The sequence below is a fragment of the Vanellus vanellus genome, assembly GCF_965231255.1.
Source record: "Vanellus vanellus genome assembly, chromosome: 1".
In the NCBI taxonomy this organism is placed as follows: Eukaryota; Metazoa; Chordata; class Aves; order Charadriiformes; family Charadriidae; genus Vanellus; species Vanellus vanellus.
In genome coordinates, this window is record NC_138905.1 from 36,081,499 (window position 1) to 36,225,677 (window position 144,179).

Genomic DNA, 144,179 nt, shown 5'->3' on the forward strand with positions numbered 1-144,179 from the left:
GGCTGGGAGAATCAGGGTGAAATTTCTTTTACTATACATAAAGTAAAATCAGGAAAGACAACACAATCCATGTCTTCTCTGTCTTTGTCATTGCTCAGTGTTGGAGACTACAGGAGAAAGCCCATCAGTCTGAAAAATCATAAGTTCTCATCCATAACTTAATGGCTTTTTGGTTATTTTCTTCAGCTTAACTAATAATGTGTTTATCTAGTGCAGAACTATCAGCCAAAATTGGAAGCCTGTGATAAGTCATTGTACTACAGGACACAAACGGAGTGGATATAATGAACTATTGAGCAGTTAAAAATCAGCTAATGGCAGTAAGAGAAATCTGTTTTGAGTCCACTAATCATTTTTTCCCTCAAAAAGGATGGTAGTATACAAACAAGGGAAAAGTTAGGATGGAAGTCATTTCACTTAACTTTTAGATTTTTAAACTGCAGATATTTATATCCGTACTAACAGCCTGGGTTGTCTTTGTAGTCAATAGAGACAAACGGGCAGTTCCTGAACGCGACTTCTCTGACCCATTTTAGACCTTTGTGATGAAACTGTGTCCTTCAGATGCCTGGTTCTAACCACTGAGAATAAGGGCAGCCTAGATGCTCTAGCTCCGATGTAGCTGCTACGTTGCAAAAGTTCCATTTGGTCATATGAATTTCACATAAAGTACCTGAATTCCAAAATGTGCCCGGCAGAGGCAACTGCAACTGAGGTTTTTTATGTGCAGTGTCTGGGACCTTTCTGACCTTTTGTACGACCTTCCTGCACACACAGAACACTACCAGCCCTTTGGAAGGGACTGCTGAATCTCACTGTATCTGCCATCACAACTGATCCCTGTTTGAAAGATAAAGGGCAGGAACAGTGGCTTGCAATCCCAGGTGACAAGTCGTCTTACCCATTCTTTGCCCTCAACCATGATCAGGTATATTTTCTATCATCAGATATATCAAAATATATTTTCACATCAAAGTTGTTAAATGCTTTTATGAATTATTACTGAGCTAAAAAGTAGCCATACTAGGAAACCTAAGCCTGTGATGTTCAGCTACCTCAGATTTGTGGTAGGCTCTTGAGAATAAAAATCCTGACAAAGCTGTATTCAAAAGCTTTGGCCATTCTAACTGCAGTAATTGTAAAATGTTCCTACATTCCATTTTATGGCCACGCAGATTTTATATAAAGCCTGTATCCATTGTTCCAGTGATTTGTATGGAACAGAAATATCTGTAGATCTATCTGGTTAATGTGCAGGCTAATGGGAGCTATAGGGTAATAGTCTGCCCTTAATTCACTGACTTCTTTCAAAGATCTAGCTCTCTGTGCAGCCTATTAATCTACTCATGAGTCAAACCATTTCTGAAGTATGCAGGCACCGCTTTCAGACTTGCTAGAATTTGTTTGCATCTCCCTGGTTTTCTTCAATGTCAATGTGCTATCCACAGCATCAAGCTATTCTATTTTAAGAAGTACTTTGAGAAAGGATGCCCTTATCAGGAAAGATTTTTGGATTTAGTAGGAAAAAAAAAATACATAGTATACAGCACACACGACAATAAAAAAGAATTCTATTGACATTAAAAAAAAATATGTAGAGGGGTTGTTTCATGTCTGATACCACAGTTCTAGAGCATATTTTCATAATGGAAAATTGCAAAGGTTTAGAGGACCGGTTCTGACATCTGTATCCATGGCTAATCCAAACAGCCTGAGTACGTGCTAGACACAATAATGGGGAGGGTCACAGAGAGCTGTGGGTTCTCTGCAGAGATCTTTTTCTATTGCATTTCTTCTCCTCCTTTTTGAACTGTTGTCTGTTTTCAACTGCCAGGCCTTTGTGATAGGGTCTGCAATGATTTGCTAAAGCATTAATACACTTTATAAATAGGATAGGAAAACTAACCTTTTCAGCCAGTGGAGATGTGCATAGTTTAAGATATCTGAAAAATGTCCTTTCAGAGAGAAACAGGGCTTTCAAAAATAGTTTTTGCTTGTTCAAAGAACAATTAAAGTACACAAGACACAGTGTACCGTCATGAAGAGTGGGATAGCTGGGATATTAAAACCAGTATACCTGGGCTCACATATTCTAATTCCCAGCCAAAAGATAGCTAGGATTACCTTTGCATAAAATGAAAAGTGCCTGTGAAGCTGTGGCATTTCTTTGATGACTCAGTATATAACATATTAGATGGCAAAAATTGTTTACAATATACCCAGTGCACACAATTATTAGAACTTTAGTTTCAAAAGCTACTCTTTTTTAAACACTTCAGTTATGAGAATTTCTACTTGAAAAGTTGCACAAGAAGCTCTAAGGCCTTTGTTACCAACTAGCTGTTGTAATTCTTGTCACAGTATGTAAGGTTCTTATATAGCTTGTTTGTTCTATATTAGAGCAGCTAATAGCTGAGATTTAAGTCCTCCTCTTTTTGGCCTCATCTTCATCTGTTCAGGAGCACTGGCTGGCTGCCACTGCTCTGCAGCTGTCTGGGCTCTGTCTCTATAGCTGTCCTGGGTCAGTAGCCACCCTATGTAACCTTAGTCCAACCATAACTTGGAATTGTGTCCTTTGCTATTGCTTTCCATTTTTATTTGATGGTTGGATTCAACCCTGCCCTCTGGTATATTATCTGGTGATCTTCACGTTAACCCAATGCTCTAAAACAAAACAGGCTTTTGGTGCTATGAGAAGTAAAATTCTTTAGGCTAAGGGGCTTCCCCTCATATGTACAATCACTACAAAGGAAACCAAAAACTATGTTTACAAGAAAGTATTTTATTCACATGGAACAGGTACGTAAGACAGACACCGAATTCCGAGTAACCTTCTGCATCAACAAATGCAGTCTCCCATTATTACAGGCTACCAACTGTAATCCTATTAATAACTTAAATGTATGGAATAAGCCCAAGAGATTCAAGAAGGGACATCACTACATCGATAAACATTTCCAGGATAAAGGCACACAAAGATTACCCAAGATTGTTTTTACTTGGCCAAATACGCGTTACCAGTTTGAAGTATACAGGTGTATCATGTGCACAAGTCACAGCAAATGACAAGAGAAGACTGGACAATTTCATGGAATCCTAATTTATCTCTGGGAGTTCTTTTTAGTATTTTTGTCAGAAACTTAGTGATTACACTGATTTTTCCAGTTTCTGGGAGTCGCGTCCTTTAGAGAACTGTACGACACAGAAACCGACACTACATTTTACAAGATGCCATAGCTTTTCTCTATGTTCAGATGGAGCCTAGAGAACAACCCAGCCTACTCTGAAACTTATGCAAAGCCGTTTGTCAGCTGACGAGGCACTGAGTAGGCTCCACAGATTGCCTTGACTCTGTTGCCCGGAATAGGTGTTTACACATATAACTTAGACTTGAGCACTTCCATAAGGCATCTTAATCTCCACTGAAGTCTCACTCTAGACCGTAACAAACTGCTGCAGAATTCAAGCCGTTCGATAAGAAGTGGACATTTCAATACAAGATATCATGCTTGTGTGTCCAAAGGCATTACTGGAAATGAGACAATGACTGACAATAAAATGGAAACATCGAGGAAGAAATTTTTATAACTGATTTTGTGGAATAACCAAAACATAATAGTGTGATCCCAGGACACCATCAGGCCTAATTGTTGCAGAATAAGAGAGTCACCAAAAAGAAGTAAGAACACATGTGTGAACACCTGCAAACACGTATCTGCAGTGCCACAAATCTGTTAGAGAAAACAAGGTTTGGATTAGCAGTCTGAGCCCTTCCCCAAAAAGAGAGTCAGATTCTGCTTCTTTGTATTTCCCTGTAGAACCGCGCACATAAATATCCTGTGGTTTCCTCTTCAAAAGTCTCCTGATGTTGATTTGTGTATTGGGAGAAGGACCTGCTGGGTATGTAGACCCCAAAACTTAAACTTATTGCTACATCTGAAAAACTTAAACAAACTACTACGTCTGAAACCTGTTATAATTCTTTTGTATTGCAGAACTACATTTTTTAACCTAACCAGTAAAGAAAGTAAATATATGACATACTGAGGATTTTTACAGTTCTGAAGCCTGTCAAGCCATAGTATAATCAAAACACACTTCTATTTGTTATGTTTCATCCAGTTTGGGAAACTGTGACTATCCCAGAGGTGAGTTGCAAAGAAAACCGTGATTTTAACAAGAAGACATAAAGGCGAGAAGAAAAAGCTCTTCATGTATTATTTTGATCATATAGTCCAGTGCTTTCAAAACAATGAATAAGAAATGAAAGTACTGAAGATTAATTGTGCTTTCAATATGCTCACAATATTCAAGATGTTCTTGATATTCTTTAGACCAACTCAGGAGTTGGGTTTTCATGTTACCTTGAGTGAAGAATGTGATCCCATCAGAGTATGCTCGTTGTTGCTTAAGGTTTGTGCAAATCAATCTCATCTTACGGGCTGTATTCAGACTATTATAGCTGCCGGAGTTATAACATCTGCCTGGCAGGATGATTCAGACTTAGTCCCTTAAGTATCCCAGCTCTCATCCAGTCAGTGGGTTAAGTGCCTCCATGAGGAAATTCTGAAACCTTAAGGAGGGAGCCTTTCCCTTTCCACTGGCGCTACAGCAAGTATCTTTGGGAACGCTCGACCATGATGTTTGTCTGACCAGTTATCTAACTTATACATCTACATAGAACAGACACCTTCATTCCCTGAGATCCAGAGCACTGAATTTACTTTTGAGCACAACCAGATAATGAAGGGTGCCTCCTTTTATGCATAATTAGGGAACTTGACCAGAAAGAGATGTTAAGACCTCCGTCTGTTTACACCTCTTATGGGAGTACCTGAATGTCAGAGTTATGTAGTCTGAGACTGAGTTGAGCTATTTATTCTGCACTCTTCCTGTTGCATCTGGATCATAGTGTAGAAAAAGACCAAAACATGGGAGAGAGAAAAAAAAGTTAAAAAAGACCTTTTTCTATCCTAATGTTAAAGATGCTTCTCTGGGAGAGATGCATTCTTACTTCTCGCTCCATATATTCCCTATGTATTATTTGCACTGGTTAGGACATGTTGTCAATGTCTTGTTAGCTGATAATTACTGATATACAGGAATCTTACATAGTAAATATTTAGGCACATTCTAGAATTCTATCTAATAAGGTTGTTTGGTTTTTTTTTTTGCTTTCTTTCATCTTCTTTAAAAAAACAAATAAAAATATGTAAATCAAAAAGAAAATTCTTCTGCTACCTAAAAAGTTATGTAATCTAATGAAGTTCAGTGTATCTTATAACACAACGGCAGCAATTTGCAGTTGTATAACTGAGAAACTGATGAAGAAAAGGGTCTTGACTGGCCCAGAGTCCATCACTAGGATTATACTGGCACAATGGAAAGATGAATTAGGCCTCAAAATAGCAGCTCATTTTAAACTTCTGATGTAGGTAAGCTTTGAAATGTTGGCCTTTTCTTATTTTAGCAGTCTTAGAATGCCACATGAAAGGAAAAACACCCTCAGCAATCACTACTTAGCGGCAGAATTTACAGATGCATACAATTAATGCATTTCCAATGGCATTGTAAAACAACTATTAAAACAATACATAAAAAATAAAAACACGTACGTCAGTTACTTTTTAAGAATCACAGAAAGAACTGTTCAAAGGACACACATTATTTACGCAACCAGCAATATGGACACATCTAAATTTTGTTAATGGGTTTTGTGAATATAATATGTTGCTTTCCTGGCTAGGACTTTCTTTAATAAGTGTAGTTAATACTCTAAAAATATTTGATGCATGTGTCTTGGTTTATGCTCTTTCAGAGCACAGAATGATTTATAACTCCTGTGGTACAGACAGAATTTTTTAAAGCATCTTTCAAAGCAAATTGAGCAGCAGAAGTCTTTTTTTTTTTTTTCTTTTGTTGTTCAGCTCCACAAGAATTCACTTTTCACTGACATCAGCTACTTTGCAGGGCCCACCTGAGTGGGTTAACAAAATAAAGACAGATGTCAGTGGAGCAACTTTAGCACTTCTTTGGTGGAAAGATGCCACTGACAGACTTCTGTGCCCACTCTTAAAAAAAAACCTCCTGATGCTCTCTCCCTACCATCAATATAGTCCTTCAGCATCTCAGAACCCAGCAAGAAGAGTTACCAGATGTTTCCTTGCATGTTCATGCAAGATTTCACACTAGACAAGAATTTGAGAATTATTTGAGTGACTTGAAGAGAAAGACGTTGTGTTTTCTTTAAAGAAAACACATTCTTTTACTCATAGACATGGGCCTTTCCCTCTCTTCTCTGTGCTCATGGTAGGGAAAATGGAATGGATCAGTTATTTTAAGACAAGTAGAAGTTACACCAAAAAGAAATCTCTTGCTCTACAGATGATTGCGGGCAGTATGGCAGGAATATTACTTGAGGGTTGCACTGGCAGTATAGGCACAGCAGCACGCAAGATGAGAAGGGGGTGTAACTAGTTTTCTACTCTGGCAACTGTAATTTAATAGAGGGTCGTGGTGTCCCTGGGATTTCGGTCAGCTGTCTTTCAGCAGTATGATCCTTCTTCACTTTACTGCAATAGTGATTTCTATAACCGAATACGTCAAACTGCATTTCCAACAACATCTTGAACACTACTTCCGAGCTGACGGGCACGGACCGCTACTGTATTTGCAGCAGTATTAGACGCAGCACTGATCGGGGAGTTGAGTTCATCAGTGACCTACCTGAGTTGTTACCTCCCCTCTAGAAGAGAGGTTTATTATCTCTCCCAGGTTTCCAGATTGCTTTTCTATTATCTATTTATCTTCTACGCTTCTACTGACTACCTGCTTCAGCTGATAACTGCCAGCTGCCTCAAATTCTCTGTGATGCCTGATAGAGATCTTTTGCAGTTGAGTCTATCGCTGTAGGTACGATGTGCTGTGTTCTGCGTCCCCAGGAGCTGTAAAAGAAAAGAATTTTACTGGGCCTGGAACAGACATGCCTGATGCTTATAGAGAAAACTGACCTCAATGGAAAGACATGCTTTGGCTATGTTTTATCATTAAAATTCCACAGGCAAATCATATTTATATGAATTTCATTACAAAAATTGAAATATACCTATCTCAGTAACAGAACTAGGATTAAAGTTTTATGCTAGCGACAGAGCTGTCTGTGTGTCTGAATGAGGGTCTGAATGTTCTGTCTGCGGGTCTGAATGAGACGCAGGCTGACAATGATTAGTTGTTGATAGAAAGCTCAGCGAAGGTGGCCTAGGTGATTTACCAATATCATTCTAATGATAACACCCTGTGTATTTGCTGGACATGAAGATCACGCGCACCACACCAGCCTGCGTATGGACATGAGAGAAGCTGAGTTGTGTATTTATGGAACAGAAATCACTCCAGAAAACAAAACAAAACAAAACAAAACAAAACAACAAACCACCATAATCAGAATGTAATCTATGTAGGCCAGAATGGCAGACGCTCATAGACATGCACCCTTCAGATCCGGACTCTGCGACTAGAAGACATAACCTGCGATGTTGCAGAGATTTCTAAGCTTAGGAGAGGACCTGTAAAATTTTGGGTTCAAATGGAACTAAATGACAAGTGGCACATGGGGGAAATGGACTATTCCATTAGGAAACTTACCCAATTAGCGGACAGTCGCACAGAAAATACCATTAGGTATTCAACATTTGCAGTATTTTATTTTTCTCTGGTGAAAAATAATACTTAAAAATTTTTTCCGTTAATATCACTAAAAAGACCTCAAGCTGTTATCAACAGAAACAAGACACTATAACATGCATCCTCCCAGAAGTCTATCTTACCATCGAATGGACACAGAACGAATAAACAGATGTGTGACTTCTTTTCACAGACATGCGAGACAGATAAGTTTGTTTAATTTCTTCTCCACAATTAGATCATTGAAAAACACAGAATGCCACCCTCCTGCATGCAGACACATACACACGTGCGCACGCAGCTCTGAACCTTTGCTAGATTCTTGAAATTCACATGTAAATTATTAATTACTATCACCAACACATTTTTAATTCTTACCCTTGGAGGGTGGATATAAACATTTTTACTTTGAATAATGGGCTTCCTACGCTGAAGGTGCTCCGAGACTGAAAGGCTGGAGAATGATGACAGGGTTTTTTGTTTTTTTTTTCAATCATCTACAGCAGGGAACTGAATCACTCAGAGCCTTCATTCTGCAGCACTCACAGAGGAGTGCATTCACTTTAAAAACCTGATGCCACTGCAACTGAGGTCTACATAAAAAAAAATAAAATCATATATCAACTTTTAGTCTGAGGGCTCGTGGTAATTTTTGTGACTTTAAGCAGGATGCAGACAGCAAGCTGTATCTAAACTTTTGCAGACTTTAGGCCAGAACCACACACTCTTATAACTGCAGCTAGCTTCTGTTCAGTCGCTGCCTTGGACTAGAAAACACAAAATGCGAGGAAGCACGCAGCAACAGTAAGTCAATTAAGATACATACGCCTTTCCAGGAGAGGTATAGAAAGAAACTGCATGAAGCACATAAGTATTTACAGAAAAAGTACATGACTATGTAATGGATACCATGTGTTAATATAATCAACTATTTCTATATAGATATGTTAACATATGCAGTAGTAATATAAATACAAATTTATTATATATAAACATAGAATACATCCATTTGTACTGTATGTTGCACTGTACCATACATAGCGTGCAGTATGTACTAGGTAGTACAGCAAATACGGTATATATGATGTACCTTATCACATATATCACTGTGTAAAATTTATTGTCCGTAATATATATTGTATACATTTATAAAAAAAAAAAGAAGTCTATACTTATATCTATATAACTATATATTTATTCTAGTTAAGGCACATCAGTGGAGGAAATAGAACCATGCAATTAAGACCAGGTACCATTTAAATCTTCAGGTATTTATTTTTCAGCCCCCTTTCCAAATCACTTTGCTAACATTCTATAAAACAGTACGTGAACTTTAATATTTCCCTGTAAAAGACAATGTAGCCATGCTCTGCATTTTACAGGAACCATCTGAGGTCCTATATGGCCTATGATTTTCTTCAGGGCGTACAACGTGTTTGAATATGGAAGACAGCCTAACACCTCTGTAATGCCAATTGTACAACTTTGATTTCAGCACCAGCAGCTTCTCTATGAAAGATCTTACACCAGATTTCATCCTAATTTACACATTTTTAATCCTGCAATTGTGGGCCTGCCTGGAAGTGGCAGAGTTTGACCGTGGGCATCTGTACCCAAGACTCCTTTGCTTGTATGCCCAAGAGTCACCGCTTAGTGTTTGCTCTTCCCTCTCCTTGGCTCAGTGGACCCCTCTCGTGTCCTTGTTGGTCTTCCAAAGCCTGTAGTGTGACCTGCTGCCGGGACAGACACTGTGCCTGCGGGGATGCTGGGCACAGGCTCCCTTCACGCACTTGCACAAGAGATGACTGACGCCGCTACCTAAATTAATGCAACTGTGACTTTCACGAGCTGCCCTGGCAGTGGATGTTTGCTCCCCAAAACGTCCCTGGACTCAGGTACGTCACTCAAGTCTTACTTTGCTTATGTGATGTCACAAAAATGGCTTCAAATTGTTCAGCCTTTTTCAGAAATAAAAGCGTTTGCTGTGTCTGATGGTGAACTATTCACTGCTCCTTACCACTGCAGTGCCAGGGGCTGCCCAGAGCCCGTAGCGACCCGGCTGCTTTACAAACACCTGACAAAGCGTTCTCTCCTGGAGCCGAAGAACTTGCAGCAGAAGCAGACGCTACACAAATTACAACAATAGCATCCTAAAGAAAGAAGGAATGATAAAATGTTACATTACTGAGATTTCTGGGTCTGTGTCTTCAGGTTTAATGATCACAGTTTAAAACAAAGAATAATTCCTAACACTTCTCACACACAAAAGCAAACAGATTCATAAGGAATGGAATTGGTTCTTCAAGATGGCAGTCCTCTGTGGGTGGATTCTTTGATGTGTAACAGATTAGTGCCAGTCATGCTGCAGCTTTTTTTTCGGGGGTGCCATCTTCCTTTCCAGATTATTTTTCCAAATTTTGTTCACCGTGGCTGATGCTAGTTAAGGGATTCAAATGTTATTAATGGAAAATAAACAGACAACCCTATCAAGTCCTTCTCTCCTTCACTAGCAGCTCAGCAAACTGCAATATCCCCAACTACAACCCAAGATCTCCCTCTTCCTATCCCTAACACAGGCAGTCTCAGTTCCTAACGCGTCTCTGAAGATCCTATTCATAAAGCAACAAAGTTTAAAAAAAAAAATAATCACATGATAACCACATTTACTTTTGTCCATATTTTGCAACATTATGTCAACAACTGTAATTACTCCAGCCTCCTCACACTACTTTAAATGTCTCACGTAATGTGCAACCTTTACCCATGAGAATAGGCACTATGGTAAAGGCTTTAATTATGCAATTATATGATTATGTTTACAGGATTTTAGCCTTAAGGACAGATTTTTTGGAGAATTTAGTGCCCACTTTCATGAATATGTTCACAATATACACAAAACAGTTCTTGTAAGTTTTTTTTGTTTGTTTTTAAGGGAGAGAAAAAGGGGGCTAAGGAAGAGGTGACCAAGATTTTAATCAATAACTCATTGCTGACTGGCCAAATTTCAGTTCCTGCTTCAGAAGACAAAGTTCCCGCGTTTAGAACAAAAGATTTCTGCTTTTTTTTTTCTTTTTTTTTGGGGGGGGTAGGTGTTGGTTTTTTTTTTTTTTTTTTTTTTTTAACACGAGCAAACCGATGCGCCTTTTTGTAACCCTTTCGTGGAATAGCGAGTGCAAACAGCCTTATAACGCGAATTATGTGGCATCCTCAGCCCCGAAGAGGAGGAGAACGGGGTGGGGCCGGGTGTGTGTGTGTGGGGGGGGGGGGAGTGGTGGACACGTCTTGTGCTGACAGCAGCGCGGTGAAGAGCGCGACAGGCGGCCGGTGGGGTTCTCCGTGCCCTTCTCCTCCCCGGCGAGCCCACACCGCCCCGGCCGCGCCTCCGAGCCAGCGGGGGGGGGGCTTCCGCGCTCGGCGGCTCCGAGACCCGCGGCGGCGGCGCCGGGCGGGCAGGTAGGCGGGGAGGGTTCACGCCTCGCCCCGGGGGCCCGGTGTTGCCCGCCCCGTCTTTGCTCCCCCCCCCCCCCGGCCCCGGTCCGCTCCGTCCCGCTCCGTCCCGGCGTTGGCGCGTCCCACCTCCCGCGGCGGCTCCGTCTCCCCGGGCCGGGCGCCGCGCCCCCGCCGGCCCCGCGGAGCCGGGTTGGGCAGCCCGGGAGGCGTCTCCTCCGCAAGCCCCCGCCCCCGCCGCGCCGGTGCTGAAGCGCCTCGACCGCTTCCCCGGCAGCACCCCCCGGGACAGCGGCGCCCCGTCGGCCCCCGGCAAGCGGCACCCGGGCCTCCCTCCCCGCCGCCCGGCCTGGGCTCTCCCGCCCGCTGTTCTGCTGCCGAGGACACCTCATGGGAAATAAATAAATTAATTAGCCCACTCACCCCCGCGGCAGGGAGAGGAGCCGGCGGCGGCCGCGGGATTAGATCCAGCCCGAGCTAGAGACCAGGTAACGTAACCTACCCGCCAGGAGGGAGGAGGAGGAGGAGGAGGAGCAGCGAGGCCGCTGAGGTCGCCCCCACCGGGGGAGGGCTCCGGGGGACGGAGAAGGGGCTGCCGCCGCCGCGCGGCCCCCGGCGGGCTGTGTGCGGGCGGCTGCCCCCCGCGCCGTGCGCCCCGCACTGTCAGTCACACACGCACACGCACACACGAGCCACCGCCCACGCAGGGATGGATGGATCGATGGACGGACGGAGGGATGCGGCGTGGGGCGCAGGCAACGCCCTCCGCGGGCGCTGCCCCCGGGTACCGAAGCAGCCCCTTCGCAGGCACACGCCGCACGCCCCGCCGTGCCCCGCCGGCCCCGCGGCCACGGGCGCCCCGCTGCCATGTGGGCGCCCGGCGCTGACAGACAGCGGGGCAGGGAGGCGGGCGGCGGGGCCGGGCCGAGGCCGCAGTTTCGGGGGGAGGGAGGGGGGTGAGGAAGGGGGAGCGCGGCGCGATCCCGCCCCCGGCGCCGCTGCGCGCATCCCCGCGGGGCGCGGCGAGCCCCGGGCGGCGGGGGGGGGGAGTGGGGGGGGAGGGCGCCTCCCGCCGCATCCCCGGGCCATGCGGCACCGCCCGCCCGCCCGCCCCGGGGGCAGCTCCGCTGGGAAAAATGTAGGCGGGGAGCCGCGGCGGCGAGAGCAGCAAAGGGAAAACCGTGCTGCCCGCCCTTGCCGTCATCAGAAGCGGGCCTGCAAGAAGCGCTGATGTCATAGCTCTGTAGTCGGGCTGACCTTGGGGAAGGTGGGTCTGGATGGACCCTCTGCTGTAGCACCGGTTACCCTGCGCTGGGCTGTTCTGGGCTGCTCTGAGCCTGACAATGCTGGCATTATTATCGCCAAACACTGCTGGCTTTAGTTCGTGGTTGTGTACTGAGCTCTCGGTGTAACTGGTACCAGAGAGGGGAAAATAGTCCTTCTCCAGTGTTCTCTTTACTTGACCTCTGCGAGCACACAGTGGACTCAAGGTCTTTAAAGGGAATGGTCTTGAGTCTCCCTGGCGAGGGGCAGTCATCCCAAAGGAAAAGGAGTTCTCCCTGCATACGGAGACCTCTGTGTCCGGGGGTTCGTGGTTGTTGAAGTGACACCTACAAGACACTGAAGCAATCTTAGAAGAGACCGAGAAGTTACCCTGTTCACATTTCAGAGACCAGAGTGTCCCCTGGTACTCCTGGGAGGGCGCGTTACCTCTCAGTCCTGCAGGGATGCAGAACTGACTGAGGTTCTCCATTGCTTTTCCAGTCGGGTGGATAGGAAAACAAACCAAAAAAGAATAACATTTAGAGAGAGCTGGTTTTTCAGATGCCAGCCTGAGCTTTGAGTAAAGGCGTCTTGCTGAAATTATTATTGAAAGCTGTTTTGGGAAAAAGAAAGAAACTGAAGGAAGCTGCTGCCTCATGGAGGCGTCCGTTCGTGTTTCATTGGTCTCTATAATAATCACTCGTGTTTCCATAGTGACATCCATCTGTGGCTCTCAAGTTACTTATCAAATAGTAATGAAATAGGTGCTTGCAGCTTCCATTGCAGGAATGGGGCCATAAACTTAACAGCACACCAATCGAGCTAACAAAATATTGCCTCAGCTCTGTCTAGATGAATCATGATACACAAGTTAGTCTTCCAAGACAGAGGGATGTAGACTGATATTTAAAGGAAGCAGAAAACTGACAAATAGTTCAATAAAAGTGGTAAATGCTTTTATGTACAAGTATTAAATCTGGGAATAATGTATAAGTGATTCCCTTCTTATTTTTAAAGGCAGCTCTCTCCTTCCATCATTGACTGCTAACTTTGAGTATTATACTTGAGAGTGAGTGCTGAATATCTCCTCCTTCCATGTGGTGGAATAAATTCGGAGAAGAAATTATACTCCAGATGTTTCTATTATTTTTGCAATTTGTTATAAAACTGTAACTCCGTGTATCTGTAGGGCCCAGCTAGCTTAGTTTGCAACATAGTGTTTACAATATAAGTGGCTTCAGAGCAAAACAGCTAATCATTTGGAATAGGCAAAGGCTGGCTGGAGGTTATGGGTTTTCTTTTTAGGGCAGCAGCGAGTGATTTTGGTCAATGAAGTCAGCCTTATTTTATTTGTATGACGGAGATGTGGAATAGCCTAAATACCAACTGTGGCCTTCATGGAAGGTCTTCATGGATGGCAGAAAACTAAATTCAAGTGTTTTATGGATAGGAAAACTCTTCAGATTACTTAGTGATACAACTGATCCAAACAGGTATTTTACACGTAAAGAGGGAGACTTTGAAATACCACAAAGGGAAACATCAAAGAAACGGAGTGTAGCTAAACACTGTGGCTGTGCAGCTGCAACGAAGAGAGGTAGAATCCTGTTTCAGCAATTTTCAATGTAAATGAATGTATCATTAATAGTATATAGAAAAGTCTCCTTCCTGCTCTTTAACCTAATTCCATCTGTAACTCCTCTGGAGAATAGATTGGATTTAAGTTCACTCAGCTCTTGCTATGGCAAAATCCTCATTCTAGAATCTGCGTTTTATGGAGGCAGGACATCATTTGGGCAGCCTTAAAGGGGATGCTGCTATTTACGGACTGGCAAGTTAAGGGAGAGAAAAGAGCACTTCTCCTTGAATCACAGGCTGATGTTTTTTAAAATATTTTTCTTCCATTACTCTTCTGTCTTGGATTTGGTTCACTATGTCACACTTCTTGTCTCTTTCTTTATATATGTGTATATATATATTTCTGGGACCCATTGTTTTTCTTCATTTTAGAAAAAAAGTCCTCTTTGGTATCCATTGTTCCTTAAGTAAATTATCTCGTCCTCTTTTTATGATGAGCAGGTGGTTTTGCTTCCAGTAACTCTGGTTATTATTGGTCTCATTCCAGTTCAAGAAAAGAGACTACAGAGCTCACCTGATTTTTTTTTTTTTCATATTACAACATCACAGGATGCATTTGAAGAGTTACATTTTTCTTGAGGAGATGTTTGCTTTAGCAAAGATGGTGTTTGAATACAATTCTCGAGTAATTGTATCCCTTACACCATTTGCCAGAGTTAAAGCTGTCCATTTTCTTTTGTGAGGATCAAGAAAAGAAGAATGTTCTCTGTCTATGCTAATAATCTGTGCTGTTAAATGGATTTTATGTTTCAAGGTCGGTATGATTGTGAAAATGTAGTTGTCTTTTGATTTTTATTTAAGAAAAAGGGTTAGGTCATAGCCGTTAATCATTGATAGAGAACGTACCAGTTTCTGTGTCTGTTCATGTAATATATAAGGCCTAATGTTTGCACAGCACCAAGGAAGAGGTTAGATAGAAAACAGGACCTCACTGACCTGCTGTTTTACGTGTCAAAGGAATGTGAGAAACAGGCTTCGTCCCACACACACATCTCAGTCCAAACCTGCATTCCTTGACTTGCATGTATTTGTGAGCTGTTGTGCCAACTTTCGTCGTTTTTTTGTGACTCTTGGACCATTTGAAGAAAAGTTTGCAGTATTCAAACAAAAGTCATTGGGATATAGGAGTAAGGAGGTAATATACCATGACCTGAGGAACAGAGGATGTTGGGCAAACTGACTTGGGAACTCTCTTTGGCTTTACAATCTATCACACATTTCCAACATTTCTTATAGCTCTTGGTCTTATAGTCAAGCAATCAAAATAACGTTAAGCTTTTGTTGAAGAGCAAATGTCTAACTAACCAGGTCATGATGGCTGACAAACTAGAAGGAATCTCAGTTTGTTCTTTTTCCTTGCAATCTCAAGATTTTTAATTCGTAATAATTGTGGCTGGGGCGGGGAGGGGGGATGATTCATCGTCATCATTATGGAGCTCATTCTTTTGTTGATTATATTTTTAATTTTAGTTTATGCAGTGTCTTTAAGTAGTTCCTTTATTTGTTATCTTCAAGGTCAAGCCCCCAGTTACATGCTAAATATTTTTTTTTAATTTTGGGACGTGGTGCTTTCCTGTCTCATGACACTTGCAGTAATGTGTAATCAGAGGTGTGCATTAAGAACATTTGCTGATAAAAATTGGATAAGCATTTCCAAAAGGATATTAACATAACTAGGGCAATTAAAAAGTTCTCAGAAACGAAGGAGGAAAATTAATGGAAAAGAATGGGCCTTAGCATAGTATATTCTTTTTCTTTGTGATGTAAGACTTAAGATCTTAAGAAATGGAATTAATGTTAATTCACAAAATCAGGAAGCACTAGAGAACAAACTTAAGACTGATTTATTTATTTTTTTTAAATTTAGCTATTGATGCATTTTCTTTTAAGTTGGTGTCATGATTATTGAATGTGAAGTATTGAATGTATTTCACTTCTACCCTACAAGAAAGCAGTGCTCTGAATAATAACGTAAATCGTATAGAATTGGCAATAACTTTAGACTGTAGGAAACTTGTACTTTTAAGTCAGCTATGGACAAACTGCAGAAAGCCCAAACATTGTAGAAGTTGGGATATTTCAGAGTAGGTGGATTTGACATTCTTTTCATATGATTACTATGAAAGATAATGACAGCATCTGATTTTAATGGTGAAAGAATAAAACCCTGCAGACTAGAGTTGCCCAAATGTGCAGGGCTGCTTAAACAGTGTTTGCTTTCTTCCAGCGTGAACATTTGTATCCCCCAAAAGAATGTGTTCTAGTTGTTTTGACAGCAAACTTGATAGTTATTTCCCTTTTATCTCTCTTTAAGCTTTTCCAATGGAGGACTCGGCTGTAGGTGATGATCAAGGTGCTGTGGGAACATTCAGAAAGCACATTGTGCAGAAAACAGCTCAGAACACCTCCTGTATTTCATGGCTTTTATTATCTTTATATCTTTTTAAAGTTCTGGTCCTTTAGAGTAGCTTATCTTCCCACACGTGCTAGCAGACTCCTGCTGCAGCTTCAGGCATGACCGTTCTGTAGCGCCTTTCCATCGTATGGACTCAGTGATAGCAAACTGTTGGCAGCGCTCCCAAGTTTGGCACTTTGGCATAGAACACATGACAAAATGTTGTAATGGTGTTCAAAATGCATTTGGCATCAAAGAACTTAGCCATTTGCTGTCACTATAGTGGTGGTAACAACAGTGCAACAATGTACGTTGCGTTTTGCATGTGTTCTGTGCAACAGAAATTAGTACAATCAGTCACAAATCAGCACTACATCGTTCCAAAAGATAGAAATGATAGAAATAGTTTAATTAAGATTTTTGCGTTCCTGCTTGCCACTGATCACTTAGACGCTCTTGCAGTCTATGGTGCAAGCAAAAAGGAGACTGAAATCTGTCTCTTGTGTTAGTATCAAACTCAGAGTGTCAACTTCAGGCTTGTACTTCTCAGTGCTTATTTTCTGAATTCATCTGAGAACGAATGTGTATTTTACAGTACTAAAAACATGTGAAGAAGGAAACCAAAAAGAACGTACCATTTCTGTGCAGGCAAAAATGGCAAAAGCATATATGCAAAATGCATATTTGATCTTTTAAACAAAATCAGCTACTTCTGTAATGCATTTGATTAGTATTGCAGAAAGAGAAATGTGCCCACTTTCTGCGTATGCTTTTGAAATCAATTGTACTGGAGTGTTTTTTTCAGCATTAGAAATGAAGTGCTTTGTGGCCTTTTTTCAAATCTCTGGGATAACAATATAAATATTTGGCGGTGAAGGTTAGAATTTTTCAAGTGACACAGGGCTCTGTTCAAACTACCAGCTATAACAACTTGGCTTCTGAGAGACATAGCTGCTTGTCTCTGCTGACCTTATTGAGAGGTGGAAATTGGAAAACTTAAAATGTAGGACGTCTCAACAGTTTTCCATGCTATTGAATTAAAATACCATAGGAGTTGCGATTACTAAATCGAGCTCCTATAGTTTGCATTCTTAATATGGCCCTCAGGGCAGGTTCAAAAAAGAAAGAAAAAAGAATAACTTGATGATGCAAATAAGCTCCCCATGGGAATGTAGGTGTCTGATTTCTTAACAATTGGAATTTTACATGTTAAATTCCTTGATGATTCTGCATTTGCTGAGTACGCTCTCCACTGAGCAAATCTTTTCTATAAGGTAGCTGCTTTGGCATGCTATGCCAGGGATGGATTTGGGTCTGAAACTGGCTCCTGGACCCGGTGTCCTCAGCAATGCCTCCTGCTGATGTTAGAAATGGAAATTGGTGAGCAAAAATGGAAATGGAAATTGGTTTCAGCAAACTGGAACTGAAGACTGGTTTCAGAGGCCGAAAAAATGTGCCTAGGACAGAGACAGGGGGTTGCATCTGGGAGCAGGTGAAGAGAACAGAACAGACTGTGAAGGGAAATTGGTGCTGGAAGCTGAAGAAGGCAGTGGGCCTATTATCCCATTGCCAAACCCTTTCTTAAGACATACGTCTTTATAATAATTCGTACGTGGTGTTAAACTAAAGGCTTCCCTTCTGCCCTGAGGAATTTATAAGATCTCTGCTCATTGTGTCACACAGGGGTCCTACCTCCCCGGCTTCCATCAGGCAGCCTCCTTCCCTTCTTCTCACCAGCGCTACAAAAGGCGAATCGGGGGACTCAATAGTCCGTGATTAGAAGCCACAACAGAGATTTTAGCAAGGAGTGGAAAAAGCTTGTGTATTTTCAGACCTCTGGGTTGTATAGTTAGGGAAAATAGGTAGAAAAGAATATGCCGTAATAGCCTGTATTTACAAAGCATGAAGCATGCATTGTATTTGGGAAGAATAAGAAAAAAGGAGATCCTGTTTTCTTGTTCTTGTGCAGATATAATTATGTTGGCTAGAGGCATAAGGTAGTTTTTTGTTCTCTTGTTTTTCTGATGTAGTTATCCAAAAAGGGATGTTTTGAAGTAGTTATGCTGCATATGAGGGTGCTTTATTTCAATTTAGCTTATTTTCTCATTTGTACATAACAACATTGGAGCATTATGAGAGCTGTGCATGGCCTGTTTCAGTTTTAGCTACATTGGAATAGTGAAATAGGTTTATGAGTAAAGCTAATGAATATAAGAACCAAACTCACATGAGGTAGAGAAATCCAGGAAGGGCATTTAAAACCCAGACCTATAAGCACTGTGGTGTTTTCTCCCAGTCAAAGAATTTGTCAGCGTTGCTTGATTGGCGTTTCCTCTGTTTCTGTGGCTCCAGGTCCAAGCTTGAGCTCCCTCTCGTGCACTTCCACCAAGTTAAAAGGGGTTACTTGTAGTTTACACCCAGTAATGGCTGAAGAGACTCATTTTGACTGCTTCTCAAGACTCAGTTAGTCTTTTGGATCACTTGCTTTGACTTGCCTGATTAGTTTAAATGAAAATTAGTTCTCATAATGATTATCAAAGTGATTTCTCTGTTTCCAAACAGATATTTTAATGTGTCCATCTTCTTTGTCCTTCTCTTCTCCGCCTTCTTTCTGTGAGAGCGTTTTCCTTCTCCCCATTTATTAGAATAAAAAAAGTCAAGGTAAAAGATTGAGTTACTATTCTGCTCTGCTCATCCTACCGGCATACTGGGTTTTCCCCACTAAAACTGGAAACTGTCAGAAACATGCTGACTCATATGGTGACTTTTATATGGCATAGATGATGCTCCTCCATAGAAACCAGTATTTATGTTTTTTTAATGCTATTTTTATCTTTAGAGTTACAAATATTTACATTCTCTACCCTTCTGTTTTTTAATTCTGCCTTTGAGGTGTTATGATTAGCATAAAGAAAAAATGTAGCCTCAGAAAAATGACAAATGTAGAAGATGAAAACAGAATAGAAGAGAAAAAGACATTAACCTGAGGAAATATTATTATTTTGAGGAACTTCACGGAGGCAAATATCTTCAAACTAACAGAAGTGGAATAATGTGTCATATTTTCAGTCAGAGTGGTTTTAGTTGTGTTCAGATTTTTTACTTTTAATTTTTTATTTTTGAGAAAGGAGTAGAGAGAGTGTTGGCCTTTGCTTTTATTATTTCTGTGTGCTAATTGTAGGCCATAGCAAGGTTTTTGTTGTTGACGAATAGTCATGTTGTCTGATCACCAAACGGGTGTGCACTCTTTGCAGTACTGTTGTGTATAGCAGTATATCCATCAAACAGGATGTTAATAAAGAAATGAATATGAAATATGATATGAGAAAAAAATTAACAAACAATTGAGCAATACAGTTCTCCAACATCGAGATTGCTATCTTGAAAACAAAAGGCGAGTGTTGAGTTTTATAGTCATTGTTTAGCCTGGTGGTTGAGGTGGTTGACTTCCAGAAGTACTTTGCAAATAGTGTATAACACATTCGAAACCGTTAGACTGAACACAGCAAAATTAAATAAAGGCTAGAACCATCGTTTAGATTTACTTAAGTAATGACGGCCTGTGACCTCAGTGGGAGCCAGCACGGACTCTGCATTATGGATTTGCTCAGGTGCTTTGGCAGTGGGTGGGCAAAAAAGGGATTATTCCTGATTTACGGCTTGTACAGCACCGGGAAGCCCCATGCCAGCCTGCGGCCTGCTAACGCTCCCCGCTGTGCCAGGTGGGTGAGTTGATCTGCGCATGGGCTGGTGACTCCCTCTCACGCGTGCCATGAAAAAGGAGCTCTAACATGTAAAATGTATGTCGTGCGTACATGGCTGTGTCCTCTAGTACCCACGTGCACCCTGTCAGTGTTGGTCCAGTTGATGATTTCCAGCTCAGAATTACTGCTGTGATTAAAACAATAATAGTGGCTTCCACTGTTATGCTTAATACTAAAGCTGATGATTGGTTTATGCAGCCCTGGGAAATACGGTCATATTGTGTTCATAATGTAATAGGATACAAAAGCCTGTCCTTTCCACGATCAAAACAGGTTCTTCTTCTGAATGTGATAGCACAGAAGGGCGTTAATGAAACAAGATGTTCTTGCTTAACTAGGTGATCAGCTTGGACTTCTGGATATACTTTAGCAATGCTGAAATATTATGTACCTAAAATGATGACTTAAATCGTATTGTTCTCAATGCGATGCATTTTAGCCATAAGGCTGTGAATTTTTTTTTTTCTTGTAGCTGTTTCCTGAAAAATTAGCAAAGCTATTATAGTTGTCGTGTCCAAGCTTACTTTTAAATTATTATACTTAAATTGCCAGTCTAATAGAACAGGATTCTTACAGAACACTGGATGATATATTTTATTGAGGATCCAGAACTTTAATAAGGTAGTTACAATTTTTTTCTTTTCCACCATTTACCATTTTTGTCCCAGGTGTATAAATGCAACACTTTTCGTATGCAGCACATATGAAACCTAAATTAGCCACCTAAATTAGGACCTTTAATTTCAGTGTTACTGGATCCTGGGTAAGTAGGTTGTTATCTCTTAATAACTGAAGCTTAAATCCTACTTTTAAATCAACCCTCTCTTCTAACTAACACTCGTGCAGGATGAAACCAGAAGTTACAACTGTACGCTGAACAGCCTATTTTATAAGTACTTTGAACAGCAGATATAGTCGTATAAGCAGAGAACCTTGCATTCTGGTGTAGTCTCAAAGAAGCATCTACTTGCTTATCATTACGGCAATTGAATATACATAAGTGAGGAGACACAGTGTTTCTAATAGAAATAATCGCATATAGAAACACAGAAGGTGAAAAACTAGGAAGAAATATGCAACATGCTGAATACTGGGAGATGAAGTGGGGAAAAGAAGAAAGCAGTGGTAAAAGAAGTGTGGGCAGATCGGTTCGATGTTTCAGGAAGTTCTAGTGTTGCAGTATGGTATTTACAGCCTATATTGGTCTGCCATGAGTACCATAGGTACACGTGGATATATTTTCCATGTGATCCTTTGGACTCCTTTAGAACATTTCTATGACCAGGTGCATAGAGGGGATAGTGATGTATAAAAAAGGAAGAGCGTTTCATACAAGGAGAACAGTGTGAAAGAAAGCATGGGTCTGAAGGAGGGACACTTGTATGTTGGCGGTACAGGAGTGTGAGGAGATGTAGATTCTGGACCCAGTAAGAAAACAAAGGGATGGGATACTCGGAGAAGACTTTTCACTGCCTTTGCTTTGACTTAGCAGATGAACTGTCAGAACTGAATGGATGACTCTTTCGTCAGCATTTAATAGTAAATTTAGTCCCTTAAAGAATGAAGGACTCCTGTAATCAAGGAAGGTTTCACTCGTCCAATGAATGCAGAGCAGGTTCTGTTTTCCAGTGCCAAATGGCTCAGGTTGTTTGCTTCATAGCTATTCTCCCTGCTCTGAAGGGGAGTTTGAACTGTTTGGTCAATCCCTGCTGGGTTCATTAACTTTGTGTGTTTGTTTCTGTTACCCCATTGAGAAGAGAATGGTTTGTATTTGTGTTCCTAAAAGATTGGACCTGAATTATTTAACCAAACCCCACTGAGCACGGAACCTTTTGTATTTGGTTGAACTCGTGCTCCCAGGGTCATTTTCATCTGCTTGTCTGACCTTGCCAGAGGCAATCCCTGTTTATTTCTTCATTTGGTAGAACTGTGTATCTGGGTCCTGCTGAGGATAGAAACGGGCTGCCTACTTTCTTCTACAAACAGGAACCATGAGAGACTATCGCTTGTCATAAAGAGAGAAGAGCTTATGTAAGACAGCGTTTGATTTCTCTCTCTTTTTTTGTTTGTGTGGGGCTTTTTTTTGTGTTTTTGTTTGTTTGTTTGTTTGTTTGTTTGTTTTTTACCTTCAGAGACTTGGTAATTCCTTGACTTGGAGGGTACTGCAGTGATTCTTCAAGCAGGAGTAGGAAGGTTGGTGACAGCAGTGAGAACAGGCAAGGTCTTGAAGGTAGAAAAAGAAGGAAAGGTACATGATATGAGCTGTCAGGCTGCTGGGCTTTAATTCTCAGGCAGTCCAGCAATGCACCCTCTCGTTTTCTGCCCTGCTTTTGGGGAAAGCCAGAGTAGCGTGAGCTACCTAAAAAAATCTCCGTGCCTCAAAGTGGAGGGAATGCACAGTGCTGCCGGAGCGCTGGATTTAATTTCAGTCCTAAAACGCAGCAGCATAAGGATTAGAGTAGATATTGAACAGTTCTGTTATGGACCATGGGCTGACTTTTGCGGGGTGGTCTGTGTTACTGCCAGGGTTACCGCCTTTAAAAAAACCCCACGTACGCACGAAATAACTGCTGTAGTGCAATAGTGAACCTGTACGTTGATCTGAGTCTTTTGCCTGTGGTAGCTAAAAGCGTTGGGTTTGTCTCAAATAGACACACTCAGGGTGGCTCGAAAGAAGCTGATTAGTCCAGAAAGTAAAAAAGAAAAGTGATCTGTAAGGGAAAGGTGCTGCTGTTGTGTTATTCAGGCCAGCTGGGAGTTGCATAAAATTCATCTGTCTCTTGAGGAGCCTCAGTTGGCAGGATTTGTATGGATTTCTGCCCATAAAAATAAACCTGCTTTACCCTGGTAGAAACTACAGCCAAGAGTTGATCCCTCTGGGGTGAAGGCTTCTGCCAGCACAGCTGCCCCTCTAGGCAAATTAGAAAGACGTTGTACTACACCCTTTAATCACTAGGGTTATATCTCCTTTTTGTCTTCAAACGAAATCACTTTGTCAATTGCTGAATATTTTTATCACTATGCTTACATGTTCAAATAATATATACCCAATTACAACTGTCATGTTCCCACTATAATGTACACTTACATTTATTGCTTACTCGTTTTAAATACCTCCCTTAGTCATAGTCCAAATTTGGCTGCAAATCTGAATGTACCTCCAAGAAATATAGCACATACTTAGCAATTTATATATCTGTGTGTAAATCATAAACTTTCAAGCTGGAGACCATCTTGTATTTTCTTAGAAGCTGGAAACAAATATTTTTTGCTTAACATAATAATTACGCAACTACAAAGATTTGCTAAGTTAAAGCTAAGACTTACAGGCTTTCACAATATGGATACTGTTAAAAATTAAGATGCCAGTAAAGGCAGTAGTACCACTCCATTCAAGCTCATTTTCCTTTTTGCTTATATTTTGCAATGTCCTCACAGCATCCTCTCCCCTCTGAAGAACACCCTTTCTTTTCTAATGCTCAGTAAGTCTCATGTACATAGTCAGTTCTACTGAATTAGGCTCGCATACATTATCTGATCTGACTAGAAAAAGATATTTTTCTACTTTAAAAAATACACTTGTCCACGAATAACTTATGAAAGTCAAAGGAAGTGATTTCGGTATAAGAATCTAAATGGATCTGAGTAAAGCAGAAACATTGCAAACGTATATTAGCGATTTGAACATATTTTGTTTTCATGAGCCCTTAATTTGAAAGTATTGCATTCTTTTATTTTCTGTACAATTATGTATATATTCATATAGATACTTTTAAATACAAGATAGTGAGGACAGCTGAAGGGAAAACAAGGCACCAGGGGAAACATGGGGTACCCGACTTGTGGTGAGCAAGCCTTAAGTCCATTATGGAGTATTTTTTCCTTACTTTGGACTTTGTATGCCGGTAAGTTTTTGAGTTACTAGAGCTGTTAGAGCAAGGGGGGATGAGACTGCCAGCCTTTGAGGGTGGGGGATTAGGCAGGAAGAGTGGAGGGAGGGCAGCGAGTGTTCCCCTGGGGCAGGCTGGAGCAGCAGTCGCCGTTGGGGAGGGCCGGCAGACCGGGACTGGTGGAGGAGCACTTGTTTTCGCCACTCTGCCATTGCAATGAGCGCTAAAGTGCAGGCGGTGAGAAGGAAACTAGGGATACTTCCCTTCAGCCCGGGCGTGGGCAGCGTGTGCACAGGGCACGCAGCACCCTGTGTGCTGCGGTTTTTAATCCGCCGATGTGTCTGACTCGTTCTCAAGGGTTCCGTACGAGAGGGGAGAGTTATTGCCATGTTGGAAACAGATGAGAAAATCTCTGTGTTTCTCATTGCCCAGGGACAGCAACTCTGTCTCGTCCTGCTGTTGTCCATTCATGGTTCCTTATGGTCTTCTCCGTTCACTCCATACTATCCCTTGATGCTAACGACTGCAAAAGAGTACTTACAGGAGAATCAGGCAAGAACCAGCCCAAAAGGCTGCGTGTTCACACAGTGTTGGGCAATGCGACGTGCAACATCCCTCTCAGATTTGCATTTTCTTCATACCGAACACACTCAAACTTGTGCGCTGTCACACCCTGTGGCATGTCTTATTACTCAAGCTCTTGTGTATCTGCAGTTATCTAAGCCAACAACATTTCAGGCCTGAATGATAATACTTTTTAAATCATTCACAGAGAATAGCATTAAATTAGTATTGCTGTTTTTCCTGCAAATGAATCTACTATGGAATTCTTGAGCTTATTCAAAAAGTCTTCCCAGTTTCTCTGGCAAACAGTTACTGTTTTTCTGCTCAGTTGTGAGCACACCCTGATGCTTATTTGCTACCTGTGTCATCAGAGACAGCCCCAGCTATTTCATTGCCCTGAGTAAAATATATTCTGCTGCCTCTACTCCAACATTTGTAAGAAATCATATTTAGTACCAGGTACTTTTATAGAATTTTAGAATGCAAGATATTCAGCTACGATGAAATGCAGACTCACAAAATTGCAGAAAAATATGCGACAAAGTATTTGTACATTATAAAAATTAATGTCTTATTAGCAATTTAATCAGTGCAGTCATAAATTGGCTCTAAAAATGCTGCCTCTCCGATTCTGCAGCTCTGGGCAACTGTCCAGTCTTTACATAAGGTAAGCTGCCCTCTACGTTGTTCTGTAAGGCATTGAACATCGTTTCAAATTTTAATTGGATGGTTTATGCAATGACTTAGTTGAGTAAATTGTGAATTAAAATTGCACGTGAGATTTGTCACAGTTTTTTTTTTTTGTCTAACAAGCCAGAGATTTGCTTTTGCTATATAAGACTTGACTTGAAGATTTACTATCAAAAAGGATAGTATTAGTTGGCTATGGTACGTACATAAAGCATGAGATAGTTTATCTGCAACTTCCATAAATTTTCTTTTACGCAGCCATGATAGCCACAAAAATGTTTGTAATGCAACATTGCTGAGTTACACATTTTACAAACACAGCAAAATAAAGTCCTGCACAAAATACAGGTATTGCACCACACGCTTTTCAGAGACTCATTACTCAGCCAAACTGAACTTATTTTTCTCAGCAATACAGAAAAGATTGCAAAATTTCAGATTTCGTCACTCTACAGTTAAGCTGTTGATCTATTTCAAAGAAGATGGAAAGAACAATTTTTAGTATCCAGAACATATATTTCTCACTTTCTTATTTCATGAGAGTTAAATGAACAAGTAAGAAAACCCTTCTCCTACCTACCCCAAAACATATAAGATTTAAAAACATTGGAGTGGAAGAAGGAACTGGGTCATTATTTCTAGTTCCCTGCAATACCATGACACTGTATTATGAGCATATAGGGCTGGGCTGATCCAAACGCAGAGTTCAGTAGCGTAGGTATCTGTAATTCAGCTAGTTATCTAGAATCACCTTACATAATGGAGAGATATAGGCATGTGTAGGCGACATGTTGTTTCATTATAGCTGAGATGTCTAAAACAGGTCAGTGAGATATGTCCCAGAAGTTCATTTTTGCCCATTGACTATAAGTCAATCTGGAACCTAGGTATCCAGATGACATGCAGATGTCAGCACTGTCTAAAGACGGCTGTGATGAATCCCCCCCTTAAACCAGGAGGAGTCAGAAATTGTGTGTACGCCAAAGAGTAACTCGTAGAAGTTTATCACAAAATTAAATCTTCCCTAAAATGTGAAAAGATAAAAGTATATACTAGAACTATATATACTATATAGTATGTACTATAAACTGAGATTGTCACCCAATATCTGAGGTCTTGCGGGGCATTAGACCAAAAAAAAGTAAATCACACCAACAGAAAACAGTTTGTGACCAAACCTCCATTATTAGAACAAACCTCTATATAGCTTTAAGTATTATCGCCACTGCTAACGTAAAGCATTCTTTTGAGCAAACCGACATCCTTGGATTGTGACTGAAGGAAAGATTGTGCTGTAATATTAACTATATCACTTGTGCGTGCAAAAGATTATTTTTTTTAAGTGTCTATTAATAAACAGACGTTGTACTGGAACAGATGTTAGTGAATAGCAAACCTAAGCTAAATTTCAGATCGACATCCGGATTAAATGGTTATGGTGAACTTAACTTCAATTTTAACAGTTTAAGCTCATGAGTGGGCAGAAAGGTGCAGTAAAGCAACTACATCTCGGCACCTATCTCAGAGGAGCTCTGGAGTAGCTGGTTTTGTATTGCATTTTAAAACCCGCTGCCATTGTTATTCACAAAATACACTGCTAGATTAGTCTCGTATGGTGAGTTGAGTAATAGCCCTCCTGGCGTCTATACATTTTTATAGACAACGGTCCAAGAGAGTATTAACTTTTATTTTTGTCAAGTTCAAGCTGACAGTGAACTGCAGGCCAGCTGCCTGCCACTGGCGTGCCCTGTGCCAATTAGCTCTGTCACTCAGAAGCACACTTTAACATCAGCTCTGACCTTCTACCTCATGCTCAGTTCCCTGAGTTCAGAAGATCAGCCTAGGTGTAGGCACAGATTTAAGCCCTTCTGTTTGCTCTCTGAAGTGGATGGACAACAGGCAGCTGTGCTCCACCACCGTGATGCCAAGCTGGTGCTGTGCTGTGCTCGCTCCTGTTGACCATGCTGTCAGCATCCCTAGAGGACATCTGCGGCCTCACCTTCTAGGGACACCGCAGCGGTACCTGCTGTTCATCCCTCTTTCTGTGACTGCTTTTCACGGACGCAGAAATCTTGAGGCCACCTGTGATTTTTCTCTTCCCCTGCCCAGGGCGGGACGGGGATCCTGGGGAAGGAAGGGCCTGCCACCGACGGGCCCGGCGGGGGGCAACGGCTCTGCTGACACCAGTGAGAAGCTGTACCCGGGACTAAACACGAGTTGTCAAAAAATCTACCAGAGGGTGTCCAGCACGAACAATGCCTCGCTTCCTATTTCTCTCCAATAATAGGAAACGTGGCATTGTTGTCACCGCAGGGTCTCCCTCAGAGTTCAGCAACCCGTGTTTACTTCCTTTTTGTCCCCTTCTTATGTGCTTGTGTCAGCAAACACGTTCCCTTCCTGCCCTTGTCCTCAGTGCTGAGGCGAACAACCCTTGCACATAGTCCTCCCCGCAGCTCGGCTTTACAGCCTTACCTAGCACTGCCACCTATTATCTCCCGTACATTTCATCCTTCCCGAAGGAACGGTTTTCAGATTCAAATTAAAGTTTTAGACGGTACATAGATCAATTAAATGATAATATTTTCTTACGATTCGGCTGGTCTTTTCCTTTAAGCAACTCTGGTATTGGGTGTGCTTCCAGTGGTTCGTCTCACTTTTCGCGCGAGATGATTGCCACAGGTTTTAGAAATGCCGATCATCATTAGCATCATTATTTTCAGACAAATTAAGAAATTCATTGAGAGAATTGCTTCTTCCCCTGTGAATATTCAAAGTAGTGGGCAGTGAAAGTAGCAGCAGTTTTCTTATAAAACTCGTCCCAGACACTGCCTAAAATTCCCAAACAAAGCACTTCTAAGACCTTTGAGGCTTTGATATCAGTTGCACAGTGAATATCTAGGACAAGAAAAACTTTCAGTTTTTTTAACCTGAGTCATCAGAATGTTTTTTCATTTCATTTGGCCATGCAGTTTTATCCTTCCAGCATTTATTGGGTCAAGGCAAATATGGTGTGTGAGACTGGTGAAAAATAGCGATTGTAATAACACATACACTTTTTTCTTTGCTTCTCCAACAAAATAGTTCACGTCATTTTTGCAGTTACAAAGGAAGGGCTTTTGATGTGAACTTGGAAAAGCATTTTGCTCGGAATTCTTGATGAAGTTATGACCTGGTCTAAGGTACAACTTGCCTTTAATGTATGCATTTATTTTATCATCAGTATTGCAGATGATTCGATTTTTTGTCCTATATAAAAATGGTGAATTTTTGTAAAATTTAAGAAATAATGGAAACTAATTTGTGGAACTCTGAAGCAAATTCTGCATTATCTCCAGCAAAATACAGCTTTTTAAATAATGTAGTGGCTAGCATTGCTTATCAATACAAAGAAGTTTCTAATTACTCTGTAAAACCTAATGTGGTACTTTACTATGCCTATAAATGGAGCAGTCTGAAAAAGTCTAAGTTAATTGGGTATTTACTGTTGGACAATTTGTCCAAATGAGAAAAAAAAAATAGACTTTTGCAACACGTTGCTGCATTGAGTGACTGCAGTTTTGCCTTTAAGCTTCTGTTGATGATCTTTAGAGCATTTTTATTACATTTTCAATTTGTTGAACGAAATCATATTGATGCTGATCTTAACTTACTGTATGTTTTAACGAGCAGGCTCACACCCAGCCTCTCAGTACATGCTGAACACCTGTAGCGTTGGGCACAAACTATGTTCAGGTGTCCCCACATATAAGCACTCATTTTAAAAGCTATAGCATCTAAATACACTATTGAATGCGCCCAGAGGATGATGAGGAAACATCCTGCATGGCAGACAAAGGAACCGCGGAAGAAACCCTAAACAGACGATGTAAAGTTCATAGACCTAGGATGCCCTTCTGTGGAGATCGTGTTCTGAATGTTGAGCTTCACCGTAACCTCTTGCGCCTCAGTGATTTGAGACGCTTGTTGGTCTGGCAATTGGTCACACAAAATAAACCATGCGAACATCATGTGTGCTAATCAGCCAATCCCGTCTCCAAAGAGTCTTTAAATGTTCAAACTAAACAAAGGCTCTGCATCTATCAAGTTCAGATTATTGTCTTGGACAGCAGCTCTCTGCCAGGTAATGTGCTGTTTTTCCTCTTTCCTTTTAGCTTTACTTAGCGGCAATAAGTAGTTTCAGATTGCTGTGGTAATCCATGCAAAACTAATTGACTAATTAAATGCAAGACAAGTCAATGCGCCAGCGCACGTCGCGCAGTATTTGCTATTGGCTTTTTAATGATTATCTAGCATATATTGATGAAAGAGTGTGAGGCACTTTAAAGAAGAAATATTCTTACACTCTGCCTACTCCTAAAAAGTTATAACAAAGATTAATGACTGAATGGTGACACTCCCCAGTCTTGTCAGGCTTTATAGATTTGATTGACATTTTTTGTTCATATATTTTGCCAACATTTCTGAGCAAATAAAGAGTTCAAAGATGAGTCTTCTAACGAGAAACTTTAAAGAAAGGGAAGCTCCAGTGTATCTCAGGTCAGACTTCAGAACTGATGGACGTGAAATGTAAATGAGAGTTAGAGTGAAGGGCGTGCTGGAAGCGGTTCTGCGGCTGCGTGACTTGGATTGAATTAGAGCAATGAGAGGACAGTGATAAAGAGTGCAAGCAAAGTGTTTGGCAGCAACATAGACGTGAAGAAGCTCAAGAAGCTCACAGCTAATATGGGAAAAGATGAATGAGGGCAGGAGAAGATTTGAAGACAAGTTGGACATAGCTGAGGCAACAGGCAAGGTAGATGATTGCTGTGGCAGCTTGGGTGGGAATGAAGACTGGAGCAGGCTGGCAGGGAGAATTAATCCCATGTGTTCCGAAGTAACATGTAATTTATACATGCAATATCAATTTTACTTACAAGACAGGTCTTCATGATAAACATCTTCTTTTCATAAGGATTTGGGAGGGCAGCAATAGCATAATCCCCCCGCATGGAACCGGGCGATGGAATGAAGGCTATTCAGCCTCGCTGAGCACTTGCACAGGCGGTTCTTCTGCAGTGCCAGAGATTTTTATAATAAAGAATGAGGGCCTGCTTTAAAGTGAGCAATGGGGGTGTATATTTCACTGACACAGGTTAACTCTGCGTCAGTCTTTTGCAACCTCAGAACTTAGTGTCCTATGCCTAGGTTTAGCTGTAGGCACCTAAAAATTAGTAGATTTCTTTGACTGAAGCGAGTAATTTCCAGTTCTGTTTCTCACATGTAACAACCCTTCTAAAACCTCTAACCAATCTAAACAGTTTTGCAAATAGCTAACGCACTAGCAGTTTTACAATGGCTGATTATATGTAACTTTGGAGAAAAGTTTACCGAGTTTCTTTCCTGGAGATAACCTGGTGATTTTTGGCGCTGTTTTTGTCATCCCTGTTATCAAAGTTTAAAGCCTCAAGGTCTAATTCTTTGCTTACTGAGCTCAAACTGAGTGCAAAGCTGTCTTTGATTTCACTAGAGCAGGCTGATGGCTTAGAGGCCAGAATTTTGTCTGTCATCTTCGCAACTCCTCTGATGTCAGAGGCATTGTGATGGCTTACCCCATAGTAAGGCTGTGGACTTAAATGGGTCAAACTGCAAAACAAAAAATGACAAAACTGGTCAATGGTGACAGTTTTCATGCTTATTTCTGATGAGTATTTTTATACCTTTATTTTTTTTTCATTTGTATTTGCTCATTATGTGATTCTCAATAAATCTACATGAAATGTTTTTCATAAATTATTTATGAAAAAAGTATTGGGGAGATCAAAAAACAAGTAATATTTTGTTTTTCACCGGTGACTGGGACCCCAGTGTGTATTCACATAGACCCATCCTTGCGTAGAACTGATGGATTGTAACTCTCCAACAGTAAAAACAGTCACTTGCTGTTAGTAAAAATAGAAGGAGATAACAGGAAGGTATTCCTACAAGGTAATGGTAGAGAGATCCTCAAATCCTTACACAATGGAGCCATGTTTGAAAAAGTGATTTTTCCCGATGCTGCATGCAACCTTAGTGAAGTTTCAATATGAGGAAAATTCCTTTTGCTTTAACTTACCTCCTAAAAAACTGCTTTTCAGTTTGTCCCGCAAAATTGATTTAGCGGTACAACTCCCTGCCCCCTTAAACAGTTAGAAGATGGAAGGAAGTTGAGGGGGAAAAAACCTAAATCAGCCTGTCCCTTTTCCCCAGAGCCGCAGAGAAAGGAAGCGCTGTGCTTGAGCCGTGTAACAGACGAAAGCAGGAGAGTGAAAGACGTGTGTGCAATGTAGTTACAGACATTATAAAGCAATCACGGCATGATGTTTAAACATTGCTTTACGCTGTTTCCACTGAGAGCTTCCATTAGTATGTGACGATAATAAATCATGATTGTACTTCACTGAGAGCTCTTGCCATGACTGCATACTTTTCTGATTTTTTTTTTTCCTGTGGGTTGCACGTGGAAATGAGAGAGAAATTACTTGAAGAACGTAGCCAGAATAGAAGCAACAAAAGAACAGTACTTAGAAGTGTACAAACTTTTCAACACAGTTGTATTTCATTTTGTCAACATTATTTTATCTAAATAGAAGTGCAGCTTTAAATACAGTCTTGTAGGCAAAGTGAAAGGACGCCTTTAAAAGATGTCCCTGGGCAGTGCATATGTGTTGACAAAGTGGGGTTATTTTAATTCTTTTTTTTCCACTTCTGTAGACATAGCTTGTCTACAGCAACTAATTTGAGAAAGAATATTCTCAGCTAAAGAGGAAGATTGGAACAAGACAAGTGTTTCGTTACTGGTAACGTACTCAACATCTATACAGAATCTCAGTTCAGCTGGCAATGCTTCTCCCAGGTCTAACTCCTACACGCTCAGATGGTAAGTTTTTAGAGCAGGGAAAAGTGCCATCTGGTGATTCAAAACAATACAAAACTGATAGAATCAGGTTCTTGTAGATGACAAATGGAACTGGTCATCAACCTCGGATAAAATTGCCATATGTGATGCTTGGTCCTGAAGATCCCGAAAACTGACAAAACACTCAACTATCTCCATCATCAGATTTCCATTCTTTCATTATACTGCAGCAAGTTAGTATCATATGTTTAACAGCAGTCAATCATATTTTATGCATTTCTTTAATCACAAAAATGCCAGTGTATTTGATGGGTGCTGGTACAAAAGCTATATGCCCTACATATGCTGATTATGTAAATTATGAAAATTATAAACTTATTTGTCCTTTTACATTAGATTTTGAACTCTAGGACTGTGATTTACACGGATGCTAATGTAGCATGTGTTTTCTGTAAAACAGTAACAATCCTGTCTGATATATGAAGAAACTAGAGAAACTTTAATAGGTTAGAATATTAATTGTAACTATTTTAATAAGAAGTTAAGAAAAAATCTTGATAGTTGATAAGCTGATGATGTGCTTTGAACTCTAGGTCTCAAGATTAAGCATAGAAAGACCATGAAAAAGGAAAAGGGTAGGCTGTGACTTTGTGGACAAAGAGATGACATAAAAATCGCACTATGTATTATATGTATTTTATTTTATTCAGTAAGTTTAACTCTTTTTTCTGGTCGAACTGTGTCTGATTTATGTTCTGGGTTGCGGTGAGGGTGAATTAGTAGGTAAAAGTAAAGTAAACTCATTTCTAGCTCACTGCATTTGTTTAAAGGCTCACATCTGTAAACATTTAATCTGAATATTAATTTTATTTGTATGAGTACTCTGAATATCCTGTTGTTTTTTATAGAGCACTTTGTGCAATGCTGTGGGTTTTTTTTTTTCATCAAGACTCCCTTTAAAGGCTCATCAGAGTGAAACTTCATGCTGTAGGGTCTAGTAAGAATGTGCACAAGTACTAAAATGCTGTGTGTAAGCATTCACAAGAATCGCTCCTTTAGTTTGAATACTGAAATATTTGTTGATACTGAGGAGGAAGCTGTAAAACACACATTCCTGTTCTTGAGAGATTTTCTTCGAAGTCAGTAGGCATTTCAAAAGGCTCAGAGTGTATATCTATTTCTGTAAACAGATCCTTCAGTTTAAAAAAAAAAAAGTTAATGAAAAAATAGCAATTAAATAATAGTAGACCATAGACAATATCCATTTATCTAATTTGTAATTCGTGTGTTTAAAAAGGATTTACAACAGAATTATGTTTATACATCACTGCTAATATATATATTTTTTGCTTCGAAGCCATTTTAAAAGAGAAAAAATGCATAAAGAAAAAAAATATTCTGCTGAACACTTACGGCTCTGTATGGGGTGTCCAGGCACCTTTTGCATAAAATTTCAAAGATTCTGCCAACTATGAGCTCAAGGTGTCTTGTCACAGACAGTGAAGTTATAACACTTTTTGTACGTTGCACCACAGATGATAGTGCAAAGCGGCACTATTTCTCAGCCAAATCCTCTTTTGTAATACACTTTAATTAGCTTGTCACATTTTGTATATTCACGTATTGATTCAGCTTTTCCATTAGTTTACATTAATGTCTGGTAATTTAAACCCTAGTGTGAATCTAGGGCTACAAATGAATACTGCACTCTGATATTGGGTGTATGACATGGTATAGATAACTTTATCCATAATAGACAGTATCTCTGTTTTAAGGAGATAAGATGGTAATTCTTTATATTGACACACAATCACTAAATGGCTCAGGGTGAGTTTGCATAGTAGAAAGAGCTCCCTCCAATTGCGTCCAACCACCTTGATAATGAGAAATGGTATGAATGTTTAATTTATTAATTTCTTTCCCCTCGGAAGGTCAAAATGAACTGGTACCTTCATTTTTGTTTCTATAAGTTTTCAAATGAGTTTTACTTTTTGGTTTTCAAGTGGTATTTAATTTGAAATATCAAAAGAACAAAATTAAATTCTAGGTGTCTATACAAAGTTAAGAGAATGAATAAAAGATAATTTCAGTTCATTGTAAATTTCAATATCAACAGTCTAATTTTAATGCAGCTTAACTATTTTAGAAGTCAGTTGGTGGTCAAAGCCAATGTTACTGTAAAGCAGAATGAATGAAAGCAATCATCCTTGTGGTGACTGGGACTGATGATGACCTTTTTTTCATTTATCACGTGATTAGAAAAGCAAAGAAGGACAAGCAATCTTAAGCTGTCAACAGGTATATCAAGTTCTGCTCACAAAACCGGAGAAGGTTACGGCACGCTTTCACCTTACCTTAAACAAAAAAGCATTTAAAGAACTGACTAATTAATTTCTAGCGTAAATAACTGATCTGAACTGTAAACGGAGGGACTGTTTAAGAAGTAGATAGACAATTTAAGAAGTACGTTGAATTCTAGGACTTGGCCGTGGCTTAAAGCCAGGCCTCCTGTGGAAGACCGGTGCTGCATTAGTGTTAGTATTCCTCCTGGGCAGCATGTGCTGCACCAGGAGCTCTACCAACCTGCGAGATGGAACAGCATATCCCCATCTGTTGCTGGCCAGCTGTCCCCTATATCCCCCGCCTTTTCATGAGATCAGCCTGACAGCAGTAGTTATGCTCTCGAGCCATCGTGCAGCTGAGCCACAAACATGAATCGAAAGGGGAAAGGTGCACTTCACAGTCATGTGCCTGTCTGGAATTCGGTCCCTCGGTGTGTTGGGCTTTCTAGCTCCCATCCAAAAAAAAAAAAATACTTAGCATGTCTTTGCACCACTGAATCGCTGTAGTGTCAGTAGTTAACAACCTATTTTATATTTCATTAAATTTACCATTGCCTTGTGTCAAGAGAACTCTCATCACTGTCTCTAAGGACTAACTCCCACATTTGGGAATAATAATTACTCTCTCTTTTTCAAAGTGGTTAATTTTGCAATATGTTCAGGAAATACTTTGACAGGGACTGCAAAACGTGGCAGTCCACACAGTTTCTTTTGAAACCAAGACCTGTGGGAGAAGAATAAAATACAAAGAAAACACCTCTTTAATGTTGATTCTGAGAGAAAGGGATGGTGACGTGGCTGTTAGGATTATTTGAGCAGTAGGATTTCTAAGGGAAGGGTGGTGGGGTTATGTTTGTTTTTTTTTCCCCTAGGTTTCAGGCAAGGTTCAAAGTTTATTTAGGGAAGTAGAATGGAATACAATTCACTCTTTGTGGATTTGCCTTAAAAACATGCATCATTAAAGAATCTACCTGATCATTTTTCTTTGAGTAGCTCCTCATCCTTTTATTATGAAAAATAGCAAGTAGTTGCTACCTACTGTCTTTCTCTGCATCATTCAGTTTTTACAGTGTCACAGACATAAAGCAGCAAGAATATGTGATTGATGTCATTACATCATTAACTGGGAAGAACTTTCTTATGTAGACCACTTTACTGGGGGTGGCTATCTGTGATGGCTCTATGAAGTGTAGGGGGTTTGGAGCTTGATGATTGATCTTCAAGGTCCTTTCCAACCTAAACCATTCTATGATTCTATGATTTCTCCATTCTCCCTCATCGCTATCAGATTCGTTAAAGCTGAAGCGCTTGCCCGGGTTGACAGTAAACCTCAGGGATTTGTGAAAGAAGAGCAGGATGGAAGTGGATATTGCAAAAAAGGGATACTCATTAGATAACACAGTGTGAACGTTCTTGGCTTGGCTTTTGTGTTTGTTTTGCAGCCTGCACTTCCTCGGGAATGCAGACATGGAGTGATGCTGGTGCAGGCTGGGTACCCAGGTTGCTGGTGGAAGGGAAGGCCCTGGCACGCTGCAGGCAGCAGCCAGCGCTCCCAGGAGTTAGGAGGTAACTCGCACACATGCCTCAACTGGCTGGCCCTTGCCTGAAGACATCTGAATTAGAGCACCAGCAGAAGAAAGACTTAATCTACATTATAAATGGCAGGTTGATGTAACTTCAGCCTGAGGTCATTATAACTTCAGCTGACGGCCTGATGGTGGTGTGCAACTCAAGCAATCTGCACTGGTAGTGTGCTAGGTGGAGAGAAGGAGGTAGAAAAGCGAAACTAGATCAGTTGATCTGTGGGAAAGAAAGTCTTTTTGAGCCCCTTAGGTTTTGTCACTTTGCACAAAGGGAATGATGGCAGGCATGAAGTGAGGTGCCACCTTGAAACATGCGGTAGCAAGGCAAAAGGACTGAGAGGGTATCTGGAATGAAGAGAATATGATGTATGTGACCATTCGACATGAAGAAGGCTTCATGAGAGGCAGCCAAAAACCCCTTTCTTCTGGTGTTTTCTGGATTAGAACAATTGAGATGGGGCTACAAGAAGGAGAATCAGTTCTTTTTGGGCATGGTCACCTGAGCTTAGCTACTCAACTGCAGAAATCTTTAAGCTGCAAGAGGGAAAGCCATGCCCCTTCTTCCCAGATAGTTTTATAACAACCACTCATTTTGAGAGTATGAGCCAACATTTGAAAAGATCTGTTTGAATAAGGGCAAAATTACACCTGCAAATCAGAAGGCTGAGCATAGTGTGAGGAGGAGGCAATTTTTCATTTCATGCACCCTCATCCCCACAAAACAGGCACTTAACGTAAAGATATTGAATAGTGAAATAATGAAAAATGGGAAAGGGAGAAAAAATCCCACCTAATGACAAATCAGGAATCTTTAAAAAATATTTTAACCAAATCTGGCATTTCAGACACTTTAAATCACTAGTCGTAACTGGATTAAAATACTGGTATAATGAAACAACCATTTAAGTGTCTATTTCTGTATCTTAACTGGCTTGAATTCATTTTTTCTTTATTTTTTGTAAGGCTTTTCAGAGAGTATGAATTGAGCTTTAGTATCACTGCGATACATAAAATTACTGATATGTCCTCAATTTTGAATTCTAAATGAGTCATTTCTAACTTGGAAATAAGAAAAGTGGTGAACAGGCATGTAACTCTATAGAGTAGGATTTTTTGCTTTAGTAATGAACTCTATTCACATATTATTAGGAAACTAATTTGTATTAATCAGTATGAACTACACCATTGGAACAAACATTAACATTTGTTTGCTTAGTAGTTAATCTCTGCCTTACGAGGAAGGCTTTCTATAATGTATGAAAATATTAAAGAGTTAATTACAGACAATAAAAAAGCCTTGAGGGATGCACTGCATCCTTCATGTGAGACACATTGTTTTCTGTCCCTCACTAAGTCCTTTATTTGTTCAAAATGATCCCATGATATTCATTTCTGACTTGGCAAGAATGATATAGATCAACAGTATGTACTAACATCTGGCTGCATAGTGCAGCTGAATTACTCATGCAATAGCAGTAAGAGAAGAAAATGGCAAGCAAATATACATAATTTTAGGCTCAAGGGCCCAGTATTCTTGTGCAATGCTGGTTAAACAGACTGACAAAGCAGAGACAGTGTGAGATGTGTTAATAGGGGAAAATGTAATTAGTTCCAAAATAAAAGTTACTGTAATTTAAGCAGTGGATATAATCTGAGAAAAATAGTGCTAGCCCTGCGTGTAATCAAATCATACTGTAAGGCCGATGATTTGCTGGGTTTTGTACAGTTGAAATTGAAGATTTGAAGAGAAAATACAGCAGCAGATCCTTCACACATAGAAGTTACATACATATCACAATGAAATATATCAATGACGGAAATGCAGCTCCGTTAGTTACTGCAACTGTCCTATCAGCCGGGTCACCAAAGCGCTCCTAAAGACTGGGGTAACAGTGGATTTCTATTCCTGAGGAGCATTTTCTTTTTAACAGAGAGGTGTCTGAAGGGCAATTTAACCTTAAGTTCATAGAAAAATAGGTATGCATTAATTTCCTTATGTCCCTAGGGAAACGTCGTTCTTTAGCTAAATCTAAATTCCTCATCTCTCTTTCCCTGCTAAGCGTAATAGTGAAGAAGTTGAAACTGTTTTTCCTTGTCTTCCAATACTCAATGGGGAACGATCAATTTTCTTCTCTCTCAGGTATCACTTTATCCATCTTTTATTCTCTCCTTTGCTCTTTCTTGCACATTTTGTTTCTCTCTCCCCTTTCTTTCTCTTCCTTTGTCTAAATACACACATTCATGTTGTCCTTATCCAACCAAGATACTACTAAAGCTGTTTGTCGAGATGCCACACAGCCCAGCGTGTGGGTACCTGGTAACAGAAGCCAGTGTCATGAAGAGATGGATGTACTGGCTTTTATATGAGACGTGAAATGTCCGCGTAAAGTACAGACTGTCCTGATGTCTGTATCTTGATGGCCACATGTACGTGGCATTGCACAAAAAAGCATTTCTGATGAGTCTGGGGGTAATTTTAAACTGGTGAGCTAGATCTTGGCCTCTTGAGGTATCTTAATGCCATATCGCAAAATGGCAGGTGAGAGAGAGGCGTACTTTCACACAAAGGCTTACTTCCACTATTTCCTCATTTTTTAGGAGGAAAGCGTCTGAACTTGCTTTCAGAGCGTTGCTTGTTTATTTATTCATAGTGAGTACTACAATTTCTGAAATATGTTGACTCTTTAATGAACTGGGAAGAGGATTTTTCTGAACCTGTAGCATGAGTCAGAAGTGCCTAGCTACCAACATTTAGCCACTTCTTGATCTTTTCCTTTTTTGCACAGTGTGAACAGTACAAACGTGATTCTGCCTACTCAGAACTGAAAAGGTTTATCCAACATTAGAAGTGCTAGATTTCCAGAAGTTCTGCATGTCTTCATAGACAATATTTCTGGGAGGAGATGTCAGGGAAAAATCTGAAAGCAGTACAAGATATAAAAATTACTTTGCGTTACTTTAATATTGCCCCAGAGTTACCTGTTTTTATATTAGCACATCTCCTCTAAATTTTTTATGCTGAGTTTCATCTTTTAATCTCCTCTTCTTTTTTAATTATTTTAATTTCCACCTTGATTTTTTTCTTCCATCGAATTCACATATTATATATATTATAATGGTATATTAATAATGAGAAGTGCCTTACCTGTTTAAACAGGTATTGAGATAAAATGCAACTTTGTTTCGTGGAAATCTCAAAGACACATCCACCTTTTCCTGTTTTTGATCATCCTGACATCTTTATGAATAGAGGACCAAATTTATTTCTTTCCTATGCCCTGTAAGTGAGGAAGTCCATTAAAGATAAATGGATCGATGCTGTCATGATAGAATAATCAAATATCAATGCAATCCTCTAGCCCAAAGCCTGCTTTACAAAATTCTCATTTCAGCATCTAATATCACGTGCACACCTGTAATGCTAATAAAAATTATTTTATTGCAGAAGTAATGTAATGTACAGAGTAACAAAGAGTCATGGAAATACCTGAAAAAGCAGTAGGGCCAGCTTCAGGGAAGCAATTATTTGCTGTGACTTTCCTTTCAACTTTTGTCACGTGTGATTTTCACAAGGTTTCTTTTATTACCCTGTGCAGTTGCCATAATAACAGCGTGTCTGTTGTTGGAAACCTCAGGCTGTGTTTGTCACAGGCATACCACGCAAGTAGGAAAATTGTACTGAAGCCTTGACATCGTATGGCATGACTTGGCTCATTTATCCGGATTCAGCCAGCTGAGGGTGGTTCAGCACGTTACTCTGCTAGTATGAAATTTACTTCCTTGTCATTTTTGATGGATCATTAATTACCCCTGTCAGGTAGCAGCAAAGCGTTTTGTAGTTGAAGTCCTGCAACAAGTTCTGTAAAATGTAGGCTTATTTCTGAGGTGTCGCGTGTGGAATAAATCTAAAATAAAGCTGGTGGTTTAGGTTTGGCCTTACTCGTTTCGTCACCATTTCCAGTGTTTGTCACTGTGCTTTAGTTGCCTTGTTGCTTAAGTTTCATAAAATATGACATATCACATGTGACATGCTTAAATTGGTTTTGCTACACATAAATCAATGTCTTGGATATGAAATACTCTGATCCTATTCTTCATTTGCATTATCAAAGTGAAGTTTCATATATGTCCTTAGAAAGAAAATTTTAGTTTTAAAATTGGAAAACGAGGAGGACAGCATTGCTGCTTGATGAATTCTGAATTAATAGATAATTTCTAAATAAGATTCTTTTGCCTCTTCATAAAAAGAAACCATAAGGAATTTAAACAGATATAAGTGCAAAAACAATTCTTTCTAAATGCTATTTATTTTTATATGACAAAGTGATGAAAGAAAGATGAATGATGGGAAATGGGATTGCCACAAGCAAATTAAAACACAGATGATAATATGAAACGTATAAATATTATCCAAACTATTAGAATAGACAGAGGAAGGGTTCATCTATGTGTTTCATTGCAATTGGGTTAGGACTTAGTTCAGTACATCTAGAAGATATCTGTACCCTGACGCGCAGAGCCTTGTTTTTCATCTGGACCTCTTTTCAAGTCAGAATTTTAGGGCTTTTGGCAACTGCCCAGAAATCTCACATATGTCTATTGTGGATTCACAGTGGTCTCCTGCAGCTCGGTACCTGAGACTCACTGCTCCTCTGTCATATAAAACAGATGCTCCTATTTCTGCCCAGAAAATCTCTGGCGGGAATATGCCAGGCCTAGGCAGCGTTAATCTGAAATCTGGATATTCAACCCATAAACAGTCAAAAGTTTTCTTTAAGCCTAAAGCTCCTATAATGTTGCGGATCAGGTGACAGTGGGAGCTGTACAGATGCAAACGTGTTTGCTTTCAAAATACATTGAATTTCATTAGTTTCTGTATGAGAAACTTGGTCAGTGCCTTACATACGCAGAAGCAGGTTCCTATTGCCCTACACCCCAACTCTACTGAGTTACTTTGCACTGTGTAAGTTTTCCACAGTTCCTGAAAATTAGTCTTTTTTTTTTTTTTTTGTCACTACATGAGTTGATTACTCCGAAACTGAGATTCGTGAAACAACTGGTCAATTTTAAAAATCATCCTTTCTGATTCCTCATTTAAAGCTTAACTGTTGAGAGCAATTATTTTTTCAAGACCAGCTTTTTTTTTTATTTGCGTGCACAGGTGAGACAGACATGCTTCAAAGAGAGCATGAGTCTGCAGAATTAATTCCTAGGGCTTTAGAATAATATTGATTTTGTTTGTTTACCTATTTCAATCAATATCTTTTTCTTCAACTACTCTGGCATCAACATTAACATTTCATATGACTTTTGTCTCGAAGACACATTGGGGGACAAACAAACTCAAAGCCCCCGGTTCATATAGATTTAATTGTTGGAAACTGCTATTAAAGGCATCTGTGAAAAATTTTGCATTATTTTGTTCCAATAATAAAGACTGGTTGGTTTTTTTCCCCTCTTTTTTCCCCCTCTGTGTGTAAGACCTCTGAAATTGAGGGAAGAAAAAAGGTTTATGGTAGACATTCCTATCCTCTGAGCCTAGTTATAAACTCCTCTGTCCTTCCTCTCTAATTTGATTCAGGACCTGATTGTTCTAAGATAAAAAACAATTTTGCTGCTGAGTTTTCTTCATTGTAGCTGATCTTGGCTGTGCTCACGCTGCTCTGTTGGCCAGCAGTATTTTGGAAAAGGGGATCGAGCCCATGCATCTGTATTTCTTGCACGGAATAATGAATCTGATCATTGCAGAGAAACAACTGGGTGTACACTAGATGCCAGGCACCAAGCTAAAGAGCAAGAAATTGATTACAGAGAATAGAAATTATTTTATATTTGCTCCTAAAACTAGCGTTTGATCAGACCGCTTGATAAAGAATGTATAAAATGTAAAGTTTCCATTAAATTCTGCGTTGATAAATTCTATCAAATAAAATCCAGCAGTTTGGCCCAGATCTACATTGTTTCCTAAATCTGTTGAATGATTTCACAGTTGAAAGCTGTTTGGCTTGGCAGTTCTTCTCCAGAAATGCTGTGGGCATTCTGCGCTGGTCAGCTGAGGCGAGGACAGCTATTGGAAAAAGTGCTGCAGGGTGACAGCAAGCCACAAATAGTTGGGGTTTTTTTTGTTTTGTTTTGTTTTGTTTTGTTTTTTTTAAATACCTGTGACTGTGCTATACTGTACAATAGAAAGATGACTTAATTATTTGTGTGAAGGCGCCGAATTTTTCTCTGGCTTGACTGGAAAAGAACAGAAAGGAAGAGGCAACTGGAAGACCACAGAGAGAAGCAAACCCTACTGAGAGAGGAGAGCCGAGTGCTTCTTTTCTAAGAGGTGCATATGGTTATACGCGTTACTGAGCCTGCCCACATTTTCTTGCGTAATCCTTCCCACCTCCTTGCATGACTTAACTCGGAGTATAGAACAGGCAGGGTCAATGAGGGTGAACCAAAACCACTAGTCATGAGGCTAAAAGGTGACCTTGTTCTGTTGTGATGCCAAATATTTCATTTGAAATCTCAGCTGAGTCCTTCTGCGATATCCTTGAGTGTGAGCACAGATGTTAAAATATCGGAGAAATAAAAAATAGTTTAAATAAGATAAATGTGATGATAGAGAAGGCAGAATGGATGACAAATACAGTCGAGGCTTCCAAAAATATTATACATGTCGTGCTAATCCCCCAGAATGCTTTTCTGTTTTGTTTATGGCAACTGTTTCTTTTTTAGGAGTAAATTCTACTTTGGCACAGAAAATATACTAATCTGCTCCTCTTCCTGTGTCTCTTAGCAAGCACTTGCTCATACTGCAAAATACAAAGAGGCAGTAGTTTGGTTAGTGCTGAATGTGTGGACTTTGCATATATGATTTCATCTAAGTGACATATAACACCAAAGCCAGCATTGATTTTAATTTTTCCAGTAAATCCTTGCATTTTGGGATGAATACTGGGTCTTTTATGGATTGCTTTTTTCATTTGCAACCAGTAAAAGAAAGAGGTTATCGCTACATCATGATTTCAAGTTTCGAAAGTCAGGATGTCATATTTTTCTAGTAGAAGACCTTGGACATTGGATTTCCACTTGATCCACTGAAGATGGAATGTGTTGAATTCAGAATAATAAAAAAGATACATTACTTTTTGCCCAGGAGAGAAAATAATGCGGGTTCAACTGAAGAGAGACTGTTGCTATCATATAACCAACAAATTAACACTGCTGCTAGGCTTCATTCACTCTCAACTAAAATGTGATTGGCAATGAAATTGCCAGGTTTATACCGAAGACAAAGGGGAATATTTTTGCAAAGTCTGAAACCCTGGCTTTTATCTTTTTTGGTTTCTCATATCACTAAAAATTCTTCTCACCTGAAATGTTGGCTTTAATGCTTTTTGTCTCTTGTTCAGCTAAAAAAAGACTTGTTATTGTTCACCATGCAAAATATATGCATCTATAAATCTTGAATTAGTATGCTAGATCAACTATGAAAGTTACATGTAAAAATCTGGGGTGTGTGTGTGGTATTTTTTTTTTCTTTTGAGAAAAAAAATCTGTATCCCTTGATTGTTCCAGAGACACTTCAAGGTATCACAGCACTCAGAACGTATAGATTCCACTGCCTACCTGCGGGTAGCCTGCCTGGTGTTTTTTTAATCTTTGTACACCACTCTGGGGGCGGTGCCACAGTGATAAATGCTTTAAAAATGCAGATGTATTAAATAGGTTTTGACACTGGCTTGTGCAAAAGGCAGTTTGAAAGGGCAAAAATAATACAGTGTTAAAGACCTTGCCATTGAGAAGCATACATATTCTCTCACACTGAGAACTGAAAGAGGAAAGAAGCAGCTGACAGACAATATATTCTACAACACTCCCACTCATCTCTGAATTCCCTTAATGGAAAAAATACACGTAACAGAACCGATCATATATATGCACTTAAATGGAGGGCTTTTCAAGGCTGGAGAAAATGGTCTTGCTTGCTATTTGCATCGGAGACATTTATTTGGCCATTTTTCATCATCCCTCAATTCACTACAATAAAGTTTGATACAGAAAGGAGTATAAACTTCATATGTAAGCTTGATATATAAGCTTCATACATACATGATAATAAATATAAGCTTATATATAACTTCAGTAATCAAAACCTCAAAGAGCTGCTGCAAGACAGTGAAGGCCCTTAAGTTTCTTTTCCTAGTTGATTCAGAGTGCTCACGGTCTGTTTCTTAACGTGGTCAGAAATGCCCCAACCTTGCTTGTGCTGGGGGTCTTACTCCCATGGGGGTTTCTATTAAGTAAACAAAATGAGGTCATTTGATAGGTCTGGACTGTTCTACATTTTTAGAAGTTACCTGGTCAATAGGGTGTCGCACTGTTGTTTGTGTTAGGTGACATTGGCACTTCCTTTTTAGGCACTTGCTCAATATTACCTAAACGTTCGAATTTGGTTTCTATCCAAGAAAATTCTAGCCAACATCTTCTCCATTTCAGGAGAGTACTTCAGTTGTGAGACTATTCAGGAGGCAATAATCTCGTATTCCTTGGCTGTTGAAAATGAAAGAACTAACAAAATTTAGCCTGAGCAGGAGAAATTGCTGCTTTGGAAGCGAACGTGTAGACTTTAGATTTTCCTGAAGGGCCTCTCTTTCTGCTACAGACATGTTAGACACCTGTAACGAACAACAGTGTGAAAAGCTTTCGAGCCTAAACGTTTTATTTGAAACAAAAGTGGATGTATGTGCCTTCTTAAGACCTTTGTTGAGCTGAGACATGAAAGGCTTGCCTAAAATTACAAGAAAAGTTTGATGCAGAATGAGAGAACGGGTCCAGGTCACCTGAAATGTAAGTCATTGCCTTGAAGACTATGCTTCCACGTCAGGCATGGAGTTAAAAATAGTCACATGTATACTTAATGTTATTGGTGCACTCATACGATAAATATAGGTCATGAAAAATTCATCATTAAGATGAAAGAATAAATACAGTGGAATCTACTAAAAACAAGGAATTGCAAAAAAGGAGGAATTAAATGTGTCAATCAACTTGACACATACCAATCAACTCATACTGGAGTGGAAGTGTGCTCCAGGGTGAAAGAGCTATTGTACACCTTGAAAGAGTTAGTATATCTCTCTGCTTCATGTTTCCTGTCCTGAGTACATCAACCTATTTGTAAAATAAACACCATACTTCAGAAGGGCTGTGCATTTTTCACATTCAGCTGCTCAGCATGGATATCCAGAAGAAACAAAAATCTACAACCAGTTATTATATTTAAATGTATCTGTATGTCACATTCTTCTGTGAAGTGTAATATCCTGGAATGGACATAATAATACTATTTTGGATAGTGGCTTGTTGATAAAATATATCTTTCTTTGTAATTGAGAAGGATAAAGACTCCATCTCAGGTTGTATAGTAGCCATTTCATGTCAGTCCCATGGTGCAAATATGCCCTAGAGCCATCTTTGCTTTGCTTAAATAAGCACTTTATTTCAAGTGCTTTACTGGCAATTAACAATGATTTTGTAGTTACTTGGCAGCAAATGGTAGAGTAATATTACATTATTTCGCATCAGACCAGGTATGTATGATATATTAGAGCAAATAAACCAGCGCTTTGCTCTGTTAACAGGCAAAAGAAAGCATTTTCTTAAAGTGAGGTGTAGCTATGCATATTTTCATCATAAAGACTCGTAGTTAGATAGTGTATGTGAAATATGTAACTGTGATTTATTTTTCCCTTATGTAATTATGGAAGAGGGACAAGTAGAACCTTATTGTCTAGCTCGTGTCCACTACTATTTCTAAGTAATTTTAATTTTTTTTAATGATTTTTTGTTATTATATGATCACTATTAACAAATCATATTGTCGTATTTCACTTTCTTTGGTTTTTAGAGAAAGATACTGTTTGTAAAGTTTTTCTTTCAAACCCTGTTAATTTGTAAACACTTATGCTTTTTTTACATTTAAGAAAAAAATTCCTAAATAATTCTAGAGTAGTTGTATTAAAATATTTGTCAAATGAACCTTGGAGGTGTTCCTCATGGAGAAGCCAAAATACAGTGAATTTCAGTGAGTGATATAAAAGCTTTGAAGAGGGTGAATACGAGTGATTCAAGGCTCAGGTAATGTTTGAGTAGCCTTTTACAACACTTGGGAGCAGCCCATAGCAATGAAAGAGGGTTTTTTTTTCTTGATCTTTTAAGAAAATAGGATAAATGGGAGTGTTTATAAAGCACTATTTATATTAAGTGATCCAGCCACTAGTCTGAAATACATGTGCTATGCACTAAGTAATGAGTAATCATTCAGTCTTATCCTTGAGTCTACAAAAGCATTGCTTTAGTGTCTGTTTTATGTGTAATTTTATCCTACGTGTCCAAAGGAGTTGAGTGCTTTGTTTTATGTTTTTTCTGGATCATAGAAGGCATGCAATTTATATGACAGGAGTGCTGGTTTGTTTATTTATTTATGTTTTCTCTTCTTACAGGGCTTCTGGTCACAATTTTGGTCAAATTCTGTTATTAATAGCTATATTGTATCTCTGTGTTTGGCTGCTCTAATAGTACAAATTCAATATAACTGAAGAAATATTCTGAGTGCAGAGCTTCAATCTGTTTCTTTTATATCTAAGAAAAAGTCAAGAGTCACAGTACCTATTTTATTTAAAAGAGGTAACACTCGTGCTTAAATTTGCAGGAGACACACATAAAATTCCATTTGTTAGAAACCACCACCTGAGTGTTCAAATGTGGGGTGTGAGAAGTGTCAAAAGTACATAAAAAGTTTGCTGTCATTCAAAATCCGACTTTCGCATTCTGTTCTGTTGCTTTTCTGCTGTTTTACTGAGTTGGTAGGTTGTAATAGAAGGAATCCCCACTCTTGTCTTTTCCAAAAATATGACTGAAGGAGTATTCTTTAGAAAATATTTTATTCATTTACATACAGAATTTGTGCACCATCTTTGCATTACTATGTTGTTTTCATTTAAATAATTGTAAAAAATCTATGAACTAGCATATAAAAAAAAAAATACTACAAGAGTCCTATCTAGGGATAGATTAAGATTTTTCTTTGATTGATGGAAAATTAAACAGTACTTTGTGTTAATTTACCAGGTAAAATATGCGCACCTATCATAGGTAATAATAATAGCTACTTTGGAATGTATATGTATTGCAAATGTGTGCATGACTTTATAGAATGCAGCTAACCCTACAATGCAGGTTTAGGTCTGATGCATAACATATAGAAGCAAGAGCCAACTGAGAAGCTCATAAATAGCCAGAGCTAGATGACATCTCATGGGCTTTTCCTCAAAGTCCTATTCTGTTTTGCAAGGAAGATGAGTCATAGCTTTACTCACATTTTGGGGATGAAAACAACACTATTTGCTTCATCCTTTTGCACTCTGATATTTGCTCTGGAAACCTGAACAGGTACCTTTTTCACTTCCTAAAAATTTAAGGTTTATCAGTGCTGCATCTTTTTAACTGTCAGCTTTATTTTGCAAAGGTCAATCACGCATTTCCCCACAAAGGGCAAATGAAAAATTCTGTGCATTCAAATTTCATTTCATAGGTACTACCACCTACATACATTGTACCATTTTCTGAGATGCACAGCCACAAAAACAGAACTTAGGTATGTTTTTCCATCCTATGCTTCTTTTGTCATGTAAACGGTGCAATAAATGTATCTGGCGTTTTACAGTCATAGTTTTTGAATCAGTAAATTATACTAGGGAGAAAAGAAAGAAACAACCCATGTTCTTTCTATACGTGAAAGCCATACAGATTTATTTAGAGCCAGTTAGGGCAGAGTTCATTTTACTCAACCTTTTTCTCTTAGTATAAACATTTTGTTGACTGAAGAGATGGACCTCAACCTACATAATGTACAGTGAAAAAAAAAAAAAAAGAAGAAACCCCAAATTCCGTGTTTAATATACAAAATGCAAAATATCATGAAAAGGGAATAATAATACTGAGGTTGAACAGAACACAGATTTTGTGCTTGAATCAAACAGATTAAAACGAGTACAACCTCCCCTCGGGAACACCTGGCAGTACACCCAGTAATATTTTGAGAGATACGTGAAATATTTAAAAGTGTGTTTGGAGAAGAATCTGTAAAGAAAAAAAAAAATATTCTTACTTAAAGCCAGTCATCCCAGAAGGTGGTTGTTGTTTCAGCAGCAGCTATTGACTCAGAAAGGATCTAGATAAAGGACAATTAGAAATATGGATTTATAGCTCAAATCCATCTAAGCCCCTTTGAAGTTAGTCGGACTGTGTGTGAAAGTAAAAGTCTATGTATAGGAAGTTTATGCATAGTCTCTAGGTAGGATAATAGTTTAAGACTTCAGTAGGAACAAGTAAAAGAGATGTCTTTAAAGGTTTTGGAAAAAAAATATAAACTCCAGAGTCGGGTGTTTTGTACACAAAGAAAAGTATTATTGTCTTGAAGACTGAAAGTGTCATCTTCAGTGGAGTATAATGCTCTTAGGCTGTGAATCCCAGCATTGTCTTGCTTTCTCAAAAATCTTGAGATTTACCAAACTCCACTGCCGCGTCCTTGTCTTGTTATCAAGACAAAATGAATAGATCAGTGGAGTCTGCTGTACATGTTTTTACACATTATGATCAATTTTACGTGTTGAAAGCTTGGCTAAACTCTTTCTTGGTTTTACGTGTAAGTTGGCCTTCAGTAGAAATCATATGATAACCAAATGCGTGTATGTACATGTTTTTCATGAGGAAAAACACAAATCAATTTTTTGCCTCTGAACTGATTAAACTTCTGTCCTGAAAGGGACAACAGAGTCATTGCTTAGATTGATGTGCTCATTGCCCTACATTCAATAGGACTTGCTCTTGATTTATTAAGCTTCCAGGTAAATATGATTTAACTAGTCTCCTCTGTGAATATTTTTACTGTGCCCTTTTGCTAATTGGAAGCTTGCAAATACCACAGAGATCTTTATATTTCTTGTCTCATTTGCTATATCTTTATGTAAACTGTACTGCTGTTTCTATTGCAGCTATTACAATGAATTTTTGAGGATTTGAATTATTTTGATCTAGATTCTCAGTAAGGAGAATAACATGTGTTACGTTATCTCAGTTCACAAGAGAACAATCTGAAGTGTGAAGCTTTTCTTGTGATGAGTGTAAGAGCTAATGCCTGTGAGTCTGTTTACTTTGGTGTGATTTTGGCAAAGAAGGGTTATGTAGAACAAAGCACTTTGGTACGTGGGAGATGTTTTACAGTTAGAGTCCAGCATATATTAACAAAAGTACATCTTGTTGTGGATTTATCAGGTTGCTTTTGAGTAGTGAAGCAATGATACCCCATATCCTCTGTCAAAAATGAGTAATTTACCAACTAAAACAGAACTATTGCAATTGCAAGTTCATATCACATAATTAACAGGCTGTTGCACTTCAGGACTTCAGTTTTCAGGTCTGCTTATCGTGTCTGCAACTCAGACAGTGGCCTATGTGGATCATCCCTTTGTGGTAAGAAAATTAGTTCCTCTTGTTTTAATGTTTGAAAGCAGCACTTTCGTAACAGGCTGAGATAGCAGGTAAGTCGTGGTCAAAAGGCTCATGTTGCAGAAGGCTTATGTTCCCCACTGGAAGCTGGGGAAATGAATGTTATATAAGACAAATGCATAGTGCTGGAATTAAATGGAAAATCTATAATGGGAGATTCAAATATGGAAAATATGAAAAAATGCAGAAAAAATATTGGATTTCTAGATTTTTTAGAAATTGCTGATGTCAGTATGAGAGGGGAGAGGTTTCAGAATCACATAGTATTTCTCTTGCATCTTTCAGTGGTTGGTCATCGCTTCATCTCTTTGAGTCTATTGACAAGCACTAAAAAACTTTTCAGTGCTGCTGTGCCAGATCAGAACCACAGGCTTCAGACATGTATTCTGAATGTTCTATGGGGATTTAGTAAATGGCAGAATATAAAAGTTCCAAATGATACGTGTATAACCGATATGATTTATATTAAACTCTTGATGAATTTTAAAGCTCGTTGAAAATTAGTCAACGACTGTTTTAGCTGTAGCATTGTAGAACTACTCTCTGAGAGGTACAGCGGTATGTTGTACTCTTTGGGTGTTGTGTACTGTGGTAGGAAAAAGTGTCCTCCATAATAGACGAGAGGTTTTTTGATCTCCCCATGTTTGATTCCTCACAATGGGTGGAGGAGTACACATCAGAATTTGATTAAACCGTCTTGGTCTTTAAAGTTGTTTTGTGTATATATCAGCAGGTCACCTCATTAACACTTGGACAAAGTACATAGTGAGTTTGCAATTAAACATCCTCTTCCTTCCCATGGAAATCAAATACAATCATAACTTCTTCCTTCCCTGTATTTGTTTATGCTAAAACTTTGCCATTGCCTGAATTATATTAGTTTTGGTACATACTTCAAATGAATTTTTTATCATCGTGTTCCAGACTGGACAAATAATCATCATACATGTACTTATTTTATGCAGCACAATGCCATGATACCTGAGTACAGCTAAGTTGCCTCGGTGGGGTTCTGAGCGAAGATAGCTATTCTGCTTCCACTAGCCAGGTTTAGCCATCAAGAGATACCATGTGTGTCTCTGTAGTACTACACACTGCCATGTAAATATATACCTCCCCATTTGTTTTGCTGTCTGCTCAAAGTTATGGGCTATCAAATAAGAATAGACCTTCTTTTACAATCTTTTACCGGCATAAATATCGGCATAAGAAAGGCTGGAAGTTGAGTGTGGTGGACATCATAGCTGTCTACTTAATGCGAGGTGGTTGGAGATGTTACCTTCCCCTGCACAGTCCACAAGGTGCTATTGAAATCTGATTTCTGTACTTAAGAAATGGCAAGTGCATCTTCAAGGGTGGCCCCTGCATGTCCCAAACACAAGCACCATGTTAGCATATCTGCATGATTATCTATCTGCCTGGAACTGGAGACAAGTAGGAGTGAGGAGCATATCTTGCTGTCATGTTTTGCTTTTTCAGAGCCATGGTTATCACTGATCGTGAGATTAATAAAATGAAAATTAATGTCTCTGGATTGAGAAAACTCTCAGGTAGACTATGTCTGTGAGAAAAATGTTGACATTTTTAGAATTCTTCCGCTTCGTTTTATGAAGCCACACTGATTCAGTTCTAAAAAAGTTTTTTATAAATGTATAAAAGTTTCCATCTCTGATAAGTTCTGTTAAAGCAAATGAAGTTCATTTGTTCTTCCTTCCTCCCTTCCTCCCTTCCTTGCATTCTGCCTTTCTTTCTACTGACCTAATATGTTTTAGTCATTCTGGAAGGACCTTTGGATTAATTTATCTTTTGGCTATATTGTGCTTGGAATCATTTGCTCACATTTTAACTTTCACCGGCAGAAAGAGCTCACACATCAAGCCTTTGTGGGCACAGCTGTATCGATTGGACTTTGCAGTTTGAATTATCTGTATGTGTTTAATTTTATGTCATACAAATAGATGGCTTACTTTCTCTACTCTCACACAGCTTTTAAAATCTACATTAACAGAATAGCTTCTTACTTATGACCTAAATCCTGGGGCGTTTTTTAGACTGGACCTACAATTACAGAAACTCTTATGGCTTTTCCAAGATACAATGGCTCCCAAGTAATTTCTTTTAAAAGGTATTTTCCTCATTGTAATTTTTGATGGTTCTGCCCGTTTCCTTTCTGCCTTATTTATGTAATTTTCTATATAGTACATAAGTTAACTGTAGCTTTGCTAACAGCTAATTCATAATTCATTAGATTTCCCAGTTCACACTTCTAAAAGTCTCTATGTCATCAGAAGTGTTCCTAACTTTTTCCATTTTATTAATAATATTTCTTAAACCAGTAACAATTTCCAAACTGGCAAGAATAAATGAAATGTGAACCCTGTATAAGCTTCTGCAGTCTGGTGTTATTTTCCAGCCTTGGCCTGTTATATGTTTCCAGTCATATGCTCTTAGGAACAGAATCCAGATCAGTTTACTTCCTATTACATAATCTAAGTAGTTGTCACTGAGACTTAAGCATTAGTAACTATTTCCACCCATGGGAGTCATGTGCTGCACGAGAATAGAAGAAAAATATTTTCCCGGTATGTGTGAGATGATGCTTCCAGGCCAGGATTTGGGCAAGTTCTAGGATGTATACAGAAAGTACACTGAGCCATAATATTGAAGCAGAGAAGACAGCCAGAGGTTGGATTCTAATCTCAAGAGCACAGAGTAACTTTGTTAAAGTTTGTGGAAATTAAGGTCAGCAGAATTTGAACTGGAATCTGTTGCATCTTCATAATGTGAAATATTAAGCCGATAGATGGATTTTAATATTATCTTCAGCAATATATGAATTAAATATTGCCACTTCAATATTACGTATGTGTAAAAAGTTGTGCATTTTGATTTTGAAAACCTTAACTAATAGCACATCTTAAGAATAGACTAGCTTTTCCCATGATTGATATTTTTTTCCTGCAGCTTAGTATTGAGAGAATGATATTAAAATGAATATCTGGTATTATTGATAATGGAAAATCTGCTGCTCTGGAAAGACTATCCTATTTATTTTTCAAGCAATGTGCAGCAGCTGTGCAGACAACTCCATTAACACTGACTTGAAATCTTAGTTCTTCCATTTATAAAATATTACAAACAAGTAAAAACATAACTCCATTTTCTGAACATCAGACCTCTTAAAAATATGTATCCAATGTACAGCTCTAGATTTACGTGACTTCCATTATGCTGGGTATTTCTCTTTTTTATAACATTCACTCAATGTAAATTTTAAAGAAGTTGAGCGTGCTGATGTACTGAAAAGGCTTATATTACCAAAAATAGTTCAAAATTGGTCTATACAGAGTTAAAATAATAATTATACAACAGGTTGTAAAGCTGGTAACTACCATAGTTAAATATGAGGGAGTAGTACAAGAATTTAAAGGATGGTACGAGTGGTTAGAAGTAAAGAAGTAAGTGGATCAATATTCCTGCCGTGTGGGGAGCCAACACTTTGAGTTATAAAGCACAAGGTTAGCTGAGCTGATCTACTTCTTTAATGGCACAACAAAGTTTTGGTTTGGGCTTTTTGAAAGGTTGATCAGTTTGACAGTTTATTTTTTTCCAGGTATGCAGAATTTTTCGTCAACCTCAATCAACTTATTGTTAAAACTGATTAATTCTTCCGACTGGATCACTGGCATTTTCAATTTAGCCATCAACATTTCATTTCGGTGCACTTCAATTTGGGTGGAGTGCCAACCTCTTTAGGCTAGATATTCTATTGACTGCTTTTTTTTTGAAGTAATTAAAACAGAATTGCAATCACTTTGGTTGGAATTCATTTCACTTAACTTTAGTCATCTAGGCATTTAGTCATCCAGAGAAAGCCAGTCATTTAGGTTTCCCTTGAAGTCAATGAAAAAAGGTAATAACAGAAGACATGATGAATGGAAGTCCAACCCATGACTGTGATTGTGAATACAGATTATGGTTTCCCAGGAGAACGTGGCAGCACAACATAAGAGGTTAAAAAAACTAAAAAAAAAAACAACAAACCAACAGCCCTCCCAACAAAACTCCAATGATTTATGAATGCTGCATTAATATTAGTTTTGACAAATTGCGTTAGTCATCTCACTACTGACTCAGCAGTGCTCAAAATCTGATTTCAATGATGTAACAACTCCATTATAGTTTAAACGTATGTTTTTTCAGATGGGGGTTCCAGTTCTGTGAAAACCTACCGTTGGTGACTGACTTAGTCGCAGTTTTTGGCCTCAGCCTCTGTTTAAACCATGATGAAGTAGGGCCTTAATGCAAATGGGATTTTAATTACACTCTCACAGTGCAATTTATACATTTTTGCTTTTTATAGGGCAATATCTTACAGGGCTGACTTCTGTCTCGGTAATCCTATTTTGAGTCCTCAAACAGGAAGGAGGAATGTGCCTGTGCCTTTATTTACATGGCACGTGCCTTTATTCCAGTCTTCTTGGTAAAAGTGAATTAGACCGTTCATTATTCCCCCAGCCATCAGGAACTCATATCTGTAATCATCCTTGTTTAACTCAGCAAACAGTTTTTGATTTTAAGTCCAAGTATCTGCTCAGCTGATGCTGTTACTAAGAATCAGCCCGTTACAGTGCCAGACCCTAAGAAGAAAGAAAGTTATTGGGATAGTGCATTTATTTTTATCTTACAACATGTGCCTTTGCCTCCCTTCTGCTTCCCTCCACGGAGCCTGCCTCTGCCAGCCTCCTCGGCACTTGGAAGAATGATATTCATATGCCTGCTTTGGATGTGTGAGGGGCTATTACTTTCCCACACTGTCTTCAAGCGCATACTTGTCTTGTTACGGCTTCAGCGGGATGACAAGTATGCTACAATATTGATTCTTAACTGTAAGTTATGGATGGGTTGAATAACTCCATGTTTGTTTCACAGATGTGAGTATTAAGAACTACTCCTTCATCTACTCTTAAAAAAAAAAAAAAAAAAAAGTTTGTTTTCCCTCGGTAAGATATAGCTTTATACTTAAAATACCTATAGTAATATAATTTAATATTTTTGGATATTGTGCTAATAAAGACTGAATTGAAATAGGCTTTAAAATTAAGTAAGGCTGGTGACTTTTGTTTGGTTTTTTTTTTTTTGTTTTTAAAGATTTGGTTATACTTTTAGCAAAAACAGTAAATCCTAACATAAGCCCCATAAATAAAATGTAGTACAATATACTATATACATAATTTATTTCATTGTCACGTAAAAGTCTGGAAAGCATTCACAGACGTGGCCCTTCCATTCAAGGTTGATGGTGAAACTTTACAAAAACTAGCAGCTTTCTAAAATACTAGATAGCCTGGGCACATTTTAGCAGTTTTGGTCTCACACAGGGTGTATTTCTCCTGCAGGTTAGACCCTAGTGGAAAAAGGCAGTAGAACCAGATTCTGAGTGTAACTTTCATCTACCTGGTTTTCATTTATGGCATACCCCCCAGTCTCGGCATATAGACATTCAGACAAAATGGAGACTATTTTCCTCTTTCAGGGCCATTAGCCGGTTCTTTAAGGCTGGGTACCAGAGCTCCTTAGGAACTACTTTGCCTCCAGAACTGGGTAGATAGAGCTAAAAGCAGAGACCAAGCTCTTTTGATCCCTTCAGTTAGACTCTTTCTGCGTCCTCCCTTTCTCCACGAACAAATCCCAAGTCAGAGCAAAACTTTCTGGCAAAACTAACACGATATTTTTTTTTCTTCAAATACTGAATATTGCTCACAAGGTAATGACAATAGCTTGTAGAAGTTGGTGAGGCAATACCTGTTTGATGAGATGGTACCAGCTATCCTGCCATCCTGCTTGGAACTCGTTAAAGGGCTGTTAATAAAAATAAGAACATGGAAATTTTTGCAGCTTTTAAGCAGGGAAAATTTTATAAGACCATAATTCCTTTATAGCTCATTATTTTACTAGTTCTACCCCAAAGTCATTTATTTCAAACACAACAATGTAATTAACATTCGTTAGGGGTAAGGTAGAGCAGCAGACTATTCAAACCTATAAAGCAAATGTTGTACCCCACCTGTGCTTCCAACTCAAGTATTAAGCAGTACAATTAATCTGCATTTGCTACTTAATGAGCTTCTAAAACACACATGTACATAAAAATCTCAGTCATAACTCGCAGCTTACTTGGACATTAGTCCACATCCCAGCTATGCCACTGATTTGGGACAAGATTTAGGTTATTTAGTCTGTTATTATATTTGTTTCCCATGTCTGAAAGTGGATGATACTTCTCAGTCACCCCACAGGGATGTTATAAGACTGAATTTGCTTAAATTTGCAAAGCTTTTCGCCGTCCTTGGCTTACTGTGTGGAGCTGGAATGCAGTACGCACGTGCCAAATATTCCTACTATCCTACAGCAACTGGGGACAGATCTTTCACAGAGCAGCTCTTTCACTCTGGGACAAGTGGCTGCTGAGTCAAGTGGTGATGGGGCACATTGAGGACAAGGCAGACAAAATGCAAAGCAGCAAAGCGAACAGTTACTCTAATGTTGCAAAAAAACCCGCCAGAACTAAAACTCCCAGTAAAATCAGAGTCTCTGTGAACAGGAGAACAACACAACCCCTTCTCAGAAGAGTCTTTGACAGGCTCTTGTATTGATAGCTGATTCTGGCAGCTGCCAACTGCAGAATATTAATGAAGCATTGGTACAAGAGCAGTCTGAACAGTTTGATCATGACTGACTGAAGTCTATGGCGCATGATATCAAGATACATTATTTGTCTGTAGCATTTGCTCTTAGTTTGACCTTGTTGCTTGCTTGCTGCTTTCCCTCTTTCTTTTTCCCCCTCTTTTTTCTTCCTTTCCCTTTCTCCCCCCTTCCCTTTCTCCGTCCCTCCCTATCTTCTCTTTCATTCACTAGTTTTCATTTGCCTAATTAAGTTCAAATGTGCTGAGACCTATATAATAAACAACGTTGCATATCAGATGTTCTAAAAGTGTCCTCTTGCCCTGTTTCTCTCCTATTCTTTGTTAGTAGACACATGTAGCTCTTACTGCAGTAAGCTATGTTCTTGTTCGCTGCTGACATAAATGGGATTTATACAGGGGAACTAGAAGGAGCTTAGGAGGAAATCCTTGTGCACCGTCTGACTCAGGGTATGGAAAGGCTGAGCAACCTCTCTGTGTCTGACAGACAGAAGAAGGGAGATTGACGGCTTTGCTCTGGACACGCTTCAGTCGCTATTCCCCGGCTGCTTCCCTGGGCAGAGGGCAGGCAGCGTTCCTCACCCGCTGCTTGCCTATAAAAGCATAGGTATGAGCAGTGCTCGCCCGCTAGCTTTAAGCACATGATGGAATTCATATGACTGACTAAAAACACTGGTGGTGACCTTCATTTACTCAAGTGCTGCCTTTTTTTTTTTTTTTTTTTTTTTTTTTTTGGTCTGGTCCCATGTCCTTCACATGAACATCATCCTACGTGCCTGGTTTTATGCTTTCTACCATATTTCTTTTTGTTCTCCTTCACAGCCCATTGTAAGCTCTGAGAGCTCTGAAAAGCCATTTTGCTTGTCACTGCTTCATTCCCCCCTCTTCTGCCTCTTCCCTTGGCAACGTTTATATCCACTCATCTAAAATGCTGTTTTGTTTTGATTGCTAATGCATTTTTCACTTCTCTGTATACTACCTGTGCCACCCAAATCATACTAGTTAGGTTAGGTATATTAATGTGCTAGACCGCTTAGGAGGAGTTCAGTTTCAGGGATATTAATGGCAGATTTTACAGGAGAAAGTTGCTTTAGCTCCTGAGCAGGTATGGGATGTTTGAGATGTTGGATTTAATGTTTCTGACAAAATGAATACTTTTTTGCTCTTGGTGCAAACATGTATTTATGATTTTATTTTTTTTTCTTTTCCTTTTCACCTTTCATTAACCGGGGCTAAAATTGGCTGTCACGATCATAAAGGAACATCAGGGAAGCTATTATTAACTCTACTCCGTGGGATAAACAGGAGGTGTGAGATACAATGATCCAGGCTCTCCTTTGTGACAGTGTAATGTCTAGCGTAGGTTAGCAGGCAGCCTTTCGCTGCGGCAGCGCTACGAGCTGGCCACGCAGAGGGGCTTTGCAGCGGTTTGCCTCTGGGCTGAGGCACAGGAGCAGCCGATGCCCCTTTGCTCCTCTCCTTAATGCCCCTTTATTTACTGTGAAACCTTTGAAGGAAGGAGAGCACTGAAGTGTCAGATCCTGTTCTGCTGCCCTAAACTGACTTCCGGGAACCTTCAGCATTCTTCTGACTAATGCGGTGGCAGTGATTTTTCAAAGTGGTTGTGTATTAGTTTTAGGAAAGGGAGTGCTTCCTCAGAAAATTGATAATGCCTTTCCATTTCTATGGAGAGCAATGCCTTGATGTTGTGTGGCATTACTAAAATTTATAATAGAGATAGAAGTGTTGTCATATGCATATGAAGTATGAAAACAAATATGCTCAAACCTTTGAAGTGCAAGAAAACAATAGTTAACCTTTTTTTAGGAAATAACCAAAAGTTTTCTCAGATGAGCGGCACAACAGCTTTGTGGGACAGACAGCAAACTCGGTTGTTTACTGTCACTCAATGCACAGAAATGCAGTTCTGCTTTTCATGCCAACTTGAGGTTTCGTGCTTTTGAAGGCAACTGATCATCACTACGTGTCTTACCAGTTCCTATGGGCTTTCTGAGATACTCTTCCTTCTAACGGGTCCTGATTCAGCAAAACCAAACTGGCATTTAACTGCTTTGCTGAAGTTAAGTCTCAGCAACCAGAATTGTCTCTACTTGTCCAGTTTCCAGTGGCAGGCCCAGGTTTTCCTAGCTGATCTATGTCAGTGGACTAATATTAAGCTGAGACTAGGATAAGCAGGAAAAAAGTACGTGCCAGAGGTTCTTTCTGGACACGTGTGTAAAAAGATTTATATGCTCTGTGTACAGAGCAATAGATATCTGTTGCTGCCAGCGGCAAGTGTGTATGATATGATGCAGAAGCCAAACTACCTGGGCTTTTGCAGCCTTGCATAGAAGCCACGGCGCTTGCCCTGAAAGTACTGCAGGCACTATCCCGAGAGATTAATATCAGCTGACACAGTTCATTTTGTAGTTTTTGTTAAGGTAATCTTATCACTCCCACTGCTAATGCAGTTTGCTGCGAGAAATTGGAATATGCCATAAGTGGCACGGAAGAAATCACAGAGAGACTTGCCGGTAATCGTAAGCATAACAGCAACCTACACACTGTTATCATCCACAGCTTTCGATACTGGTATGGCAGGAGACCAATCGAGAGTAATAAGTTGCCTAAATGCCCAAGAAAGAAACAGGGAGGAAGGAGGAATTTTTGGTTCATGCTGTCTGTGTGGGCTGAATTACACAGGAGAAAACACAGTGGACTCCAGCTCTGTGTTTAATAACAAAGGGATTTGATAGCGGAAAAACCTCAGAATTACAAAATGTATTCTTGTTACTACATGTTTTCTAAAAAGGTTATGCAGAATGTAGAAAGCTTATGTTTTTAGATATCAGGATGATAGCAACAGTATGAAATTTATTTCAGGCCTTAAGAGTTTTGTGTGGATTACCTATAATGTCTTGAGCTGCCTGAATATGTCCATTGCACCTCTCAGAACCTCTATAAGATATCACTCTGGTGGCACTTATGATGGTAAATTCTAAATTAGAGAACAGCTGTGCAAAGTTCGTGAGGTTATTAGTAAAAGACTTCCTGATGTCTTCTGACTTGTGGAAACAGAGCAAAAATAGTACCATCAAGCTCCACCTTGTTCCTGCAAGTAATATCTACATCAACTAATACGAAGATAAAAATTTTAAAAATAAGAGTACAATATGGAATTGTAATATTTTGTATTTTTTTATGGATACTCAGGGAATTCTAAATCTCTGCTTATAACCCACTTCTTAGATGTTCTCATGAGTTAAGCAAGAGGTATCAACAATGGTCAAAAATTGGATAATGACAGCATATGATAAAAAACTGTGTAATGTATTCTTTGCTGTCGTTGCTGATGATTTTGCTGAGGCACTGGTAAATCTTGCTAACACAATGGCATTTAATGATAATTTAGTGTAACTTTTTTCCATTGTTTCCTATAAGTTCAGTTTCAAGTTTGATTTTTTTTTCTGTTTCATTCCTGTGCTAAATCCACGTTGTAGATAGCAGAGCTACGTAAATTAACCCACACAAACACGTCACTTTCCAATAAGTGACTAATTGCAAATACAACTTCGGTGACTGAGTGATTTATAACAGTTGCCACATACTGAATAGGATATTGCAAATATTCTTGCCACAAATTCCTTGGCAGAACAGATTTTGCTTCTAAAAACAGGTACTCGCGTTCCATGGTCCCATGAAAGCTGGAAATTGGTCTCTGCTTTGAGGATTCTTTATAATCCCTGCAGGTGATGAGTGAATATTGCAGTATGATAAAGAAAAAAGGAAAACTGAAACCTTGTTTCTTCTCTTTTTCAGCCTAGTTGGAGAAGAGACAGAGACCAAAAATGCCACCAGCAACAGCAGCGCCACAGTACCCACCTCCAGATGGAGGTTGGGGATGGGTTGTGGTCTTTGGGGCCTTTATATCCATTGGATTTTCCTATGCATTCCCCAAAGCCATCACGGTATTCTTCAAAGAAATACAAGAAATCTTCCACACCTCATATAGTGAGATAGCTTGGATATCATCGATAATGTTGGCTGTCATGTATGCAGGAGGTAAGACACTTGTGAAATTTGCAAATACCATAGTTTGGGTTGGTTTTTGTATTTTTTTTTTTCCACATGGTCTTAAAGCATTTAAAGTTAATTGCTACCTGATTTTATCATTATTACCTTAAGAATTTACCCAAATACATCCTTCTTTTTGTATCATACTTTAACAGAATACTGGTAGCCACATCATCATTAAAGCACTGTTTACTTTGCCTTCTTAAATATTTTATATCCTCTTCCTTTTTGTTTTCCCCCTAGCACTTTTTGTTCGTTCCTCTACCTAATTGTATTTTGCAATTTTGCCATAAATTCATAGTTTCTGAGAGTCACATTTTCCAACAAAGCAATGCCCAAGTAACTTCTCCTGGGACTGGGGATCCATTTGCTCAGTTTCCACGGCCTTAGTGAGATCTCTCAGTAGATCAGAAGATGGAGCTTAAACAGAAAATTATTATGGCAATGAGGGTTCATTAGTCAGGCGCAGGTATTCCTCTGTAGACAGGGGTTTTATATCTTGACCCTATTTGTCCTAAAATAGAATCCTACCTTCCATTTAGGCCAAGAGCCATGTTTCATACATGCCATCTGTATGACAGCTATGACACAATCTTATTCTTGGGACTGAAATGAACAGGGAGCATAAATTCTCTGGTATCTTTCTTCTTGTGAGCAAGCAAGTAAAGAACAAGACAGATGAAAAAGGATTTTAAAGTATAAAGCCATGTTTAAGCACTAAGTGTCAAACCTGCTTTGGCAGGTTTTGTGTCTATCAACCTCAAAGACTTAACTGCTAAATTCTGCTTGATTTCTTCGTTCTTTCGGAGTATTTTTCCAAAGTATTGGTGGGAGCTAGGTGCTACTTAGGCAAAACACTTTTTCAGGCAGTCCAGGGGTCCGAATAAGAGGTTATTTCAGGCAACAGATCTGGCATTGCCCTTTGGATGTTATGAGATAACTGCTTGGAACATCTCAGACTGTTTCCAACGAGCAATTATATGCATACATTTATATTTTTGTGTGTATGTGTATGTATATGTACATATGTATAAATGTATATACATAGAAACTGAAAACATTCTGCCAATAGCACACTGAGATTCAATATCTTTAACCACTGAAGAGCATCACTCCAATATTTTTCAGAAGTGGTATCTGTGTAGTAGTAAAGTACAGTATTATCAGGTCCAGTAAACAACCTATTGAAAGAAGCATGAAGTCTCGTTTTTAGCATGGTAATTTTTTATCTCTGATTTTAGCCCCTATGTAAGTTTTGACACCTGAATGACCCTAGCTCCTTTAGCAGTCCGGGAAGAGAGGTAGGTGCCTACAGAGAGGAATTCAGACTGCCTGAGTCGCTCTCTCTAAGTACCTGTTTTTCCCCTCTGACTATGAAAATGAACCTGCAGCCAGCATAGGATTAGTTTAAGCACCTCAGGCACATATTTTTCAGTTAATGGGATGGAAAAATGGATCCTTTTTTCAAATGCTGGCAGCCAGAGACCTTATAAAGACATCTTGACAAGTGGTGTCAATATCAACAAGAGATTGCTGTTCAGATATTTTGATCCCGTTTTTATTCATATACTAGTAGAGATTCATAAATTATTCATATACTAGTAGAGCATCATAAAGGATTTTATAGGACCAGCAACAACAACCAAGTGATCCACCAAAATTCACCAGGTGAAGTAACTTGAACTAACGCGATCAAGAGCAGAGTAAAAGAGCAGGTATGTCCCATCACATTCAGGTCCCGTCTAACGTAGTTCTCTTAAGGACACATCAGCACTTGCACTGAGGAGTGTACCTGTGTAACTGTGGAGGCCCCTGAACAAGTGCGGGACCCATCTGGAACAAGGGAAGCGCACAGGTGTTGAAAAGCTGGAGTTTGCTTCTGCTTTCCTTATGTTGTGGCTTTTGACCTGGGCTCTTTTTCACCACATTTTCTAAGGGCAGATTTGCTTTGTAGCACATGTGCTGTTTTTTTTGTTTGTTTGTTTGTTTGTTTGTTTTTAATCTTTGAATAACATTTAATTTATGCTGTTTCTGTCCTCTCGAAGTTCACCCAAGTTTTAGTAACAGGACATTTAGCTGTGGTCATTTTTACCTGTGAGGTTCAATGTGCACAACTTTCCATGTGAAATACAAAGCATTCAGTACTTCTGCCTTTTCTCTAATACTTCTTTTACTGGTCTGAGTATCAGCGTACTTACTGCACCTGGACATTGACAGGAAAAATTACAAAATGGTTTACTATTAATTCTGCTAATACCTACCCCGGTCACTGTGAAGATTATCGGCACAGGAACAGCAGGCAAAGTTGTTTGGCTATCTTATTACAGACTTGTGGTTTTCAAATGTTGAGAATGACGACCCTGCCTGATATAAACACTCTTTGAAGCCATAGCTTCTCTAGAATCACTTCCTAAAAAATAGGCCGGTTAGACAATCACTGGCAGAATATGAAATAGCAACCAGGAAAAACATTTCTGAAGGAAATCACTCCATTGTTTTTACTGTCTGAAGGTGGTTTGATTCCTCAGCATTTGATGTGCTGTAATGTGACATACACGTTCAGAACATGAGTACAACGTGTATTGTTTACTATGAAGTGTGATACCTGCGTCTGCAATGAACACTCTGTTCATCATACTGCCAATTAAGGTAACCTGAAAACATCTAAGATCTGTCATCTTCATTAGAGCCTGGCGTTCAACCTATTAATCATCACAGTGGGGTCAGTGAATAAGTTAGAGTCTGTGCAGACACTCTTTGCTTTGGAGGGTGCAGCCTCTTGCAGTAATTAGCTGGCAGCTGTGCTTCGGTAACAAGGTATTAACTTACCTTTCAATGCCTGATGAAAAAAAAAAAGAAGAAACTAATAAAAGGCATCCAGTAAGGAGCTAAAAGAATGTTAATTATGTTTATCACTTGCTTCATACTTAGAATAAATGGCATTAAATTATAGCAGACCATCTGGCAATCCATATGGTCTCCTGCAGTCCTGGTTAATTCCAGCAAATAGGTCAAGCACAGCATTCACCCCGTTAGGAAAGCACTAAGCAGAGGTGACAAATCTGATAAATCAAATCAATATGAAACTCTTTTCCCCTCTCAGTCTGGCATAATATGCACTTTCATGCTCATTTTTGTTGGTTTTTTTGCTTATTTTTATTTCTTTGTTTTCTTAAGCTCTCTCCCCCCCCCCCCCCCATCTCCTGGATGTTTGTTAGAGTTCACTAAAAAGCCATCCCAAAAAGCATGATCCTCTGATGTGATCAAGGTTACAGGTATTGCACAGCCTCTACTGTGCAGCCCGTGCTTGAAAAAAGCATCCTCTGGAGAAGAGCAATAGTTCAGTCTCCATGGCAACTCCTTCTTCTGCCTCTCTTGAGCAGAGACTGTCAATTGTATTAAATTAAGGGTGATGGTTCTGTGATGGACTCCTACACCCAAGGGACTGTGACTGAGACCACCAAACTTTTGATACCGGGGGACAGAAGCTGGGAATAAAACGGAATTAATTGAGTTATCCTGACAGGGCAACCTGTGTTTCTGTATGTATATGAACACATGTGTATTTAAAATGTGTGTGCATGTATGTATACTTATATACATAAACTATATATGTAATCATATACTTATAGAGCCGTATTTGTGCTCTATCACACACAAGCATTAAGGAATTCAAGAAAAAGAGCAAATACATTTGACCTCAAATTCTCTCGGTTCATTCTCTCTTTCAAAACTTCACCTCGCACTTTGCGCAGAGTTAACAGGCAAAGGTGATTAGAGAGCTTCTTATCAGAGCTTGATCTGTTTCCATTAAAAATGTTTTCATTGCTTTCAGTGTAGGTTTGATAGGAGCCTTAGTGGCAGCTATGAAAGCCATGTGACAGGTCCGCTGATTTCAGACACAGCTGACCTTGAGTTTTAAATTTCCTTAGGGAAAAAGCAGTTGGTTTACTCACTTGTCTTTAACTCTTTTTCTGTCATTTTTCCAAGGACAATTTTAATTTGTTTTTTTTTGTCTGTTTGTTTGTTTCTTTATTTTTTTTTTCGGTTTTGGTTAGGTTTGGTTTGGTTTGGTTTTTTTTTTCCCAAAACAACTTTTTGGGTGTGACATCGGGTTATAGAGATTAGCTTGAGAGCTGGTAAATCCCTTAAGCGATACCCAGCTGTGAAATGTGGGATAGCCTTGCTGGTCTGAAGTTCAAAAAAGAAAGCTCCATTTAAATTCTAGATGATATTTCTAAGTAAATAATTTTAAAAGGACCTTTGGCCCCCTTTTGCAGAAAGATGCCATATATGTGTAAGTATTGGCTGCTACCAGCATTCAAAACACACTTATAATTTAAAAATGCAGCATTAAATAGCTCCTTTTCTGTATTTTTAAGTTAGTCAAGTTTGAGATTAAGTATTTCCAAACAGTAGCAAACCCTTAAAGGATTTTTCAGGTGACAACACAAAAGTAACCTATAGACAAGTTCTCGTTTGGACTTCTTCAAATATTAATTTTGAAAATAACATATCATATGGTATGTTCAAAATATTTGTGATTTTATCTCAGTGGGTGTTTTGGTGATATCGCTGTGAAGATGAAATGGCGTGCACAGTGGAGATGACAGTTGCGAAATCCATGTAACACAAACAACAGATGGTTATGGATTTTTACTTTTGGACAGGACCCGGGCTCCTACACTTTTCCTCCTCCCTGGTAACTTTTTCTTATTTTGGTTTTACAAATACTGGCACAAGGATTTCAGTGGCCATGGATAAGGAGATTGGGAAGCTTTCTTAAACTGACCTGTGTCCTTTGTTGTCAGGGACAAGCGTTTTTCGCCATCAGAATATGCAAAGTGTTGAATTTTAATAACCTCATTTAGAGTGTCCTTGAAAGCAGAACTTATCAACTTTCCGAATGCCTCATGGGCACGAGGGAATACTTCACATTTAGCCTAAAATATATGTAAAACATCTATGTCAAGTTAATTTGAGACTCACAGATAAAGGGAAAGAAGTCATAATGAAGTGACACAAGAACAGAGCATTTTGAAACTTACTAGCAAATGGAGATAAGTGCAAAAAAGAGGTATCAAGAGTAACAAAAATATTATAAACTTGCAGTAGTTCAGTTTTTAACAAAGAAGACCTGAATGCTAAGGAAGCCTGATAAAGCCTCTGAAGGGTAATACAGCCACTTCTTACGTATCTTGGAAGGCTTTGAGTTTTAGTAAAGCTGTACGTTGTAGGGCAGCGTTCTGCGGTAGCAACGGCTGTTTTAAACAGAGGCCTTCCCTAATGTTTAGAAAACATCCTTTAAAATGGGCATGGGAAGAAAGAGGGAAAAAAAGCAGATCTGTTGTGGATGGTTTGATAGATTTTTTTTTTTTTCTAACAGGTTTGTCATCCTATCTATAGGAGCAAGCTGTTTTTTTTCACTCTGCAAGTTGTTATGTTTGGCAGAACAGATAAGATCTAATTGTTAAATATTCAGTGCCTTTTGGGGATCCAATTTTGTCAAGTTTTCATGAAACATAGTTTTCTCTACTGAGCCACTGAGCCACGCTCAGGAAGCCAGACTCAAAGTTAAGGACGTGCTGCCACCGAGAGAAATAAGGTGTTTTTTTTTGTCTTTTATTGTACACTTATGTTAATTTTGAATAATTGTCAGAAAGACATTACACGACAAAGAATTCCCGCTGTGCTTTCTACCAAGTTCTTTCAGTATCCAAACCATAGGTTATTAGTAACGATTTGATGCATATCATAGAAATATTTGTGGTAACTTAAAATAACTTAATATTTGTGGTAACTTAAACTCAAGCCCTTTACTAAAACAGTTCTCATTTACATACAAGTAGGCAACGTGGATTGCATAATGAACGTTAGTTAAGCAATTTTTTCCTATTTAAGACTTTGCATTTGCCCTGATCTTCATTCGGTTTTATAGCCAGGGATTTCTATAAGTAAAAGTAATCAATATTGACAGCTTCTGCAAAGAAGATTCTTTTTTCTCTCCCACTTAGTTTCAAGTAATGGGTCAAAATCAGACAATAATAAAGAACATGCATCATAAAATACATTTTCTAAGCGGCTAAAAGTTTGGGTTTGTTTAAGAAAGGTATCAAGGGACAAACTTATGCCTTTGATATGTTCATTGAGCTCATAGAACTTTGACGAAAGAATGCTTATTTTGTGTGTACTAATAACGTTGGATTAGTTCCCATATAGTTTTTCATATCACTGGATCATACAATGGTTGTATTTGTGATGTGTGTCGCATAATTCAAAGGTAGTGAAACAATGGTCTAGCACAACTGGGAATCATAAGATATTTAAGCAGATACCAGAGAAGTACTGTGGGGAAGGAAAAGTCTGTGTATACCATTGTAGTCACACCAGCACTTCAAATGAAATAATAAACCCAGCACTTTACAAAGAATTTAATTATAGAATTTTACTGGTCCATTGTTTTGGAATGTCTAAGAACTATTCCCGTGTTTATTTTGAAGGGTATATTGAAGGGAAACAGAGTTGTACTGATGTGTTTAGAAGATATTCCAGGCCAGTATCAAATGGCAACAGCTGAGATTTTTACTGTGATTCATAAAGATATGTAGATCTATAGTCATTAACAAAAGTAAGTGGACCAGGGACTTAGTGACAGTTTTATGCTGATCCCAGGGGAACTACAGAAATCAAAGAATGAAGTGGTTTTAAATTGTCTTTTATGATTACTTCAAACACTCTTTTAATTGATTAACTGGTTTTGAAGATTTTTGCAGAGATCCCACATTACACGTGTAGATAAACATATATACCATACAAAGAGCTTTTGATCAGTCAGAACCTTTTAATCTAAAAGTATTATTTTATTAAGATTACATATGTCAAAGAGCACAAACAACTGCAGCTTTAGTGGGTAATACATGTTTCATTGGTGCACACAAACAAAAGAAAAGCTTACCTTTCCATAAGTTTTAGCAGTTTTTTTTTAATTGCCATTTTCACTGCAGTTTTACCTGACTTTCCTTCGGGTGAATACGTACTATGACTAGACAATCAAATGAAAGAACGTGATTAAAATAGGTGACTGTATTGTGAAATAAGACGTTGATTTTCTCATCTAGTTCAAACACTTCTTGCAACACTTTCCCACTGAGGATGGGAACATGTGCCCTGTTTGGTTTTCTATGTGTACTGCTTTGAAACACTTATCATTAAGTGCTTTGACGTTTAGAAAACTTTGCGGGAAGTAGTGCTACCCTTACAGCTTTTTAACAAGAGTAACTTAGAGATTATATGGCCAGTATTCATGTGTTTAGTCTTTCTCAGCATAGACATCTACATCTGATCCACTTCTCTAGACATCTTCTGTTGTCAGTCAATAATCATAGAATCATAGAATGATTTAGGTTGGAAGGGACCTTAAAGATCATCTCATTCCAACCCCCCTGCCATGGGCAGGGACGCCTCCCAGTAGACCAGGCTGCTCAAAACCCCATCCAGCCTGGCCTTGAATAGAACAGGAATTTCTGATTTGTCCCTTCCTAAGTGAAATGTCTGAAACACATCAAATGAATCATGTTTTAGAAAGACTTCTCTGTCTTTTGTGTGTGGAAGGAACCTAGAACAAGAGTTCAGATGTCCATTTTGCACAAGTCTGTGGTGATGATGCTCTATGTTATTGTTGCCCTATATTAATACATTAAGTTTCACTCCCTAGAGACCTTGAAATCTAAGAACGTTCCTGTTAGAGATATGCACCCATAGTTAGTGATTTTGATCTTTTCCTGGTTAAGGTTTGATTTTCTTCTTTAATCTTCCTCTTGTATGTTGCACAGGTTGTAATTCTCCCACGTTTCAATGACACAAACTCAATTGTACTAGTTTTGGTCCTATTAAAAATACCTGCTAATTTTAAGATTACCTATTAGCTTGTAAATCTTCTCTAATCTTGCAATGACTTTCCTCATACCCATAATTCCCTTTCTTCCATCATCAGCTAAGAAAAAAACACAACTGAGAAAGTAGCTGCTTTGTCTAATAATTGACCAAGTTTACATTCTTTTGTGGCTGATTATAAGCTGATAGAAATCTATGGATCTATCTAGAAATCTATATTTTCTTCTGTTCTGTGGGTGATTTGAAGGTTGAATACACTTCAGCCTCTTTGTAACAAGAGCCCCAAACGCTTCCCTATCAGTATTAGCTGGCAATGCCAATTTTGTCATGGTACCAACTTCACTCATACTGCTTTCCTATGGGAGACTCCTTTGCTTTTCCAGGAATAGAAATTATTTGACTGATTTTTTTTCTTCTTTTACAAGAATGAGCTTCTCTGTCCCACACATGCTGCTTCTGGATTTGCAGATGTGTCCTAGCTTTTATCTTCTTGTTATATTCCACATTGTAGAATATAACTAAATGTCAGGACTTCCCAAGGACACTGCAATGGATTTCAGGGTAGGACTGGCACACGAGAAGGCAGTGGATGTGCCGTTTGACTTTCCCCAAAAGGAGGAGTAATCTTGTGTCCTTGGAAGTCAAATGTCATTCAGAAAAGCTTCAAGAGCAGTTCTGTTCTGAATTGTTTGAATTATTGGCATTTACCCATACGGCAGAATTAATCCCTCCTTATTGTGACATTGCTAAGGTTTGAGTGTGTGTAATTAAGTAGCTGAATCTGTTGTTATTTGCCTAATCAGATTGTCATAATTTCTAGAGCAGCAAGTAAATAAAGTGCAGGAGGTTTTACTTCTGGATATTCTAAAGACTGTATTTGCAGGAACTATTCAGTCCATAAGAAACCAAGACTCTATAACTGTTACCACGAAACATTTAATTAAGGAACATAACGTTTTAAAGCGTGTGAGTAGCAGCATGACATTAATTATGGTGAAATAAGATTTTTTAGTCAGTCAGTTAGTTAGTTAGTTAGTTAGTTAGCTAGTTAACCTGGACATTTGCCCAGCAAAATGCAGGAAAATAAAAGTATTAAAGTAAAATAGCTATGTTATTGATAAAGAGCTTTAGGTCATGTGCTACATATGGTGAATCTGCAGGTCGTCTTCGAATTCATAGCCAAATGTTCTAGAGTCACAGTTTGGCTAGTGACACGGGAAAAATTACTAGATGACAGTAGGAAAACTTATAACAGAGCCATTGGTATACGTAGTGATGAATTACAGTTTTCACTGACGATGATATGCTCTTATCAGAGACATGTGAATTCTCATTCTCGATGTCATCTCCAAACACGTTGAGGAACAGGAAGTTATTGGAAGTGGTCAACATGGATTTACCAAGGGTAAATCATGCTTGACCAATCTGATAGCTTTCTATGATGTTATAACTGGTTGGCTGGATGAGGGGAAAGTCGTGGATGTCATCTACCTTGACTTTAGCAAGGCTTTTGACACTGTCTCCCATGACATCCTCATTAGGAAGCTGAGGAAGTATGGGCTAGATGAGGTGACAGTGAGGTGGATTGAGAGTTGGCTGCGGGACAGAACTCAGAGGGTTGTGATCAGCGGCACAGAGTCTAGTTGGAGGCCTGTAACCAGTGGTGTCCCCCAGGGGTCAATACTTGGTCCAATTTTGTTTAATATATTCATTAATGACCTGGATGAGGGGACAGAGTGTATCCTCAGCAAGTTTGCTGATGATACCAAACTGGGTGGGGTGGCTGACACCCCAGAGGGCCGTGCTGCCATCCAGCGTGACCTGGACAGACTGGAGAGCTGGGCAGAGAAGAACCTAATGAGGTTCAACAAAACCAAGTGCAAGGTCCTGCACCTGGGGAGGAAGAATGCTAGGCACCAGTACAGGTTAGGGGCGGACCTGCTGGGAAGTAGCTTGGAGGAGAAGGATCTGGGGGTTGTGGTAGACAGCAAATTATCCATGGCCCAGCAATGTGCCCTTGTTGCCAAAAAGGCAATGGAATCCTGGGCTGCATAGGGAAGAGTGTGGCCAGTAGGTCGAGGGAGGTCATTCTCCCCATCTACTCTGCACTGGTGAGGCCACAACTGGAATACTGTGTCCAGTTTTGGGCTCCCCAGTTCAAGAGGGACAGGGAACTGCTGGAGCGAGTCCAGCGAAGAGCAACTAAGATGATTAAGGGCTTGGAGCATCTGCCTTATGAGGAAAGGCTGAGAGAGCTGGGACTCTTTAGCCTGGAGAAGAGAAGGCTGAGGGGAGACCTTATTATGGCATACAAGTATCTAAAGGGTGGGTTGAAGGAGGATGGAGCCAGACTCTTTTCAATGGTTCCCAGTGACAGGACGAGGGGCAATGGGCACAAGTTAGAACACAGGAAGTTCCGTTCAAATACACGGAAACAGTTCTTTACGGTGAGGGTGACAGAGCACTGGCACAGGCTGCCCAGGGAGGTTGTGGAGTCCCCTTCTCTGGAGATTTTCAAGACCCGCCTGGATGCAGTCCTGAGTAATGTGCTCTGGGCAATTCTGCTTTGGCAGGGGAGTTGGACTAGATGAGCTCTAGAGGTCCCTTCCAACTCTGATGATTCTGTGATTCTGTGAAATAAGTGCCTGGGACTCCATTCCAGGTATACACACCATGATGCTAATCCTGCGACGTGCTTAATTTTAAATACCTTAGTGATCTCATAAAATTCAAAGTGTAACTAAATTTTTTCACCTGCTTAAATTCAACATATAAACATATTTATATATTTATACAAATATGTTTATCCATAGGTGTTTGTAACATCAAGGTCTCTTGACAGTGTACCTTCAGTGACTTAAGTGCTCCCAGAGGCACTCATTAAAATCTCATTTTTATTTACATCAACCTTAAAAAGACATCACCCATAAATGATTCATGTCCTTTCCCCAAAATAAAATATAAAGGATTAGCTTTGAGGACTTACAGTATTTGAGCAAAACTGGTGGTATTCACTTTATTAAAGTAATAATTTGATTAAACTCTTGGTTTATTTGTCGGTAAGCTTATCTCGGCTTCATAAACAAAAAATAAAAATCTAAGGACACAGTACAATTTAACCTTAAGTACGACCCTCCTAACTTCAATTTTTATTTATTGGATTCCATAGAGTTCCAGTGCTACAAAGTGCACTGAGGAGTGGAGAATCAGACACTGTGACTGTAAGGATTGTTCTGATTATTCACTGAAGCAATGAACTATGTAACAAAAACCTTTCAGGTGGTGACCTGAAATTGTATGATTCTCACATGAGAAGAGAATGTAGTCAACATTAGAGATGGTTGTAAGGGCCCGACGGCCTGAACAATCATTTTTGATTAACACATTTTTATTGTCATAGAACGTTACAGAAAATATTTAAAAAAAAAACCAAACATTTGCCCAAAAAATCCCCACAAATGCCTCTCTCCTACAGGCTGGACTTGCAGAAGGACTACACTGCCCAGAACGTGATGGGGCAATTCATCTCAGCGCGAGCTCCAATGTGTGTTATGTGACTGCATCTACAATAATGAGCAACACAGCCCAGCAATTGGACTTATACTAAATTAACAAACTGTAGAGCTGCAATTTTTTAAAGACACTTTGGTAATGAGATGCACTATAGTACCGAATGACCTGAAACAAAATGTTTGCAATTGTTTTGAAAAGCTAGGAGGAATAATTAGATCATGGGAATGCCAGGTAGTTATATTTCTAATTCGTTTATTTGTACGACAAAAGACATTTGAGATATTACAGACTGACTTATTTGAAGAGTTTTAATTCAACTGAAAATTCTGAGACTTGAAAGTTTTGTTTCAGTTTGGGAATAAAATGGATGTTAAAGAATAAGAGCGTTTCATGCAATACTAGTTCTAGTTCTAATTTTATGTATCGTTCCTTAAAAATCAAATAGCATGTCACAAAGATAGTACGTGTGGGAGTGATTCTCTTGTCTTTCACATAGCGCCATAGTTTATAACTGTGCAAAGACTATGCAAGGTTATAGAAACCATTGCCATTGTGATTTAGAAGCTTTTCATATTTACTTACTAAAATGTAAACAGTAACCTGAGTGCAAAGCACTTGACCCTATGCTCAGAGAAACAGAGCTCAAGTGGCATATGGGATTAAGACAAGAACAAATTTGTGTCATAGAATTTCTTCTGGATCATTTCTCCTGATGTTATAAAAAATTACGTGCCAAGGTTGTGGCCAGTAGGTCGAGGGAGGTCATTCTCCCCCTCTACTCTGCACTGGTGAGGCCACAACTGGAATACTGTGTCCAGTTTTGGGCTCCCCAGTTCAAGAGGGACAGGGAACTGCTGGAGCAAGTCCAGCGAAGAGCAACTAAGATGATTAAGGGCTTGGAGCATCTGCCTTATGAGGAAAGGCTGAGAGAGGTGGGACTCTTTAGCCTGGAGAAGAGAAGGCTGAGGGGAGACCTTATTAATGCTTACAAGTATCTAAAGGGTGGGTTGAAGGAGGATGGAGCCAGGCTCTTTTCAATGGTTCCCAGTGACAGGACGAGGGGTAATGGGCACAAGTTAGAACACAGGAAGTTCCGTTCACATACACGGAAACAGTTCTTTACGGTGAGGGTGACAGAGCACTGGCACAGGCTGCCCAGGGAGGTTGTGGAGTCCCCTTCCCTGGAGGTTTTCAAGACCCGCCTGGATGCAGTCCTGAGTAATGTGCTCTGGGCAATCCTGCTTTAGCAGGGGAGTTGGACTAGATGAGCTCTAGAGGTCCCTTCCAACTCTGAAAATTCTGTGAATCTGTGAAGGTGTTCAGATATACATATTGCCTAGATCAGTCAACTTTCTAACCAATTGCTTTTCAGTAAGATGTATTAAAACTTACTAAAGAAACATAGTTCCTCCTGTGGGAAGAAAATAATTCTTTCATTAGTAAACCTAAGTAATATTCTCCTCACAGGCACATATGTTAAATCCTTGCAGAAGCGGGTATATTTCATTGGATTATTTTAATACGTTCTGGCTGTAGAATATCAACATAACTCCTTAGATGAAAGGTGGCTCCAGGAATGCATGATGTTTAGGCAGCATCTGTAATACAAATCATGAGAAGCCTATATTTTAATGGGCAGTAATTTATTTTGAATTTATGATGCGTCACGATCATTAGAAGTACGCTGCTTGACATTACGTGGTAGAGAATAAGGTTTCTGCCAGTGGTGGCTTGTTTTATTTCTTCACACTAGGTAAGAAAATATGCCTGGTTTAAAAGCCACACAAATATTATCTTCAGGTGCAATAAGATGGCAGAAGGTCACCGAACCACTTCATGTGGCTTTTTGCAGCAGAGCTCAAATATTCCCTGTCCTTGTAAGCAGACCTGATCCAGACTTCCCCCACCCCTCCACCGGCCCATTTGCAGAAGACCCTGTCTATGGAGACGTAGCCTCTGCTGCTCCACAGGAAAGGACTGTGTAGAACATTATACGTTTCCTCTCTAATCCAGGTGAAACACAAATGCCATAAAGACCTTTGCTCAACTCCCTCATAATATATTCCTCTTCCACTGCTTAAGTCCCAGGCTTCCTCTATTAATTTTTCATGATTCTTTCACTCCTTACTTGGTCGTATTTTATGAAATATTGTTTTCATAGGGGAAGGCATACTTTCCCCCTCATTAAAGGAAGTCATCGTGTTTTAGTTGATTATAGTCCATGGAAAGTGTATTTGTTGATCCAGTCCACAAAAGAAATGGGATGTGACTATACATAGGAAACATCTGAAAATTTGAAAGACACATCAGGTAAAATTATTTCCATTGTAGATGGAAAACTAAAAGTGTCGAGTTGATGACAAATCCAACTCCAATGACAAAAAGTATGTGAGGTGGGTATGGGAATATGCAAAGATAAACTGACATCTGCTCAAATAATGCATAGATTAAAAAAAAATTATCTGATTTCTTTTTCAGTTCTATTGAATACAGTGTTATTCTCAGTCATGCGTATTTCACTGTAAAAGGCTAGGGAGAAGCAAGGAAAAAAGAATGAGGAGAGAAGAGATTAGAACTCATTCTTAAATTATCAATTAATCAGTAAATATTTTGCAGAAGATTATTATTTTTGAAAAGCAGTTAAATGTGGGTTGTCTAAAGTTTAAGTAAATGGGAAAATGTTCTGATCTGAACCTGTGGGACATTTTCAGAATTCTGGACCTGTTCACTGAGTTGTCTCCAAAGGTTCTGCTTCCTCTGTGGTGTAGTAAAGGCTCCCTATTCAGGCACAGCTGAAATAAAGAAATGCATTGAAACATGGAAAATATCGCATAAATCTATTGTTGATCAAGAGGATGATCTTTTGGTAACTTTTTGGCTTTTCATTATTCTAGCTTTGATTTTTTTTCTTTGTGTTTCTAGCCATTTAAGAGTTTGTAATATTTTTAGTCTTTTTGACCTGAAAGACAAAATATTCAGTAATACCTTTACATCATTCTGTAATTAAACAGATTTTCTTAATATACATACATGTTATTTTTTCACTTGTCTGAAAACAGGAAAAAGAAACCACGAACCAACAACCAACCCCCCAAAGATTCTCACTTTTAATTGACAACTGAATGTAGCTGCGTATCCTCCCACTGCTGACCCCAGTTTCTCAGTCTCCCCTTTTGCAAAATACTGGGAAAAATGCAAATTCTGTACCTGCTGTGATCCTTTTAATATACTACCATTGTCTGCACTTACACTCTAAATACCTTAGGTGCTAAAACCTACTGAGAGTGCTCACTGCCTATGTTGTATGATATCTTTGAAACACAAATGAATTCCCTTCCCCCTCCTTTTCCCTTTTCCCTTTCCCTTACCCTCCCTTTTCCCTCTTCCCCCTTCCTTCCCTCTTCCCACTCCCCCAATATGTTGTGCACTAAAGATTATTCACATATATTTACCTTACACAGTTCTTCAGATATGATCTAATTTACAGATTGTAAAGAAATTCGGGAAATTCCCACTCTTAAAGTTCTAATTGTTACCACTGAAAGTCACCATATGCATTTCATTGCATATTATTAAAAATACAATTATAATGAAAATAACGATAAAATAACATTTTAGAAATATTTTTCTGTAAAGTACATTTTAAGCTTAATGATACATATGTGTTAAACAGCAAATGCATTTGGAATTAATCCTATAATGTTATTGACAATGACCTAAGTATGATGGCGTCTCAGAACACTTCCAAGTTATAAATACATTCAGATTTATACTTCTCATTACATATCTTCTGAATATGTAGATGAGATTTAATGACCCACTCATGATTCACTCATGATCTATAATTCACAGTAAGTGGTCCACAGAAACATCATAGGTAGTAGACTGAGTATTTTCAATTTGAAGTTTAATTATAGAGTGCAAAATTAAGACCAGAAAGGAATATGATAAAGGAGCAACTGGGAAGCATGTATCTTGTGCTTTCTGTGAAATGACATATTATTGCCTGTAACAATATATAAGGAATCATTTCCAAGTTGAGTTAGTTATAATATTATTCTGGAAGAAAACAAATAAACTGTAAGATGATGTGCAGGGTGAAAATGGGATATCGTATGAACATTAATATGATGGGCAATTTGTAGAAGACAGAGAAATCCAAATGACAATATTAATCTTAACTGAAGTTGGCTGAATTTTTCAGTGAAGGCATTATCTGAAAAATGTAATGATTTGAGTTGCATAGAATATACCCTACACTCATAAGAACTAATAAATAGGCTGTACAAGGTCTTCTGAAAGTGTTTGCTATGACTTTTTGCTCTCTGTGATGTCTGCTGGGCTTCCAAATGACAAAGCAGTGTTCTGCCTCCAGGACAAGTAGCCAGCGATTTTTAAGAAGGTGTATAAAAATCTTGATGGTAGGGAATAACAAATAGGAAGTGGAAGTAATGAACATTTACAAATATTGTGTTCACATGTGCATACACAGATTTGTAGAAAAGACAGTCATTCCTCAAAGAGGAAGAAAGAAAAAGGGGAAATATTTGTAACTAGCTAATAACATGGTTTAGGAAAGTGTCAATGAAAAATTCGAATAAATATTTGCAAGCACCGTTTGTCTTGTTTTTTTTTTTTTTTCTTCACAATAATTAGCTCTGAGATTAACAACATATCTCCTATTTTCGAGTTGCTGTAATTGTAGTTGTGACAATGGTGTACTGTAACCTCTGTCTTTCTTTTCAGTTTTATGATCTGCAACAATACAGAAAATTGTCCTCCCTTTCTAACAGCAGCATATACACAACTTGTTTGGCAATCTGCTTCACGCAGTTAGCAAGCTGTAAAGACAAGTTTTATAGCTAAGAATCGTAATCTGCTTTGGCAAGGCACAAAGTGCTAAACACTGTCTTCTTCAGTAACAAATTTTCAAGTTCTTTGAACTTGAAAGAGTGAGTTCAGAAGCTTCCACGTGAAAAATTCTTGTAAATGTAATGAGTACTTTCTATTATCCCAGGAAAGAACAACTCATTTATATTATCAGGAGTCCAACAATAAGATGAGGAAAAGTGGTGGGGTTGTTTTTGTTTTGTGTGTGTGTGTTTGTGTGAATATGCAGTCTCTATGTTGGGGCATAGCAGTTTTTACTAAGGTTATTTTTGAGACAGAAAAACTAGTAGAAATACTGGATAGCTATAAATGAAGCTCTAGTTTTGGATTAGTATTAATTTTCCTTTGTTCCCTGAAAGCAGACGTATTAGATAGGATTGATTTTAGCCTCTTAAAAAATGTGATGCTTCTTTCAGTACTAGTTCTCAAACACAGATATTACCAAATTGAACTCAGTCTTTCATTTGAAACCATCCACGGAGAAAGAAGGAGCAGCCACTGAAATGAATGGATAATACTTCAAGGATAAGACCTCTGGAAGAAAACCACACAATATTGTCATTGGAGTATTTCTATACTTAGAGTTATGCTTCCTGAAATTCCGGGTGAAACCCTGAAAAGGATAGAAGTTTAGTGAAGTTTATTATTAATACCTTCATATTAACTGCTGCTATAGAGAATTATATTTACTAATATTTATATATTAGTATTATCATCTTTACCGTATTTCCAGAGAGGAAAAATGAGTAAGTCCTTGTTTGATTTTTCATTTAAAGGAGAAGTAACCTCTAATGGCACAGGTTCATTGTGTGTGTCCACAGTAGTATTAAGTGAAATCCCCAACACATTTTTGGGGTCTGAAAAGCTGTTTTAAATTTAGATTGATGCGAGCCTATGAAGTCCTGAGGAATTAATAGCAGTTAATTACTAAGCTTTATAAATTCATTGCCTTTTCTTCTGCAGGAAACGTTCATGAATTCTTTCAAATACCTCATATTCACCACTGAATTTTCTAATGTTGCTGTTGATACACTACCTGACATTTACTGCTTAAGTTACATGCTGGTTCCATGGGTTTTCTAAGAAAAGAATATTTTTCTGAGAAGACCATTTGCGATGCACGTATCATGTGCTGATGCTATTTCCAGCTATCCCCATTACAGAGGCATGCAGGCCACGTTGTGAAAAATATATGCCTGGTGTTACAATGTCTCTGTTTATATGCAACTCGCTTATAGGTGCTTTGGTTCCATCTCATCAATAGCTTGTACCCTCCTTTCTTCTTTCTTGTTTCTTGCCTTTTTCCAACTTGAAAGACTAGTTTTTGCAAATATCTGTGCATGGGCTTCACTTTACTCAGTGATACTGAAGGTAACAGGAATACGAACATAAGGAAAGTATAAAAAAATGCTGAAATATTTTGCTGCATCCGACTTCATTTCACAATAAATGTGTCAACGTGAAATTCAGGTAATTAATTTGGGGACAGAACTTTTTTTTGTAGTCGCTGACCGTAAATGTTTCTGAAAACTGCTGAACGTTCAGCAGCTCATAGAATTACACTAATTTCCTATTAAATATTATGAAGTTTCATATTGCTGATTACAAAAGAAATGTCATAAATCATCCTCAAGTCTTCTGCTTTGTGATCAAGTGTTTTAGCCTTTCATGAAAAAAAAATTCTGTAGCAGAGCATGCAAAAGTTAATTAATATAAAGCATCGATAGGTATCCATGTAAATAATAATCAGCATGGCTACTCCTTGATTAAAAACTAGGTAATTTTCCAGCTTTTTAAAATTCACGTTGAGTAATTTGCTAACTTGAAGATGTTTCCAAATTACATGGTCCATAACTCCATGCACATTCGTACCCTAGCAAACAAGAAAAAAATCTGTAAGCCAAACAACAGCTTTAATCAAAATATGTAATGCCCTTGTTCATGTCTCTGATGTATCACTGGGAAAAACAAAATACCAAAACAGATCAAGGATCTGTAATTTCTACGTACGAGCAATACATTTAGAGCAAGCACCAGCACCACCGACCGCTTGTTTTGTTTCTTCTGAACATTTCGTGTTTGATGCCTGGAAGATGTGTTCCTGACTTGAGCTCATCAGTTCAAAATTATCATCAGATCTAACCTTTCGGGAAGAGGAACCACGAAGAAGCAGCCAGTGGGTTGAGGCACTCTACTATCAGCCAGGCACCTACGAGTTACCATACATGATTACTGTATTTCTTATAAAAGTCCTAAGGAAGACCTGAAGGCCAAATTAATCCTCATTAGTAATCAAAAGATAAAAACTTAATAGAATTCAGGGGTCCTTCAGGACATGAGTGAGAATGTGTGCCTTCAGGGTAATGACACTGAGGAAATGTAGTTAGAGGAGGGGAAGTGGTGAACAAAGTGTGATGGATGGTTGAACGACTGACTGCTTACTCCCCGGCATGCTGTGCTTTCAGCTGCTGAGCTATCTTAACTCAGAGTTTAGCAACCCCGACTCAATGCTGGCCATTTCTTTTTTTGGTGATATTTATTGCAAGAGCCTTTTTTTTCTCTTTGCTTTCTGTCAAGGTTACTATATTATCTGGGTTTATGGGATCAGTGCAGCCAGTTGTAAATGTTATATGAAATGGAAAAAAAATACTGCCAAATGCACAGAGGAACTGCAGAGAAAGCTTTCCAACGATTGTTGAACTATGTCACCTCATTGCTGTTACACAACACATAGGATATCTCAGAAACACGGGTTACCATTTCCAGAAATGTGATAAAGAGTCCAAAATAAAATAGTTGCATGACATTTTAATATTTTCAAATTCATCAATACCTTTTTGGATTTTTTTTTTCTGTCTGCCTTCTCTAAATGCCTATCCAAGAGTCCTAAAAGTATTTAGCCAAAGGTTTTTTAACTAGAGATAAGGCTGTCACAGAATGCTCAGTATTTTGATTTAGTCCTGCTTGAGAAAAGCAGAACTAAATTTTTAAAGCATATTCCAACTTAATGAACGGGTTTTAAACGTGATCAGAATCACTTTTGAGTTGGTTTTATTCTGTATGCCAGAGATGACATTCTAACAGCACTACTGTGTACTTGCTTAAAGCATAGTTGCTTTGAGAAAATCAGCTCCTGAAAAAAAAAAAAAAATAAAAAAGAAAAGGAAAAAAGTAAAAGAGAGAAAAAGAAGAAAAAGGAAAAAAAAAAAGTCTGACTGATTGATATTAGCAAGTAGTTTATCCTAATATTAATTCCTTTAGCTATTCAGGATTTTCTAGCCTTGTAGGAAATAAAAAATAAAGCTGAACTGGAAAGATAGCTGCATGGACTCTGCAGAGCAGATGGCTGAAAATGTACTTGTTTTTAAATCACTTGACTTGACAGGATACAATCTACAATATTGCATTAGGGCAACTTGAAATATTATTATCGCATTTATTTTCAACTTCTTTCAGCAATTCACTTTATTTAAATAAATGTCATATTGTTCAGACTGAGTCATTTCAGGTTTCTTTGGATCAATGACACTATGAACACTGTATGACATTGTCAATATATGTTTAAAAAATTACCTTTATATCAAGAAGGTTCATCTCTTGTTCCATACTAAAAATAACGCAGGTAGCAAAATAAAAAGCATAAATGCACTGGCTTTATTTGAAACAAATTACAGATGGGAATGATCTTTAATTACATCACTGTATTTTAACAGTGAGAAATGAAACCAGGACAAATAAATTAAATACTAAAACCTAGATTATATAGTTTCTAAAGAAGTTTTCATTCCTACAGTGAATATACATAAAGAATAGACCCAAAGATGACCTCATTATGAAAATAAATGACAATTATAGCAGCTTGATACCACTACAAACTAATTCCTACTGTTGTAATGATTTTGACTAGTTATTATATATTTAAGTTGCAGAACATTTTTTCATCCCTTGCAGAAAGCGGTGTCTATTTACAGGAGAACTGTCTAAAGTAAATATATTTTTTTTTTCATTGTGGTAAGAAAAAAATTAATGGAAAAGAGAAAAGGCAGCAAGAATTCCAGTGTCCTAGATTCTCTTCCTCTTATAAATTAATGGAGTGTACCTAATACATTTGGACTTATAAATGTTATTCTACCTCAGAGCTGAGCAAGATATAGATTTTATGCCAAATAAATCTTCCTTTAGTCTATTTCGTGGCCTTAAAACTGATCTGGCTGTACTATTACCTCAAGGTATTATGAAATGGAAATATTGTTATCTGGTTTGCATCCTTTAAGCTTTTAGAGATACTAGATATAAAGTTGTTGCATTGTCTCCAGAGTCAGACCATTTTTTAAAGTGTATATTTTCTTAGGGCTGAAAAAAGCAAATAAATGGATAGATGTGTGTATCTCTGAGAATGTAACTATATGAGAAAGAATATTAAATTTATGGTGCATATTTTGAGCCCTCTATTCATTTCCTCGAAAATAGCAAGCAGTACGTTTCTTTAGAAACTTTAGCGTTTGAGTTATGTTTAAACCATATTAGCACAATAAGCATTTTTTCAAGCGAAAACAGTGATTATTTCTTCAAATCTCCACTTTTTAAATGCACTTATTATTCAGTTATGTAGTCTTGCTTTTCATTTACAACAGTATGGCTTAGCAGAAGAAGGAAGATTTAAATGGAGATTGAAAAGTTAAACTTGGAAGTGAGACGAAAATATGGATTATTGCTACCTTTGTTATTATAAGAAATAATTAAACTCATTTGTAAGCAATATTTTTTTTTTTTTTTCCCGAGAGGTCTTGGTATTCACTGAAGACCAGCAAAAGCAGCTTTGTGCTCACATTTTGCACAATACAGATGTGCACGTGACTGTTCTGCTGAGCCATAAAACCAGAACATAGGCATCGCATTATTACAGACTTTGTATGAAACATCATAAACAGCTCCCAAACGCGTGAGCCAGTCTCTGCTCACGTAGCTGAAATAACTTTTGCCATCTTTCCCTTGACATATGACAAAGACTATGAAAAGCTGCTATTTTTTCTTGTCTTCTTCTAAAGCATTTGTGTCCTGCTGCACAGCCCTGAGACTGGTCTTCACTGGCACCGGTTACAGTTACCGTCCTATTCCTTCTCACCGTCTGGTCATTTGCCTCAAACAGAAAGATATAAAACAAAAATACAGCCAGGAGACTGTTAGCATATTATGATAATGGTCTTAAATTTGGTTTTGGGAGCGTATTGTCTTTTGTGGCTGAGGGTTTGTAGGTGCTAAGGGAGAGATCACAGTAAATATTCTTGTGGGCTTCCCGACTTAACATCTGTTACGGAGTTACTTCAGGCTTCAGGAAAGTAGACTCAGAGATCCAGCAGTCCTTTAGTGCATTAACGTGCATTAATGTATAGCATGATTTTGGCAGTATTACAGTGCTTAAACAGCTTAATCTGCCCTCTGCTAAAAAGAAAAGATACGCAAGGAATATAGATACATGCTGGCACGTGAGCATCGCTTAGATAATCATAGAAGCTGTTAGATGTGAAATGAAATTTCTGCATGGCTTTAAAACGTATGATGGCAGGCAAACAGCTGGAATTTATGTAGATTTGTATACGTTAAGGTATGAATATGCACCGTTTTATGAGACTCCAAAACCAAGTATATACACAGATGTCTCAAGAAAATATTTAATCTACTCATCAGTTTGGCAGGGTTCCTAGATAAGTTAGGGAGTAAGACTAAACTAACTTTACGGCTTATAGAACCATTAATATTTCCCACATGCACAAATTTTAAATCAAAATACTGGAATATGCTAAAAGAAACCCCAAAATTAAATGGAGCTGTGGTGGTAAATTCACATCATTAGCTTAAGGCAAACATCTCAAAGAGAATATTATGTTTGAAGGAATTTTAAATTCACAATACATTCCAGATTTACGTCATTTGAAAGTACAGAGCTCAGACCCATCAGACAGCTTTGTCTTTCCTCTGGTGTCTTCATCCACTGCCTACCTAAATTAATACATCCGTATTTGACCTCTAGCTCACAGGTCTTGTAGGTGAGGCTAACATTGCACGCTTTGATCTGAAAAGCCCTAACATGCAGTCCTGGCCTAACTGCCACGGTTAAAACCCACGGAGGTCAACTGTTCTTGTTCCGAATAAGGAACTGTGTGCAAAATGATCTCCCTCGAAGGATTGTACTACGAAACTTGCCGTGTCTGGACACCCCCCAGAAAAATCCAACCAACCAAACCCTGAAAAACAAATCTCTTCCCCAAACCCTTAAACAAACAAGAACCTGGCTCATTTCCCTGTTCTACAGGAGAAGGAAAGAAGGACTGATGCAATAGTATTAAAGAATACTATTATTATAGTCAGTACTCTTCTGGGGTGAATATTAGAGCAAAGCTCATCTTTGTCCTTGATTATGGTCGGAAGACTTTGTCAATGCTGTGCAATGCTTTCTTTTTCATCCATAGTTTTATTTAAAATGCTAACAATATAGCAATATTGCACAACAATCTTTTTTTAATGCCATTCGTTTCTTTCCACACTTGATAGTCTGCTATGTGCGGATTTACCTCATCTTTTTATTTGGTCTCACACCTATCCTGGCTTTTCACGCTGTCTTTGTTTAATGAGTAAAGAAACAGATTGCTAACAGGTCCATCTACATCATAACTGAAGTATTTATGTAAGGGTACAATGCGAGGTGCTGCCTGTAGTGAATAAATCTGTAAATTGTATGGTCAAATATTTAATTGCTATGATACCTCTTTCCTATGTTTTTTTTTTCTAAGGATCAGCAAAGGAACATTTTAAGTAAGACTACAGCAAGGCAACATTTATTACAGCAGTAATTTGGGGGGTGGTCAGAATGTTAGCAAATACTACACAAATTTTCCATTTACAATTTTTAAAATACTTCCATGTCATCGCATCAACTTGAAAATAATTTAAAAAAAACAACACATTATTTTGGTATCTTTGAAATGAAATACTGTTGCTGTGTTTAGCAATGATAAAAATTAAAACTTTTTTTTTTTCCAGAAAATTGCCTTTAATTTAATTTATTTTCAAAAATATAAATATTAATTGACACAGGGATGAAACTTTTTGCTTTGACTCAAACAAAGAGTTTCAGTTAAAAGGAGCTTTTTGACCCAGAGGAAATACTTGTATTGTTCAAGTATTTCAAAGGGGTTTTCATTCTAATTCAAACATGAGCCAAACTACTGCTTGTCCAAACATAGATCTATAAGTTAAAAAAATTGTAATCAAAGTTATGCTTCAGCATAGTTATGAGAGCACAAGTTTATTAAGATGGGAGAAGTAAGCATGATATATTTGGAAAGTGTTTGGAGCGTAGTTTGTCTGTCCTTCATGTTTCACTGCTTTCTCCATACGACCTCAAAGGAGAAACCCCACCTCGTCCCTGTTCTGCTCAGTGGTTCCCCCCAAATGGAAATAAAGCAGTGTTAGGTATCTTATAATATAAGCTGTCAGCGAAAAGTTTTAGTGCTTCATATGTGATTTAAAGTCTTTTAATAAATCTCTGGGCTGTTGTATGTTTGGTGAGCCATTCCGTGCTGTGAATTTTCAAGTCTGTTGGTTTCAATATACGGTTATGCTTGAACTGCAGTTCAGCGAGCAGCAGAGCCCCGTCTCCTATGTTTATGTGTCTGTAAGATGAGCCCTAATGCCTTCGGTCCGAGCATCCTTTACCTTCCCGGCAAAATAGCCACCCAGTTTATCCTCTATGCCCCCCCCCCAGTACAGCTGCCTGGGCAGGAAGATAGATTGCTTTTACTGGTGGAGAGCTGGGTGTATTGGCCAGCGTCTGTGCTGCTGGGACAGGGACCTCCTTTTTGAAACACGTTCTGCCCAAGACTCCTTGTGAGCCAAGCTATTTAATGAATGCACAAACCGTAAGATCTAAACATCACTCAAATCTTTGCTTTTCAGTCAAGTTAATTTCAAACTGACCTCTGGATTCACAGGCTGTTAGAAAAGACAGGCAGGCACAGGGCACATCTATTGTAGAAGGTTATTTCCGTCAGGAACTAAGCTGAAAATTGATCATTTGGCATATGCTTAAGACTTCTGTTGTTGATATGCAAGTAGTAATTAACATTTACAGTACCTCCATAACGATACTTTAATACATTTAAAGTAATTCAAACAGTGGAGTTTGAAATAACACTGTGCCTATGAAAATACAATTTTAAATTTGGTTGGATTTGGCAGTTTCATATCGTGGAGTTTGGCATTTATTCCTTTAGATATTTATAAAGAGAGAGACTTAAAACTGTTACCAGTACAGTGAATGATTTGCAGTAAAATCAAATGCAGAGCTTGGCATTGCACTTTATGCCAGGTGCCTGCTTTATTTTGAGTTTGAAATGTATTGCTTTTTATTATGTTTTTTATTATTATTATTTTTGAATTGGATAAGTTTAGTTATTGCAAAAGCAAGACTATTTGTAATGGTTTGGGCCAAATATAGTGCAGTCAGATGGTATGCAGTTTTACCTAAAGAGCTTTGACAACCTCTTAATCTTGATATGTAGCACACCATCTATTCTAGTCACGGTCGTTTAAAAAACATATAATGCATGTCATGCTAAATTGCACACTAGCTGTTTGTTTAGTATGGACGTAATTACACCATAAACTGAATTGCAGTTGAAACTGAAAAATGGTCCTGTAGCAGTATATTCAAAGTTTATAGGTCTTTATGCTAAACCACATCTTAGATTTTCCCAGACAACCTACAGTCATCTTACTGCCCATTAACACTCCTTTCTGGATGAGGTAAGGGAAAATGAGCCTCGAGGGCCAGAGATTTACAGTCCGATTGACAATATTTTTAAGTCTATGTCTAAGTTTTAAATAGGGATCCAGAACATGCTACAGTATTAAGATCAGTTACTAGTTTGCTTGCCAGGAGATTCCTCCTGCTCTGTGGAGTTTTGATATCTGCCTCATACTTGAAGTTCTTCAGTCCTTGTGCTTTCAAAACTTCCATTGACCGATCTCAGTATTGATTGCTTGTGAACTGTAACAATCCCTCTTGCTTGTCTGATGTCTTTAATCTTTTGATCCATCTCCATGACTAATCAATATTTATATTGTCATGGAGGCAATATATCCACATCCAGGCTCGCGTGGCTGCGAACTCGCAGAGTGTGTTTGTAAAACAAATCGGTATAAAACCAGCTGAACATTTTCCGGGATGGAAGAGTAAGGCATTCCAACGTATCTATCCTAAACACAAAGGCATGCACGATGGAGTTACCTGTCATCTGTTAATGTGTTTTCCTTCTACCAACAGGTCCCATAAGCAGCATTTTGGTGAATAAGTATGGTAGCCGGCCTGTGATGATAGCAGGAGGTATCCTGTGTTCATTTGGTATGATTGCTTCCTCTTTCTGCAATAGCGTCCTGGAACTTTATCTATGTATTGGTGTCGTTGGAGGTAAGAAACTTGTTTAAAAGAGATTATTCTATTCTGTTCTAATCTATTCTATTCATTATATTATATTGTACTATATTATATTATATAATTTCAAATACACCTCTACCAACGAGCCTTAGTGATCAAGAACCCATTGTGCAAGGCATTGTGCAAATGCAAACCAAGAAGGTGGCAAGATCGGTTCATTTCAGCTACCTGAGCTATCTCATCCTTTAAATTAGCTGGTATGATGTTAAATTATTCTTAGGGTATTACAGGAACAACTGATGATTTTATTCAATAAATGCTGTATGTATGTACTGTTCCACAGTGCACTGTAATTATGGTATAAAAATTGATTGGCTCATGACAGCACTTATTATAGTCATTTGTGTAGAATCTCAAATTCATTCTTTTAGCTTTCAACCATGTTGCACTTCAAACGGGGTGGCAAAGGCTAGCAGAATTCTAGTAAAAATGCAAAAGCTAGTACCAGCTTTCTGTGGGTTTGTACATACATATACTCTTACAGATAAGTAGAACAACTTTCAGTTCAATAGCTTTCTGTTTAAAATCCCCAGGGACAATCCCCAAACAAAATTATTCATATATCATCAAAGACCTGGATATTGCCTAAGGCAATGAACTAAAGTGATCATAAAGCCAGTAAATTAAATAACCTCCTTATCAAAAGTTGTCTGTTTTTTTGTTTGTTTTTTTTTTTTTTTAAACTGCCTCCTCAGAATAAGAAAGGCAAGTGAGATGGAATATTGGCAGGTAATAAATGAATGAGATAATACCTGTTCCTATATTCAAGCTCATCTTTCTTTATGTTGGGCCTAAAGGAATCCTGCTTTGTTCAGTGATTATTCTTAAAGCTCTTAATTTTTACATCTTAAACTTGGGGCTCACTGATAAAATAAAGCCGGAGTCCAGGAATGGGCCTATCAGAGAAGAAAGCTTCTCTCCTGTGCCACTCAGCAGATGCATAGCTACTTAGACCTTATTGCCTGGATGTCTTAATACAGAGAGAAGGCCTAGAGGTTCAGTTTATACACTCAGCTGATGGGTGCATGTCCCATGCATGTCCTCTACAACTCTTCCACCTTTAGTAGTGACTTCCATACGTGGGGAAATGGAGCTGAATGTGCTCCAAAAATAATTAGTCATTTTAAGCTCCACTTTTGTACACAAGTGTGATCTTAAGTAGTGCTGGAAATAAGAAACGAGGAGATTTATGCATTTAAATGCACCCTGTAGTCATTGTAGCTGAGGTGACATTTAATAACTTTTGTGAAATGAGCCAAGAGAGAATTGCATTATAGCTTAGTAAACATAAAAATGGTGAGTCAAGGCGTTGATACCATCATTCCTCTGCGGTTCTGCTGTGTCTATCGTTGCTGAAACATAACAAGGAGTTTTGGCTTTTATTGCATTGCCACAGGAGGAAGTGATAGAATCCCACCATGACATAGTCTTGGCATTAACACATATGGACAGCAATGAAGCCGTATTTCATTCTTTGATGCTAGCTGGTTTCTGTCTTCGTTGAGAATCATCGGATTAGATACCGTTATTTTAAAAAATAACTTGAAAGAGATGTGATACATTTTTTAGTGCATGACCTTCAATAATACTGTCTTTTATGTGTTGTTTAGGTCTGGGTTTAGCATTCAACTTACAGCCTGCCTTGACCATGATTGGCAAGTATTTCTATAAGAAGCGTCCCATTGCTAATGGATTGGCCATGGCTGGAAGTCCAGTGTTTCTGAGCACATTGGCACCTCTCAATCAATTCCTTTTTAATGCATTCGGCTGGAAAGGAAGCTTTCTCATTCTGGGAGGACTTCTTTTGAACTGCTGTGTGGCTGGGTCACTTATGAGACCTGTTGGACCGAAAACAGTCCCTCCTGTGAAAAAAGATGTTGAAAAAGGCACAGGAGATTCTACCTTGCACAAAAACAACAAGAAGTCTTTTTGGCAAACTATGAATAAATATCTAGACCTGTCCCTCTTCAAACACAGAGGGTTTCTGATCTATTTGTCAGGAAATGTCATTATGTTTATCGGTTTCTTCGCTCCAATAGTATTCTTGGCTCCTTATGCCAAGCACAAGGGAATCGATGAATATTCTGCTGCTTTTTTGCTATCTATCTTAGCCTTTGTAGACATGTTTGCTAGGCCTTCAATGGGACTCGTAGCAAACTCCAAGTTTATCCGGCCAAAGATTCAGTACTTTTTTAGTTTTGCTGTCTTGTACAATGGCGTCTGTCATATCTTGTGCCCTCTGGCAACAAATTATACTGGCTTGGTGATATATGCTGTATTTTTTGGGTTTGCATTTGGAATGGTTAGCAGCGTTCTTTTTGAGACATTGATGGACCTCGTTGGGGCTGCCAGATTTTCCAGTGCAGTTGGACTTGTCACCATCGTGGAATGTTGCCCTGTGCTCATAGGCCCTCCTCTAGGAGGTAAGAATCTCTTTTATTCCATTTTTCAGACATTACAGCATAATCTTGCAATTTAGTATTGAATTAATATAAACATTTTTAGTATTATTGAATGTTTTCTGTGTGACTAGGAATGTACTGTGGCGGTAGCGCACTGCATCAATTATCTTTGCACTTTACAGCTGCAGATCCACATGAGAATCTGAAGGCGTACAATGCGTGCGTGTGCAATAGATAGATTAAGAGCATATCTCTACTGGCCCATAAACCCATGTGATAAATGTATCTGTTCCTGATAGCACATAGTGCTAACTTTGCAACCTTCATTTACATGTATTCAGTTCCAGTTTGCTCATTGCCAATACAATTCTTCCTCTCTTGAATTGGCCGAATCCACTAGTCAGTTTTTGTGAAGATCTCACAGTGATGGGGCTTTGAGCAATCTGGTCTAGTGGGAGGTGTCCCTGCCTGTGGCAGGGGGGTTGGAACTAGGTGATCTTCAAGGTCCCCTCCAACCTAAACCATTCTATGAGTCTACGATTCTATGACTTGTAGTTTCTCTAACCTAATGGCAGCTGGAGGAGCACCCATGTAAATTTAAAAGAGCAACTTTAGTTTGCCTAAACAGAGAGGATGGGCATTTCTAGCGAGAAGAAACCAGTAGGGGGGTGCCAGAAAGGACAGGGGCACGCTCAGCAGCCTAGGCAGAGTGCACGTCTGGTGGGATTCCAGCGCAGTACTGTGGAGCGTTGCGCCCGATTTCACACCACAGCCTCACTCTCAGCCAGTCTGTTAACCTGTTTCTAGAGCCGACAGATATGTGTAAGGCAATTCAGAGCGTAAACCATCCTACGTTGACTAAAAGATGGTAATGTTGCCGGCTTCTCTTTTTTGAGTGTAAGGGGAGCTTAAAGAGAGCCCAGGTGTATAGCCAGGGCTGTATTCGTAACTTTGGGGCTTCTAGCACCAAAAATGATGAAAAGTCTTACTTAAAGTATTTTCTGTTTGCTAGAGTTTTACTCAGTATTTAGTAATGCTGTCAGTAAGTTTTATAATCATTATAAGGTTTCTGATGATATAAGACACTAAAGAAATAGATGCTCAAATCTTACTGAAAAGTATCCATTAAAGCTGCATGAGTTGCAGTGTAAGCCCAACAATAAGAAAATATAAAGATACTGAGATTACCAGCCTTGTGAACGTACACTATACTGACAGAAGCAGAACCACAAAAGTCAGCAAGTTTATATGTGCCTAAAACCGTATATAATTATCAAAGTATTTTAAGGATTACTTTCAATATTTGTATGAAAATAGCAAGCGTTGAGTGAAATTTTAAATATGCCAAACCAATTCTACTCACTTCAGTGCAATAATATTTGTACAAGTAAATGTTTAATAGTTCTCAAGACGTTCCATATCTCCCTCATCTTTTAACATACAAATTCATTTTGGTGAGGGTAGAACAGAATATATTCTTCTCACACAGACTCTTCCTATGCCACCTAGTGGGGGGACTAAGCCTGTGACCACTGGAGTCCAGCCTTTTCAGTCAGGTTCTGAAATCAATATTAATATTAACTCTAAAGATATTAAATCTAATATTTATGGAACAATAGAATATGCAACTATTTATTTTTCAGTATATTAGCTTTGCCGAAATTTTGAAAAGCATGTGTTTGTGCTATAGCTGTAAGAATAATTGATTTACCTTGTTAAATAGAAACAACAAAGGGGGTGAGCACATGGAAAAGCTAAATTCCAGTTTTGACTGGTTCATATCCTTCAAAATATTATGCTGAAGTAATGTTAATGCAGAATTTCATTTTTAATCATCAGTTTTATGAGACTGCTCATCTATAAAAAACAGTAACTTGCACTATTTACACTACTCGCTGAATCATACAGTTGCAGTGCTATTTGAGTTTTTCCTAATCCTAGGCTTGTGAAATAAAGAAAAGGCTCGAATAATTTGATGGCTTGTAAATGTGTATCAGGTGAATAGGCTGGGATTATGGCTTCAACCCAGTAAAACCATCTAAATACATATTAAATTGAAGCGCGCAGGTCATCGTGTGAATTTCAATGACAGTGTAGCAGAGTTCAGAGCCAAATAGTTAGATACATACAAATCCTGATTTGGCAGTTGGGAAAATTTGGAAAGAATGCCACATAAAGTGGAAGAGCAGTTATATTTTGTTTTCCTTGTCATGACCAAATTAATCTCAGAGATGTGGATGTAATTTTTAGGTACAGGCTTCCGAGTTCAAAACTCAGCAGTTGAGCATGATAGCTGAAGGGATGAGCCTTTCTATCTCTTTCACCAGTCACAGGAAAGTAAAACTGAAAAGCAAGCTGTTGATGTACAGTGACAGCAGCCTAAAAAGGCACATACCTCTTCATCCTATTGTCTGTATGCAGCCTCCGTGAGTGTCAGACAGTCACTCCAAAACAATAGGAAACAAAATTAGGAGGTGAATAAAATAAGAAGGCAATGAAAGAATGAAAATGAAAGAACTAAAAATCTGTCTGTCATTATTCGTTAAGCTTCACTTACTTTGTTCTTCAATATTTTATCATTGTCAGTGATTCCAATGACAATTGCTAGCTTGACTAATACAGGTTTCATTAGCGTTCCGCTATATATGTTACACCGTTTGAACATGTTGAAAATGCTTTTCTGCTCCAGCTTCAAAACCAGGCTATATATAGGCATTTCTCCTAGGAAAAAATCTGGCTTGTATTGGGTATTTATGCTAAAAACTCTTTTTCTCTCTTCTTGTCTTTGTATTTCAGGTTGGTTAGTGGATGTTACTGGTGAATATCAGTACATGTATTTTGTCTGCGGAGTGATTGTGATTGTGGCCAGTATCTGGTTGTTCATTGGCAATACCATCAACTACAGGCTTTTGGCAAAAGAAAAGAAGTTAGAAGATGAGAAGCAGAAAGCACAGAAGAACGCTGACTTGAAAGAAGCAGAACCATTAACAAACAATGAGAACGAAGATGCTGCCAGCAGAGCTGATAAAGCTTTTGAAGATCCTTCAGAAAGAGAAACCAATATTTAATCTGCAATATAGCTCGGAAGGCAACATTTATGACTTCCATTAGAAATATGTCTTCAAGACACAGGCCAGGTTTTGCGGTAATACTGTTCAGTCACAATATTGGATGGGAACAGATTTTTGCCCCATGGCAAGACTCTAAGTTAAATTACTGTCTACAATTTATTTATTTCAGTAATATAAAATTTAGATTACAGAGGTAGTGACTCCATGCAAATGACTCCATCAAACCATGACTCTGGACAACCAGGAGTCAGGTAAACCAAGCTATATCTAAAGCCCTCCAGTGACAAACAGTTTTGTTTTAAAAGTGTATCTAATGCAAAATTATCTCTAACTCTTATTTGGGAAGATACTTTGTGTTCATCTTTAGGGTATTGATAAAGTCTGTTGAAATAATCTGCCCAACCTGTACTTACCACTAATATTAAAAAGAATATAAGCTCAAAGATTTGTTTCAAAAGAGACAGAGTACCTGAGTGAAGCACACTGAAACTTTTTTCTCTTTTGTATGCCCACTAGATCAAAAAGATACATTATGTCTGTATAAACCATTATAATATGGATGTAAAAGTTGTCAAAGCTAGAAGGCAAGCAATTGGTGGGCACCATCTCTAAAATACAATAAACAGCTGAATTACAACATATTCCAGAAATTCTTTCCTCCTGTGATAGCTGGCTACAGTGTACTTCAGCGCACACATTTGAACACAAAGTACATTCAGACCTCTCTAATTCAAAGTAAACTAAAATCTGCCTGTACATAAAAAGGATTTAAAACCAAGATTTACATTGCTAACGAGAGTGGCAATTCCTTTGTTCGGTTATGTATTCCTGTATGGCTGAAGGAACTGGATTGGACTGTGAAACCTTCTTCCTAAAGGGACTAGATTCAGAACCTGCTGACGTTAAAAGTATACTTACCCTTGGCTTTTGTGGCCTGAATCTGTTTCATGGCAGTGACTTCAAAGTAGATGCTTGGTTTTATTGGCAACTCATTAGTTGTTTGATGGTCTACTGAGAGGAGATTTAAGGTCTAACTTCAGGTCTTTGCAGACAAGTAACTTTATACCAGTTCTCACCTCCCTTTTCCCATGTATTTAGTGAAAAGCTACTTCATTTTGTAATGCCAGTTCGAGCAAAAATGCTGCAAGGCACATTGGCAGTGCCAGTCTGGAAGCTTTGTATTGACGTATCATTTTTGTGCAGGATAGTTGCTCTTGTGTCTACAGTGTCACACAGGTGCTTGTATCAATTAAAATGTACACAATTGTTCCTCTTCCTTTAGGCGAAAGAAAGTATAAGTCAACAATTTTATGTTACAGAAATTAGCGTTGTACTTGAAAGCTAAAAGTGCAAGCTTCTGAAGGTATTAAGTAAAAATATTTCTGTTCTATTTATAGGTAAGGAAAGGTTCTATTCATTTTGGAGAGATGCATATAAATGCCTCAGAATTTGTGAAAATTAAGGGTCTGATACATAAAACGTTTATGCACTGTTTATGCAGAATACACATACATTCAATTCAGGGAAAATAATATCATTCATTTAGCCCTCTTTTAAATCTCAAAAAGTTGCAAATATATTGGACAGACAGCTAGTGGTGTTAAACATACTTTGGAGCACCAATAACAAAAGAAAAAAGTAAAATCTAGCAATTATGTGAGTGCTTTTAAGGAAAAGTAGTGTTCAATATTGTTATTTTCATTGTTCTAAAATTTTTTGGTAGTGTATGCTTCTGTTTTGCTGGGTTATCATCTTATATACTATGAATCTCCACAGTAATGCTGAACTTTTTCATTATCTCAGCACCGTTTGGGGGGAGAAGCATCATGAATCTACTTGAAGCATGGTACAGGAATTAATACCTACTTCTTACCTAATCATACGCAGGAAAACCAAACACCTACAAGTCCTCTAATTTTATAGGCGCATCAGCAACACACTGTGTGCATTTCAGAGTTTTGGGAGAAAATACGGGTTACGTGCTCAGATCTGAGCAACAAACTGCGTAAAGGAGAACGATTTAGTCCCGGTTCCTCTCCCAGCCCCCAGCCTCAGAGGAGAAATAAATACATTGCACCTCCTCCCGAACCATAGCACCCCATCAGGTAAAAGCATTGCTGGTTTTGGCTGTACAAATGTACAGGGTGAATTCCCAGGATCTGTGAAGGCCCTATGTGACCAGCACCCGAAAGCGATGAGGAGTTTCATAGAGGTTAAGCTTTCATACAGTGAGGAATATCAGTTCTAAATACTGGATTGTGAAAGATGAACTGAAATTTTAGCTACAGAGTAGTCATCAGGAACATCACTGCTCTTGACAGCAAGTGGTAGAAAGGCAGAGATTATTTGAGAAGAGATGAATATAGAGGCTGAACCAAAACTACTGAGGCAAAATTCTAGGTGCTTATTATCTCTTTGCAAAAAAAACAGTGTGATTAAGAACATGGGATAGAAGACAAGTGTTAAGTTTTGACTGAAGTTTGTTGAAAGTTGCTGTTAAATGAATAATGGACTCAGAAGAAAGATGATTAAAAAAAAAGCTCTCAGGAAACATGCAAGCAACTTACCTGTTCTGTGCAGGATCACAAAATATGATGGAGCATGGCATAGGCAATAAGGGAAAAACAAGGTTCCTCGAGCCATAGACACACCTGACCACCAGTAACAAGAATTATGTTACTGTTTCAGAGGAAATAAAAATTTATATAAACACAACCCTCTGCAGAGCTACTACTCTTTAATCTCTGGTCAATTATGTTAAAAAATAATAGGAATGAAAGAGGTGCTTTACCAGCACTCACCAATGTGCAATTTTTAATCCCATAGGGTAAAATGATGCAGCAGGCATCTGGAGCGATATGAAGTATGAACTGAGTCAAGTGAAACATTTCCTTATGCCTCTTTCATTACTTTCCCTAATAATACTAGCAACAAAATAATAATAATAAAAAAAGTCAGAATACTCTTGATATTACTGAATATTAAGGAAGTTAAAATCCAGAGATGAATGAAGAAAATTGGAACCATATCTATGCAAAAACTGCCTGGAATTAAAAAACTGTGTCTTCCAAATAACAGGTCTTGAAGGGGCAATTGCCTAGTATGTGTAGCTCTTATTTCTAAAAGTAATAATAATAATAATAAATTGCCTTGAATAAATTCTGTACTGAGCAGCGAAGTAGCAAAATGAGTATAACTTGCCCTGAATATCACTCTTACTTGCACTGAGCTGTAATTTGTACTGCAAATCATTTCATCATTACATTTGTGCTTTCAGGGTAACACCTGGGTATATACCATCCCTCTAAATCCCCCTGGTTTCTTTTAATTACCTCACCCCTAGTCTAGACCACTGCAGGGTCAGGACTAAGAGAAGCCACTGCCCTACAATCAAGAAATGTGTTGTCAAACTTCAAGACATACCAGATGCATCTGGTATGTACTATGGAGTCTGTAGTCTCTGTCAGTCAGTGCAAGAAAATCCTTAATTGCTCTTAATCTAATTTATACTCATGTATATGTCATCCTCTTCATTTCTCTGCCACAATATCACTGAGCTTAATGATCATCTTGCTCTTATTTGATCAATCAAGAAAAAAAAATAAAATTACTAGGAAAGGGGATAACATCAATAATATTTTTCCCATTTAACATCAAGTTTAAATTTCAAGTAGTTTCAGAGTAGACATCCAGATACTTTTCTCTTGCTAGGGTTTTTTGACATCATACTCTCTAGTAGCTGAAGGGTTTTTCTGCATTGCCTTTTCCAATTCCAGAAACAGACTTCTCACCAATAATTCTCAGTACCTTTTCAAGAACATATCAGAAGTTCACTCCTCCCACCTCTCACCATTGAACTGTGGTTGCAAATGTTGTCAGGTTTGTATTTCCATTAAGTTCACAAAAGCATCTTTTCACATGAAATCCTGTGGCATAAGTAGTCAGACCGCAATCCTTTTCTTTCAGGAGCGTGATTTGTGAACTGTTTTGACAGAGTTAGGGAAAGTCTTATTTTATCTTCAAATAGATTTTTCGTTAATGGTGCTGTCCTTATGAGAGGAAGTTCAGCTTCACTTACTGCTGAAGTGAATGGCAGCAATTTCACTGACATCATGATTCAAAATTCACATGAATTTTGATGCTCTTTTTGCATATCAGCATCCAGTGTGCTTAAAAAACATTTGGCGGTGTGTACATAATTGTTCCTCCCAGACAACTCTCTCTCCTCTTGAAGGTTCCCCACCTCCACCCCTGTTCTCCCTTTTGAAGTAACACAGACTTTGGGCCTGGCATGTAGTGACTTTTCTTAAATGCTTTCTTGTCATTCTCTTCCCTCAAATGCCGAGGCAACATTTTCCCTTCCTACTTTCAGGTCTGGATGGTTGGGAGTATTAGTTTGGAGGTATTATTCAGACACATAATAAGCTACAGATACCACATACAGCCGGATTTGGGGCAGCCATCAGGATTTCACTAACAAAGCCAGTGTCCACTTTTATAGATGAACATGCTGTAACTGATACTGACAATTTTGCCTCTAACAAAATTGAATCGAGGCAACTTTTGTTAGTTTCTTTATAGATGACTATTTTTTTACTCACAGAGAGGAATATAAAGGGAATTTCTAAATAATTATTTTCCGAGATTGCATATCAATTTTAAAAAGGCTCTCTGGAATTTTTTGGGGGTGAGTGCTTTTCTGATATTTGTGCATATATATATAGAAAGCGTTTGCATGTATTATTACCTTTTTGATCACGGTTTGCATAAGCATTGCTAAGTAATTTCAGTGTAATTTGCATGTTGTTCTGCAGTTCAAATTTTTCTCGTCATCTACCTCTTAATTGAAGTTTGGAGACTTGCTCGACCCTGGAAGAATACAGTTAACAAAAAGCATAATGATAAAACCTGTACAGACTATTAGAAAGTCTCCCAAATATTTGAAGCTACTGACAGTTCTAGTTTTAAGGCAGTGCATATTTATGACCAAATTTTTGTATCAATTGCCATAGCTTTGTTAAATCTAAAAAATTAACCCATAGTGCTCTAGTTTTTACATCACTGAACTGGTATAAAAATTCAGCGTGTCATTTAGATATCCAAAGTCTGCTGCCCTTTCTGTGAGATGCTGGCCCTCCCTTGTTTTTTTTTTTTTTGGTCCATTTCTGAATTATTGGAAATAATTAAATGGAAGTACTACATAGTTAATATACCCAATCAGTTTTAAAAAGTATTACAGAATACTTTGAGTTTTGCATCCCCGAAAAAAAAAAAAATTGTCTTCAGTTTAGATATAATACAGAATTTTAGCTTGCCCCCCCCTTTTGTGGGGCAGTTGAGGGAGATGATCACAAAATGTTGGACTGGGGTCAAGGAATAGTGATTGTTCTTCATATGCTCTTTACAAAAACAGAGATGATTGTTTCCTCAAAGATATTCTTCTTTTTAGTCTGCAAACCATTCTTGCCTTCTAGGACCTAGTACAAAGTCCACTGAAGCCAACATAAAAAACTTTCAAAGTCAAAAAGCTTTATCAGACGTTGGAGGTGATGTGGCTTCAGTGGAGGCTTCAGCCTTATTTTCTCCATATCAGATCTCAGGAGTATCAGATATAACACAGCAAATGCAGGATTTGCGCCAACTGGCAATTTAGCTCTGCCTGCATAATATTCCTAATGAATCAGTCCCTGAAACAATGCACAATATGTATTATTTTAATAGCCTATGTAAATAAAATAATCAAACATAAACTCTGAATGTAGATTATAAAATATAGAGGATATATTTAAATAAATATCTGAACAAATCTGTTTAACCCCAAAGGAAATTATCTGTTTCCTTTCAAGCTTTCCTTCAGCAGTTTATAATCTTCGGCGTTGTTATTTCCAGAGAAAACATTTTATGTCTTTTGGAATGTATATAAAGATTTATATATAAGGGAATATATATACATATGTGTGTATTTGTGTATATATGTATTCCCCTATATATAAAACTCTAATTTATATATATTATATATATTTATGTATATATAAAATATATAATGTCTTAGAGTAAGTTGCATACTGTGCCTGATAAATGAAGTATATTTGTAAGCAGATAAATCACTTCAGCAAATGACAGAAAAAAATTAAAGGTTTTCTACAAGAGTATATTTTATTATTTTTCAGTTTCTGCTGCTTTTATTTATATTAGAAGTTCATTCAGAAAACTGCAATACTACAGAACGCTGGTATTTCAACCATGACTCCGTTCAAAGTGGCATAAGATCACTGAGAATTTTCATTGTTGTTAGACTGTAAAAACTACACGGTTGGTGGAGGGGTTGGTTGGTGGTTTTTGCTGTAGAAGTATTAACTAGATGATTTCTGAACAGACTGCAACACATAGGCTGAGTTTTCATCTATTTTGGTATGTATGACAAGATCATATAAGCTGAGGGACATGATATTCTTGGAAAAAGTATGGAGAACTAGGATACTCGAGGCCCTGAAACAATACTCCTGTTAAATTATTATGGGAAACTCTCCAGAACACTCAGCTCTAAAAACACTGACAATTTTTCATACCTTTTCCAGGTTTGGGGTTTTTTATTTTGTCTCCAAGTAGGCAAGCCAGTGAAAAGTCTACATTTGTCTCCAACTCTTCCAAAGTTCTCCCTTAAAGTTATTGAGAGTTTTTTTCAGAGTGATACATAAAGTTCTGACATAAATACCCTTCCTGAAGTGTGACATAGGTGTATTTTCCACTTGTATTAGCCTACTTGGAAAGTTCACCATATCTGCAGTCTACCAACAGAACTTGGTATTGCTATGCAATAATTAAACATGCAGTAGCCATTGTTGTTGACTAACAAATTTTTTTCTTCCTTTTCGTATTTTGCAATACTGTACGGTTTTTACTTGAATATATTGGCTAGATTTTTTTTGTTTGTTTGACAATCATTTATTAGCTAGAGGTGCTATTTATGTTCCAAAGAGATCTGGGTGAATGATAACATTGTCTTTCTAGATGCCAAATCCTTTTTTTGACCTGACAAAATTCATTGTTCATAATGTATATTAACCCTGTAAAATGCTTATGTAGTGCATTACATTGTATTTAAATGCATACTTGCTCATTAACATCTATTCCAGGCTTGTACTAGGGTCTAATATGTCAAATTTGTCCATATATATTTATGGAAAATTGCAATGAAAAATGTGTATGATAAGCAATTGCAAAAAAAAAAAAAAAAGAAAAATGAAAATAAAATTTCCATGTAAAGTTTCTGAAAGGATGCAAATGCTGTTTTTTTAGACTCTTTAGTAGTAAGCTATATACAATTTTAAAGTACATAAATATTCATAGATATCTTAATTGATTCACTGTTCAACTGTAGCTAAGATCTCAAAATCCCTTCTTCTTGCGTACAGAAACAAAGCTGGAACATTTCCTGTTTAGGAAAGATACTACTAGCAGCAGAATGTGCTACCAGACCCTTGCTATTCCTAATTCCACCACAATTATGACTTAATCACATACATTACCTAAATATCATCTGGATACCCAGGATTTTTCCCCATTATTCTGATAGGGATGTTTTTCGCTATTTGATGTACGTGCAATGTCATTCATTGATTGATAATACTCGTTTTCATACAGAAGAGGAAATTATCCATATGGCTTGAAATAGTGGATGTAGACAACACTATTTCTTCTCATCTTTCTAAGCGTTCTCAGAATCTATGTATTTTTCAGTTGACTTAACGTTATGGTAGCTTGCCCCAGTTAAATTGTTTTTTATTTATAGAATGTGATTGGATATTTAAAATTAGAAATATTACGGAGATAGTAGAGATAATATTAATATTAGATATACTAACATCTTTTGCATGCTAACTACACCTTTTACACAGAAGCACAATATGCTACTAGGAAACAAAGATGTAAAAAGGTGTAAAAGATGAACTATTGAATAAGAACTTTGTCTATGAAAGCAAATGGTCTTTATTTTTAGATTTCTAACTTTAAAATCTATTTTCAAAGAGTGTTGGCTATAATCTTCTTGATATGGAAGTGCTGATTCAGCTACCAGAGTATGTTTAGATTTTGGTTAGATTATAGCCCCTTGTAATATTTTATAATATTCATACATATTTATAATATTTATAATATTCATAAATAATCCATATTCAGGCATTGACCAAGCAAAAATTAAAGTTAAAAAAACATAGTGGTAAAATCGTCCCTTTGGCACAATGAACCAGATACGATATTTAACCCTGCCCAAAGATATTGTTGATATTGCTTGCATACCTAACGATATGTTGCTTCACTGAATCTGATTGCACGACTAAAATACATTGCTGATTAATAGACGCTGAATTCAGACAAATCATACCTATTCTTGAGGTTTTGCATTTTGATAGTTTCATGGCAAAATAGACGGAGATCTCAATCTGTAGTTTGTCTCTAAGGTCATCTATTAATATGTTTTCCCACAAATGGTATTTATTCTAGTAATGAGCCCTTTTAACTCTACTGGTTATCCCAAATTGAGTTAACAGGTTTCATTTACCACTGCAGCTCAGCATTAATCACTTCCACAGTTTTATTCCTCTCATCAAGACTTAAAAGCATTGCCATTCAATAAAGTTCCTAATACCTAATATGCATGTACTGTAATACATATAATTATATCTCTAATAGTATCTATGTGAACATTTATTTTTCCTCATGCCTCCTCTTCATACACCCTGGTATGCATGCATTTTCCATAGCACATTATCTTCAGTTCATCTTCTTAAATTGAGATAAGATAATCCCCCAGAGATCAGAGATACCAAGTTTATTATTTAAATATAAAATCAGAATCATAAGCCAAAGAAAAATAAATGGTGTATACAGTGCATTAAAAAAGACACATAAGTGGTGATTGACATTCACTGGTTGAATAAGTAGTTCAATTTTCATTAAGTGACTTCTAATTTCCAGTGCCTGGTGACACCAAACGGTAAGTATATCCTGTACGGTAACAAATGTTTGGTTAGAATACATCCACCCCTTCTAACAACTGTTTTTCTCATAGAAACTTCCTGCTGGATCCTATTGTATAGCGTAATGACATTTTCGCTTCAAACTTGAGATGTGAAGGCATGAGTCTGCTGTTTCTTTGACTAGCGTGAGACTTCAGTCTTGCAGTCTTTTCTGTACAGAGGAACTCTTGAGCTAAGCCACAGTTCCACTGGTTTTCTCAAAACATATAAAAAAGGTGATATACCTGGAGAAAATCCAGCAACACTCAGGCAGAATGATATTTTAAGGACACTTAACCCACTTTTCGTTCATTAGCAGAGGTGGATCTTAAAACATCTGAAACGGTACTTTCTTCAATTCAGTTTAAAATTCTAGAATTGCAGATTCCAAGTATTACTGGCAAATTAACTCAAATCAATATTTCAAATTAGTATATCTGAAAGAAAAGTAAGTTGTAAAAACTAATATTAATCTTAACTGATTTTCTTTTTAGCATTTTGTCAAAATTTAGAGGAAATGGGCCTAGAAGGTAATTAAGTTACATCCCCACTTTCATGTGCTCTTCTCCTCCTAACTTTTTCACTCATACTGATCATGCTGAAAAAAATATCCTTTAAGTAAAATAATATATTTTAGCTGCTAGCCATAGATCTTCTTTAAAAAAAAAAAAAAACACACCTAAGCAACAACAATAATTTAAAAAAAATGAAAAAAAATAATTTATTTTCCAACCATTTGGAAAAGCAAAAACTCTTGGGTCTTATGTGCTAAAAAGCATCTCTGAGAAATTTCTTGGAAATGACAAAATTTCTTTAAAGTAAAAACTGAATCATAATGCATGACTGGAGGAGACACTGTTCAGCATTTGTAGATAACATCCTAAAATCTTGCACATATTATTTCAATTATAGATAACAATAGAGGCTAATATCTCAAAATTGTCAATTTTAATCTGAGTGCTTTTAAGCAGGATTATCTATGCAAGGTTTTCTTTTGTTTTGATACACAAGCTATGAATTTTCTTTCTTTTGATATATCTATTTTTTTTTCTAAATTTAATTTTTCCCCCTTGGGAAGTTTTTAACAGTTATAAAACTGTTGCAGATTTACTGTGGCAGCAGAAGAGTTTTGGTGCCTTCTATACCAACTATATACAATCCCAGTCATATTTTATGGCTGTTCTCGTTCCTACTTCCCTTTCACGTTATTTTTCAAAATCTGGAAATGTGCACAATCTATGTGAACCTTTTAATGTCTATGAAATCGGAATGGGAAAATTGCTAATGCCACTTCCCTTGTTTCTTAATTTAAGACAGGCAGAAGTACATCAGCGCAAACTATTTTGGTTTTATTGTCCTCATCAAAGTTCATGGAGACCTACAAAAAGCACAAATATTTAATAAAACTCTTTATGTGGTATTTGAATTCTGAGCACAAAAGGCATGTGAAATATTTAGGAAAATGTGTTATTCAAACATCTTAGAACTCAAAAGTTTCTCTTAAAATAAGTTTAAACTGAATACTAATAGAAAACATTTGTCTTACATAATCTGGTTCAGATATGTGTAATTTGTATGTGCTTGTATTTTCCACAAAATACATACTTTCAGAAATGGTCCTGTAGAACCCTAAACCTGTAGCTAGGTCCCAAAAGAAATGGCAAGATTTTCTGAAATATCAGAGATGTACCAGTTTTCACTGACAAAGAGTTTATTTTGGAGGAGCAGTGATTCATTTTGCCAACCATCATAATATACTTTGATTAATAACTGCAATTCCAGTTTGGCCTGAATGATAGATGAGTAGCAGTTAGGCAGTGTAATTATTCAGTTCAATCACTGAACTGAATAATTGGGGAAAAATGGTTGAGGTTTAACTGAAAGGTTTTTTGCTGCCTCACAGAAAAAGTGTTTCTTTGCCTTAATTACAAAACAAAGATTTTCGTTTCCATTTTGGACCTCCTGAATGGAAATAAAGGGAGAGTTGGATGCCATTTATGAAACAACAGGATTCGGCAATGATCACATTATTCATCAGACATAAAGACAGACAGATTCAGTTCGTTCTTCTGCCTGACACGAATGAACCCGTGATTCCCTCTTCTAAAGCTGCTGGGAATTCAGGAGTGAGTTGCTGTCTTGCTGATAATTTTTACCGCCACAGAGACCAGCAATCTTTTGTTCCATTTCGCATGGCGGCACTCTAGCACCTGGAGCACTGTGTCTTCCAACAAATATTTTATGCAAAGTGAAGAAGCACCAATAAAAGAAATTGCTAATACCTGCAGGTCAGAAAAATCCCACGGAATTGTGTTTAGGGTATATTATAGGAAATGCATTGGTTTGAAAAGCTACAGTATCCATAGCTTTGGAAAGACTGAAATAAAGTAGGTTGGCATTAATTAGCTCCTCTTTCTTTTTACTCAGCTGATGTCCACTCCAAATAATAAGTTTTACTGTTGGGTATTAATAAAATCCACAGTCAGCTGTTTTGTGTTTACATGGACACTGGATTTGTTTTATCAGAGGTACAGTCTGAGCTGATTGAAAATGACCGCCTCACAGAACTAGATATTTGTCTTCCCATTCTTAAACCCTGAGGCGTGGAAGTTCGGCCTGGATACAAAAAGTAACTGAAAATGGGAAATAATGCCCCAAAGCAGCAATTATTTTCCAAGACTTAATCTTTCTAGCAGCATTTTTCCCACAAGTAACAGTGCCACTAAGTGGTCTTAATTCTGGGTTCCACTCAGGTTTATTAAAGCAAGAATTTGTCTTAAAAGTAATCAAGTGAAAAGATATTAAAAACACATTCTTTACCTCTGCCGTAACAACAACAGCGGCAGCAAGCTGGAGATTCGGTGCAGCCGGCAGAAGGCGGCAAGTGGGCTGTTAACACAAGTATGTAGTCCCGGGGGCTCGAAAGTGTGAGACACTTAATTGCCCTCAAGAATCTGAGATTAACAGGAGTTTGCAGCCAGAGGACTGCTTTAAGTTCGGCAGTTGGTGCAGAGCATCGACAACAAGCATGAAACACCCTGCAACCGTTTACAGCTCCGTTTTGTGTATCAGTTAATAACTTGTTCCCACACCTGTGTCATCAGACCCGGCAATGTGTTTTCTGCTGGCCGAAGCACCAGTCACTGAGAGGCCTTCACGATAACCTTTCTCTCACCTTCCTCCGAGTGCAGACCAGAGAGCTGACCGAAGAGCCTGGGGTGGAAATTGCTTGCCTCACGCTTTTTCCACGTTCTCCATCTCACAGCTAAGCGTCCACGATACACAACGACTAGGCAACAGCTTGCTTCGGCACTGCACGGTCCTCAGTTCAGGGGCTCACCTCACTGGGTTACGTCGAGAGGTGTCTGTTTTGAACACAGTCCAGATGCTTCCTCGCTCTGACCCAAAGCACGTCAAGGGATGACCACAAAACTCTTAGGCTGAAGAGCTTGTGCGGTTCTTTCTCTGGTATTTGTAAGCTTCAGTGTGCATGGATAGAATCCACAGGGAGAATGTAAGGGTTTTAATTTGGTGACTTCTCTTTCTGATGGATTTTGCCAAAAATCTTAAGAACCTCACATAGAACCAATCAAAAAGTTTTTCGATTAGATTTTTTCAGATTCGGGATGCCTGTCCTTAGGAAGGTTTCTTTGTCAATAAATTTTCGGTCATTGTCTGGAAAAATACAGTCTGTAATAATTTTTTTGACCATGACTGTTAAAATTATAAGCAACTCCATGCTGGAAATATCTTTGGGTGTATCTTTGGGTGGGTGGAAGGAACACAAAAAACCTTCCAATATAAGAAGATTCAGGAATACCATATTCAGGAGTCTTTCTTCCACTCCTGAAAAGATTTTCTCTTTTGATACAGACTTGATGGGAAAGTTTGTATATTTAGAAAGTTTTCCCTTTAAAATAGGGTCACAGAGATTAAAATGCAAGATAACTGGAATTTGTTTCACATCTGTCCTATGGATTATTTTAGGAAATTTCCAAGCAACTTTCTGGACTTGATTTGTCTCTATTTTCCTACACTTCTAAGCACACAAGAAATTATGTCTAGAGACCTGTACAAAGAAAGGTGACACCTACGAATTCAAGGTGTAATATCAGTGATTACTAATATTTTTATGTTCTCAGAACACATACTGTTTTCCTTGTCACCTTTGTAGCAGCTGAAAAACCACTTCTCCTGTTACAGAATTGCAGGCAATCAGTTCTCAGCATGAGGTTGCTAACATCCCCGAAGAAAGAGTGCCACACAGCTACTTACTTTCTAACACCTCTGGCCTAGAAATAACTTCATAGTTCAGCAAAACTCAAAGCCACTTATTAAATTAAAGGCAACTACTACTCAGCTGCTTATTTCTAATTGGGGTTTATTATCATAAGAAATAATAGATGTGAACATTTGTAACAGTGCTAATGGATTATATGCTAAAGAACGTATAAAGCTCTGTGAAGCTGAAAATATAAATCGAGCACCAGAGTTTCAGGAACACTATCCAATCTGTATGAAAAGACATCTTGCTCACAGTCACCATATCTCCTTTTCTACTATGAAAACAAGCGTCTGTAAGTCCAGCTGGTTACCCCAACATTGTATTGATCGGTTAATGCTATACCGCTTTGTGGACCTGTAGAGGATGTGGAGTAAAGGGAAGGTCCGTACAGTCCCCTGCTCCTTTGAGCACTCCTGGGCGCTCTGTTGAAACACAGACAGCTCCTTTTTGTCACAAGTGGTTGAAGAGATGGTCATATGCTGCTAAGCTGGTAAAATGTGTTCTTTTCCGACTACATCTTTTCCTCCATTTCACAAGATAAGGCACGCTCTCTCATAGTTCCCAGTCTGGAGACAGGATGCAACAAAGGGGAGAGGCTTTGTTTTCCCAGGAACATGAGTAGCGCCTTCCCTAAAACCTAGTAAGTGGAGTCTAGGAGCTGGTCCTCATTTGGCTAGCTCTTCTCTCACTTTTTCCTTTCACAGGGGCTTTCCAAACTCACTGTTGTGTCTCTCAAAATGCTCTCTAACTGAAAATATATGTGATTGCTGCTGAGTAGGAATAATGTTACTGCAATATGGTTCTGCTACTGCATGACAGCTTGTGACATATCGTGTTGTAGCGATTCGGTGAAACACCTACATCGCAGCAGCCACTTGCTTCAAGATGGAGAAGTAGATCACTTACATCTCTGCTAAGATATCATCCACATCACCTCTGTTGTATCTGCTGTTCTTAAGCCCGTCTGATCCACATCACCAAACAAATAGCTCTCTAAACTTCATCATATTTTGCTGTTTCCACCCACCTGAAAGCAACAATTTCCTGTACAAAGGTGAGCAACTTTGAAGAGGGGGTGTGTGAGGACTCCTCACAGGCAGCATATTGCCTGATAAGCAGCACTTCATACTAGCTTCAGACTCTTCATCAGCAAGGCTAAAAAGTGAGAAGAGAGAATAGGGAGGTCTTCTAGCACGAAAAGCTATAATTGCTTCAGCTTTACCGACCCACATATATCTGTACATGTGGCTGTGAGACAGTCATAAATGAATTGCCTGTTGGGGTTCTACAATGAAGAAGACAGTGTATTCTCAGGATTAGGAAATAAAGTGTTCTCCAAAGCTTTCGTTTCAACAGTACAAAGACAAGGAGAAGGGAGGAAGGAACCAATGATTGCAATCCACGAAGGACATGGTCGGCTCTGTTCGTTTCTTGTTATTGTCTGATTTATGAAGTCCAAAGTGTAGCAGTCTCTTCGCTTCAATTAACAGTCTTTCTGAAACTCTGTGAACTGACGAAAATCACAATCACCCTCCTGCTTTCACTTGCATTATATGACAGTGACTCACAGGTGCAATGCAGACTTTCTGCCTGCTGTGATGTAATTGTGAATGGTGCTTTTTATTTAAAACATCATTTCCATTACATTGTAGAGGAGTTGAAACAAACAAACCTCTAAGAAGCTAGTTTATGGCCTTCTACAGTTAACCTTTTAATACAGAACAAGAACAAACACGTCCATTCTGACGTGCATCCAAACCTAGCATTGGATTTACAACTGAATTTCTGAATACGTATGAAGACCTAGGGTCTTCATGGAGCTCTGCAAACTTTGGCCTTGTCCAACAGTTTTGTTGCTTGATTGCAACCTTTTTTAAATGAGCTGGTGATTCTCAGCTGGAGATGTGAGCAGCAGCTTTGTAAATACCAGCCATATGTTTCAATGGGTAAATCCTACCATTAAAATCTACTAGTTGGATAGGCGGCTAACAGTTCTGGAAACTGACTGTGACTACAGTGAACTGCAATTTTAAATTAATCCCCAGGAACTTATCTATATATATATTTATATTACAAATATAAAAAAGAAATGTATACATTTGTAAAAGTTGTTCTATCACATTTGTTTAGACATTTTATTTAATGTTCAATATCTTCTAAGTGCCCCTAAAGACAAAAGACAGAAAATAATTTGCTTCAGAAAGCAGACACTTCTCAGAGCTATTTACTTGGTCTCTTTTACATTTAATGAAAATAGGGTTATAAAAAAGGGCAGGCAAGTTTTCACTCAGCAGTAGAAAAAATTTCTCATCCCAATCAAATAATTTAAAATCCCAGTACTGAATACAGCTTTTATATCTCTTCACTTTCATTTTCCCTGGCACGTATTCGTGAAGGTCCATAGGAATCTGCTGTACTGAGTATACACTTCCCGTGGAGCTCTCCAGGTAACTTTCAGCTGAATTTCCATTTGATTCATTTCAATTTAAAAATATTAATTATTAAAAAAATTCATATTTCAACTTTTAAAGCTTTTCTGCTCATAGGGAACAATCCTCATTTAATTCAGGCAGTTTCTCTATATTCATAATTAACTGTCTACTTTATATTTCATCTCCTTAAGCTCTTCTGTTAGGAAGATTATTAAAAAAAAAAAGTATATATGAAAGTGTCAGAAACTTAGTCTGGTTGCACTGATCAGTAAATGATACCTATCCTTATAATCTGAGTCATCAAGAGAATCTTCTCAGAAGATTAAAGGATGGTCCTGAAACATTCTGGTAATCGAAGTTGTGTAAAGTCAAAAAGCATACCTGCTGCGCTGTTCATGAAATCCATACTTTACCAAAAGAAATGAAAGACATCCTCAGACTTCTCAAACTTCAAGAATGTAGCTTAGAATTAAGTGGAGAAGAATAAAAATTTAGGTTTAAACCTTTAAAGAGTGATTCAAGTCTTCCTGTAAGTAATCCAGTTAGGCTTCTACATCTTTTAAAATCGATTGAAAAGGCACACTCGAGTACAACAAATTGCACCCACTAAAAAAAGAAATAATCATATTTAAAGCTCTTCAAAGGCCGGGTTAATGTGCTGAAACAACTCTTAATGCAATCATCTGAGAATCTTCAATTTTATGGCCATCTACAGCTTTCTGACCCTTCAGCATGTCTCTCTCAACCTGATCTTCCAGTGTGCTGCCCATCGTATTGCAGTGAATACCTGTGCAAAGTCAGTAATCCTCTTGTTCTGACTCTTTTACTTCCATGGCATTATGGAAAATTTCTCCGTCATGACTCTCATCTAGCAATAGCTTCCCAGTGGCATATGCTATTCCATGACATTTCGTGGCTTATTTCTGCTAGATATTTGTATTCAACACTGTGAGGGACAAATGAATTGTTGACAGAATGCAAGAAATAGTTTAAAAAATAAGATTACCGTCCCAGAATTAAATGAGATTTGACTGGTATATAAAAGAGATATGTCACCTGATATTTGATCCTTTGAAGAACTCAGCACAGAGAGCTTTCCAAGCCTGGTGTTAAGAGCTGTGAATTTGTCACAAATAATTTAGGGGAAAATGAGAGGATTTGATATGTCACATGTCTAAACTGTGAAACTGATTGAATACATAAAGAAAAGTCAAAGCATGTGTTAAGCAAAAATAGATCCAAGTAAAACTGTATCCATAACACTTGATAATATAAATAATGCTCTTTGAGAACCCAGATCCTCATCTGATGTAAATCAGCACTATTACTATAATTCTGCATAGCACAAGAGTAGTGCATTTACTTTTTCAAATGAATTTTTTCCTGCATAATAATTGCACTCAACTAATAAGAAAAAGAGCAAAGGTTACACCACAGGTTTTATCTAGAAGCAATGAAGTTTGATGAAGGAATTTTTTCCAGTCATAGTAGAAAGTATTCCAAGAAAATAAATGGAGCTCTTAGTTTCCATGAGCTCAATAAATAAATCCTACTTTTTCACGAGAAGTGCATTAGCTACGTGATAGATCTGATTTTGTACCCCTACTCACAATCAACCTAATGGTTATTTATGCATATATTGTGCTATTGAAATAGTTTTACACTATTTGAAAATAAGTCTAACAGTATAACGCTAGTATTTGATATTCAGTCATTTGACACATCAAGTCGCTTTTCTTCTTTTCATTAATTCCAGAGTGGGATTTCTGCTGTCCTCAGATCTCTAAGTAAGGTGAGATTAAGTACTTTTTAGAGATGTCTCTCTTCCTGCACACTGTGACTATGGAATATACTTCCATCTCCCTCTCCACCTCTCTCTCCCCCTTCCTGTCCCTCTCTCTCACTCCTTTTCTCCCTGTACAATTTATTCTTTCTTCACACTTCAGGTTTCACTGAACAAGTAAAAAACATTGTTTGCATTCATCATCAACAAAAAAAAAAAAAAAACAAAACCAAACAACAAAAGCATTACCAAAGCAAAAAATCCTGTAAGAACTGGGTTTTTTTTAGCAAGCAGTAAAATCTAGTATTATTGTAAACCTGGTTCACCCCTGGGATATTGCTAGATCAGGCTGAAGTTCATAACTTTATGTTTTACAGAATCCTGATCCTGATGGTGTTTTGCACAAACCAGTCTTCTTGAACTGTTTGTGCTCTCCTCAGGAATGGTCTTATGGATTTCAGAGTACAGGGATAACCAGCACCAACATGCTAGCAGAAGTCTGGTCTGAGGGTCTTTTCCCCTATAATTTTAGTGGCAAGCAGAGGAAATGATGTAATAACCTTCACATTGCTTCTGTATCTTTTGAAGATCATCATGTTTCAATTCTTAGTTTTTTCTTGGCCTTGACTAGATTCAATATTAATATTCAGTAGGCTGAGAGGAAGTTATGATACAATAGGCTGACTTATTCCTCTTGAAATATTAAATGAAGCCCTACTATTTTTTTTTGCCAGTTTACTGTTCCTCACAACTATAACAGGGAAATGGATGGCTGTAGATTCCTTACCTTATTACAAATAATTCAAAAATTAAAGATAAGACATAAATATGACTCCTGAAGAGTAATGAGTACTGCATTTGCTTCTGTATTTTCACATTAATTAAAGTACATATCTTTATACATAACAATATTGTGAGTAAAAATGTAGACATTAAAAACCTTCTAAAAATAAATCAAGCTAGAATTCATTCATCACTCTTATGTAGAAAGAAGAAAGTATGCACATTTTCTGTCAGTGTTGCTGGCCGTATCTTAAATAAACAATACACTGTTTACAGAGAAAATTTCTGTTGATAAAGCCAATGAAAGCAATCACAATTAGGAACATTGAGGCCTGGACTTTGAGCTGACACTCCACTTCACTGGCTATGTCTTTGTCCTCTTTATGTTTTCTAAACTCGACAACAGAAGATACAGCTGGACCGCCAGCCCACATATTCCAGCTAGGCTGGGAACGCTAATCTGGTTCCTAATGTTTTTAAAAACTAAAATAGCTGTAATTGAACTAATACATTGATAATCTAGAGACAAAGCCATTAGCACAGCTGTCCAAGGGTCAACATATGAGAACTGCTGCATCCTGTGTGTTTTGAAACTAATCTGCCTAATTGGCTCATGGAGTCTCACTTCAAAGACATACTTTTTTTGTCATAAAAGACACGTAATTACTAAGTGTGAGATTGGGTCAGCCTTGGTGAGGAACAGAAAGAAAACTAAAACTGCTTGGCACCATATCTAGTCTCTTCGTCACTGAAGAAATTACTGAAATCTGTGTGACTATTTCAATCTTTTCCAATTTGTAAATATTCATCCTTCTCTCCCACTCATGTTTCTGTGCTTGCCTGTCTCTTTTTTTTCTTTATTTTTGGAATTCATTTTCCCAACTCTACAAGCGTGCGCTATTCTTTACTACAATATCTCAGAGATGAAAGTAAAATAATGGTAATTATTGTTTCCTCCTGATCATTGGTAAGAATAAGGTTCTGCCGAATCAAGTATAAGTCAGTAATCAAAAAAATCTAATATAATACAGGAATCAACGTGTCTTCAAATCAGAATCAGACTTAAGATCTTTTATTTTCTAATTGCAAGGGTTTTTTTTTGTAGCAACTAATTTTCTTCTCAGTTTATTCTTATGTATTTTCTATCACAGTGTTCTTTCTAGATCTTCTATCCCACTGAACTTTGCTCAGCAGTCAGTGACGTTTTATAGGGTGTGGAGATACAGGGGTTTTGTTGGTTTGTTTGTTCTTCTTTTCCTTGAGCTATGAAAATAAAATGGATAAGGGATAACTGTATCAGAAGTTTAGTGGAAACAAAGTGTCCTATCGTGAAGCATATTTACTTCCCTAAATGATATAGGCTATGCCTTGTTGAAGCACCATTCTTAGGCAGGAGAGCATGGATACAGGATGAGTTAATTCTGACAGCAGGAAGACTGAAATGCTGGTTGATTTGTTGAACTTATGTTCAGTAACAGGTGCTTAAATTTGTCAATTATTTTGTTTGAGAAGGATAAGATACCTACGTAATTAAAACATCTCTTTGAATGGGACATCATAAGAGCCAAATCACAGAATTCAGTTAGGCCATTTTTGAATATTCATAGGGAATAAAAAAGCTTTTATTTTCACTTGTTTCTATTTCTTTCTCACTTGTCACTCACACATGTAATTGACTGCAGAATGGGCAAAGACTGAGGGTTTGAGAAGATAGAGCAAGATAACTCCTGTCCGTGTACCGCACTTGAATCTACATTAATAGTTGAAAATCTTTTTCCATCACTGGCCTTTGAGTCATCTCTCATAATTTATCAAATCCAAAACAAAAAATAAGTCATAAATTAATCCTTACATCTCTTCAGTGAATATGTGCTTACAAAGTATAATTCACTGTCGTTTTGTAATAACCAAAAATTACAGAATAGCATGTGAATGTACTATACTGCTTTTTTAAAAAGATTTAAGTCTTCCTAAATAGCGCCTTTGGAGCTGACCTTTGGTTTTGATTAGTATGAATAATGGAACACTATCTTAGATGTGGTTCTCAACATAATCCTAAAGAAGATCCCCTACACAAAAATACTTTTAGTATAAAATCCCTTTTATTAGCTAATTAATGAATAAGGGATCAACCAACTCAGATGCGATGAGGTTATTTCTTTAATTTTAGTGAACTAATATAAAAATGGCTTTTGCTTTATGCTTCATCTTCTCTCACCTATTTGCTTAGTTTATTTGAAGATTTTTTTTTTCTCTTTACTTCTTTTATGGAGTTTTCCACTGTTTTTTTTTTTTAAATTATTATTATTGACTCTAATCAGACTCTGAAACATTTCATATAATAGAATCTGAAGGCTTTTGCCTTTAATTGTTAGTAAGAACAGAATACTTTTACAGGATAACTCATGGCATACAGGTAAATATATAAGCCAGAAGTGAAAAGCTTATTATCAAAATTTCTATAAACTAAAAAAAAAAAAAAAGCAAATATTGAAAAAAAAGTTCTAGCTTGAAAAGCTATAGAGAATATCTGTTCTTATCTGCCAGTTTGGGGAATGGGTAAATGTAAATAGAGGAAAAAAGAATGTTAATATTTCTAGAAGCATTCTTTTATGTCCCAGGGGGGTTCTGTGTAGACTGTCAAATATAAGGTCTTGATTTACTTTGGGAAATGCAGTCTCACCAGTTGCATTTGGAGGGGCTGAGAAAATCACTTTCAAGACAGGACAAGAATATTACATTTGGAAACCATATTTCTTCTTTTAACCAACTTAAGAAAACTATGTGTAAAGGGTAAGACACAGATACTTCTGTACTTGTTAGCCAACTTAATTTGTGGAATGCTAAAGAGATCTCAAATCTGTTAAAAGAGAGACTCTTATATGAGACCTTTACAGATTCACATATACTTGGAATTTTCTCAATTTGGAAGAGTGGAAGAAAAATGGAGGTTTCATACCACCATTCTTCAGGTGCTTCTACAGACCCTTCCCGTGTTAACTGCAGTCTGATCTCACGGGGTGCTGAAAGGCTCATCCTCATGGACAAGAAGGAGCACAGAGGTGTGATGGCAGAGGGAACCCCAATGCCCCACTCAGGGACAAAAGCCCCTCTCTTGGCTCCAGGGCTGTCCCAGGGCAGCACCAGCTCCATGTCCCAGGGGACACACAGCTCCAGGAGTCAGCGAGGAGGCTCTCCAGGTCATCCCACAGACCAGTGGCACTGCTTGGGGTCCAGGGCTTGCTGTGGGGTGCAGGAAAGAGCATTTCAGGACTGCACGGGACTTACTATTGGATGTTTAGGGGAATTAAGGAAGGTGGGGAAGGGGAAAGATTACAGTAGTTTGGGGAGGAACAAGTGTGGGAAAACAGAGGGAGAAGGGGAGAAAAGGAGACAGTCTTGTACAAAGATGTGCTGGGATGGACACCTATCTGGCCAAGCCTGCACCTGACCATCACAGCCTGTCCGGGCTTCTCGCTAAACTCCATGTCAAGTGATTTTTCTGGGTGCAGGGCTGTCTGGGGTGTAGGCCTGTTTTTGGTGAGGTGCTGAGTGCCAGTGCCAGGGGTGGACTACTGGCTGGGAGCCCGCATGCCTGTGGTGCCAGCACCTGGAGAGCCTGTGGCATGTGTGTGTCCTGCGTGAGGGTGCGTATTTCTGTCCATGTATGGCAGACAGAATGACTACCCGTCTATGCTGGATACTGGAAGGACAAAGGGTCTGTGCCATGGCTACTTGACCAAAAGTGAAGTTCAAGCCAGCTCCTGGAGTGGCCGTGGTGTCTGCGGTTTGAGTGAGAGACCTATTTGCCACTGTGTGTGCACGTGTGCGTGCACTTGTGCTGGAGGCAGTGCAGGACGCAATTGGGGAGAGTGAGGATCCAGCCTCAGCTAACGCCTCATTCCTGTTGTTGTCATTAGACATGTGGAAAAGTTGTCTATAGATAAATTCAAGTGACCTTTGGGTTAGTCCTATAGCCTTAATAATTCAGTGATGCTTAGCAAAAGCCAAGTCCAAACCTGTAGGTGCATGCACCGCAGCTAGACATGCAGAAATCAGGGGAACTCTCAGATCAAAAAGCATCTGCAAAAACACCTTTACATGTAAGCATCAACTGCATGCAGTGGTAATTTGGGACTTTAGTAAGTCTTCTAACTAATATTTTTGTTCCTTTTCTGTGAAGATTAATATTATGGAGATGTCAAGCAGACACCCTGCTTTAACCACAGGGTCATCCTTTCTTTTTTCTGGGATTGGATGCATGAACTGCAATTCACCTGCTTGAAAGCTACACTTTAAAGCTGAAAGCTGAGAGAAAAGTGAAACAAATCCTGGAATTTTCATCTTAGTAATTATGGCTTTCAATAATTTAGAAACAAAGTTTTCAGGTTATTGTTAATATTGTTGTTTTCTTCTTATTTCAAAAGATTTACATAGAATTCATCCTGCATTTTTTCATCAACTTAATTTGACATCACAAATTGTAAAGCATAGATAGTCAAGATCAGTGCTCAAAATTAAATCTGTCATTTTGTATTAATTTGACAGGATTCTGAAATAGTGTGGGTATTCAAAATTATTATTAGGCCAAAGCATATAAATTCATTTTGCGAGCAGATTTATTTTTATTGGACCTTAGACCCTAGCACTTTTAATCAGAGTATGCTACAAGAACATCTTTGTAGATTCCTAGGCAAGGAAAAAAAAAAGTGTTTCTAACTGGCAAAAAATAGTTCCTCAGAAAGGCAACAGCAGCACAATAATGCTTAAACTGAGATCAATTATTAAGCAGTTACCTTCTCAAGTTTTTTTTTTATTGCTGATAGAAATATAATCTTATTTTTAAATCAAATTAATCCATAATTTGAATAAACCCTGGAAAATGCATCTAATTGTTTTTACTAACTACATGAGTTTTAAATATTAAATCTTCATCAACAGATTCAAATATTATAAATTGATGTGGAATATAGAGTTGGAGTGCGTGGAAATCAATATAGCATGCAGATAAATTCAGGAAAGAACTGATAACTACCTTAGATGCTATGCTGATAAACCCCATCAATTAATTGTAAATTAGTATGCAATTGTTGTAGAAATTGAACGTAATAGGAAAAGAAGTCGTCGCCCCTATGTTTTTGCATTCATATAGACTAATGCAAGAACTCACCCCCTATGTCCTCCCCATCCAATAGTTCAGGCCTAAATATTTGTAGGGCCAACATGACCAACAGGAATTTTGAAAGAAGCTTTGTTTAATGGAAGGCTAAAAAATATAAAAGAAATGCACTTGCATACAGAGTCAAAAAGTCATTCTTAAGAAAAGTGGATATTAGTCACAAATGTTCCCTGTTAGTAAGCACCTTAAGGAAAAGCAGAAATACTTTGAGCAAGCAAAAACTATTAAAGAATGTAAACATATCTCCTGTCAGTTAGACTGAGGGACTTCCTTGTAAAATTGATGGTAAGTGTACAACATGCAAATCAACAACTTGGTACTGCAGTTAACAGCCATTCAGCCTCTAGCAAGTTACTCTGCAGGCACCACTAATTTCCCACTTCCTGAAAAATCTTCCATTTTCAGAGCTATCTCCACCGCTCTTCCCTGGAAAATGAAGTAAAGCTGTGCTTTCAAAGCATCCCCATGCTCCTCATGGAAATTGCTGGAGCACCTAAAATGTTCTGCTGAAAAATAGAGATGGTTTTTGCATATTATCTTGCTAAACATTTTTTTTTTAACATATCCAAACTTTACTCAAATACCTTAAAACAGAGATTACACAAAAAAGAGAAAAAGAAAATATCTCAAATATTGGCAAATAACAGAGACTTAATTTACTCTCCTCCAGTGATACATGAGTACATCCTATGGACTAAACCATACATGTAAAGCCTATAATTGATATAAAATATTAAGGACATGACTGTATTTTCTTTTTACAAAAGGTTATTATTCTGACTTTCTTTCCTTTCATCCATATCAGGCGGATAATACAATACAAATTCATATGCAAAATGATCCAATCACTTTCCCAACCCAGTTACTATATCTGCCAGTTTAAATCCAAGGTACATTTAATGACTGAAGTTTGTGTTTCAATCAGTGGAAAGAGATCAGTTACAATAGGCTGGGTGGGTTTTAATTATTTGGAATGCATTAACATGTTTTATATTGCTGATTTTCTTGTGTTTCTCTGTAAAACTGAATAGTATTTTGGATAATTTCACATGAGAAACATACAGAAACACAGGAACAGCTGCTGTACTCAGACCACATGTCCATATTTCTCAATATTCTTTCTGGCCATTGTCAAACGTATATTTTCAGCTAGCTCTTCCAGTATATGAGTCAGATTTATTGAACTATAATTTCTGAGAAGCCCCCTGAATGTTTTTATAATTAGCATCACTTTTTATTGACTGCCGTTCTTTCATACTGAAGTCAACTTAATGAACTTAGTACACACACTACTAACTATGAAATGACTGTTAGTAGTTTGACAATGAATTCTTTTAGCTTGTTGAGGCAAAAAAGTCTGGTTATAGTGTTGATGTTACTGATTCCTTTTAAAATGATACATATTACGATTTGAAAGAGATCCTCCACTCACCACATAAAAATATGTTCCATGAAGGAAAATTTTTGAATGTCTTCATAGAAAACAATTCTGCAAAATATATTATGTACCTTTCTTTTTTATCCTTATTTTCCCTGAACAGTCTTTGTTTTCCTGAGTTCGGTATCTTGGTCAACTATTGTCTCTTCAGTCTCTGTTGTTAGACTCTTCTGTCTTTCAAAAAATTTTTATCTGCTTTTGATGTCGTTACTAAATTGTTCATAAATAGCCTTTTAGATCCATGTATTACGTTTTTTCATTTAACTTTTTATAATCTTTTATAGTTCTAGACAGAAATTCCAGTCTTTGTAGTCAGTCATTTTAGTTTTAGGATCCTCATTTACATTTCTTTTTACGCATGCTGCTTTTATTTGTGGTCTTGTTAAAGATGGTTTGAATTATTTTTGGACGGTTTGGTGTCATTAAACATTCCCAGTGTTGCATGCAAACACTTTACTTGTTTTGGTGCTCCTTTAAAACTCTTCCTCATTTTCCCATAATTTGTTTCTTAGATGTTAATCAATAATATAGTGGACATTTTTGTTTGCTTTTCAGTTTTATGCAGCTAACTGAATTTTGTAAATTTTGCTCACTAAATGGTTATAAACCAATTTTCAACCTGTTCCACTGTATAGATTTGGGCTTTGTGATTCAAGCTGTTTCTTCAAACAACACTCTAAAATTTTATTGCTGAACTAAATTTTATGTTATCTATCCATATGAATAACTAGATCTTCCAATTATTATTAGGAATTTTGTACTTTAAGATTTCCAGATGCACAATCACTTGGCTAATACTTAGTATTACAGTTCCTACTTATCTTTGGAAATATAATCCACGCTAGGTTTTAATACAAAAATAATACAAATATAATGCGTTCATTATAACTGACTAAGCTCCCTAAGCAGCAGCACTGCTTCTTCACTAAAAGGTCTGTTCTGTTATTACTATGCATTTTGTGTGGTGGCTATATGGTATTTTGCCATTGTGTTACTGCCATTCAAATGGGTTATGGTCAATATACCCTGCTGTAAAGTAACTTCATTGGCTGAGCCTGGTCTTTGAGTATTAAAAGTTGCAAAGTTCAGTCTTTAAATATTTATTTTTCTTTTTTGTTTGTTTGTGTCTCACTTTAGGAAAAAGATATTTTATGCTGCCATTCCCAAGGTCATCGTGTCATATAATAATTCAGGTTGAAATGTCAGTATTCAGATCTCCCGCTCAAAGGGGGGTCGGTGTCCGGGCCCTGAGGGCACCCACAGCTCTGTCTGCCCCTGCCCTGCTCTTGGGGCTCCTCCCATCCTGCACATGTCCCAGGACACCACTGCACACCTCTGGGGACATCAGCCCTGCCCCAGCGATGCTGCAGCAGGCTTGGTCTCCAGCTCCCTGCAGCTCTGCCCTACCGGGCCATAGTCCCAGCCCAGTTGGGGTCACCCGTAAACCCATGTCCTGGCCCATTCTTGGCCCCTCACCATCCCCAGGGAGATGCCCAATGCCCAGGGCTGGTGCCCAGCTCCCACCAGCTGCCCTACTCTTGGCTTGGGCAGTGGGACAGACCCTGGTTGGGGGGCCCGTGACCTGCCACACCCATAGGCAGCCCCCACCAATCTCAGCCCACAGGAGCTGACATCTTTGTGGCACCCTGACCATCAACTCTGGGGTCAGACCAGGTTGCTCAGGGTTTTATCCAGTCAGGTTGTGAAAACTTCAAAGGCTGGAGACCTCACAGCCTGCTCAAGACCACTGACTCTATTGCCCGCCTGAACTCATGGTGAAAAATATTTTCCTGTACCCAGTACCAAGCTCTCCTGTTTCAACTTGTGCTCGTTGTCCCTCACTCTACTGCCATGCACTACTGTGAAGATGTCAGCTCTGTCATCTTCAACATCTCCTTATAGCTTCTAGGGGGCTGCTGCTAGGTCCCCTCAAAACCTCCTCATCTCCAGGCTGACCCGGCCCGGTCCTCTCAGCAGTAAGGTGACATATCATACTAATCCATCAGTTCTCCACCACACCTTACTTTCCAGTTCCTTATAAAATTTTAAAAGTTTAAGCATTGGAATATGTACTCTGTTTTGGTTTATCTGAATCCAGTCCTTCCCAGGTAAGCTCAATCTACTTCAAGAGTTTCCCCATTATCTAATAAACCTTCATAAACAGTTGGAAATCACTTTACAAATGGAAATACAGCAAGACAGCATTAATCACCATTTATAGTTTAGTCACATACATTCAAATCTGAAATGTAAAATTCCCTATTTTGGTTATTTCTATTTTGTTGGGTGATATTACCATAGATGAGTCAAGGGTGTATACCAAATGTGAGTCACATACACAGTACCAATTGTGAGCTGTTTCTTGTCTAGTGAGTCACACGCTGTGCATCTCCCAGTCATGGGCTCAAACATTCAGCTTGTCCAGCAGCTGGGAGTGGATCCTTGCTTTCCCCAGGTGCCTCCTGTACTGCCTCCAGCACGTGATCCCGTAGGAGCTTATGCATCCAGGTGCCCAACTCCCATAGAACACCCCTCCCCCAGCCCCCAGTCCAAATGTCCCACTCACCAGCCGGTCCAGCTTCCTGCTGGCCAGTGTCACAAACTGACAGCACACTGTGCTGGCAACATGGGCACATGGGACTCCCACCCCTGCTCCACCCCTGGCACTCAGCTTCCCCATATACACATGTACACAGCCCAGACAGCCTTACATCCAGGAAAATCACTTGACATGGAATTTAGCGGGAAGCTGGGAAAGGCTGTGATGGTCAGGTGCAGGCTTGGCCACATAGGTGTCCATTCCAGCATAACTTTGTACATGACACTTCATGATAAGGATGGAGACCATTAGATGTGTGCACTTCTCAGGGCAGAATTGTGTATGTGATAGTATTGTCACAAATACTGGCTCCTTTTCTTCCCTTCTCCCTCTGTTTTCCCACACTTGTTCCTCCCCAAACTGCTGTAATCTTTCCCCTTCCCCACCTTCCTTAATTCCCCTAAACATCCAATAGTAAGTCCTGTGCAGTCCTGAAGTGCTCTTTCCTACACCCCACAGCAAGCCCTGGACCCCAAGCAGAGCCACCGGTGTGTGGGATGACCTGGAGGGCTTCTTCACTGATTCCTGGAGCAGTGTGTCCCCTGGGACATGGAGCTCGTGCTGCCCTGGGACAGCCAAGAGGGGAACTCCTATCTCTGAGTGGGGCATTGGGGTTCCCCCTGCCATCACACCTCTGTGCTACTTTGTGGCCATGGGGGATCACCCTTTCACAGGCTGATGAATCCTATTGGGCACTTGGAGGAACAGAGCAGGGTGGTACACGGATTCTTCCAGTTATGGTGTTCCTCTGCACTCCTTTGTGTGTGGGGAGCAGCTTTTGTCACGTTACCTAACAGGGGACACTTCATGATAAGGATGGAGAACATTAGATGCGTGCACTTCTCAGGACAGAATTGTGCATGTGATAGTATTGTCACAAATATGTGTCAGGAAAAATCCCATAGAGGTCAAAAATACTTTCATGTTGTCACATACAGCTATGAAAGTCAAATCTTCTCGAGTTAATTTGCCAGTGGTTGAATGATGCAACAGTGCTTTAACTCCATTGATTTACATATTTTTACTATAAAACTCAGCATTTTTCTAAGCAGAAATATATTTTCCAAATCCAGACACGTGCAATGCTAGGGACTAATGATGCTGTCAGTCAATACATCTTATTTAATCTCCAAAAGCCTTTGTTCACATGCTGGCTTGGTTTACAAATGAAAACGAGAGATTAGTGTTTCTAACTTAATCATTCCTCACAGCTACATCAAAAGACTCTGAGAAGACATTTGTGACTGTTGCCCTTTTACTATGTGTCCCAAAGATGAATCACGCCCCAGTTCCCATGGCAGAGTCCTGTGGTTACCTTCAGCAGTGCTTGCACAGTGTGGCAATGTGCATTGCTGAATTTGTTGAAATTCAATTTTATTTCCAGAAGTACTAAATCCACTGACATTATAAGTTATAACAGTAAAATGGTGCAACTTTTTTTTTTTTTTGTAGCCTTACTTCATTAAAAGCTAATAGTTTCTTCATTAAATGTGATTAAATGTGGCTTAATGCCTTGTTGTAGAATTTTAAGAGACACAGACTACACCAAAGACAAAAGTTCCTGAGAGTCGTAGCACTGAAGTCAAATAAGCAAAGTTACTTTATTGAGAAACGGCAGCTTGACTTGTCTGTAAAATTTATAGGGATGGAATCATCTTCAAAACCTCCTAGGAGTTGGAGAAGTAAATTGCATTTCATGTAATGGGAAACATTTGCAATTTTTTAATGCAGGGCAATGTATTCTACACGCCTGTTATCAAGAAACTTTTTTCAATCTTCTCCTGCCTTTGGGATGACACTTCTGATGACTTTTAAAATGAGAGAAGAAGACTTACTCTATGTTGGTGACATTGGAAATACTTCTATGTGTGTGATGGAAATCTGCTGTCTATTATGAAGTTTTACTGGGAAGTTCATAAGAAAGTTTCCTTAAGTATAATTTGTTTTACACAATTATAGAAAACAATTTGATTTTGATCAAATCATATTTATATGTGATTGTGTCACCAACAGGTGAGTATGAAAAAATAAAAATGAAGATTACATATTTGTAACAGATTTTTCTCTCCCAAGGATTTTGTGGGTTTATTTATTTATTTAATACACTGTACCTTAGAGCGGAGTGAAATGAGTACATTTTGCTATGGAGTTCTCCTGCATGTAGATCAAGTGTTTTGTGGGCCCTTAGAGATATAAACTCTGACTGCCGTATTTATGATTTGAAATTGCTACTGAAAATGAGTTATGAATGCAAAATTCAGATTTACCTTTGGGTGTTGATAATAATTTTAAAAAAAAGATGTGCGTGTTTGCATAATAAATGTATTTTATTTTTTTCCCTATATTAAAAATGTTTCTTTACTATGAAATAGTAAAACCCAGATATGATTCTGCTAACCTTTGTAAGAGCCTCACAGAATCTGAACATAAGAATGCGGATAATATTCCATTTAGATTAGCCAATGACATATCTGAGCATCCATACTCACGGTGAAAATGTAGAAGGGAAAAAGAAAGACAAAAGAAGATGGGGTTGTAAAGTTTTCTTATTAATTTCTATAGGAAGTTGTAATGCTGATATTTATCCATGAATTGAGGCAGAAGAAAGCTAAACCTCATCACTAATCACATTGAATTGCTAATGAATCTTTCTGGAGACTTTGCATCCATCGAACATCCACTACACCAAAGAATGGTTTCCTAAGGTAAGAGTGACAGGTTCTGTTCATGCAATATACTGTACTGAAGTTGGTTTATCTTTTTAAATCTTACCCAAGGACAGAGCTAGTGCAACTACTAAGAAAGCTGTCCTGAAAATTGTGTTAACAAGAATAAAACACAAATTCTGTCGCATTTATCAACTTTTTGTTGTTGTGGGGGTTTTGTTTTGTTTTGTTTTTGTTTTTGTTTTTTTTGTTTGTTTGTTAAAACTCACAGTTTTAACACCATGGAAGTAATTAAGATATCTTTATATATTTACATTTCACTGTCCATTTTTTACTTCCCTCCTTAAAAGCTTCTGAAATTTCATAGCTATTAATTTGATTGGTGTTTCGTTCCGTAGCAAAACCTAGGCTAAAGACCTAGAAAAATATTAGGGTAATCTTTTCTATTTAGCACGAATAGGGGGAAAAATATCACCTTCTGAGATGATCTCACAGATTTAAACATCTGAAAACCACCACCTTCTTTTCTTAAATTTTGAATGCTTACAGATTCAAACCTGACTAATATTTGGAGACAGAGCTATGAGAAAAGTTCTCATAATTAACATTTAATAAACAGAAAATAAATCATCCTAAATAAAAATAATACCACAATAAACTGGTGGATGAGGGAGCTTACCTACCATATCCAAGTGCTAAAAGGGCTATAAATAAGAAGCAATTTACTTTTATGACCTTCTCTATTAATTCACCATTAAATTCTTTTTCTCTGATAAAATTAAGTCTATCCTAAGTTACTAGGTATATTTTTTGTTGACTTAAAAAAAAAAAAGATAAAAATCTGTGAACAGGCTATTGGACTAAGACTTTATTTTCTCTCATGAAATAAACCAGGGCCAGGGCTAAAAGCACAGGCAGCATGGGAAGGGTCTTTGCTGACTACTTGCCAAATTCTGTGTGGGCTTGCCCTTTGAGGGGCTCATTTGGCTGATGCTTCTAATTTTTCTGGTTTGACTCCTTTGAATACTGCAGACAGGGGACCAGTTCCATGTGGGCCCGAAGGTAACAAAAAGCAGGCCTTAAAAATTCTTGGGAAAACTACATTTAATTTTCCATTGGGCCATTGCACTATCAGTCAGCTTCCCGCTGTGAGCAACTTAATATACCTGCACAGACTTCTGGAATGTTTTTTTTTCTTTCCACTCTTAGATTATTTAATTACCTCAGTTACTAAAAGAACACCATCTGCAGCTTTTTTGGTCCATTTCTTCATCCCAATGCCAAGGCTGTTCAGTTCTGACCTTAAGGCAAGAGCGCCAGCTGAGTCACAGCTATGGCATCAGCACAAACTCCTCGCACATCTCCAGTTTGCCTCGGACTTGCCCTCATTCAGGTGCCGAGCCTGGATGGAGATCATGGCTCCAGCTACGGACTACAGCTACTTGGCTACTCGCTGCTCTTTTAGAAAAGCGGGTAATGACAGTAAGATCTGATACATCTTTTTCTTTGCCTTTGTACAGGGGGTCAGCCAAGGTCAACTTCACACAGTAAGGAGGTTTGACTGGTGCGCTTCGGCACAAAATTGCATCCAAAGCAAGAAATGAATGAAATGACACTAAATTGTGTTTGTGTTCGTTAGGGGGTTTTGTTTGTTTGTTTTTTCTTTGGTGTGTGGGGGGTTTTTGTGTGTGTCTGCTAATGCTGCTACAGATCCAAGAAGAGTTCTGAGTACAAATGCTTGAACTCATACTGATTTTATTTCATTCGATAATGGTAGGCTTTTGAAGCTTTCTTTACCTAAAAGTGGCATCTTTCAAACAGAGAATCAAGACATGAGACAGTAGCGCTCGTTAATGTTTACTATTCATTTTTCATAGCAAGAAAAAGGAGGACAGAGGAGTTTTAACACTATCATCTGTACAAGAAGACACATTATTGTAAAATGCAACTTGCTGTTATTGCTGGTATTATCATGAACAATGTATCCATTATCACTTTGTAGAGGGCTTCTTATCCTGTTATCTTGCTTTGAGTCTTGCAAAGTGTACTTAGTGTGGAAAGCATGCTTATTACTCAACTTGTACTATACTCCAGCTTTTTTCAGTCTTTCGTCTGAAGAAAACCACAGCAGTGCCTTTTATTTCGTTGAGGGGCAGAGGGGTTGAATTATTTTTTTTGTTTATTTATTTATTTTGTCAAGTGCTTTGTTATTGCAATGAGTTCAAAAACAAACAAAAAAATAAATCTCATGCGAGGTAAAAAAGGGAGTTTTGAGGGGATCTTATCTCATGCTTCCCTTTCTGGGAAATTTAGTTATTTCTTTGTGTCATGGAAAGGATCAGAAGTTTGTTTTACCTGTCAACACTGTTCTGCCTATTTTAGCAGGTTGTCCTGCTCTCCAAATGTATTTATTCTCACAGAGAAGCCATTATATCTGTTCCACAGCTGTCAGCTAAGGAACGGCATACTTTGGGACAAACTTAGGCAAGTGAGTAAGCGGCAGAGTAAATGATTTTATGCAGGCATCCTAATGATCAAGTCCTTTGCCATTGTATCATAGAAGGGTTTGGGTTGGAAGCAGCCTTTGAAGATCATCTATTCCAACCTCCCTGCTGTGAGCAGGGACTTCTCTCACAATACCAGGTTACTCAAAGCCACGTCCAACCTGACCTTGGACACTTTCAAATTTGCCCATTTGTATTGCACAGACTAATGATGAAGTGTATACCCCGTCTTCTACACATACAACAATCCTCTGCTCAAGCCGTTACTCTCTCCTGTTTATCTTATCGTTCACAGAAAGAGAACAAGTGGTGTTGGGAAAGAACGTACAGCTGAAGCAAAGCAGAGTTCAAGCTTTCATATGCCTTGCTGTCAATAAGCTTCTGCTTCTACAAAGCATGCTTGGTTTATTTTGTTTAGTTAATTACATGAGTTACCAGAGGTGGAGCTCAGATGCTGTACCAGCAAACCCATTACATTTGGACATTATACTAATTGCTGATGTATGCCAGATATAAGGGCTCAGTGTATCAGGTTGCTAGACAGTAAGCTGGAATCATCACGCTCATTTTACTTGTAAAAATCCAAGCTGGCAAGAAGCTGAAGCAGCACAGTAATGAAAGGCAGTTGCCTAATTAGCTTAGCAACAGAATTTCACTAATTTATTTAAAATTAAAAAAAAAAATAATTAAATGACCTAAGTTGTGAACAATAAGAATTAAACACTTTCCAATTAGCAATTCATTTAAGGGAAGTGCTTTTATAGGATTTTTTATATAGCTAAGGGTGGTTTTGTCTGTGAATAATATTTTAGAATTCTGTCAGCATCCTTTGAGACAAAGTATTCAGAGCAATGTTATTTATATGCAGCAGAGTGGCGTGGGCCAGATTTGTGACTCAGGCCTTCTGCACCATTGAAGAATCATGGGGGGGAAGGGGGGTCATAGGACAACAAGGAACGTCCGAGAGAAATTTCCATTGGCACGGAAATTCTCAAGTTTTATTGGAAATGTATGGATGTTATTTACCCTGCTCACTTATGATGTAGGGGCAGTGCTCTGTTTATGTTCAGCTACAGAAGAATCTAGGCTGCTCTGAACAACACAGGGGACCCAAGTCTGTCCTAGGACTCAGGAGACAAAGCACGAGCTCGGTGTCATGGTGGCTCTGCAACTACCCCCCCAGCGTACCTTCAGTGCCCTTGAGGTGGGTTGGGGTGCTCTCTCGTTACTAGTCGCATCACTCCACACTACTGCCACTTCTGAGGGGGTGGTGGGGCAGCTGCCTTAGCCTTGCCACGGGCAGTGTATGTTGCAGACCTCACAGTGGGGAGAGGCATGAGGGCACACGCCATTTCCTCTCCTCCAAGGAGCGGGCACTCTGACCCACGCCAGCCAGGACCATCAGCCGAGGGAACAATCACCTCCTGGCAGTCAGACTAGCTGACATTTAGTCTGCTCACCAATAGGTATTTTAAGGACATGGGTAATGGAAGAAGAGTGAAAAACTATTCTAATTTACTGTGTGACTGACTCAAAAGTGCAAACAGGGTGACACATCGTGTGTGACTTCAATACCAAAGACTACAGGACACAGTATTTCCTAAGCCTCTACACTGAAAGTAAGTAAAGTTATGGTTGAGATTGAACTGATGTTATCTCTGGCCAGAGAAGAGTCCAGATTCTGGATTATTTCTTAGGTTCTTGTTCTGGGGTTTTTGTTTGGTTTTGGGTTGGTTTTCTTTTTTAGGTCAGAACTTTGTTTTTCTCTCCCCGGTTCTTATTTCAACATCCTCTTTGTTATGCAAAATCAGCTTCCTAGACCTAGCTGAAGCTTTACAAGACACACAACAGCATCTACTTCATCCTTCTTGTGGCCGTGACTACTGCAACACCTCCTCCTTCTTCCTACCTTTGCGTGGTTTTGTATGTGTGTGTGTGCACACACTATTTTGGTCTATGTTAACAGTAGTATAGATTGAATAAAAGCCACAGCTTATATATTCTTTATTACAGGATCAGCTTTTTTTTTAGTTCCTTTTCTGACAGCTGTCTGGACAGATTATTTTTGGACAAACATATCTCAACTTCATGGCTGCATCTAACTGATTTAACAGGTAGAAAAGATGTTTGCCTAAAGAAACCTAAAGAGACAACAGAAAAGACAGTATTTCTTTGCTTTTCTATGCTTGCGATGATAGGTATTCACAGATCTCTGAAAATACATTTTAAGGGTTGATGTTCTAAGCTAAAAAGTTTGTAAAAAAGTTAGAAACATTGGTTTCTAAATTAGTATTTTGGAATTTAGTGCCCTGCACTTCAGGGGATGAGATACTGATAAGAACACAGTAGGACAGCATGATAAAGGATTCAGCAGCCTTTATATTTTTGGAGGAGTGTTAAACAAGATGTAAGAAGTAGTGCTTATCTGTTTCTATTACTCCATTTCCTCCCTTCTTCCTTGTTCCGCACTTCTTCCTGAACAAAGAACCATGTTGGCTATTTCTCCTTCCCACCAGCTCTTTGACTAGTCAGACTAGTCAGGAAGCCCATAGCCCATTACCCTGTGTCTGCACAAATGCAGGTATACACAGTGCATGTTGTGCAGTGTCTAATCTTTCAACTTGTCTTATTATCCAGCTGCACAGTGGACACTTTGTTTGAAGAAGAACAAACGCTTTCCAGCAAAGGACCCTTGTGTGCACAGGATACTCCTCACATTCCTCCTCCTTCTTACTCATTTTAATTGATTGTTGAGTGTCTTGGAAAACTAACTTCCTCCTCTTGTTGTAACACATGCATTTCAGACCACCCGAGGCAGCTATACAGCAACAAAACCAGTGTTTATACTGTGACATGTACAAATTGCGGACGAAATCTCTTCCTTAGGTATTCTTGCGAACAAAACAAAGTAACCACAAAACCACGACATAAATGCCAGTGGGATAACTATCAATCTCACAAACGCAGGTGAATTAAAATATGAAGGGACTCATCAATAATTTATGTAAATCTCTCAATATCCCTACAGTTTATTACATTTCACCAACCTTAAAAAGAAAAACATTGTGTACTTGGTTCATAAAAAACATTAAGATAAATTTGGTTTATTTTCATTTTTTTTTCCTTCTCAATTTATAAGAGTTTGTACTACTAGAAAACTAAATGCCTGTTTTCCTATCCCCCACATCAAGACAGCACCAAACTTTGCTTCTCCTTAATTGGCTGAAGAATGATGTCTATAAAACAATCAAACTTTCCTTGAATCAGCAGGTTTCTCGGTCTGCTTGCTGCATGAGTGAATAAGACCTTAACGATTCCAGCCAAATTATTCCATTCAGCAATTGAGTGGAACACTTTGTTTCATCTCTTGCCACAACAGTTTTCTCTGTGGGGAAAGTGAAGAATCCCTTTCAGCTCAGCTTCACAGAGATCATATTTTTTTTTTAATTCTTTTTTTTAATTTTATCATGGGAACTTCAATGATTGGGAGGTTGGGGAGGACATTTCTTTTCAACCTCTAATAGAGGGGCTCTGAAAGAATTCCAATAGTTCCACTCTTCAGAGTTCAATTACTAGACCATAAGTTTTGAGCCTTTTATTATTTTGAGACAATGAAAATTAAAATTTAGGAATGGACTGAGGTCCAAAATTACACCCTCAGTCAAGCATTAGAACATTTTGAAATAAAATATAACATTTCTAATAACCACATCTCAACCTCAAAACACGTGTGGATATCAATTCTTCAGCATCATGTGATTCATTCGCAAAGATCCACTTCTGTTATTCCTGTGATTTGCTAATGTAGACAGAGCCGGATATGGTTGAGGTTCCCCAGAAGGCTCTTTAGTAAAAGCTGGCCTGCAGTATTCATCCAAGCGTAGAATTTTTAGCAGTAAAGTATCATTCGAGGATTCTCACTATCCTGCAAGTATTTCAATTGAAAACAGGGACTCTTCTGATTAAAAAAAAAGAGGGATGTATGTAGAATCAGGGAAAGCAACATAAACTGGATACTGCAGATCACTGATTCTCTGGAAGGCTACCTGTTGCTTATTAACACTATGAATTAAAAGCCTCATGCAATTTTGTGCTGATCATAGGTTGGTCTGTCACAATAAATACAGTAATTTTAAATTTATTTTTTTTTGATGCTTCATTGTCAAGGTGGCTGCGTGCCATCAAGAGAAAGAAAAATAGAATATGAGCCACTGTATACAGATTAAGCCAGATGGATGCTTGTCCCAGAACAGACATGATCAAGTATTAGTCACTGGGGAAACTACAGCTGTCTGGAGTCTGTCCACATGCGTTTTGTTGAGTACACCAAAAACGAACAAGAGAGACATGAAATAGAAAAAAAGCCTCTAACTGCAAAAATAAATATTTTGTTATGTTATTTGAACTAATTGCATACCTGGAGTGCACGACCTCGGGAGATTTAGGTGCTATCTCTGGATCTGACTTAATTTCATGACCTTGCACTGAGACAGCACCAGATATGGATATTGGCCTCAGATACGCGAGCCTCAGTCCTCTAACACGCAGCAGGGTCTTCAGAGAGTGATTCAGTGCTCTTGCAGGCTTGGCAGGGAGCAGTTACAACCAGTCAATGAGAAACAGTAGGCAAAGAACATGTCTAAGGTGGTTTCTGGTGACTTGACTGTTGATTAAGGGCTGCTCATTAGGGATCTCTTAGTTGGGTTTCAGAATAGGCATAGGAAACTTGAGTACTAGAAAAAACAGAGAAACTGCCATTAGATAAGGGTGATGGGGACTCCACCGATTGGAGAGAATTCAAACCCTCGGTTTTCATATACGGTATTATCCTCTAGTTATGGGCAAGACTTTGATAAGCTGCATTTCCCCTGCTGAAGGCCATTCTGCAAGCTTTGCAAGATTTATGGGGCAAAAATAACAGAAAGCAAAACCAAGTTTGACTGTATCGCAGTGACCTGAGGACTCCCTAAGTTCTGACCCCTCAGAAATCCTTATATATATATTGCATTGAAGAAAAATATGCAAACGCAACCCCGGATGCAGGGACGAGAAGTTACTTACACCGCTCCTTCTGTTGTTACACTCTTGAATGAAACCACCACGACTGTGAAATCCTGGAAAACTGGGCAACTGTGCTGTAGAATGAACCCAGACCATTTTCAGTGGTCTTGGCCTTAGTGGGAACATAATCAGTGCTTCTATACCTCTCCTAACGGATCTTTGAATCTTGATGTTGTATACAAAGAGACTAAGTAGTTAGTTGGTCATACGCAATAGAGTGTTTGGGAGCCAGTGGGCAGGGAAACCGAGATCCAAAATTGGAGTCTTCTTTTACATAAACAGTCACCAGGGTTAGACAGCTTGCAGAGTATATTTGTTGCAATTTAAGCAAATTTTAAACTATCTGAATTTTATCCTTTGCTTGTTCCAGCTCCAACATGGAACATTCTGTAGCTGTGTCTATCGGCTGTTTATAATGTTGATTGCTGAATGCTATATTAACCTTAGCTTGAACTTCTGGAATTTATTATAATACAAATATTAAAAAAATCATAACTGGAGTATTTGAACTGCATAGTATTTCCTGCCTTCTCCTGTCTTGGTCCTGGAAACATTAGGACGGTTCACAGGAGAAAAATTCAACGCTACGATGTCTCCAACTCAGAGAGGAAATCCTAATTTCTGTTAATTATACAGAATGACTGAGCTTGATTTGGGACTTAATCTGTCTCACAGAGGTAAACGCTAACACATTATTCATATAAAGCAGCTGTACATTGATCAGAGCGTCAGAGGTGAACCTGAGAGCTTTTATGCGTGTGAGTAGCCCCACCACAGGCCTTATGCTGAAGCAGCTTTTTCTCACATTCTTAACTTGAGTTTTACACCTTGAGCTTTACAGGTACTGGTAATATGCCCTTGCAAACGTAAGTTGTTTCAAATGAACAAAACTGGAGTTTCTTGCTACATGACTAATTAGCATAAGCAATCTCTTGTCTCATAGCAACCTAGATCTGATGATGAACACCTGCCAGCCCAGATGGTTTGAGGAGGAATTTTCTAATTTAATAGAATAAAGTACTGTTGCTGAGCTGCCTCAAACTATTATTTAACAGGAATTTTGCAAGAAGTCTGAAAAGTGATTATTGTGAAATCTTAACAAATAAGCATCTCCAAAATTGTCATGTTCAACTGTCATCACTTGTCAAGGCATGGCTTTTAAATAATGCATGGCTGTTACATCTTATTCTGTCTATGTGTGCTAACAATAGTATTGAATAGGCATAGACTCAGGAATACTGCAAAACCAATAGGACCTGCAAAATTACAAAAACAATTGTCTCCTAAGATTTTCTCGTATTAATTGCAGTCTATAGGTCTACAAAGCTGCATGAGCAAACTTAATGAGTTCTAGTAGAAGATTTTTGTAAAATTTCAGTTACATGTTCATATATGTTAACTCTTAAATATTTACCGAATTGAATCTTGTAATTTATGGCAATAGTTTAGTACTGGTATGTGGAGAACTCCAAAATATATCTGTGTGCTAGAGATAATGTTGCAGCAACCTCGTAACTCATTGCTGAAATTCTGATCTCACTGATGTCAAAAATACCAAGATTTCAGCCACCAAACACGGGGAGCCTTAAAAATATAAACAATTTTTTACGTTATCTACAAATTTTTAAAGAAAATAGACTTTTCTTAAGCCCCTTCCTTAATCCTATTTCTTAAACTTTGAAGAGATTAAGAAATACCTCTGAAGAGACCAACATTATTAGTTTTGGTGAAAACTCTGTATCATGGTCCCCTCTGCATTTTAAAATCTAACATGACTCAAATTAACAGATTGACTTTTCAGTGGTTACATACTTTGCTTCAGTTGTAGTACTATACCTAGAAAACTGAATATTCAATAATATAGAGAGGAAGTAAATTCCTCTTGGAAGTTTTGTGTACTCTCCATTTCATCTTAGTTTTCTCTGTACGATATTTAGTAGTTAATATTGGTGCTTAATTTTAGAGATGGTGAGGCAGACATGATAAAAATGCTTAGGATTAAAAGAACTTCTTAATGATTGTCCCACTTGCCCTTGTATCGCCCCTTCTTTTTATAAAACCATCCAATATGAAATATGAAGTGCTTATTTAAAAAGACTAGTTTACTCTGAAGCTCCAGAAACAACTTTGGCAGGCACTACATATGCTAATATATTCCCAAACTGGAATTTAGCAGTTCTACTGATCCATGAGTCAGAAAAAAATCAGCTTCAGTTTGGAATTCAAGTATTGACTTAGCAGCATTAACAATAAAGCCTTGGGTTTTCTCACTAGTCTAAACAGAGATCCTTGAGAAAATATATACGGTACATAAAGGCTTCTGCATCAATTTACATTTCCTTCCCTGATGGAATCAACAGTTCAAATTCGATGTAAGATTTTAAATGAGGGTATTTCACCGCTCACGTACAATTCATTGTAGATCTAGTGTACAATTTAATGTCCTAACACATTCCAGAGGGGTACTTGTTAACAGTCTTCAACTGAGAAAGAAAAATAGACCATATCATGTTCTGTAGAACTTGGCCATGTAACACTGGAAGAACAATATCTTCATAACATCTGGGAGAAATCTATGTTCTCCTCAAATCACCCACCAGCAAACCAAACGGCAAAAGAAGGAGCTATACTGACAAAAAAGGTACAGGAGAAGCTGGGATGTGTCAGGCTGCAAGAAGAGCTCAAAACATTTCTGTTAGAACACAGGATACGTGTTTTAGTTGAAATGCAGCAAAACTAGCCAACTTGCACTCTCCAAATTATTAAACTACAAAAATTTACATTGCAGGATTTTACTTAGGAATATTTCCTTTCTTTTTCCTTCTCTGTTTTGTTGTTATTTCTCTTTACAGGACAGAGGAGGAACAGAACTGTATTATTTTAAAGGATTCTATTTTCCTCTTCCATTTGTTTTTACAAAAATAGCAGGTGTGATCCTCTGATCCAGAAGTGATAAGTTGTCCTAGTTTGAGCAACACAAGGTTAATTTCTCTTTCGGTAATTTTATTTTTCAGTAAGGTCTCTTCTGATGCTTGGGAAGATTGTACTTTTAGAAGACTCTAGTGTCTGAATTTGTGAAAATATTTACTTCATAGCCAGCTCTGGTGTGTGGGTTTCAAGGTCTCAGTGTTTTAGAGTTTGCCATGTCTGTGATTGACCAGGAACAAGACCTGGGCACTTGACCCAAGCTGGCCAACAGGATTTTTTTATGCCATGAACACCACATTCAATATAAATCAGAAAGCTTGCTGAGGAACTTTTTCTCTCCTATGATGCTTGTGATCCTCACAAAGCCATAGCACTCACAGTGTCCAACATTCACTGTCCACTGCTGGGAGTGCACAGCTTCCTACGGATAGAATTGGCTGTGTGTAATCTTTGTATATTTTATATTTGTATTGGGATCAATATTGTTTTTTTAGTGCTATTACTGTTAATTATCTAATCTTATTCTATTAAATCTGTTTATATTTCATTTCAACCCCCGGGTTTCCTTGTTTTTTCCTGATTCTCCTTCCTGCGTGGGGAGGGGTCATCGGGTGTTAGAATAATTGTCTAAATGACAATAAATTGCTATGGGTTCTTCAAACCATAACATAGGTACAGAGTTCAAGCCTCTGAGATACATCTGAGGAACCACTTTGTTCATTAATGAATAAATCAAGAACCCTGATTGTTCTGTACCACACATCCTAGTTCCTTCTTAAGTATGATAAATTAGAAAATACTGCATGTAACATCTTACTAATAATGTTTATAACAAACTCACAAAAGTGAGCAAATTACAATAGTACTACTAACTCATTTTCTCCAGATCAGTTATTCAAAAGAAAATAATTTAAAAATTTATTGAGGCTTCAAGACTAAAGGCTAGATTAAAACAGAGATAGCATTATACTTGTTAAGATTCAAAACAGGAGCTGACAGGGAGGTGTTTTATTTCCCGCTTTTATGTTGGATATCTTGCTGCATACCGCTTAGCCCGTTCTTAGACTATTTGATGACAAAGTTTTCTCAGGTTTCATTTAAATTGTGGCCTAAAGCACACAGGACAAAATAGATGATGTCATCAAAATCAAGCCTGACAGACATTTCAGAAGGGATGTGATGAAAATAGCATAACTGTCATCCAAGTATTTTTTCAAACCAAAGTCCTTGGAAATGGCAGAAGCCCTCAGATATGCATGTATGCACACGGGGTGTGTATATATGTATACATACATACATATATGTGCATATGTATTTAAAACCCAGTAAAGGGAGATTAAGATTAAGGGGACAATATGCAGAACTGGATGAGCTGGTTTATTTTGGATGGCAGAGGGCATTGTTTAGGCACATAATGTGACTAATTGCAGAGATTTCTGAGCACACCTCCATATCTGATCTATTTTCAAGTTCTGTATCAGCTTAAAAATTGAGTTAGAATATGAATTTCATCCTGAGATGAACTGATTAACATAATATCTGGCAAGAAATCCATTATAGTAGTATATATGAATTCTTGTATAAATGACTAAATATATAGAGACACCCATACATATTGTGAAACTGATGTGTGTACGAGTCAGGACTGCCAATATCATCACCTTTCCAGTTCAGCACAGCAGAGCTTAGAAATATCTTTCTCCAGGATAGTAGGGAGAGGCCACCGCATTCCTAAGCGGCAAGATATGAACCAGGAACAATTCTTCTAGGAATGCATTTGGGTAAATCAGAAGTTTTTTCTTCTATTGTAATTTTAAAATTATGTTCTTCCTTCCTTCTCGATTCTTTATCACGTGAGGACATTTTTTTGTGTGCTATTTGTCTCAGCAGTTGCTCAGTGCTTCTGTCTGCACTCCATTCCAAGAACTGACAGTTGCCTCTGCTGGTCATCAGTTCTGCTTACAACTTCTCTTCAGAGATCTTTCCTCTTTTACTGCAATACCACGATGTTTTCTAATGTCTACTCTATCAGATAAAGGGGGAAAAGAGAAAATCAAAAAACACCAGTGCTTTCAGAGCTACATTTAATTTCTACATTCCTGTCTGCTCTTCTCGGGACTTGTTAATATTATAAATAGAGGCAGCAAGGCAATTTGGAGTGAGAGATGAATTGCAGTCTGTCAAACTGCATGAGACATAAGGGTATGCATTTAGCGTCCTTGTGGGGAAATTATGAAGCATTGATTTCAATTCTTCAGCTAATGGTCAAACCCCCAGAACAGCATGATTCGTAACAGCAGTAAGAATTCATACTCATGAGTCAGTTGAAAAAACGCTGAAGCCATTTCATTCTGTATCTAGTTCCTTGCTATTTTCATAACAGTATTTTTTCTGTAAACATGAAATAGAAAAGATTATATCAGAAATTGCATTTAATGCTTCCAGTGTCATATGTTCCATCCTTCAATTAATCAGCAATACAAGCAACATGCAAAATAAGGTCTATCCATGATTCATTCAATGTACTTTATATTATCTCGTTCACATGAGATCATAAAACTAAATTCTGAGTGAACACTGTCAAAGTAAAACATAACCTACTTAGGATCTTTCAAGAAGTTGCAACAACCTAACAGAATTTATTTCACATTATTTGAAAAAAGTTTATTAGAAGAGAAGGGAAATAAAACTTTTAAAAAAATACACCAGTAAAGAAATTCAGTGTTCAGTACTAAAAGAGGAGTGTTATGCCATACCTATACAACCACATCGAGTCCAAAGATCTATGCAACTGTTGTCTGTTTGTTCTACAGCTTCAGAATGATTTACCAGGGCCATATGTAGGACTAATTGACTTCTTTTCATGTTTATTTAAAGTTGTTACTGTGCAATGTAAACTGAAAGTTGCAGCCACAAGATGCAATATGACTTCTTTCTAGCTTGGTCTCTTTCTCCACTGTAAGATCAAGCTCTCCCCGGGATCAAAATCAGTTCTTAATATTAAAAAGAATATGGTGAACAAAACGATATCTCCTGGGAACATCCTTTAGAATTATAAATTAATCCATTTGGCCAAGCTCTGGCTTTTTTTGTATTTGCTTTCCAGAAACTTTGGAGAAACACAGTTTACTGCCATGAATGCAATAGAAAGCAGCATTAAATTACCTTTGCTATTTGGGCTGAACGGGGTTTAAACTCTCATCCAATCAGGGAATAGAAATAATTCTTTGCAATTTGGATGGTTTCATTACAATCTGAACGTTATAATAGTGTAATTGAATTTAGAATCGTCTTAATTGATCCAGTGAGTGCAAAACATCATTTTTGGACAGATACACTCATAGCAACAAGACAAGAAGAAAACATCATGAATTCATTCAGTGAAATGTGTTAGTTAAATTATCTATTCTGCTATGAAGATATGAAAGTCTGCTTTCTTACCATGTGAATGGAGCCATAACTTAGCTGAGGAATAGAGAATGAAATTTCATGGATATGTTTTCTGACTGTAAAAGAGGGCAACAAATCAAATAGAACAAAATAAAAAAGATAGAAATTCAAATTTACTTGTTGTTCCAACTATTGTTTGTTTAAGCACTTCCTGTGTTTTTCCTAATGTGCCAGTCCCTCCTGAGATCCAGCATAAGGGTTACCTTTCAAAAGAATCAAATTAACATACACATTACAAGGACTACATCCGTAACTTGACTGAATGTGGATGACAGCAAGACATGTCAGGAAACTGTCATGGGAAGGTTACAAGGAAAGGATCTGAAAACCAGGAATGCTGATTGGGTGAAATTCAAAGGCATTGAAGTTGTAATCTGAAGGACAAAATCTACATTTCATCTCATACGCGTATCTATGCTCTGAGCTTCTTTGTTCTGCAACTAAATAAAAATGCCATGAAAGTACAGACAGTGATCCCATTACTGGTAGAACTGGAAATATGCTGAAAAGTTACTTGAGCTTTTATTTCTTGTAGGGTTTTCCAGGGAGGAAAAAGTCTGACGGTTGTTGAAAACTTTCAACTGACTGTTCCGCAGCCACAATGAAAAGAAAGGATGAAATCTTCCTCTCCTACCGCTTCATAATTTCAGAATATGAAGGTGGTACTGAATGGCTGCCTTCTGTGAGATCTAGATTTCCAAATAGCCCTTGTGGATTAATATTTGTGTATCACATGGAAATATGCAAACTGAGGTCTAGATTCACTTCATAAAATCATGTCAAAGGTCCTAAAAAAAAAAAAAAAAGTGGATCAAAGCACCTTGGCTCTTTCTACCTGAGTTTTGGCTCTAATCAGTATTCACCGTGGAGATACAACTGTAATTTTTCCTCTTCATTTTCACTGATTACAGATGGATCTGTACTGCCGTCTCAGGACATCTGTCTAAGCTTGTAACTTCGAGCCTAATGATATCTGTTGGCTCAGAGACTCTGCAATGATTTATTCTGGTCCTGCATCAGCGTGACTGCTGAACAGAGTCTGGATCTGAGAAATCTTACAAGGTAGCAGGATGCGCAGTCTTTGCAGTGGAAGATATCCAAACTGAGTGCAGGCTGGAGAGATCAATTAATCACATTTGTTCTAGATCAGAGCTCCTGGGCGTAGTCAAGCTACATATATTAACTACCAGAAATAAACTTTGAAATGTTTACATCAAACCTCCGTTGGCTGTGAAGTGAATGAATGTACCCTTCATGCTGTTGAATAAGCTTTCTACAACAAGCATAAAAAGTGTTTAAAACATTAACGAGGAGTACAGAAATCCTGCAACCGAGGAAGACAAAATGGAATATCACTTCTATTTTTAATGATAGATAAATGGGAGGAGAGAAGCTTGTTTCTAAACATAAAAACACCCTTCAGATCTCACTTTTATACAATAGTCTAAACATGCATATACTGATTTGATTTCCAATCACCATTCATAAGTCAGTACTGTTTAATACAATGTAATTTCTTCTACCCTAAACAGTGTACAATGTATTTATACCTAACCAGTGTGTGTGCAACCATTCTACAGGAAGGGAAATAAGTATTAAAAACTAAAGCCAAAGTCCAAACTTCTCCTACTCAGTCAGTGAATGAGTCAGGATGAGGAAGCTACCCACACAGAATCCACAATAAACAAATGTTAGTTGCCAAAACTTTCCATTCTCTGCTCATTGTTGACATGAAAAAAAAACTCCCTTCTTAAATGGTACTTAAATGATTTGCAAAATTTATGTGAATCCCAGACCTTGATTGGATTGAAGTTAATATTGCTACCTCATTCACTCCTACATAATCACAGGAGAAACTGTATTCCTTTACTTGGTTTGTCCCACAGAATTGCCTCATGCTTGTTCTCCATTCTGTAAATAAAATAAATTTACTTAAAGATTTTCAATTCTACCCCAACTTTTCCATTATTTTTCTCAAATTATGACAAAACCACTTTCTAACTACCCAATAATATGCCATAAAACCCACTATATAATTAATTGAAATTTAACTTTAACGCAGCTTGAGTGGAAATGGAAAATTATTGAGGAATGGAATATTATATTTCATGTTTTAAGCAAAAACAAATTTCAAGAGAAAGTAGTTAAAAAAAAAATCACAATATTCCTCATAAAATCAATTTCTAAGTACTTGAGTACTGTTCTATAGTACATTTTTTTTGACTTTGAGTATGTTTGCCTCTGCACCTTTACTGGTTGTTGCTGGTTCAAATCTAGAAAGTCTCTTTGAAGTTCATAGAACTTCAGTATAAGAAATTATACTAATAAATATCCTATATTGTACATATATTTGTTGGGGGCTACATACTAGTAACTGCTGAAGGCTGCAACAATGAAACGTTTTCTCAGCTATAATGACAATTTCAGTTATTGAAGAGACACAGCCTGGATGAGACTTGGAAGGGAAAGAAGGCTGTACTTTGAAGGCACTTATAAAATGTCAATCTGTTTGCACTGAAACTAGTCACAATGCCAGCATGTCTGTAAATGTTGATATTACTAAAGAAATTACTTAATATAAAAACAACAAAAAACCAAATATGGAAGTCTCTTCTCCTTTTGCTCATCTTCCAGTATGTGAAGCAGGACTGCAATATATTATAACACACGCTAAGAATACAGTCAGGAAAAGTGTTTCCAAATGCCTGTAAGAAGAGTGAGAAAACACTAATACATCAACATATGGTATGTTTCTATATGAAGAAGATAAGGAGAAGATTGATATTCTTTTGGAGTAGGTATGGGACACAACTAGCATTTCTGGATGGAGAAAGCTGTTGGAAGCACCATGCGTCAGCTGCTCCCTAAGGGACAGAAGCTGCACATGACCCCTACGCCTTACCAGTGAGGGCCCATCCCAAAGTGCCCACGCAAGGCAGCAGGACAGACCTGGAGACTGGCCCGGTCCAACCAAGAGTCCTGATCAAAAGGTAATTTCCTGGAGAAAGAGCAGGTTCAAGGTCAAGCCATTAAGCTAGCCTGAAGGTCAGGGGTAGAATGAGATACAGCGATTTCCAGACAAATACATCGTGATAAGGCAGGGCTAAGAAATCAGTCTATAGGACCCATCACCAGGCTATAGCTGAGCCAGAAAATACCGCTTTTCTGGTGTAGCTCAGGCAGGGTCTGACTGCCCCAGGCTGAGATTAAATAGAGTTCCTGGGACGACTGGGGGGGGTGGAGGCTCCAGGTGAGGTTGGTCAGGGCCCTTAGGGAAATACTGGTGAAAGAGAAACTCCAGGTTAGTAACCTCTTTTATGGTGGAGATATATTTAGAGAGTGTTTTTTGGTATGAGAAGTGGAGCTGGAAAAAAGTACTGGAATAGAGCAGGCAGAAAACCGAGGTGAGAAAGTTTTTTTCTTTCATTAGAACAAATCTAAGGTAGTCAGAAGATGGTCAGTAGAGAGATGTCAAACTTTACTTGATCTTTCCTTAGGAGTGAGAAAATTTGGCTGTTCTACTAGCTGGGAAAGAAACGAGACAACAGGAAAGGTAGGAGTGGAACTTATACAATATCTGAGAACATGTTTTTGTAACGCAAGTAGCAAAATCTTTTTTTTCCTCACCTTTTTGATTTGGTAGGTCATACAATGGTAAGTGTCTCCCTCTGAAGTGCATAGTTAAACTATTAGCTTAGTCAAACATCCTGATCTTATTTCAAAAAAATCATTGCTAGGACAGGGAAAAAGCTGAAGTGAAATTATCTGTTTGCCACAAAGCCAACAATTAAGTAAGAAAACCTTTTTTTTGCATGAGGTAGAGCTGCCGACTGTCAGGCCTTTTTGGCCTTTTGGTACTTTTGCTAAAGGTCTGATAAGTCAATGGGACTGACCCTCTGGGGGGTTCTCCTTTAAAGGGCAGCAAATCCAGAATTCCTGCTGGTGTTTTCATCTGGTTTGCATTGTCCATATTCTACTTCCTCGTATACCTTTCTTCCATAGAACAAGGTATTATAAGTTTTTGTCAAAACTGGATAAAGCTGTGATGTCAAGATACTATTCCGATCAGGCTGCAGGAATTTTATGGCTAGAAACTTCAAGGTATTGAAAGAATAGTAGGGGAGTGATAAGTATACCTGCTTTAAAACAGTGTTTTCAAGAGGCTATTTCAGCTTCTAAATTCTCTCAAGATCTTTTCAAATAAAGGCAACTTATTGTGCCAAATTTTATAGCAGTGTTGTTCCATTGCTCACTCACATCAGCTGAAGATGACAGGCTCGCTTTGACAGGGTTTTAATTAGTTTCCATATGTGATCTGTTTGTACCATGTGGCTCTGAGATTTTCTTTGTGTATGAAAAAAAAAGCAATTTAAGCAATTGCAATTATTTACCTGCATCAGTTCTAACATTTTCAAAACAGATGGCTTTGACATTTTTTTATTCTGTGTGTAGGGGTTTGGTATATATTTAGCAACAATACAAACATATATTACACATATATATGTATATAAAAACAATACAGTATACATATTGTTGTACATATACAACATATTGTTGTTTCATATGTGTATATACGTATGTGGGTATGTGTATGTATGTGTACTGTTGTTGTTGTTGTCATTCCAGATTGTTTGGATAGACGTTTTGCTCTCTGAGCAATTGTATTAGAAGAAACAAAGATAGACAGGAGGTCAACTGAAGGATTTTCAGCTGTTAAACTCAATTACGAGCAATGACTGAAATGAATTTAAAAAGGTCTTTCCTGAAGGGTGAATGTACTCTACTCTCCAATATCTGACGTGACAGTGCTTGGAGGCCCTTTTGGAGATGAACTGAGCTCTGGTTATTATTTCATTTGTTCAGGGAGGAGTGGGGCTTCTTGTTTTGTTTTGGGTTTTTCTTTTGTATCATTTCCCTTCAGTTTTCATGGGCGCACTAAAAAAACTGTCAAGTATACAATAATTTGCTGTATTCCCAAGATGAGGTGTTCATCTGACAGGAGCAATTAATTTACAACACACAAAACACACACAAAAAAATGTTTTACTCAAAGTTGCAACAATTTTTAACAGCAAAATGTAACGTCAGAGGACAATTTGGTATAAATTACAGGGGAAGAAACCCAACACATTCTCAAGAAAAAGTGATTGATTACTTTTTTTTTAACCCCATAAAATTTAAATAAAAGAAAGATGTTTTCCTCTTCAACTCCTTTCTCTGATTCTGAGTATAGGTGCTGACACATTCCCAATTATATAATTATCTGCTCCGCACAGTCTCTACGTTTGTAGACTGCTTCAGACTGCTCATTATATTCTTTTTAAGTAATCACAGTAAAAATATCTGTGTCTCTCTACTGAATCCATAATTAAAAGCCTTTGGAATTACTTCTAAAAATGGTATTTACTAGCTACAATTAAAACCAAATGTATTGTTGGTAAGGTGGTAGGGAGTTTTTTTGCTTGTTTGTTTTTAGTGTTGTTTTTGGTTTTGGTTTTGTTTTTTTTTTTTTTAATTTGCAGACTAATATTCCCTTCTCTAAGGAATCTTCCACTTGCAACAAAAGTAATTTCAAAACTTAGAACCTGGTACAGAAAAGCACTTAAACACATACCTAAATCTGTCACAGTTCAAGATAAAATGTTCGTATGTTCATAGTTTTTGACCCTGGAAGCAACAATTAGACCATCTGTCCTGACACTTTATATAGCAAAACTGGAAAATTTAATGTTGTTATTCCTGTAATAAGTTCTGTAGGTTCTCTTTGACCAAAAAATATGTTCCAAAAATCTCATCTTGACTTGCTAACTTCAGGTGTTCATCAGTTGTGTGTTCTTACCCATAAATACTTGATGAAGGTAATCTTTGATTTATGATATTTATATACATGTTAAGAATTAAGCAACTGTTTTCTCTGAAGGAAAATTTTCTCCCATATCAAACCCCTACTCATGGGCATTGCTGAGGGATCTATATCATGCTCGTATTCAACTACGTTCTTGTTCCTGTGAATGGCAAAAATCCTAGTTGTGTGAACATGAGCAAAATGTTTCTTAAACTATAGTAAGTTGAGAAGGAGACTAATTTTATACGGCAGAGTTCACCCAACTTATAGTATTATGACCAAAGAAGGGTGCTAACATAATTCTGATGGAGACTTTCCAATCATCCTTTAATATTATGAAGATTTTTAAATGTATCTTATGAGTTTTGCTGATCTGCCTTGTGAATTTGACTTCTTGAGGTCTGACAAGTTATATTAAGTTGTCAGGAACATACCGAATAAGAATTTTTTTTATACATGAAACACTAGATCATGTAATTATGGAAAAGGTTGAAATTCAGATATGATCAGCTAGAAACTGCAGACTTTTACAGAATACAAAATATTTACACATCATAAGATATTTTGTACGTATGACAGTGAACAATGCCATGGTTTTCATTTTGTTTGTTTGTTTGTTTGTTTGTTTTACCCTAGAAGGCAAGGAGAAGTAGTTTAACAAAAGCACCAGTTCTGGTCCTTTTCCAAGTAATTTTGACAAGTTTTTTTAATTGGTGTCAGCCTTGCTCTCACTCTGTTGACATTTTTTGTCAAATTTTATCACTATTTTTAATGACAGTGGTAGAAAGTCCTTAATAAGTGTGATTCTACCCCTGTGTTCATGAAATTTAATGACAAAAATAAAGGCAAAAGTCACAATACAAGGCTCACAAGCTTGCCTGGGAATCTTGGAATGCAGGTTTGTTCTTCACTGACCTTTTGTTTGTTCTTCTTTTCTAGAAAAAATTTTTTCACTTGCATGTATGACTGTAAAATGTTTATTCCCCCAAGGTTCCTATTTCACTAGCTTTTGGCGAATACAGCTGAGAAGACAAATATTATTTAGGGATTCTCTGGAGCCATAAACTGTAGAGGGTTCAAACTGCTAGAATAACCCACTTGTTTCACTGGAGGCATGCCAAAGGGATGGTGAGCTTTGATTCTACCTTGCAATCAATCACCCGTAACACAAAACAATAGAAGGTAAGAATTAATCTGTGGGGTTTTTTGTTTGTTTTCAAAACTCAGACTAGGAAACAAAGGTGCAATAATTTATATGACACAAAAAGAAGCAAACAAACCCCCACCAGAATCAAACCCAAACATCTACCTCTTTCTTTGTCCATTGGTCAAGCTGAACCCTCACTCAATCCCTGTATAGCCTAGAACATGGGTTCCTTGTGTCCACTATCCTCTTAAGACGTATTTCCTTGGCTTTTTTTACCCATAACATTTCGGGGGTCTTTGAGGATGGAGTTTATAATTTCACGTTTTCTCTTCCTGAAGGGTTAGTTACCCTTATTACGGAGGCATTCTGAATCTTCTTAGACAAGCCTATCAGCTGCTCTTTCCTTTTATAAAGATCTGTTTATTGGACCTAACAGAAATACCTCATTAACTCAGCAGAACTACTGGCAAACATTTAATTCTTTCTTGTACAAAATGCTCTTCCACTTTATTCAATAAACTCCACTCTGATCTAGCATTATGATTTCTCTGTTGGCAAAATGTTATTAAGAAGCAGTCTTCTTGCCACTCCTTTTCTGCTCCTTCCATTTAATTAATCAATTATTGCTTGTTCTGCTGTGGCTGCTAGTGAGGATCTAAAGTCAAAGAAAATACAAGTAAAATAATTTAAAAAAAAACCCAAACAACCAAAAAAACCCAACGACCCTCTTCCTTCACTTCAAAAAAGGAATGGTTAACAAAATCCTGAACTGACAGTCCTGCTAGAAATATCTGTGGTACCACCACCTGCTTGTGCGTGGGACCACTCCTTCCCAGGCTTTGACAATTTTCATGACATAAACAGGTGTAATAGCAGTTCTACATTTTACAAAAATAGAAAACAGCTTAATGCCCACAGCTGATTGTTGACTTCTCATGGAGATCAGACACAATGTTTATCACTCCTTTGAGGATGATAATGGAGTTGGGGTGACTATCAGCCCTATGTTTGAGGAATACTGTGAAAATTAGACTAGCACAATCAAAAGAGTGAGCAAACAGAAAGCAATTAAGTTTTGATTGGAAAATGAAATGCTAGCAAAAATAATAAGAAGAAATGCTTGGAGATTCAGAGGAGCTTTGGAAAATTCACCCAAAACGTATGGTTTCAATTTTGACTGTGTTCCCTGGGAGGCTCAGTGAAGATACAAGATAGGATTCTAGGTAGTCTATAAATACAGAGGGATATGCCACCTACCACATTTTTAGGCTATGGTAACAACTGCTTTTTGAGATGCCAAGAAAAGGGCTGCAGTTGAATGTC

The 144,179-nt window shown here is 38.1% G+C and overlaps 1 protein-coding gene across 1 annotated transcript; it reads left to right on the forward strand.

Annotated features, from left to right (window-relative positions):
- Positions 1 to 11,075: 11,075 nt before the first annotated feature.
- On the forward strand, positions 11,076 to 91,736 carry SLC16A7 (solute carrier family 16 member 7; the record flags this gene model as incomplete). Its single annotated transcript, XM_082485779.1, has 5 exons — positions 11,076 to 11,136; positions 60,220 to 60,462; positions 86,096 to 86,239; positions 87,877 to 88,689; positions 91,465 to 91,736. Exons 2-5 carry the CDS (start codon positions 60,249 to 60,251, stop codon positions 91,734 to 91,736), a joined length of 1,443 nt encoding a protein of 480 aa, XP_082341905.1. The 5' UTR covers positions 11,076 to 11,136; positions 60,220 to 60,248.
- Between the last annotated feature and the right edge of the window lie 52,443 nt (positions 91,737 to 144,179).